Source organism: Papaver somniferum, chromosome 11 (genome assembly GCF_003573695.1).
Source record: "Papaver somniferum cultivar HN1 chromosome 11, ASM357369v1, whole genome shotgun sequence".
In the NCBI taxonomy this organism is placed as follows: domain Eukaryota; kingdom Viridiplantae; phylum Streptophyta; class Magnoliopsida; order Ranunculales; family Papaveraceae; genus Papaver; species Papaver somniferum.
In genome coordinates this window covers 29,340,237-29,484,415 of record NC_039368.1, presented here as the reverse complement: position 1 = coordinate 29,484,415, position 144,179 = coordinate 29,340,237, and the positions used below count along the sequence as shown (strand labels likewise).

Here is a 144,179-nt window from a genome sequence, read left to right as displayed (position 1 = left end):
CCTAAGTTTTTAATTTTAAGAATAGCTAGAATTTGTGACTTGGTTCTAGGTTCAGTTTTGGGACTAAGGGCAATTCCTGACTTATCAAAATTAATAACTTGGCCATAATACTTACTAAACTTCTCAAGCATCAACTGTAAGTTCTTAGCACCTTGGACCGTGGCCCTGGTAAACACAAGACAATCATCAGCAAAAAATAGGTGACTAACAGAGGGACTAGTAGTAGTTACCTTTATTCCCTGAATGTTGTTTTTATGCTCAGCATCAATGAGCATTTTATACAGAACATCCATACAAATTATGAAGAGATAGGGGGACAATGGGTCTCTCTGTCTAAGACCCCTTGTAAGGTAATAAACATCTCCAGGTGTACCATTCAATAAAATAGAGGTTGACACAGTAGGAACACATTGTTCAATAAGTTTACACCAATGATCATGAAATCCCAACTTTCTCAAAATATCAATTAATAAATTCCATTTTATCCTATTAAAGGCCTTTGACACATCAAGTTTAATGGCCATTAAACCAGATTTAGTTCTCTTTTTTCTCATAGTATCAACCAATTCATGGGCTATAACAATGTTATATGTTATTTGCCTAAAAGATAGAAAAGCAGCTTGGTAAGGACTAATAAACTTATCCATTACAGTTTTAAGTCTACTAGCTAAGAGTTTAGATATTATCTTACAACTCACATTGCTTGAACTAATAAGCCTAAAATCTGCAGGGATCTTAGGAGCATTGCTTTTAGGAATTAAAGACACAAAATTATGATTCATTTGTTTTAGGAGATGACCATAATGGAAAAACCTCTTAACCATAGCTATAGTGTCAGCTCCAACTTTATCCCATATTTGCTGGTAAAAGCCAGGAGGGTAGCCATCAGGCCCTGGACTAGTCCAAGGTTGCATTTGCCACACAATATTTTTTATTTCATCATCAGAAGGAGGATGTATCAAAAAATCATTCTCCTAAGTGGTAATGCATGGCTCTAAGATGTCAAGGAAGCCATTGTCCTTAGTAGGATTTGTAGTTCTACCCATCTTACTAAAATGGTGTTTTAGTTCCTTAGCTATCATGCTTTTGTCAGTCAACCAAATATCAATACTACTTTTCAGACAATCAATTTGAGTTCTCTTTTTCCTAAACTTGACGTTATCATGAAAATATTTAGTTTTATCATCAAAAGTCATCATATTTTCCTTAGCTCTTTGCATATAATAGTCATGTCTTACACTATACCAGTATTTGAAGGATTCCTCTAAACTGGCTTTGAGGTTAATACTAGTAGAGTCTAACATGTTGCTAGAGACATCTTCAATCTGTTTCTGAATTTCATTAATGTGAGTCTGAAAGTTTCCAAAAGAGTTAAGATTCCAATTTCTAAGGGCTACTTTAACATTAGACAGACATTTTATAGGCATTAGACCCATTTTCATGTGTCTTCCAATTTGCAATTATAACATTTCTACAGGTATTATTACTAGACCAACATCTGTTGAATCTAAGGGGTCTTCTAGTATCATTATTATCCTTAGAAGTAACAAGCAATATGGGAGCATGGTCACTAGCAACACAAGCAAGATGATAAACAATAGCATTGGGGAAAAAATCAAACCAAGCAGCGTTAACAAGAGCCCTATCAAGTCTCTCTATTATCAAAGATTCCCCATTCCTATGGTTACTCCAAGTAAAGGGATTTCCTATGAAGTTCAGATCAAAAACACCTAAAGAGTCTAAGTGATTTCTAACTTCATCAAGTTGCCTTTGAGGAATTAGGTTACCACCAACTTTCTCTTCCTGCCTAATTATAAAATTTAAATCACCTAGAATAACACAGGGGCAGTTGTATCTATCAACAAGATTATCAAGATAATTTCATTGCCTTTCCCAACCTTGATTATCTAAAGCTCCATACATGCAGTTTAATAGAATATGCCCACTTCTAGAATCAACATTAAGAAGAACATAAATAAAATTGGAATTCATGTCAACTAAATCAACATGAATCCCATCTTTCCATAGCATAAAGAGACTACCAGGAGCACCGATTGGATTAAAATATAGATAGTTCATGTAATTGTATGAATGGGTGAATTTCTCCATTTTCACATTCATGGTTTTTGTCTCACACAAAAAAATGATGTCTGGGTTGTTGGCTCTAATTATCTCTCCTAAATGTTGCCTAGTATATTTGTTACCAAAACCCTGGACATTCCAGGATAGAATCTTCATTTTGTATTGTTGAAACCACCAATGATGCAAAACCGTTTTACTCTTACTAATACCTAAATAACGAGTATTTCATAATACAAGGGACAACTCCGCTTTGAAAAATCTATGAAGATTAACACTACCGCTACACAGATCAAAAGAAATCAAAGAATATAGAGCAGATAAATCAAAACTGTTTGAAAGGATAAAAAATAAAACCCGATTTGTAGTATTTATTTGATTCTCAGCAGCAGGGAGATTAGCATTCTGTTCAATTTGTTCCCATCCTTCCATCTCAGAATCCATCATCCTCATGTGTTGATCACCAATAGTTGTGGATTGATTCTCCATAGGAACAACTTCACCAATTTCTTGACCTAGGTTTTCGTGGCTCTGGTTTTCTCTAAACAAGGGGTTCATGGATTGGGAATTTTGTTTGATAAGGGTCATGTTATCTTCCACACCATCATCTCTGGACCGCTTAGACCTTCTTGGGTCAAGCCCATCATCTTCAGATTCTTCTGGCCCATCATTGGAAATATCTCCGGATGCACTTCTTAACATGGCTTCAACTTTGTGTGCATTGGCAGCATACAAATTTTGAAATTCCTCCTCCGGCATTCTGAAAATCCATAGATGGAAAGCAATTTCTTCACTTCTCATTGTCATGATCTAGGATAAAACAGTTTGGACAAATATTCCTTGGTTGCTTCTCAAAATGGTATTTGATCCACACCTTTTGCCTAGTAACTGTGAGAAGCCAATTACCTCTCTTCAATTTTTTTTTTAAGTCTACTTCACTCTTAGCATTCACCACCCTACCTCGGACTGCGAAGTTTTTGTTATCTTCATTTGGTATTACTTTACCAATATCCGAACACAACTTTTCAATGATTCCAACATCAAGATTCTCCATCTTGAGCCCTCTAAACAACACTGGAAAAATTTGGTGATTGAAGTCATAATCATACAGCTCAATCCTTGAGTCGTAAACACGCAAAACCACCAGAGCCTTGTTCATAATCCATGGGACATTCTCGAGAACATCCTCTTGATCTTCCTTGCTCTTAAACTGAAAAACAAACATATTTCTACCCATAGTATGTATACTCACTTTTCCACAGTTTCTCCAGATGATATTAACCTCTTTTTGGACAGCTTCATAAGTGACATCATCAGGATCAACTATTTTTCCAATCAAAGATTTGCTCCATTTGTCTGCAGCTTTGTTGATCTCTTCTATTGAAACCAAACTCCCTCTGGAACTCTCACCAGTTAATGATGTTTCTCTCAACCTTTTCGTCATAGCAGCTAGCTGGAGTTGATTTTATTGAGACATTTTTTTCTCAATCTTAAACAGCCGCTCTGAAAGTTTATGAAGAACCATGATGGATTTACATAAGTTAATATAGTATTAGGGTTTCCCTGAAGACCTGAAAACTTTCCCAATTTACTGTTTTTTTTTTTGTTGACTCATTCTTATGTAATCCCTAGTATTTTTAGGAGAGATTTGTACCACTGTAATTTAGGTAAGTAAGGATTCAAAATTTGAAATTCCTTGAAGTCCGCCTTTCCACAAAACAGATTAGCCAAAAAGCCCTTACTGGTTTTTGGGAGACTGAATGTAGGAAGAGGATAATGGTGATTGCTTTAGTTTTTGTGTTGATGATTGATAGAACTGGTATGATTCACCTCTGATACGATTGAAATATGAATTGTGAGAATGGTAAGAAGTACCACTGCTAAATACCTTCCACAACTACTGGTTGATGCTTCCATGGAACTTGATGACAGATTTAAACACGACTGTTGAGACTAGGATATTAGATTAAAATTGCACTATTGCTTCCAACCACCACTGAATCTCTACTGGTTAAACAAAGAAATACCACAAATCAAAAGATTAGTGAATCATAACGAAAAAATAAATTCCAGAAATTTTAAGATAAAAGAGCGAAGGAAATGGAAAAGCAAAACTAAAACTGAGAAAAGGATTAACAAATGAAACTAGTTCCCTTCATGTAAGAAATCAAAAGCACTGCATAAAATCAAAAATCGATAGATTAAAATCAAAAATCGATAGATCGTCTCATTAGCGAAACTCCACAGCTGAGCCAATTCCCCGGTCAACTTCAAAAATCGATGGGATACGTGGTACCCATAGAAATAGAATCATGTAATAGAATTTGACTAATAAAAGATGGGATTTCCTGGTCTTATATTTTGGTTGATAAACTCCCCGTTTGACTTTCATCTGCCGCATGATTGACTAACCCGTCCGCCACTTGATTTTCTTCCCTGTAGTTGTGCTGAATAGAAGCCTGCGGGATCTGTCTAAATCTGATTTTGTTGAGTTTAGGGCTGCACAATGGCCGATTTGTTTTTTAACAAAACCAATCACGGTATTGTGATGCATCTGTTTTGGACTGTTAAAGACTTAGTTTAATATTGATGCGGCTTTTTTAAAAACACTTTTTTGTTGTGTTGTTGTGTTGTGAGAAAAAAGCGTGTGGTAAAGTATTAATTAAAGTTAAAGCTAATTAAGAAGGCAATTAAAGTGTGTTTAGTAAAGTATAAGACTTAGTCATTGTTATTGTAACAAATGAAAAAAACAAACATATCCTTGAAAATAATTTTATTCAATTTTATTGAGTTTAAAAATAATTGATTGTTTTTATTATTAAATATAAATATATATAATACTAAATTTACTAATTGTCACTATTATTATGATTGTTAAAAAAAAATTACTTAACCACTTTTTCATATATATATAATTTTTGATAATATTTTATTATTATTGAAAAATTAGATTTTGTTTTTGAAGCATGAAATTTATTTAAACTACTAAAAGGCTATTACATGAGGATATATAATACCCCAAGATTTATCAGTTACACTAGCATTAAGAAGTCAGGAATGTGCAGTAACATAATATTGGAGCACAATAGCAATCTTCAGATCATAATTGCAGCATCGGTGGATGTTGGTTTCGAAGGTCGAAAGACCTTCAGTCAATGATTTCCACAAGAAAAGCTGTATTTTTGATGGACATAAAAATGTCCACAGGAACTCAGATGGAGGTAGAGGCGTCCGATGCAATTGATTGAAGTTGCTAGTCATGCCTTTGTATCTTGATGCCGCGGATAATTGCCCGAATAATATGTGTCTACTCCTTAGCTTTTGGGCTTGATCCATAACTTCAACGAGTCTTTGGCTTTGAACAAGTCTTGATTCTCTTGAAGTATAATCCAATCTCCGCCCTTGAAAGATTAGTACTAATAATGCTATTAGAGAAGTCGCTGACTAATTTATCTAGACTAGAACTAAGGACTACAGTACCTAATTAGACAGAGATCTACTTAAGATTACAACTTATATATGACTAAAATACAACAAAATAGTAAAGGAAATTCTTAAGCGCGATGGAAACCGAAACTGGACTAATTAGGACTGGACTACCAACCCTTGGAGAACTGAACTTCGGTTGTATTGCTTAGCCATGTGACACATGCGAATTTTCAAGGGATTGTTCTCGCTGGCGTGTTGCTGAATCAATGCTGCTATCGTTGCTGAATTGATGTTGCTGCTGTTGTATTGTGTTGATATTGATCGATTTCAATATGCAGATTAGGGCCGATTAGGTGATAGTTATTTTATGATTTAGAAAACCATGATTATGGTAGAGCTGCTGTCGGCGAAGAAACTGAACTAATGCTGTTGAAGATGCTGTCATGCTGGCAGATCATATGAAACCCATGAATACACCCGTTTGTACTTTCAGTATCATAGTTAGCTTGCTTTAAACTTCAAATGAGAGATGTTAATGATGTTGTAGAGCTGAAACTGTCGATTGCTTGAAATTATTGACAATACCATCCCCATATGCTGCACGAAAACTAGGCTAGAGAACAAATCAGTTGATGTCGAAATCCTTATGAAAGAAGTCATATCTGAATTTAGGTGGACGATAAGCACCATTTTCCATTGCCGAGCACTGAATTGGTACGATAAATCCAATAATTTTTTAATAGATAACTCTGCCTCAAGATCAACTTCATCCCTAAAAAAGATGATCTAAACCAGACTCCAAGCAAATCAAAATAAAAGGTCTTCAAGGAACACATCTTAGATAAACTTCGAAATATATGAACCAATACCAGACAAAAAGTCCATACCTTGAGAAGAATTTTTTTCACAAGTTCAAAATAACTTACATTCCACCAAACATCCGAAGGAATATCAGGCACTAAAACCAGTAGTGCCTACCCATATCGAACAAACAGGTTCAGAAAAGTAGAGATCCTAGAATCTACATTCAACCAACAAATCGCTCGAGAGATGAAGAGGCTTAACAAAAGGCTCGTCAGCATAACAAAAAGGGACTAGGTGCAGCGGGCAGAGGATAAAGTCCAATTGAATTTCTGGCCTCAAACAGGTATGAAAGTTAAGGCATAAGCATCAAACTGGCGAGAAAGGCATGGGAGATGTTGGGGATTCGTTTTGAATCGAATATTGGTTGGTAAGTATAAAATCAGTTCTAAACCCAAACAAGATCAAGCTAGCATCAATCTTCAAACCACATCTAAACCCAAACAATAGCAAGCTAACAACATGAGATTAGGAACGATACCTTAACCTTAAAATCAGCTGAAAATTATGAAGTACGTCGATAAAATAGCCGCATCATCTGCCAATCCTGATGTAACTTCAATGAATCAAGGAACCACCGGATCTAGTCACCCCCATGAGAATAGAGAAAAACGAATCAATCAAAAGGGCGCAGAAACATTAGAAAATTGAAGTTAATATTTCATCCAGGTTGAATCGAGGAAGGAGACACCAGATTTCAATCTTTTACATCAGTAAATTGAAGATGTTATCATTGCAGCATCATTGAATCAGAAAAGCCAGCAAAAATGGAATTTAATTAGAACAACATACACCCAATATTAATCGAGAGAAGAAGATAATCCCATGAAATAGATTTTGTATCACATAGATCTAAACATTTACAACCCATAGGGCTGGTTATCGAAGTTAGCCGGTATCGATTTGAGAGTGCATGGAAGTTTTTTTTGGGTTTTCGGATAAAAAAACTCGAAGAAGGAAGTTGAACCGTGGGAAAGCGAAAAGCAGTTTATGTTGTATTCTACATAAACGAGGCTCCTTCAAAAATTAGATGAAAGAGTATATAAAATAGTTTGAAAATAAAAAATTATATTATTTTAAAAATAATATACAAAAAATAAAAAATTGATTTTATATAAATTTAGTGGTAATTTTTGTCATTTATAAAATAAAATAAGAATGAAAAAGACAAATCAAGCATTAAATTTAGGTGTGAGCAAAGCTTAGGCTTTGTAGCTTTTAAAAGCTCATCCTCCCCAACTTTTAAAAATTGGGAAATTTGGGAAGTGCTTTGGATAAAAAATACCTAAATTTTTTTTATCAAACACTAATTTCAAAAATTATTGACATATATAGGTTTTGAAAGTGCTTTTGGAAAAGAAAAAAAAAACATTATCAAACCCAGCCTAAAACCGTTGCAGTCGTTTATCTGGGTTTGGAGTCGATTTTCAGTTTGGATCGTTCGGTCGGTTCCCAAAATCGGTAGAAAATATTCCTTGAAAACAATTTAGATTTTACTTTCGAATCTTTCTTGTCCAACTTTTTATACCAACAAATTAAATTATGGTAATTGTATTCCTTCTCATTCCAGATAAAATTCACACAAAATAAATCATATTATCATATACAATTATTGATGTAGGACTTTCTACTCATAATTTCTCTATTGCCTATTATAATTCTTATTAGGATTTCGTTTTCCTGGTATTTCTTAATTTAGGATTTCTTTATTTATTGATCTCACACTAGTTTCTATCTTTTATCAGATCTTTGATCCAAATCATACGCTTCCGCTACGTCAAGTGGCATCAGAGTAACGGTTGAGATTCTCTATCGAGTGTCTTGGCTTTGTTTCTATCTACAGTTAGGAGCCTCCATTTAGTGCATTGACTTTCAAGTTCTTCATTATGGAAAAAGAATTTTGTATTACTTTCAAAGATCACTGACTTTATTCTTGATACATCATGTCCGAAAAACTATGTATCTATTGCAGCAGCAAATTACTTCTAGAAAAGGAATTATGGTGAATGGGATTTATTTGGGGGTCTTCTTGAATTTAGTTTTCACGGGGGTAAGTATCGTAGTACTGCTTATTGTGAATTACCTTTTATGAATAACTGTCATGTGTTATTATTTGAACCCTGGATTTCGAGTTTAGGTGTTGTTTACAATGAAAGTATGCATGGTTTTGATTTTCGTCAAGGAAAAACGTTGCATCAATTAATAGAATCACGTAATAATGGAGCATTGTAAAATTCATGGAAAGGATTCGTTAAGATATTTGCTCGCTTCCAAGAGAAGTATTCGAAAAAGTTTATTTATAATCATCCATGTTTTGAAGCCTTTGCAATAACGTTAACTTCACAAATACCTCTAAGTACCAGACTTGCACTCAACAATTAACAAGGAATGAAAAGGATAACTCAAAAACTTAACATAACGAATGATGTTATCAACACTTAACTTTGGCATAACAAAATCGATAGGCATAGTAGAAAAATCAACAATTTCAAAACGTTGGGTGGATTCATAATAATATTATCAAGTTTTTCTTGAGTATTGATATTCTTAGGAATGAAGGTAGTTAAGGCTAAAACAACATAAAAAAAGGGGATTGTGGATGCTTAGTTTCATATAATCCATCAGGTTCGGTCATTTTTGGGGCTACTCAAACAGAATTGACCTTAAACGAGACCGAATCAAATGATTAGTGGATTATGTTTTGGTTGCTTAATATGTCTATCTTACTTTAAAAAAAAACTAAAAAAAAAGAATGGCCAAGTCGGAATTTGACTCATAGGAATGCACAACGGGTCGGGTGGGTTGGTTCGGCCTCACCCGCCACCCTACCCGCTGATGGTGGGTAATTGAAATCTGGGTTGCGCGGACACATACACGGTTACACGGACATGACACAACACGAACACGGTTAAATTCTTAAAAAACTAAGACGCGGACACGAATACATAAGTACAAATATTATGAATATACGTTAGTATAAATTTGAACAACAAACTAATAATGTTATAAACGCGTAATAAAAAAAAATTATACAAAAAGGATACATCGTGGAATAATGGCCAAGCAGGAAACACCTTAAAATTGATGTTGTAAGGTCGTGTCGTGGTTTTTTCCTTACTTTTCGTAAATCTAAATTTGGATTTGTAATGATATAACTGTATAATAAATATAAATTAGTATCAAAATAAGAAAATTGGTCTGACAGTTAGGGGGCATTATAATGAGTGGGAAAAAAATATATGTCCAGGTCAACAAGTATGTTAAAGATTTGCTCGATTGAACCTACAAGTTTTGCTATATCAAACTTGTTATCAATGTTAGGTGATCAAACTATATCTTGATTTTTAGTCTACTAAGTCAAGTTTCGAATATGTTAGAATTGTAGTTGAGTATCAAAGATCACCCTTGAAGATTGAATATCGACAAAGACATTTTGGAGAACTTATGTATCATGTATGTGAACACTGAGCCATTATATTTTACTCATTATATCATCATTATATTTATTAATATTATGTCGTATGGCATATAGTAGATTAACAAATAAGATATTTCGAGTCAATCTTGTTTTGTGAAAAATCTCGAAATATGATTTAGTGATTGGATGTTCAAAGGTCCTTAACAATACTAATTCTATGAATTAATTTGTGGATCAATTGAAAATTTCTGATGCAAATGATTATATCACTTGTGAATATATCAATCATCAAATGAGACATATACGAACTTACTAAATTTCTACTCAAGGTATGTTGGTGAACTCAGTTTGCAAACCATTGATATATGAGATTCAGAAATACCGGAAGGTTGGCGAACCAGTTCACAATCCATAAGTTCAGTCGGGAACAGTTTACGAACCTGGTTGGCAAACCTTGGTGAACTGAATTCTATAGGTTGAATTAATTGGCTAGCAGTTGGCAAACCCAGTTCACAAACTGTGGGCAATTGATTTCCGGAGTCTAAAAGGGTTGGAAAACTCGGTTCACGAACCGTTGCACCCTGACTTGTGAATAAGCTCTACGATTGGTGAACCGTTGTACCAACTGTCCTGACAATGTTTAGTAGATGCTCAAAGAGTTATTATTTTAATATGTTTAGCATTGCTATAACTCTCTCAAACACTTGTAAGACTTCATTGATTAATTAAAACACTTAGACGTCTGAATCATGATTAATTTCTTAGGTGTTTAAATGAACATCAAGTAGCTTTTAGTTTTTTGGCTAACTTGCCAAAATTTCAGTTCACCATGGTTTGTGAACTATTCCCAGATGAACTTACGGTTTGCGAACTGGTTCGCCAACCTTCCATGTATTTCTGAAACTCATATATCTATGGTTTACGAACTGGTTCGTGAACTCTCAGCAGAAATAACAGAAGTTCTGAATTTCTCTCTTTTGATGTTTGAAAAATTCCCAAGTGATAAAATCATTTGCATGGGAAATTTTCAATTTATCCACAAACTAATTCATAGACAATAAATTTCTTTGAATTAATTTTGTTAAGGACTGTTAAACATATTTGTTAAAATCATATTTGAATATTTTTAACAAGACAAGCTTGACTGGAAACTTCTTCTTTGTAAATCTACTAGAAGTAATACGACATCATTTCCGCAGATATAATGGTAAGATAATGAGCAAAATGGAATGGTTTAGTCTTTAAAGACCTGATACAAAAGTTTTTCAAATGTCTTCGTCGATCTTCAATATTCAAAGGTGATGTTTGATACTCAATTTCCAAATTCTAACCTAGTCTGAGACATGTCTTAATGTACTGGAAATCAATATATAGTTTTTTGATAATTTTACCTTGACAACAAGCTTGAGATAACAAAACTTGCGGGCTCAACCGAGCATTGCTCTAACAATCCCCTTATTTTTCATTTTAGTGACAAAACTATTCAACGCATATGGATTCAATCCACTATGCTTGATTTCCTTAGTTGTTCAACACACGTCTTGAATTCTTCATAATTTTAGTTCTCCTATGGTTCTTCGTGTGTTCATTTTGCACCTTTGTCGTTGAAGATCCATAGCAATAACAAGTTATGAGAATTCTCAAGAAGAGCTTTGTTAAAATGGGGAAGTAATACTCTACTCATTGGTTGTTATACAGAAACATGGTATTGTTACCTTCTCAAAGTTCAATTGCACCATAACTTTGAAGCAATACTACGGTGATATGTTCTTCCCCTTAGACAATACATACTCATTTTTTAAAATGGGTAAAACCTATAGATAATAATCCACTCCCCCTTACACAATGCTCCGAGAAGCCATATGTTGTAGTAGGATACTATATAATTTCTCCCTCTTTTTGTCCACAAAAATGGAAAATGTGAAAAATAAAGATCATAATACATTTAGTTTAGATGATTTCACCAAGAAACGAGGTTTAGGTCAAGGAAACGTAGAGGTACAATAATCTACTACAATTCTGCATTCACTCTCCCCACAAAGATATTACCATTAAGCACGAGTTCAAAAGAACTCTCCCCCATTAGATGTCATTCATGAAAGAACAACATGAGTGACCTTAACTTTAATCGCAAGAGAATAATTTTTGTTGTGCATGTTAGGACATTGGTTGTTATCCCTACAGATCTTCAACGACAACGGAGCTGAGTTGAACACATTCAAAATCATTCCAACTTGAAGTAACGAAGAATTCAAGGAGTTGAAGAACCAAGGAAATCAAGCATGGTGGATTCTGGAGTTTTGAAGCTTTATTTTTCAATCCATATGTATTGATAGTTTTATCACTAAGATTGACAAAGGGGGAAATTGTTAGAGCATTTCTCGATCTAACTCACAAGTGTTGTTATCTCATGCTTGTCGTCAAATTTAGTTATCAAAACTAATCTTTATTTCTAGTCTACATTTACTCGGTCTCGGATTAGGATAAAAATGGGTACTTTGAGATTCGTATATCACTGCTTTCTATCGTTTGAAGACGAAGATCAACAGGATCTTTGGAGACTTCAACATCAAAAGATAAGTGAAGACTGAACCACCTATATCTCAAGTTTTCACCTTTAGATCTTTGAGACATTGTCGCATGACTAAATTAGACAGTACATGCATAACATAAATTTCGAGTCAAGTTTATCTAATATATCTTCTCAAAATATGACTTAAGCTTAAGAACATTTGTTCATACTTGATGAATTTGGTGAAAAGAAATTTATTGGCTATGACCTAATTATGACTCAAGATTTAATCATTTGAAAATAGCCTGAAAAAGTGATATGTGTTATTAATGTTATTCGGGAGTGTTTCGAATTGATTATTAGAGAGATATATAACTAATGTAAATCTGGATACATGACAACCTACCAGTTCACATACTGGGAGAACTATTATAGGTTCGGAGTTGCAGTACATGTACCCAGTACACGTGCCGACATATCTATATTTCGACAGTGAATTTTTTGTACGCATACCCTGTATCCGTACCATAAAAAGTCTGTGTCAACTCGTGAACTAGGAAAGGTATGCATACCTAGTATACAAACCATACCATAAAAGATTTGTGAGTGTCTGAACTCGTTTTTGTCTTAAGGGTACACGTACCAGGTATACATACTATGACAAAAATGTTCACGAACAGGTAGGTACACGTACTTACCCTGTCGAGTATTTTCATATGCATCAGAATTAAATCTATGAGATAATGGACATTTGAACAACTCTCTAAAAACACTATTTATACATATTTATCATATGTTTTTTTTATACTAAAAAATTATTCAATGATTGAATTAAACCTTACATAATCATCCTCTGTCATTTTGATAATATCAGTGGGATAATGGTTCATATAAAGAAAATTGTTGGCTTCAAGCCTTAGCATGAGCCACATTGTTACTTAGTCTATGAACTGACTTACAAACCAGAAACTGAACCTAGAAAACTTATTTTAATAGCTGCAAGCAAATGTTGGTTATGCCAGTGAATCTGTGATTCCCCACTTTGCAAAGAGTTCATCACATTATCACAATCCATTTCGAAAATCACCTTCTTGTAATCTAGATGTTCCATCCAATCAACTGCGAATAATAGATCTTTACGCTCAAAGTATTAAGCTTCAAATTCTGGCTCAACTTCCTCATCTAGATTAACTCCTTTGACCCCTATTGTGGTACCTGTACAGTCCCGAATAATCGTACCAACACTTCCCTTTTTAGTGTCAAACATATAAGAGACATCAATATTGATTTTCACATAATCTGTTTCAGGTGGTAACCATGTCTTTATAATTTCATGATGACTCTTATTTAACCTGGCAGTAGAGTAAGAAAAAGTACACTGCTGAAACAGATTATGAATTCTAGATATTGTACTATTAGCATTTGGTTTAGTATTCTGAAAAACTAAGTTGCATTTATCTTTCCAAATGTGCCAGATAGTGCACATTAGTTTACAAGTATAACCATCAACTTCAAAGCTAGCAACCTGTTCATTAGTGTGGTCTGAAAACCAACTTACCAGCCAATCATGAAAGGAACTGAAATCCTGCATATATGTGTGATTAAAGAAAAGTCTTAAAGTTTTATATGAAAATGATTAAGTTTATTGTTCAACTGACTAGTTTCGGCTAACCTACATGAACAGGTCCTTGTACACGGTTCGGTTATAGTTCATCCTAACCAGTGTGTATATTCTGCTATGTTAATATCAAGTTAAGTTTTTCATCTAACAGTGATTAGGGGTGCACATATCCTACCCTTAACCGCCATTTCTACCCTACCCGCCACTGTTTTACCCGTACGCTATCCTACCCGTCAAACGGCGGGTAGGGTGACGGTTAAAGGTTTCTTACCCGCCATTAAATGGGTAGGGTGACGGGTAAACTCAAAATTATCCTACCCTACCCGCACACCCGCCTAATATCTGAAAATACCAAATAGTCCTTTCATTTTTTTTTCATGAGTAAATTTTGGTGTTTTCATCGATATCAGGGGTAAAAAGTTAACATGTTTTTGCTCTTCCTTCTTAAGTTCTTATCTTTCTTCTTCTCCCAAATCAAACGCACACCCCATACCTAATCGAACACACAAAATACTTCCTCCCAAATATATCAGAAGAAGTGGAGTACTCATTCGATTGGATTTTTAACGAAACCCCTTTCTCCTGTTATTGCTCCATCTCCGTCTAAAGAGGAATACAACAGGTAAATTGGATTTTGTTTGATTAATTGGTGACTCTGATCTGTCTACTAATTTCATACTCTGCATGTTTATAAAATCATCTCCTTTGAATTGATTTATGGTCTCCCTCTCGCCACACTACCCTTCTAGTATCTGCATCTTCACTGCTAACATCATTTCAATGGTTTTCTGTTTTGTAGAGTAACGATTTAATCGCAGGAGGAAAAAGCAAGAGAACCAAAAGGATAGCACCAAAATCCGATGATATCTACTTGAAACTTCTTGTCAAGGTATAAATCTAGAAACCTATTTCTGCAGTTCTTATTGTTTCATATTCTCACTTGAAAATCTCATTAAATGTTGTCTTTTGGTTCTGTGATTGATTTAGTTGTTTCTCTCGATCAAAAATTAGGGATTTGGTCATATGTAAACTGATTGATAAATTGGATCTTCATGATTTCTAGCTAAAACCCATGTCTTTAAATGTATACATTTTCAATATTTCAAACAATTTCAGTAAGATTTTGATTATTTGACTTTGAACCCATGTCTTTAAAGGAAATTGCTGCTCTTCAGTTGTTTAGTATTTTTGTATTCACATTTTGGACTTTTGGTATGAATTTAGGTTTTGTAAGTGAGCGAAAGACAAGGGGCTCTCTGTTTATTGCAACGTGGAGGACTAAACCAACAAAGAACGAGAGTAATTGAACTTATCCTGCATCCGAATCTTTGTAGGATGATAGAACATAGTCAAATTTATTCCTATATGTGGTGGTGTTTCTATGTGACTGCACAACTAGGAAGGCTAGGTTATACAGTAAAAGGTTTTCGCAGGAGTACTATACGTTTCTATCTGTTATTTTTTGAAAAGCTTGCATTAACGATCAAAATAACATGTTTTTAATTATTTTGATTTCTCTGTAACTTGACATTCATGCACATGGTTGCGGTATACTAACCCATGCAAAGTCTGTTGTTCCATGGCTCTACTGAAATTATAATTGAATCCCGCCAGAACTTAGGATATGCATAGTATCTAAGTGATTCTATATTTTCTAACTTACGTACCGTTATTCTCAACATTTATGGAAGGTCTTCATAGTCTTTTAGCTAATTAGTTGCTATCCTTATTTATAATTTGAATCATGTCGTTGAATTGATGTTTCTTATGAATGCATTGCTATGCTTTAGTTGTGTGTATAAGTACATACAGACTTGACATGCTTTCTTCTGTACACTCGGCTAACATTTTGATGCAATGATCTGGTGTCTTTTAAACACATGAGGTCGATCCATTAAGCAAGTCTCAACATACTCTGTCTTAGGTTGAATGCAAGGTCTCTTGGAACTCTAAGATAGAATGTATATTTCTTGTAAATTTAGTATGGTGCCACGGTATCTCATCTGTATGGGATGTGAGTTCACGAGAATATCATTTTTGGTCTTTTTGCATATTTGGGTGTGTATAACTGTGTATGAATGTTCATTCTGTTGTGTCCAGTATTTAGAAAATGTGGGAAATTATTCGGCTTTGGCGGAGCTATAACAACTGACTTCCATCCCTATTTATATCCTTGTCGTTAGTCTTAAATAATATCGTTGCTTTGTTCTCTCTGAAAACTTAAGAAACCTTAATATTCTTGAATCTGTTTGTGTTCTCTCTGAAATATTTGTCAGGTTTATCCTCTTAGATGATGATTGAAGAAGGTCATATGAAGAGCTTTTGATGGTGATACTGTTATATGAAGAACAAGGTTACGTGAAGAACATGGAATTATGCTGGGTTTCATCGTCGATTTTGAAAAGAATATAACTATTGTTTCTTGAGACAACAAATGACCCTTGGACCAAGAAAGGTTTGGATGGTTTCTCCAGCCAGGGTTATAGGTTTCTGAATATGGGTCAAAATTCTGTCGGTTATCAAACCTAGTGTTGTTATAAAGAGCATTGGCTTGCTCTTCAACAACATGGCCTTCCCAAAAAGGCTCATTTCTACCACTACTACCACTAGAATGACCTAATTCTAAGGCTTCTAACCTTTTGGCTATAGATGCTATTTTGGCATCTGACTCATAAGATCCTTCTACCTTATTAACATTTCCTCTACTTAGAAGTATTGTTTTCTAGGGTTCCCTACTATTTTCCAATTGTTGGGTCTTATCGGCGATTTCATTCAAAAATGTCATCGCTTCATCAACAATTTTATTCTCAAACCCACCTGTGCATAAGGACTCAACCATGGTTGTTGTTGAATAATTTAAACCCTCGTAAAGGATCTGAACTAACCTAACCTTCTCCAAACCATGATGAGGACATTGAGATATCAAGTCATTGAACCTTTCTAAGTACCTATATAAAGATTCTCCCTCTTGTTGGACAAAAGTACATATTTTTGTCCTAGTAGACGATGTTTTATGCCTTGGGAAAAACTTATGTATAAAGGCAGAAGTAAGTTGGTCATAGGTTTCAATTGATCCAGAGTCCAAACTGTACAACCAAGATTTGGCTTTATCGTTTAAGGAAAAGGGGAATAACCTGAGTTTCAACGCATCATCACTTAGGTTTTTAATTTTCAGAGTACTACAAACTTCCTCAAATTCCCTAACATGAAAATAGGGGTTCTCATTATCCTTCCCTAAAAACATTGGGAGCATCTGTAAAGTCCCAGGTTTCAGTTCATAATTTGTCTCGGTTTCGGCTAACTTGATACAAGACGGACGAGAGGTCCTAGTTGGGTTTAGCAAAGCTTTCAAAATTGCCATTTCTGGCACTACCAAAGAACTAGGAGTACTAGGGGTACTTTCCTCACGAAGAGACATATTCTCAAAACTGAAGTTTCCAAAAACGGGGCTCTCAAAAGAAGAGTCTTCGACTCCCCGCCTTCACAAGAAGAACTACTAGGTTTGTCACTAATCAAACGACCTAGAGTGTTTCTTTTCCAAGTCCGTTTAAAAACTTCGGGCATACACTAGAAAAACAAAATCAAAAAGAAAAGTCCTAAAAAGGAAGGGATGTTCTATGCAAACACAAACAAGGTTGTTTCCACCACAGCAAACCTACTGATTTCTAGCAAACAAAAAGCATGATGGCTCCACTTAGATTGTTTCTAGACCAGCTTCTAATCCTTCGAACGGGAATTCGTTATAATTTAAGCAAACCCCTCTGGAATCAACCCGAGTCAAAGTAAGTTGAATAGAGGCGAGGGGAGCTCGGTGGAGCATTCATACCCAAGGCCTCACCGGTATTACAGGGCGGCGCAGTCACACATTCAACTTACAGAATCGTCAAGAATTTCGAAGTATGCTTAAAAGAGTAACCAATATTTTTCGAATGACTTTCCTGTTAAGCTCGTTACCATATCGGTCTCGTTCTAGTCAAAATTTTAGGCTTAGGTTCGCGTTTGGTGTCGTTTTCCTAAGGCGGGCAAGAAGAGAACGGTGATGAAATCCGAACCCTTATCTTGTATGGCCAGTCCTTGCCCTTTACTAGGAAACTAAAGCAGCCGTTTTCAAGTCCTCAACATATATGCATACGAATGAAAACAGTAACTCGCTGATAGGGGATTCGCGAGTGTTTCGACAAACTTACCTCCCGTACCAGACGGGGGATGAACCTTTGTAGTCGACTCGGGCCACGACTCCTATGTCGTGTACGAACCCGAGGGGCCGAGGTGATATTGTAATCATCGTCCTTCTCTGCAAACATTTTATATTTAAACTACCCTTCCGTAGGGTTTTAAAAAAATAATGTCCCAAAATTTAAAGTCCAAAGTCCAAAAAAAAATATAAAGTGCAAAAGAAAAAGAAAGTCTAAAAAAATAAAATAAAAATGTTTTTTTCTCTCTTTTTTATAAAAATATAAAAAATCTTCTTCTTTCGCTCCTTTCGCTTTGCCTTTCACTCGAAGTCTTTAAGTATTCACCAAAAGCTTTGGCAAATTTTTCTTTCGCTCCAAATTCCGAATTCTGTAAGAAAAAGACAAAAACCCAAAAACGTAAAGAAGAACAAATAAAATAAAAACCTAAAAAAAAAAAAAAATCTAAAAACTCTAGCCTAAAGACAAGTCCGCGTCGGTGGCGCCAAAAATTTGATGTGTTTTCAAAGTTGTTGTAGTAATATGATTCGTTCAAGACTTATGAAAGCGGATTTTTAGATTTTTTTTAATAAATAAAATTAGCGAACTAAATTAAAAAGATGTTGTGAAAATTATGGAGATAATAGGGCTAGGATTCCACCATTGGTTGATATTAATGATTTAATAAAACAATAATTATGCAACTCAACATTCAAATTGATTCTAATAGTATTGCCTAGACATGTAGATTTCCAAAAGAATAGATGTTAATCCAAGCATAGAATATCAAAATCCTAAAGCAAGCATATTCTATCAAGAGAAAATACACCTAACTAATCAAAATCATATAAACAATTTTTAGTTCAATGCAAAAATCATAATAGAGTTGTTGTAATTAATTAATAGAAATATATCACTTTTACCGAAACAATGGCTTCCTCCATAGCCCCAAGGATTGGGTTTAGCTCATCATGATGTTGGAAACACGCTCAAAAGTTGATTTCATTGCTCAAAGTAGGTGTACAAATGATAAAATGGAGAACATGATGAAAATTGGGTGTTTGCAACGTTTATAATTGTTGCAAAACACTGTTACAAAGAACGATAGAAAAGAACTGATGTTGTTGTAACTCTGCGACCCTCGTGTGTCTGTCGTTGTCACTGTTGATAAACGACTGCCTCTGGTGGTCTTTTGTTCTTCGTGTTCTTGGTGCAGCAGCAGAAACAAAGTTATGAAAACTCTTGATTCACGCCTCCTGAGCTCTTCTCTCGACCCCAAACTCTCCGTCCCCCTTCTCTATGATCCCAGCAATTTATTTATACTCCTCAGCCTCATTTAATCACGCCATAATTCTCAATATTCTTCATTGAACTCGGGCAGTAAAGAAAATATTCTGGGAATATTTTCTTCCCTGATTTAGCTTCTCACGCGTTTCTACATCTGCAAAATCTCCTTATTTATCTTTGTCAAGGTCCAAAGTGTTGCTCGAGTAATCAAACATGAGCAGAACACGTTTAAATTCTCCTAAACTCATGCAATCCCGTGAATTGTTCCTCTCATGCACGCGCTGCCCTGTTTTCTTCTCACAAATTTTTCAGCCAAATTTGATCGAAACAAACACCCATACCAGCTGTGTTAGGACATATCACAACTACCCGTAAAGTTTCAGCGATTGAATCGCACAAAAGCTCCTCCAAAATTCGATTGAAAAATCTGCTAGTGAATGGAAATATTTTCCCCCCAAAATATTTTTTAGAAATGTTAAAGATGAAGTGCCCTTATCCTTTCATGGGGTGCGAATAGCAGATGAGTGCTGAGGACAAATTTGGATGCTGAGGATGATTTTGGGCTACGCATAACCTTGGGTGTCCTTTAGCCAAATCTGGGGTCCGTATAGCAAATGTCCTCCAAGGGTCCAAATAGCACTTTTCGAGCAACTTTTTCCGCGCAAGTGTATTTCTCCAAAAACACCTACACAAACATAAAAATACCATAATAAGTACAAAATCAAGCACTAGCAATAGATACACTGAGGACAATTCAGACACAAAAATGTGTCTATCAAATACCCCCAAACTTATTATTTGCTAGTCCTCGAGCAAATCTAATACAGAAAATAAAAATGACTACACTTAACACGTGCAACAAGCCGTTAAACCACTAGGTGGCCCTAGTGGCGGAGTGTTGTCTCCCGAGGGTTTACCAGAGGTGTACCCACAAAACCTTTACTCCAGACTCTAGCTATCTATGCAGAACCTTGGAAGGCACTAAAGAATCTCCTTGGTTGGCATACTCTCATTGACTACAGGAAGAAGTACCCTGATGCGATTTTCCAATTGTTGTACACGAGTTTGCACTCAGCATACTAAAATTCCTATATAAGTGACAGAGCTCTACTCACACAGTTTTTGTACATCAAAACCGGAGTCAACCAATTACATGGAAAGATTAAGAAGATGGATAAGGAGATGGTTAAAAGTGAACGGTGTTTCCCATATCTGTCTGAAGGCCTCTGCCAAGGTGAACCTATCCTAAATGATTGAGATACCGGTCTGACTAATATCAACACAACTGGCATATACAAGGGGACCAGTGGTCGATAAACCTAACTCTAGGTCAACACAACTGGCATATACAAGGGAACCGGTGGTCGACTTTATTGAATTTATTCCGGTTGGTCTAATGGTCTGGTATTTTATTTTTTTCATTTTTTTTTATGTTGGTATCTCAATCACTCTATTCCACCCTAGCAAAGGTAAGAACTTGAATCGTGTGCCCCACCAAATCACTTAAAAAAAATAAAAACAGAAGGATTAGGATTCAACGAGATATGGCGAAACTACCATGCTTTTTTTTTAATTCAAACTCCTGAGCTTTGTGCTTTTATGAATAAACTCTTTAGATGTTTCCATCTAATCAGATTGGTTCCTCAACTCCTACAACCAAGATGTTCCCATCCACTTAGATTGGTTAGTGCCAACCTTAATAAGCATAAATTTCTAGGCTATGGAGTTTATTTGTTGCAGCTAAGAGCTAACAAAAAGTTTCTTCCCCACCCCCAAACTTAAATCTAACATTGTCCTCAATGTTCTAAAGATGAAATGAACAATAAGAAACTGTTACCACTTGATGGATGGAAAAAGAAATAAGGAAGGATATTACCGTAAGCATGAGTACCTCCCAGGAAATGCTAAATTTAAAGTCTTTAGCTAGACATCAAATACCTCAAAAAGGGTTGTCACCTTCCAAAGTCATATATCAATAGTCGAAACAATTGTGGGTCCATAATACCAAATAGAGCTGACACCAGTATGAGACAACTGCACTGATTCAGAAAAATGAAAAGAAGGAGCACGTCCTCATCTAAGGTTTCTGTCAAGACAACTGGGTATATCTGCGGCGCGCAATTTAAATTCATATGTGTGTCTCGATAAATATATTCATCCGAAAAACGGGTCTCTAATACCTGGGTTACCTTCTGGACAGTATCAGGAGGATCGAGTTGCGGAGTCATAAAAGACTCAAGTAATATCTCAGATGTACAAGGCTCGAGTCCCAAGTTAGGGACTCTAATTAGGGATACGATACAATCACAAGAACCATCACTACCCTCAAACTTAGGGTTCACAGACAAACCTCTAACTATTTCTTGAATTTCCAGATCTTCAGAGTCCTTAAAATACTCAAGAGATTCTTCTAGAGATTGATCACATATCTGATCTAAGAGAATGGTTTCCTCAAAATCATCTAAAGAATCTACCAGTAAAGTGATAAGCCAGTTATCCTGAACCAAATATTGAACTAAAGTGCTAATCATATTCACTTCTTCCAAATCATCGTTCTCAGAAGGTTGTCTAGTAACATTAAAGACATTTAGTTCAGTGGTCATATTACCAAAGGATATCTTCATAAGCCCAGTCCTACAGTTGATGACAGCGTTAGCTGTGGCTAAAAATGGGCGACCAAAAATCACTTGGATTTGACGACTTGGGTCCTGAACAGGCTGGGTGTCTAGAACAACGAAATCCACAGGATAAATAAACTTATCAACCTCAATCAGAACATCCTCTATGACGAGGGACTTTGACAGACCTATCAGCTAATTGTAGTGTCATTTCAGTCGGTTTCAACTTACCAAGACCTAGCTTGGTGTATACATGATACGGGAGTAAGTAAACACTAGCTCCTAAGTCAAGTAAAGCTTTATCAACCATATAATCACCAATCACACAAGATATGGTGGGGAATCCAGGATCCTTATACTTAGGGGGTGTTTGGTTCAGAAGAATGGAACTTACCTGACCAGCTAAAAAAGCTTTCTTATGGACATTAAGCTTATGCTTTCGTGTACAAAGATCTTTAAGGAACTTGGCATAAGCAGGCATCTGCCTAATTGCTTCTAATAGCGGAATGTTGATGTTCACCTGCTTAAATGTTTCAATTATCTCGTTGAAAGTCGACTCCTTCTTTGTTGGGGCTACCAAAGGTGGATATGGGGCTCTAGGCACAAAGGTAGACCTATCAGGAATTTCCCGGGAATCCTTAGAGACTGTTTCAGTTTCCTCGTCTACGGGCTCCTCTTGGGAAGTAGAAGGTGGAACTATAGTATGTCCACTAGGCATGGCTACCTTATTGTCTACCGTTTACCACTCCTAAGGGTTGTTATCGAGTTCACATGGTTTGATGATTTCTCACCAGCTAAAGATATTTGATGGACTCCCCTAGGGTTGGGTTGTGGTTGACTAGGAAACTTTCCTTTTTCTCTCAATGTCTCATTTATTTGACTAACCTGGGTTTTCAACTCGGAAATAGCCTGAGAGTTAGCTTGTACCATCTTTTTATTTTCATCTAATCCGTGTGCAACCGATTGCTGAAATTCTAAAGTGTTCCGAGTTAACAAGGCAAGAGACTCTTCTAAACTCATAATTTTCTTATCTGAAGGATTCTTAGTATAGCCAAAACCTGGGGGAACCTGAGCATTATTAGACTGACCTTGATTCTGGCCCTTGGACCAAGAAAGGTTTGGATGGTTTCTCCAGCCAGGGTTATAGGTTTCTGAATATGGGTCAAACTTCTGTCGGTTATCAAACCTAGTGTTGTTATAAAGAGCATTGGATTGCTCTTCAACAACATGGCCTTCCCAAAAAGGCTCATTTCTACCACTACTACCACTAGAATGACCTAATTCTAAGGCTTCTAACCTTTTGACTATAACTGCTATTTTGGCATTTGACTCATAAGATCCTTCTACCTTATTAACATTTCCTCTACTTAGAAGAATTGTTTTCTGGGGTTCCCTACTATTTTCCCATTGTTGGGTCTTATCGGCGATTTCATTCAAAAATGTCATCGCTTCATCAACAATTTTATTCTCAAACCCACCTGTGCATAAGGACTCAACCATGGTTGTTGTTGAATAATCTAAACCCTCGTAGAGGATCTGAACTAACCTAACCTTCTCCAAACCATGACGAGGACATTGAGATATCAAGTCATTGAACCTTTCTAAGTACATATATAAAGATTCTCCCTCTTGTTGGGCAAAAGTACATATTTGTGTCCTAATAGACGATGTTTTATGCCTTGGGAAAAACTTATTTATAAAGGCAGAAGTAAGTTGGTCATAGGTTTCAATTGACCCAGAGTCCAAACTGTACAACCAAGATTTGGCTTTATCTTTTAAGGAAAAGGGGAATAACCTAAGTTTCAACGCATCATCACTTAGGTTTTTAATTTTCAGAGTACTACAAACTTCCTCAAATTCCCTAACATGAAAATAGGGGTTCTCATTCTCCTTCCCTAAAAACATTGGGAGCATCTGTAAAGTCCCAGGTTTCAGTTCATAATTTGCCTCGGTTTCAGCTAACTCGATACAAGACGGACGAGAGGTCCTAGTTGGGTTTAGCAAAGCTTTCAAAGTTGCCATTTCTGGCACTACCAAAGAACTAGGAGTACTAGGGGTACTTTCCTCACGAAGAGACAGATTCTCAAGACTGAAGTTTCCAAAAACGGGGCACTCAAAAGAAGAGTCTTCGAGCTCCCCGCCTTCATAAGAAGAACTACTAGGTTTGTCACTAATCAAACGACCTAGAGTGTTTCTTTTCCAAGCCCGTTTAAAAACTTCGGGCATACACTAGAAAAAAAAAATCAAAAAGAAAAGTCCTAAAAAGGAAGGGATGTTCTATGCAAACACAAACAAGGCTGACTCCACCACAACAAACCTACTGTTTTCTAGCAAACAAAAAGCATGATGGCTCCACTTAGATTGTTTCTAGACCAGCTTCTAATCCTTCGAACGGGAATTCGTTACAATTTAAGCAAACCCCTCTGGAATCAACCCGAGTCAAAGTAAGTTGAATAGAGGCGAGGGAAGCTCAGTGGAGCTTTGATACCCAAGGCCTCATCGGTATTACAAGGCGGCGCAGTCACGCATTCAACTTACAGAAACCATCAAGAACTTCGAAGTATGCTTAAAAGAGTAACCAATATTTTTTGAATGACTTTCTTGTTAAGCTCGTTACCCTATCGGTCTCATTCTATTCAAAATTTAGGCTTAGGTTCGCGTTTGGTGTCGTTTTCCTAAGGCGGGCAAGAAGAGAACGGTGATGAAATCCGAACCCTTATCTTGTATGGCCAGTCCTTGCCCTTTACTAGGAAATTAAAGCAGCCGTTTTCAAGTCCTCAACATATATGCATACGAAGGAAGACAGTAACTCGCTGACAGGGGATACGCGAGTGTTTCGACAAACTTACATCCCGTACCAGACGGGGGATGAACCTTTGTAGTCGCTCGGGCCACGAGTCCTATGTCGTGTACGAACCCGAGGGGCCGAGGTGATATTGTAATAACCGTCCTTCTCTGCAAACAGTTTATATTTAAACTACCCTCCCGTAGGGTTTTAAAAAAATAATGTCCCAAAATTTAAAATCCAAAGTCCAAAAAAAAATATAAAGTGCAAAAGAAAAAAAAAGTCTAAAAAAATAAAATAAAAATCTACAAAAATAAAAATGTTTTTTTTTCCTCTCTTTTTTATAAAGAAAAAATCTTCTTCTTTCGCTCCTTTCGCTTTGCCTTTCACTCGAAGTCTTTATGTATTCACCAAAAGCTTTGGCAAAATTTTCTTTCGCTCCAAATTCTGAATTCTGTAAGAAAAAAAAAAACCCAAAAACGTAAAGAAGAACAAATAAAATAAAAACCTAAAAAAAAAAAAATCTAAAAACTCTAGCCTAAAGACAAGTCCGCGTCGGCGGCGCCAAAAATTTGATGTGTTTTCAAAGTTGTTGTAGTAATATGATTCGTTCAAGCCTTGTGAAAGCGGATTTTTAGATTTTTTTTTAATAAATAAAAATAGCGAACTAAATTAAAAAGATGTTGTGAAAATTATGGAGAGAATAGGGCTAGGATTCCACCATTGGTTTATATTAGTGATTTAATAAAACAATAATTATGCAACTCAACATTCAAATTGATTCTAATAGTATTGCCTAGACATGTAGATTTCCAAATGAATAGATGTTAATCCAAGCATAGAATATCAAAACCCTAAAGCAAGCATATTCTATCAAGAGAAAATACACCTAACTAATCAAAATCATATAAAGAATTTTTAGTTCAATGCAAAAATCATAATAGAGTTGTTGTAATTAATTAATAGAAATATATCACTTTTACCGAAACAATGGCTTCCTCCATAGCCCCAAGGATTGGGTTTAGCTCATCATGATGTTGTAAACACGCTCAAAAGTTGATTTCATTGCTCAAAGTAGGTGTACAAATGATGAAATGGAGGACATGATGAAAATTGGGTGTTTGCAACGTTTATAATTGTTGCAAAACACTGTTACAAAGAACGATAGAAAAGAACTGATGTTGTTGTAACTCTGCGATCCTCGTGTGTCTGTCGTTGTCACTGTTGATAAACGACTGCCTCTGGTGGTCTTTTGTTCTTCGTGTTCTTGGTGCAGCAGCAGAAACAGAGTTCTGAAAATTCTTGATTCACGCCTCCTGAGCTCTCCTCTCGACCCCAAACTCTCCGTCCCCCTTCTCTATGATCCCAGCAATTTATTTATACTCCTCAGCCTCATTTAATCACGCCATAATTATCAATATTCTTCATTGAACTCGGGAAGTAAAGAAAATATTCTGGGAATATTTTCTTCCCTGATTTAGCTTCTCACGCATTTCTACATCTGCAAAATATGCTTATTTATCTTTGTCAAGGTCCAAAGTGTTGCTCGTGTCATCAAACATGAGCAGAACACGTTTAAATTCTCCAAAACTCATGGAATCCCGTGAATTGTTCCTCTCATGCACGTGTTGCCCTGTTTTCTTCTCACGGATTTTTCAGCCAAATTTGATCGAAACAAACACCCATACCAGCTATGTTCGGACATATCACAACTACCCGTAAAGTTTCAGCGATTGAATCGCACAAAAGCTCCTCCAAAATCCGATCGAAAAATCTGCCAGTGAATGGAAATATTTTCCCGCCAAAATATTTTTTTGAAATGTTGAAGATGAAGTGCCCCTATCCTTTCTTGGGGTGCGAATAGCAGATGGGTGCTGAGGACAAATTTGGGTGCTGAGGATGAATTTGGGCTACGCATAACCTTGGGTGTCCCTTAGCCAAATCTAGGGTCCGTATAGCAAATGTCCTCCAGAGGTCCAAATAGCACTTTTTGAGCAACTTTTTCCGCACAAGTGTATTTCTTCAAAAACACCTACACAAACATAAAAACACCAAATAAGTACAAAATCAAGCACTAGCAATAGATACACTGAGGACAATTCAGACACAAAAATGTGTCTATCACTGCTCCCTCAAAAAATAGATATAGATCATAAAGTATCTTTGTCTCAGACTTTGTGATTCTGCATGCAAATTTCGAATTGTGAGGTGAATAATAATCTAGGCTACTCTTCGGGAGTCATAAAACCGGATTTTAAGGTTAACTAGACTTTGTCTATTTCTTTCGATTTCCTACCTCACCTTGATCTTTCATCGGAACATAAATCACTTATAGGCTTATCCGTGGGAGGCAGACTGGTTTAAAGTCTTCAATTGAGTTGAAGCAAATCTTAGGCTGTGAAGGACATCAACTAAGGGAATCAATTGCACGGAGTCTTGTTGGGATTCAAGAAGCGTAAGAAGCGCAATTGTAACTGAATTGTTATGACGGTTTAATTCGGTCTCAACTACATTCCAGTATAAAGTTCTAATAGTAGGCTAATGTCTGTAGCGGCTTAATACAGTGGTGTTCAAGTCTGGACTAGGTCCCCAGTTTTTTTGCATTTGCGGTTTCCTCGTTAACAAAATTTCCGGTGTATGTGTTATTTCTTTTTCCGTATTATATTGTTTATTTTTTATAATGAAATATCACAGGTTGTACGTATATCAATCAAATAGATACATCCATCCTTTTCTGTTGGATACGACTTGCTTGATTCTTGGAAATTGATCTTTGGAATCGCCCAGTACTCTCACACATGATTAGATTCACGTACTTGGTTTTGTAAACATTATAATTGTGAGAGAAAGAGATATAAGCTCTTCATATAATTCCTTGGTTGGGATTCATTAAGTTGAACTCTCGGAATTGTATTAGATTTCAGCCTGTACAAGTTGCCTAAGAAAAATTTGGTGGTGTGTTTTAGTACCCCCTGCGTTTTCAGTACATACAAATCTATTGGACAGTTACAAACAAAGTACATAAGCATTAGTATATTTTTTTCTATTCTCGCCACTTACGAGCAAAGAAGTTAAAAATGACAATCATAATGTTAGAGGCACTAAAGATACAAAATATTCATGAAAAAAATAATCATCAACGATAACTATTCTCTAAGCCAATTACAAAAAGAGAACAAATAGTGTGATATGACTCAGCATAAGAATTATAACTTCACTAGCCATATAAGAACGTAGAGATTAAAGTTCACCACTTATCCCTTGGCAGTTATGCAATCAAGGAACTAAGTAGATTCCTAGAGAACATCTTACAAAATCATGTAGCAGTATATTAACAAAAATGTAATCGTCGAAAGATCAATACTGCCATTCTCAAAATAGTTTACTCCTCTTTTGCAAGAATTAATAAATTAATCTATGAGAAAATATAAGATATATGTTCTGATCACCAGAATATAATTGCAAATAACAAACCTCACAAAATAAGCAACACATATATATATAATCAATGAAGATTAGGTATTGCAAGTCATCTTCCAAAATAAAATTTGAATTAACATGCAAGATTATAGTATTTGAAATAATAAATCTCATAACAACTACTCAAAAAATTAGTGCTTCTCCTTAACCAATAAGAACAAAGTTCCTACAAGGAGGAGTTAACTAGTACAAAGATAAAGAAAAGCATTCAAACCTAGCGGTCTGCATCAAACTTCATCAATCTCCTCATACCTTTCAAGCACCCCATCATGGAACGAGTCACTGAGATCCTTGATACGTTTAACAGTGGAGAGGACATGATCGTGACTTAAGATTCCTACCTTGAAGTTAACAATCTGCACAAACTCCCTAGTTTTATTGCATTCTATGATGAGTTTCTTCTGGTTTCTGATATTGACCTTCTTGTTTTTCAAAAAAATTGACCATCTATCAAGTGATTCAATTGCAATTGAAAATTCGTAACTTAACCTTGAAATCATTACAAGAATTAGTTAAATCCTTTATTGATTCAGTATACCAGGAATTTTGTTCTTTCATCATAGCTACCCTTTATCTTAAGGCACCTTGATGAGAGAATTCTTCTTTGACGTTTTCTTCATCAAGGATGATAGATTTATGAGGTCTCTTTGAACTGCCCATTCTTTTGATGAACACAGTTGTAGAAATCTAACAATTATATACATATATATATTATTCATGACTAAGAGTCAGAAGAAGATTAGGAAACCACTTGCTTACTCGAAAAGGCATCTGATAGGGTTATGGTTCACGTGGACTAATCAGTTTGTGGATATTAAATTAAAGTAATACGATAGGGCTTTAGTGAGTAAGGCCAATTTTAAGACAAACTTAATTAAGTTTAAGGTAGAACCCCCATTCATTACTTGAGATATCTCATACCAGGACTGTAAATACAATTATGATGCTTTTTTGCAATCCTCGTATCTCTCAAGATACTTTGAGGATGCACCTGTCAATACTAAGTAATGACAGGGTGAGACACCAACTCACCATTTGTATCTACAATAGATACATTTAGATTTCTTATATTATTTAAGAGTAGCTCTTCCCTTTTGCATTCCTTCTTCTATTGTGCATTTTAGAAGGATTTTCAATCTTTTAATCTTCTTCAGATGATGACTTAAAAAAAAATTCTTGTCTTTTGGGCATGTTAAGATCACATGACAGATTGTTAGACGTTCTGAAATAAGAAAGTCAAGGTCCTTGTGAGATCCTTTTTAGAGAACATAAGTTATTAGACCTTTGATTCTCATTTTTGGATTTCCTAGGGGAAATTTGTTTATCAGTAGGAAGTCTGATATTGGAAATATCCTTGCTACTGAATAACTTACCATGAGAGTTTCTTGACTTATGAAATACTCTAGGAGAATCTTGAATATTCATATCACAAGTTTTTTGGCTAATGATGTTCCTAGGATCAGTTGGGGATGTTGACAAACTTTTAACCTCCTTGATTGCAAAAGAAATCAACTTTTGAAGGCTACTAATTTACTTCTTCCTATGAAAACAGTCCAATATGAAATGACCCTTTTCTACCGCAACGAGAAAAAAACTTCAAGGTATCAAATGAGACACTTGGATCATGTCTTAGCTCAAAAGCTCCATTATAAGCCTTTTTTCGATGCCAAATTATTCGTCGTTTCTCAGCTAGAGTTTGTGTAACTTTCTCAACAATAGGTGTTGTTCTAGAATCTAGAACAATGTCAGGTGTTGGTGAAGAATTACTTTTCAAGACGGTATTTTCTTCTCTTAAGGATTTGCACCGCTCATGATATATTAGAAGACTGCACTCAGCTTTATCTTTTAGAAAGCGAAGCTTATTCATCTCAGAGGTATGTGACTCAATAATACATTTTTCTCGAGTCGTAGCCTTTTTGAAAATATCCTCAAGAATATCAACTTTTTCTTTTTTAAGTTTTAGTTCTTGAACTAGTATGCTGGCATTGTCAGAAAAAAATTCAACAACTTCACATAACTCGCGTTCTTTGTTAAGAGATTGGTTTAGTTTATCAGCATACTGAGCATACTTTTCTTGAAGATCTCTTATCTTGGAGGCTTGAAGTTAAATGATCTTAGAATAGTCATTACAGCTTCCAGGAACATTCTTCTCCAATTTTGATTATGTACCATTAAGAGCTTCAGGGACCTTACCTCTGGATTTAGAAGAATCAACTAAGGAGTGATCCTTTGATGTAATTCCCAAGTACTCGGCATAATCAAAACCATTTGGTTCCACCATATCGTACGTGAACACATGTATTAGAAGGTTTACAAACACAAACTTATTATATCTAACAGTGTTTGCCTGCTCTGATACCAATTGAAAACGTAGGGGTACGAAGTACACCACCAACTTTTTCGTTCGGTAACATGTATGGACAAAACTTAATACACTTGTAAGTAGACCAACTGAAAGATCCTTGACAATATGTATATATATTTTAGATCTCTACCTCCTTTCAATCAGTATATATATAGGCAAGGAATCCATGAACCTGATTGTTAAGAAGAGTACTTGGACGATCTTCAAAATTAATATCCAAGATCAATATAATCGTATCCAAATAATCCAATCGGAATTCTTCCAAGTAATTAAACTTGTTATCTATCTTTCAAGATACAAATTCTACAAACAAATGAGTCTCGGAATCGATCTCAAATAGATGGATGTATCTACTAAGATTGAATACGTGTAACTTGCGTAAATCCAATTATAAAGATAAACAATATAACGCAGAAACGAAAAAAATTAAGATACCATAATTTTTGTTAACGAGGAAACCGCAACTGTGGAAAAACCCCGGGACCTCGTCCAATTTTGAACACCAAACTGTATTAAGTCGCTACAGATACTAACATACTATCAGGCTTTAGATTAGAATTTAGTTGAGACAGAGTCCGCCTTCCAAACGATTCAGTTACATTCACTCTCCTTGCGTCTCTTGAACCTCGCAAGGATTTGCGCAATTGATTACCTTAGTTGTCGTCCAATACAACCTAAGAGTTGTTCTAGCCAAAGTGAAGACTTTTAATACCAATCCTCTAACATATAAGTCTATTTGATTTCCTTTTAATTAAATATCATTGTGTGGAAATCTTTTTGCAATAGACAAATCTAGCAAACCTCACAAAACTGGAATTAGAACTCCTGAAGAGCATCCTAGATTCTTAACACCTCTCAAGAACAATCTTCAAAAGATCACGTAAGATCAATTTTCAGATATCTATTTTGAGGAATCACAAAGTCTGAGATGAAGAGAACTTTGCAATTACTATCTATCTTGCCTAAAAGAGATTACGAAAACCTCGAAAACAGAAAATCAAGATCAGGATACACAAACTAACAAGGTAAAGATAGTCGAACTTAGCTTCACGAATCTGTTAGAGCATTTTTCGGTTGAACCCACCCAGTGTTGGTATGTCAAGGTTGGTTGTCATATTTTAATATCAAAACTCAATTAGAGTCGCTTGATTGAATACACTAGAGTTAACTTCATTTAGGTTAGACTAAAAAGTCTAAGAATGTTAAGACATACAAGTATTACCTTGAGAACCTGAAGATCGTGAAGACGTATCGATTACAATGAAGACATCATCCTTCCACGTGAGGTATAATGATATTTACTTGACTTGTTTTCATTCATATCCTTGCTTTCAAGTCGTTTAAGATTGAAAACATAACATGAGATGTTATATTTAATTCTATAGTGTTATACTTGGTCATTTTATTATGATCAAAGTGTCAAGGATGAATATTTGATTACGAAGTATAACGTTTATCTTTTGAACTTCGTAAATGTGACATCGACATAGTCTATGTAACTTGTTACTTGATTGTGTATTGGATATAGGTGTGATTTTATCCTAGGAAACTATGTTTGATTACATATGCTTAAAGAAAGTACATATACGAAACTTGTTTCATAATCGAAAGTAAATCAATAGGTTTGGTCCGGTTTTCATTGAAGATCTATTGGATGACCAATTCGAACCTAGGTAAGAATTTTGGTAGAACCGATCTTGATTTTTGTTGAGAGTTATGATAAAACCAATTTATACTTAGTTTGGAATACGAGGAAGAACCGATCTTAACTTATGTTGAGAGTCTTGGTAGAACCGATCCTTACCTTTATTGGGATACATGGTATAACCGATCTTAACTACCATTGTTGAGAGTCTTGGTAGAACCGGTCCTTACTGATATTGGGATACCTTGTAGAACCGATCCTAGATTTTGTTGGGAGTCATGGTAGAATTGATCCCTACTTATATTTGGAGACTTGATAAACCGATCTTAACTTGTGTTAGGATTCATGGTAGAACCAGTCCCAAGAGCAAAACCAATTTTTTATATTTACATATTACTTTACGGTTTTGTGTGAGTTTGGAATCAGGGTTTGATAAATAGGAAAGTTCTGGATGTCGACATGAATATAATTCTTGTTTTTTTATTGTCCAAAGATATTCCTTGATACTCAAGGTGATCCCAATCCGAAATATTGAGAATATTTTAATTAAGATTTTCGATTACATGTTTTTGATTTCCCAGCAATTCAAAACATATCTCTTGGAAAGTTATATTAGTTAAGTGCCAAACTAATATTAGATATTTCTAATGAGAGATTTAAGAATTACAGGTTGGATATTAGTTGGAAATATGAAAATCGAAATTAGGTACTTATTGCATATATTGAGAATAATTTCGGTTTTGGAATTTCCTTGTTGCCCAAACAACCTTGGTCTATAAATAGTTGAGTTTGCATTTCCTGCAAATATCCTAAGAGCCAGACAAACTTCATTTGTGTTGTTTTTGGTGGATTCGTCTATCTGGAGAGAAAAGTACCCTAATTAGGATAAATCTCTTAAGACCACTCGTTTAAAGACTTTTATGGGATCAAGAAGCTCTACGAGTACCGTATGTGAGAATTGCACCTAGTTTGATTATTCTTGAGAGTCTTCTCTTCTGACATAAGGGTCACTCAAACTAGATCAAAGTACTGATGAGATTTTTAGAACTGTTTTTATATCTAAAGATAACTTGTGATCATCCATTGTTAACAGACTCTGTTATGTGTGTGATCTATCATAGGTTAACGACTTGAAGACTTCATTGGGATTGTGAAGCCAGAACCGACTATTTTCTTTGTAGTTGCGTGTTCTGATCTTAATTTTACTATCGTGATTGAGTATTATCTTTGCTAAGATTTGCTTGAGATTTATCTCCAATAGGTAAGATTAAAAGTAGTCACAAACATCTTCATCTCATCGTTTGTGATTCCACGATATCTTGTTTCGCTACCATACGATTAAGATTATTGTAAGGTGATTGATAATACCAGGCTGTTCTTCGGGAATATAAGTTCGGTTTATCAATTGGTTCTTGTGCACCTTGATTTATCAAAAAACGAAACAAAACTTGTAGGTATTTATGTGGGAGACAGATTTATCTATTCTAATATACTTTTCTGTATGAGACAGATTTGTTTATCAAGTCTTCGACTTTGGGTCGTAGCAACTCTTGGTTGTGGGTGAAATCAGTTAAGGGAATCAAATGCTTAGAATCCTGCTAGGGTTCAGAGATGTAAGGAGCACAACTGTACCTTAATCAGTGTGAAATTTATTAGGGCTCAACTACATTCCAGTCTAAAGTTCATTGGTAGTAGGCTAGTGTCTGTAGCGGCTAAATACAGCATGGTGTTCAAAGCTGGACTAGGTCCTGAGGTTTTTCTGCATTTGCGGTTTTCCTCTTTAACAAAATTCTGGTGTCTGTGTTATTTTTTTTCCACATTATATTTTGTTATATAATAGAAATATCACAGGTTGTGCGTTAAGATCAATCAATTAGATAATCCAACCTTTGGTTGTTGACATAAATTGATTGACACTTGAACATTTATCTTTGATACCGTTCAAGTTATTTCTCTTATTCAATCGGGCTCGCAAATTCCTATTTGTTGATTGCAGATTGAATTGAGAAATTAAGATGTAAACTCTTTGATATACTTTTCTCTAGATTGAGTCTGACTATCTAGTTGATTCTCTTGAAAGTATATTGGAGTTTGTCTATTCAGATTTCCAAACGAAATATCGGGTGTGGTTTTTAGACCCCCGCTTTTTAAATTTCAATTCCTTCACTTGTTAAGCAATATCTTCAAGTCTCTCTACATCTGCAGGCTGCAACTGAATCATGTCCTTGTTATTGTCAATATTTTTCTTCATGAAGATTATGTTGTTCATCAATATATTTGATTGGCCCCTTCTTTGATAAGTTATTTCCTGCTTGCCACATTCAAGATACAAGTTTTCTTCTGCCAGCTCTTCATTCTTCTGCCTCCCTACTTCCAATTCTCGTGTTGGTGCTGATAGGTCGATCAAATATATCTCATCTTTTGTAACCTGATCAACAAAATCTTTATGAACCTGCAAACCGGTGTGCAATACGGTGAGCAAAGTATTTTTTGGGCAATAATCTATTTTTTCTCACATTCTACCCTTAATATATATTTCAGGAGGGGGCGTAGCCCCGAGTGAGGTGCGACATATATGAATTTGTAGCTAAAACTCTATTTTAGGAAATATATAAGTGGAGTACATTTCAGATATGATGTCAACTTTGGTTGTTGATTTCATTCATTGGGGATCGACTTCCATTGTTGATACAGAAAATCTGTAATACATTTCAGATATTGTGCCAACTTTGGTTGTTGATTCCATTCATTGGGGATCAACTTTCATTCTTGATACAAAAAATATGTAATACATTTCAGATGGAAACTCAGTATCATTTCTTTAACTCTATCACCTCTAATTTAAATACACATATACAAAAAAATGTGCATAATCATACTTGCCTGCAGTAGATTTCAATTATTTTTTGTCAACTTTGGCTGTTGATCCATTTGCTGGGATCAACTTCTATTGTTTACAAACAAAAAATTAGTATTTTTTACTAGGAAATTTAAAGAGAGTAAAAAAAAATTACCTGATGTTTAAACCAAGTCATGTCTATTCCTTCTCTAGATTTTTTGCAAAAATCATTGCGAAGTTTCTTGTAAAATGTGTGCTGGTTCCATCTTAGGAATCTCGGAGTTCTGGTTTCAAAACCCTACCTCTTCTCGATGTGAAAAGAAAAGAAAGAGGTTAGTTTTTACATATTGTATGCAACATTGTACTATATACAAATATAAATGTTTTACTTTGATATAAATGTCTTTTACTTACCGGTAGCATTGTAGTGCATCCAATAACAATCCCTTTCCCCCCTTTTTGTTTTGAGATGTTTGAAATCAAATAATCTACAATGTGATATGGCCATGACACTTTATCCATTTGTAGAACATGAGGTAACCATTTCCTCGCAAAGCTTGTTATTCCAGAATCTGGGAAGAAAAGCACCGCACACAACCACATGGCAAAAAGTCTGACAAAATACTCCGGGTCGGACTCATCTCCAGCTGCAATTCTTAGTCTGTTTTCAACCTCAATCTTAGATATTTTATCTTTACAATCCGGCTTTTTCTCTGGTCTGAACTTGGTATTCAAGAATTCCCTACATTCATCTTGGTGCTTTGATTTGAGTTTGCTATTGAAATCTTCACTCTCTATAATTCTTCTAATTTTGAAGATCAACGCAAATTCCCTTACATCCAGAGAGCACTCTGTATAATTTTCCTCATTTTTGGGATCTCCAAATGCGATCTTCTTCGTTTCTTTGTTAAATCCACTAAGCAGCAGTTGTATTGCAAGAATGATTATTTTTGACCATTTAAGAGTCATTATATTGTTGTTGTCTGATGTGTAGAATGGTCTAAAGAAGTCCCAGAAATGAATGGTCTTTGGTGCCTTTGCAGGGATTGGTTTATTCTTATTTCCTCCTCCTTCTACTTCAAACAACTTGTATAGAAAACTCCCCATTTCAACCAATGGAATGAGACCTCCTTTAAATGTAATTTCGTCCTTCCTTGGCCTACCTGCATACATGCAACTCAACCATTGACTTATTTCTTTTTAATAGTTAAACAACTTAATGATATGGCAGCATAAAGCACAACTCAATATTGTTACCTTTGAGTTCCTTTTCCGGCTTCGCATCTTCAGTTACTTTTTCTTCATCTGAATCTTCTTCTTCCTCTTCTTCTGATTCTTCAATTATTATCTTTTTGTTTCTTTTACCTGATGGTTCATCTTCATTTTTATTCTTCTTCACCTCTGCTTTATGTGCATCATCTAATTTCTCTTGTTCTTCTTCTTTCTTTTTGTTGCTTTAACTTTTACAATCTCTTGCGATTCGTCTTCTTCTAAATCTTCTTGTCCCTCTTCTGTTTTTTTGTTGTTGCTTTGACTTGTTCATTTTTTAGTCATTTTTATGCTTTGTCCTTCTTTCAACCTGTTGCTATTTTTCTTCCAATATTTTCTTCCGTTTGTTTCCTACATCTTTCGGAATTTGTTTCGGTTGATCCTCTTCTTGATTCTTCTGGCTTATCTGCGGTGATCTCCTCATTTGATTGTTATATTTAAAACACCAGTAATATAGTCAGCATTCTTATTCATTAAATAACACAACAATAACAGTTGAACAGTTAGTAAAAAGGGATCAACTCCTGTTATTGATCCTATCTAATGGGATCTACTCCCATTGTTGACAACTTTTTACTGGTATAACTCATGTTGTTGATACCATCAAATGGTATCAACTCCTGTTATTGATTCCTTTTCATATGATCAACTACTGTTTTTTATCTCATTTTACTTGTATAATTATAGTTGGTTTTCAGTTTTACGTCATCGACTCATGTTGTTGATCTCATTAATTGGATAAACTTCTGTTGTTGAACCATGTTAATTACTGGTATAATATGGCATCAACTACTGTTGGTGACACCAACAACAACTATTATAACAAGAATTACCAAAATTTGTCCATGAAAGAGAACAAACCTCAGAACAAATTCTTCTATAACCAAAACATAAATTACAGAACATGATTTTGTAAGTTATTAGTTTAATTCATTCATTTACAATCACTAACAACAATTACCATAACTTGTTCATATATAGCCTCACTTCTAAGTAATAAAATCACTTACAATAATATTTATTTGCTGTCAACTTTGGTTGTTTATACAATTTTATGGGATCAACTCTAAACATTATTCATCAAATATTTTTGTAGAATCGACATGTTATTATTTTAGATTACAACTCGCACAACACATAATTTTATGGAATCAACTCCTATTGTTGACCCTATATATGGTGTAACAATTAGCATCAACATCAACTGAAGAACACGCATTCAGAGAGCAATAACTTCTTGTTTTGCATAATCATCAACTCTAAGCAACGACTGTATCATTATCATGCAAATACTGATGAACACACACACACAGAGTACATTAATTTGAAATTACTTTCTTACCTCCATCAAATGCAACTGCAACTTTGAAATCAGATTAACCTAAAATCAAAATCAAACAAAAACAATTAGCACAAAACTTATTATGTCCCAAACCAAATCATAGTATCTAGTAGCAGTAATCGACATCAAATCATACATGCAATTTTTTCTTCAGAAACTGAAAATCAAACTCGAAATCAAAACCGTAAGAAATCAAAATCAACACCTTAAAAAATCATCATCAAAACCAAAATCTTCACCAATAACAGTAAGTAGAAGATGAAAATCGTGTTTACCTTTTTGAATCTTGTGTTTGAATCTTCAAACTCAGTAAACCCTAGTTTTCTATCATTTCTTCTCAGATTTTTTGATTGTTGAAACTAAAAATTATTCTAATGAGATCGGTCACTGAGATTTATATGGATTGACGATTTTGTTCAGTTAGGCCTATTCCTATGCATATGATGTTTGCCATATATGCACCCACTATAGGTATGCCAAACTGCCAAACTCATATGCCTATATGTCAGGAATAAGATATAGGAATACACGACAGAGTTTCCAACGATTGATAAAGTTTCCATCGCTCGACGGTCAAGCCAGCGCTCGCTGGTCTTTAAAGCGCCAGCGCTAGTCAAGCTATCGCTCGTCTCTCTCATCATCGCTTATCATATCTTCATCCAACGGCTACTATTTTCCCCCGCTATAAATACCTAATTTTAATCTCATTTCAACTCACACCAGAAATTCTAAATCTCTCTAGAATTTCTCAATCTTCTTCTTCAAATCTAAAACAATCACTCCTTCCATACAATTCTTTATTTCTTGTAATATGGATTCACAATCTCAAAGTCAAGACAAAGGCAAAGCTAAAAAAACAAAATCCGTGGTGCAAAATACAACATGATAGAGGATGAATGCATTTGTCGTAATTATGTTTATCTTACCCAAGATTGTATCAATGGTTCACAACAATATAGTAACACCATGTGGGAAAATATATTTCATAAATATGAAGAACAAGCTATGAACATCAATTCTCGTGATGCAAAAGGATTGGCAGAACACTTCATTGTAATCAACATGGAAGTAGTCGCTTATGTTGCATTGATAATGCAAGCCAAGAGATTAGGCAAGAAGAGTGGTCATATGGATGTCGATTTTGAAAGACAAGTTCGTACAGATTGGCAGCGAAAACATGGTAAACAGTTCGCTTTCGAAAGTTGTTATCATATTTTGAAGGTGTTGAACAAATATAATCCAGATGATTATGAAATTTAAACCGAGAATACAGATAGAGAAATCGGTGAAATATAGGTTTAAGTAGGTGTGAGTACCTTGGAGAAATACGAGGGCGTATATATAGGAACCAGTAGGGAGAAATAGCCGTTGCAAAATATCCAGTGGTCGATATAATTAATATCGCCAGCGATACTGTTTACATCGCTCGATTTAATGTATAACACCAGCGATAATCACAATATCGCCATCGTTATCCATAATATCGTTCGCTAGAAAGTTTATCGCTTATTGGTTTTCCCATAGTGGCACAATTGGTTTTCCCATAGTGGCACAATTGGTTTGCCATGCCACCTGGTATGCAAATAGATTTTTTTTGGCATGCGCATAGGAATAGGCCAAACTTAATTTTTGTTTTTTGATTTCTTCAGTTATGAGCGGCGGTTTCAAGTTTTGGAGAAGAAGAAGCAGGAGAGAGATAAAATGATGAGTAACGTTTGGTTCCTCATCATTTTCAGGGGAGGCTATTTTTATTTTGGAGAAGAAGAAGCAAGGGTTTTTGATTAATATGTTGTAACCTTATAATGTTGAATATATTGAGGGGTATAATAGTAATCTGACAATTCAGAATTTTCAGGGGCGCTATTAATCTGACAATTCGGAAGAAGATGCAGGAGAGAGAGAAAATGATGAGTAACGTCTGGTTCCTCATCATTTTCAGGGGAGGCTATTTTTATTTTGGAGTAGAAGAAGCAGGGGTTTTTGATTAATATGCTGTAACGTTATAATGTTGAAATATATTGAGGGGTATAATAGTAATCTGACAATTCGGAATTTTTAGGGGACGCTATTTTTATTTTTGAATGATTTTTTGGGCACTACTCAAAAATGGTGGGGGACTACTAAGTGATAAAATATCTACCCTATAATTATAAGGGGTGTCCTAAAGCGTGAGAATGACTAACCTACCCTTAACCTATATATATTCAGCCACCTCCTCCCATCACCACCACCTATATATATAACCACCTCCTCCATCACCATCGCCGCTCACCACCACCTACCACCACCGACCACCACCACCACCGACCACCTCGAACCACCACCATAACCACCTCTATATATAACTTAATTTAAATCATTAACAAAATAAATCAAAATTATTACAAACCCATTAATTGTCATTCGTTTTTGGTTGAAAAAATGAAAAGTAATCATCAAAATGAGTTGAAAACGGAAGTTGCAGAGAGGAGTTCGACTAGGAATTATCTGAAAACTTTGTCGAACTAGCCGAACTCAACTTTAATGGAGGTTTTTCTTTCAGAGAAAAGTTCGGTTACGTCGCATTTTTTTTCCCTAGCGAACTTTTAGTTCGGTTACATCGCAATTTTTTTCTCCTAACCGAACTTTTCTTTGAAAACCTATATATTGAGTTCGGTTACGTCGCAAATTTTTTCATTTTATTTTCCCAGCCAAACTTTTAGTTCGGTTACGTCGTAATTTTTTTCTCCTAACCGAACTTTTCTCTGAAAGAAAAAACTCAATTAAAGCTGAGTTTGGCTACCTATGTTTTTAGAAATATTAGCCGAACTACACTTGCAGATGAGTTCGGCTACCTGTTCTTCAAATGTTGCATCCGAACCTTGTTAACCAAACCGAAATCAATTTGTAAATTGTTTATTTTTAGGAATGTTTTGGCCAATGAAAGCACCATTAACTAAATTTGAAGTATCCATGAGTACCCAAAACATCATACTCTTGTTGTGGCTCTTAAAGAAAAAGATCCAACTTTTTTTTTCTCCAAAAACCTCATCTTCATTATCATCTTCACCTTCTTCTTCTCCTTCTCAACAATTCTCTTTTAAAAAAAACAAATTATTAATTTAATCTCAGTAATCATTAATTAACTCACTGATCAATACACTAACTAATTTTATTACCAATGACAAGTTTGGTATTAAAAAAAATTTAGATAAGGGTTGATTCAAAATTACTTCAAATATCCACCCAAAAAATGAATAGTAGTCCCACTCCATTTTTGAGTAGTGCCCAAAAAATCGTTCTTATTTTTGGGGAGGGTATTTGTTGGGCTTCTATTATAGCCTGGCTTGATTGGGGTATACTCAAATTAATTGGCGTATAACTAATGAGACAAAACCCAAGACCTTTTGAAGTAAAAGAAGCCATCCCTTAACCTTGTATTTTCTAAATGGCTAATATACCCTTGTTTAATTAACACTAAAAATTCTGATTAGGTTAATTAATTGAGTTTAGATTAAAATTTTGAAAATGAGAATTCAGTAGATTAAACCTTTTATATGTCTTATGAGTTCGATTTCAATCAAAAAAATTAGTTTTGAAAATATGAAAGGTCGGCTAGGTCCATGTTTGAATAAGGTGCCGACCAAGATCCGCCGGCTTGGTCGACGTTTGAATAGGATGCCGACTAAGTGTAGCCGACATGGTCCGCAGATGAATAAAACGCCGACCATTTTTAGACCGGAAGGGTCTTTGAATGAAGAATATGCCGACTATCTTGGGCCAGCAATCTTACGGTCGACATGTAAATATTTCCTACCATGCCGGCTATCATATAGTCGGCATGCACATAATTTAAAACACTGCCGGTTGGCCTATAGTCGGCATTCTAATGATTTCTAGCATTGCCGGCCTGTAGTTTATACCCAACAGAAAACATAACATGGGAAGATGTAATTCACTTTATTCATGCAATTTTGGTTACTACATCGATCGAAACATAAAACCTAACTCCTTGTCGACGGAGAAAGGAATGCACTTAGCATGTGCACCAAGCCTTTGAACCCCTAAGCGACCCTAGTGGACGAGTTGTAGTCTCTTGAGGGTTTGCACAGAGATCAACCCACAAAATCTACACTAAAACCACCAATATTCATTGGAGGAATCTCATTCATCTCATGCCTGCATGAAATCCGGGGCATACTCCGAGATTTTGGAGACCATGCTACAAAAACAAAATACAAACTTACTTTGTTAGTGGTGTTTAGTAGGAAGACCAAACAACATGGATCACGTAAAATAAACCACAAACATACTTACAAATTGTTCAATGGATAAGTTGAAGTTGGTAGCGTTGAAAATCCGGGATTGGAGAGCATTTTCGATGACTAGGTGACTATCATGGACTTGTTGAACACTTATTCCATTAGGATTCCCAAACTCTTGCCTAAATTTATTGTGTACTCTAGTCCAAAAGGTTATGGCATCAACCCTTAAGGAAGACTGATGTCTAACTCGAGTTTCCGCGTACCAAGCTTTGGTGATTGCCAAATCTTCATTTGAACCAAATGATGCCATTGTTGTACGTAGAGAGCTATTGGGTGAGTTAGATGGAGTGTATGATGATATGAGCTTAGGAGAGTATATGCAAATAGTTGTGTGTTGTTTTGTAGAGAGAAGTGGTGTATTTATAGGATGGTGCCCAAATTTGGCCATTATAGTGCCTAAGTACAAGTCAGTCAATGCAATTGTACTTGCAAAAATTTGAATTTTGAATTAGCCGGCGAGGTTTTTGTTTCCCAAGTACGCCGACTAAGTCTCACCGGCATGGTCGAAATTTGTTACTATGCCGACGTTATGATGATTTTAGGCATCATGAGTTGATTTTCTTCTGAATAACCGTCAAAAAATTATTTGGTTATTAGCGTGCCGGCTATGGTACAGTCGGCAAGGTCATATTTTATAACTATGCCTACCTTATGATGATTTTAGGCATCAGGAAAAGGTATTTTCAGCAACACATAGTTGGCAGGGTCGATAACATAATACATTGTCGGCTGTAATACATCCGACAGGGTATTAATCTGCTTACCTTTCCGACCCTGGTGATGAGTGCTAAAAAGTGCATATTTCTATATATTTTTCTTGGCATTTAACTCATCTTTTGTGCATTAATTCTACATTTTATCCCATATTATGTATTTTCATTGTTTTCAAGAATAAATATTTTTATTAATTAATTTTGCATTTTTAGGTAATAAATAAAGTTTGGATGAATAGCGGAGCGAAAAGAGCAGAAAAGTAGTGAAAAGCCGGGAGGAATTACACAAGGAAGTCGCGAAGAATGTTGTGCACAAGACCAAAAGGCTAGAAGTGGGCTTGAAGAGGAAGAATTGTTCTTAAAGAAGATATGGGCTTGGCATACCCAAGGCCCAAAACCCTCACCCAAACCCATTTCCAATATCCATACCCGCCTTCATATTCAGCCGTCGGATTGGATCATCGAAATCCAATGGTCGATTCAGTAGAGTGCATCAAAATCCGAGGTTCTTGTCAAACACCGTAGTGCTTAATTTCCAAGCCTTCAGATTAGATTGCATTTGAATCCTACGGTCGCTCCTATGCATGTGCATCAAATATCGATACTTCCGCTAAACACTACAGCACCTAACCTCGATCTTCGCCGTTAACTTCGTTGTATCAAGACATCCGACAGTCGCTACCAGCCTCTTCAGGGGTAGCCATCCGATTCACCTACAGCTTCGCATCCAGTGACTCAGATTCGCCAATATAGAACTTTGATACCCCGCCTCACACACTAGCAACCTATACCTATTAACCTAAAAACATCGACCATTCTTATGTTCTCTTCTCTTTCTTCTTCTCCCTCTTTCTCCCCTACCCCGACAGTTGCAGAACCACCACCACTCCCTGCAACTTCCGCGCCACCACCTCTACCTGTCTCACATCATCCCTAAACTACCAACCCATCATCACCCCCTAACTATCTAGCCCCCTATTCCCTCAATCTCTCACGTTTCTTCCCTGAAACCCTAAGCGTGAGAGGTTGATGAAGTAGGTGACCTAGAGATGAAATTGAAGCATGGGAATTACGCAAGGGAAGCAGAAGAAGTATGGGTCGAAGATGGAATTGTCTCATCACAGTTGGTGAGGTAAAAATCCTAAACCCTAGTTCACAGTCAATTTGGGGAAAATCATAAAAACCCTGATTATTGTTGAGAAGAGTATAGAGAAGATAGAGTGGTGAAATAGGGTAGGTAATTAAACCCAATTACTGTTTAATTTGGGAATTTGTGTGATTTTGGAAAACCCTAATTTTTGGGGAATTTGGGGATTGTCTGTAAGCTATAAATAGAGCTGGGTGTTGTGTGTTGCAAAACTTATGCCTGGATTAACCAGAGCATCAGTAGAATAGTTTAGTTTTGTTATTTCCATGAACTGTAGCTTTGAGGGTTTCAATCTTTTCAATTCCATGATTCTCAATTCAAATGCATTGTTAATTTTAGCTGTTCTGAACTCCAACATGTATTTAATTTGAGTGTGTGATTGTTACATTTTATATCAAGCTCCTGTTTATGTTTATCTTGATGCCTGTTTTGTTTGAGCAATGGGAAGTAATCAGTGCTCTGGTATGCCTGTGATTGACTGTGCTGTCAAAAGACAGTCAATACTAGGGGCATATCAGTGAGCAAGCTGATTTTCCTCCCATTCTAATATATTGCATTGCTTTACTTTCTGTCACTAGAAAAATAGAAACAACACCAGCTCCCTCCTTGTCCCTGTGGACTTCCCCTGCTTTTCATTATCTACTATCTGACCCTGTATACTTGCAGGTGTAAATATAACCATAGTTTTAGGTTTAATTCCTTAGCTATCAAGTTTTTGGCGCCGCTGCCGGGGATTGGTGCTGTGTTTTTCTTGTAGTTTTCTTGGCTATTTTGCATTTCACTTCATCGCACTTGCATCTGCATCTGCTTCACTTCTTTTGCTGTTGGGCCTGCTGTTCTGAACCTGTTTTCCTCTGCTGGGACGCCACCAAGGAAAAGAACCAAAGCCCAACTGGGTTTTTGCAACAATATCAGAGCAGCTGGGCTGTGCTAACAAGGTAAGCCTAAACCCATTAAGAGAACCCAACCTGTGGGCTTCCAATTTTTAATTGTGGGCTTGTAATAATTAACCCAATTTTTGGGCTTTTTATTTTCTGTTGGGTTTGTAATTAATTATATTTGGGATTGTATTTAATTTTTTGTGGGCTTGTTTAAATTCTTTCATTGGACTTGTATTTTGGACTCTGGGTTTAAACCCATCTGAGCTTGTAACCGATTGTGGGCTTGTTTCCACTCAAGAGTGGACCTCAAAACCAAAGTTTTAAAACAAACATCGGGCCTTAACCAACTGGGCCAAATTAAACTTTCAAAATTAAAACTTAGTGTTTCGTGGGCCGCAGCCTTCCTCCCATTCCATTAGAGGACCAACAGTGGGCTTGCTCCCAATTTCAAAAAACCAAAACTTTTCCTCATCCCATAAAAAAACCAAATTTCTTTTCCAAACTTCCCAAGAAACACAAAGCTCTTTGCTCCCTTTAAAAAAAAAAAACAAAAAAAAAAAAAAAAAAAAACAAAAAAAAAAAAAAAACAAAAAAAAACAAAAAAAGTTTCCAAATGTCTCCCGCCAAAACCAAATGTCTCCCGACAAAACCAAATTTTTCCCAAAAAGTCCAATCCCATTAAAAACCAAATGTTTTTCTCCCATAAAAACCAAAGTTTTCCAAATGTTTCCCTAAAAACCAAAATTTTTCTTTTTCCCATCAAAACCAAATGTCTCCCGACAAAACCAAATTTTTCCCAAAAAGTCCAATCCCATTAAAAACCAAATTTTCTTGTAGATAATGTGTTAGTTAAATTTCCTTTTGTATATATTTTGTGCTCATCCATTGTGACTCCGAATATGTTGGAGTTTTGCCTTGGATAACGGAGTTTTAATTCTGCTTTCGCCGAAATCGGGTATTCTCTTTCCTTTTTCTCTACTCAGCATAATCCTCTCCATATGTTGTATTATAATTCTTTACATCTTTTGAAACATTGAGGACAATGTTTAGTTTAGGTTTGGGGGTATAGAGTAGATACCACGATAATATGCCATAATTGAAAACAAGAACTTCTTCTTTTTGAAAAAAATTAAAAAATTGAAAAAAAAAATAATTAATTAAAAAATCATAAAAAATGGAGCTCATTTACCTTGAAATGTTGACTCTTGTGCAAATATGTAATTATTAGGAGTCTTAGTCTAGATATTTAGGCACCCTGATTCTAGCACAATTCACATAGTGATAAGAAATTTGCACGCGCACGATCTACCAATACATGTATAGCCTCGATCTTCAAGGTGTTTGATAGGAAGTCACGATTGCCAATCACTTTAGAATACTGAACGAAACTTGACTAGCTTGTTCTTTGGTTGGTTGGGATAGAAGGTGGAGGTTACATTAAGAAAAACAACCATCGAATTTAACTGGGTGCATCAAAAAGGGCTACCTCTTGCAAAGTGTCATGTAATTTTTTGTTTCCTTTTGTATATGTATCAAAAGTGTCTCCTTGTCAAAAAAAAAAAAAAAAAAAAGAATGGAAAAAAAAAAAATCAATCAAGTATTTATCAATTCCATCCTCTCTTGTTCCAAAAATAAAAGAGAGTAGTCAATGTAAATAAGAGTCATGTAAATAGTCATTTTGTTGTTTCATTGTAATAAGCAAGGAGGGTGTATGCCATTGATGTACAACGCGAGTAATTGTGAAATACCTCAAACTCATTCACAATTCTCGTAAAGTCCGGACAGCTAGCTAGATTTCGACCTTGGTTCTTAGCCTGAGAAACTATCTCTTGGTGATTAGTAGTCATAACATCCGATCTTTCTTTACACATGTGTAGATACACTTTACACTCTTATCACATGTCTTTATTTGTTATCAGTGCTAGGATTGTGCCTTGGATAGCTAGATTGCCATCTCCATTTTGCTGTGAGCTTAAACTGACTTGCACATGTCACATTTGATGGAATCTGAGCTTATATTTTGCCCTAAAACTTTGTAGGTACGTTCTAAGCAAACCTTCACGAGACTTCACTCGTCCACTAGGGACACTTAGTGGTTTAAAAGGCTTAGTGCATATGCTAAATGCATTCGAGAGACCAGCGACAGTGGTATAGGTAGGATTTCCTTAGTTTTGTTTTACTTGAGGACAAGTAAAATTCAGGTTTGGGGGTATTTGATGAGTGCTAAAAAGTGCATATTTCTATATATTTTTCTTGGCATTTAACTCATCTTTTGTGCATTAATTCTACATTTTATCCCATATTCTGTATTTTCATTGTTTTCAAGAATACATATTTTTATTAATTAATTTTGCATTTTTAGGTAATAAATAAAGTTTGGATGAATAGCGGAGCGAAAAGAGCAGAAAAGTAGTGAAAAGCCGGGAGGAATTACACAAGGAAGCGCGAAGAATGTTGTGCACAAGACCAAAAGGCTAGAAGTGGGCTTGAAGAGGAAGAATTGTTCTTAAAGAAGATATGGGCTTGGCATACCCAAGGCCCAAAACCCTCACCCAAACCCATTTCCAATATCCATACCGCCTTCATATTCAGCCGTCGGATTGGATCATCGAAATCCAATGGTCGATTCAGTAGAGTGCATCAAAATCCGAGGTTCTTGTCAAACACCGTAGTGCTTAATTTCCAAGCCTTCAGATTAGATTGCATTTGAATCCTACGGTCGCTCCTATGCATGTGCATCAAATATCGATACTTCTGCTAAACACTACAGCACCTAACCTCGATCTTCGCCGTTAACTTCGTTGTATCAAGACATCCGACGGTCGCTACCAGCCTCTTCAGGGGTAGCCATCCGATTCACCTACAGCTTCGCATCCAGTGACTCAGATAAGCCAATATAGAACTTTGATACCCCGCCTCACACACTAGCAACCTATACCTATTAACCTAAAAACATCGACCATTCTTCTGTTCTCTTCTCTTTCTTCTTCTCCCTCTTTCTCCCCTACCCCGACAGTTGCAGAACCACCACCACTCCCTGCAACTTCCGCGCCACCACCTCTACCTGTCTCACATCATCCCTAAACTACCAACCCATCATCACCCCCTAACTATCTAGCCCCCTATTCCCTCAATCTCTCACGTTTCTTCCCTGAAACCCTAAGCGTGAGAGGTTGATGAAGTAGGTGACCTAGAGATAAAATTGAAGCATGGGAATTACGCAAGGGAAGCAGAAGAAGTATGGGTCGAAGATGGAATTGTCTCATCACAGTTGGTGAGGTAAAAATCCTAAACCCTAGTTCACAGTCAATTTGGGGAAAATCATAAAAACCCTGATTATTGTTGAGAAGAGTATAGAGAAGATAGAGTGGGTGAAATAGGGTAGGTAATTAAACCCAATTACTGTTTAATTTGGGAATTTGTGTGATTTTGGAAAACCCTAATTTTTGGGGAATTTGGGGATTGTCTGTAAGCTATAAATAGAGCTGGGTGTTGTGTTTTGCAAAACTTATGCCTGGATTAACCAGAGCATCAGTAGAATAGTTTAGTTTTGTTATTTCCATGAACTGTAGCTTTGAGGGTTTCAATCTTTTCAATTCCATGATTCTCAATTCAAATGCATTTTTAATTTTAGCTGTTCTGAACTCCAACATGTATTTAATTTGAGTGTGTGATTGTTACATTTTATATCAAGCTCCTGTTTATGTTTATCTTGATGCCTGTTTTGTTTGAGCAATGGGAAGTAATCAGTGCTCTGGTATGCCTGTGATTGACTGTGCTGTCAAAAGACAGTCAATACTAGGGGCATATCAGTGAGCAAGCTGATTTTCCTCCCATTCTAATATATTGCATTGCTTTACTTTCTGTCACTAGAAAAGTAGAAACAACACCAGCTCCCTCCTTGTCCCTGTGGACTTCCCCTGCTTTTCATTATCTACTATCTGACCCTGTATACTTGCAGGTGTAAATATAACCATAGTTTTAGGTTTAATTCCTTAGCTATCACCTGGTAACTACACCATTTCCGCTGTCAGGGCCGGCAGTCTTACAATTCACAACCTTGCCGGCCCTGGTTTAGTCGGCAATGTGACTTAAAAAAATCATGCCGGTGTGAGTATTGAAACTTTACATAGCTAAACAAACCATTCATTCAACAACTAGAAATCCAACACTTTTTGTCCAAAATACGAAAGCATGTCCCATAAACCTTAAAGAAAACATTTTTCCAACCGTTAACCTTAACATTTGTCTACCACAACATAAATAAATAAACTAGTAATGCATTCATTCACCACCCTGACCACGACCATGACCCCGACCCCGTTTAGGATCACCACCACTACTAATACCTTCACCACCACCACCACCACCACGAGAACAACCCCTCTTTTTTTCAGCATTCATCTTGGCTTGTGCTTCCCTCCTGGATTTTTCTTCCCTCTTTACTTCAACATCAGCTTGCTTGAACAATTCATAGGCATCCTCATTGTCAACATTGGTAGAAAATTCAATGTGTTTGCTTTGCTCTTCAATCGACAAACGCTCTCCTCTTTCTATCGCGCAACACATCACCCTCACAAGGCTCTTCAAATGCTCCTTATATTTTCAATTAAACAACAAAAAATTAATAGAATGATTCGATAATGTAATTTTAAAACAATAAGAGCTACTCTAAAATACTTACAAAGAACTTCAGACTTGTTGCTAGGTATTTCGATGCCATCTTCCTCTTACGAGCTAGTTCTTCAGCAGTCATTTCCCTAATCACAGTTGGACGAGCCCAACCCAAGTACCATGACATGTGTCTCTCATGAGCTTCTGTCACCTCGTCCAAAAGACTCGTATCGACTTTATGGCCACGTATATCGTCTTGATGTTCGGTAGCTGGCGCTGGAACGTAAGCGACGACAATACTTTTTTGGGACGTGCTGTAGTCATTCATTTCCACTCTAAAGGACGGATCATCATCAAAATGGGGTTCTTCTTGGACGTAATCCAACCGTCGCATTACCCGATGTGGATCGTACATAAAATATCCATGGGTAATCATTAAGGGACCGTAGTATAATGCAACATCATCTCTCCTTTGGATTAAACCTTGATTTCTAACATCTCGATACATATCAAATGTTACCTCATCCGCAGTCAAATTGTCAATGGCGATTCGGAGTTTGATAAGTTGTTGCGGCATTTCCTTATCTTGACCACCCTTAAAACTGTATCTCTGTCCTCTTGGCCTATTAATCGCTATATTCTCATTCACTTTGATGTAGGAGTTGGATTTCACCAAAGAAGGGAAGTGCTCTTATATCCAAACCTATGCAAACATAAAATTTAGTAAGGATCTTATCTTACAATCATTTTCCGAATATAAACGATTTACACAATAAAATTACCTGGAAGAGACATATATTTCAGTTGACTTGCGCAGTGAGTGCCCTTGAAGCCTTTGTCAACTCATTGTTTCAAGAAGGTGACCACCGCAGTACCCCAAGAACACTCATGCATCTCGTTTAAGGGATGCAATAGTTGAACATACCTGGCGTCGACCGAGCTTACAGAATTTTCGGGGAAGATACATTTGCCCATGACGTATAGCAAATAACCTGCTGCGGTAGCATTGATTCGCACCAAGTCCACCCTTCCTTCCTCTCAAAGATTTTCTTGGTCCCAGATAATGCAGCCTTCAACTTCCTCAGATTAAACTTCTTGGATAGATGACCATCCTTCACCTCAAGTACAGACTCCGTTCGAACCTGATTCCAACCGAACAAATCTCTGGTCAATTCAAAGATCTTCTCCCAAGAAATTTTACTATCGATCCCGTCACTGATTGCTTTTCCCTCAACCTCGATACCTAGAATTTGATGAGCATCATCGGGAGTTATCGCCATCTCACCAAATAGGAATAACATTGTATCAGTCTCTCCGTAGAACCTCTCACAAAATGCAGATACGGTACCTCTGTCATGCTCAATATTCGAACTATCCACCGCAGGCCACAACCCGGAGTTCTTGACAATCACTTTCACCTCCTCACATTCATTGTCAAGATCCCAATTCTTAGTCACTGAACATGAAGTTTGGCGCCTCATGAGACGGATGACATGCTTGTGATCCTAAATACCAACAAAATAATTAAAAGAAATACAAACACTTGACGCAAATTTAAGATAGATACACTTAAATAAAAAACAAAGACGGATTGAGATTACTTACGACAGTATTATGGATTTGACATGCCCAGGAGTCTTTGTATTCAAAAAGAACATTTCCACCATCTGCCGGGGTCCCCTTTGGAGGCTCACCTGGTCTAAGTCTAACTATCAAGTGACGGGGAGGCATGTGGGAATCAGCTGGTTTAGTGATGTTCCTCTTCGGTCTTCCGGTTTCAGTTGAAGTTGAAGCTTGGGTTTGTTGAACAATAACTTGAGTTTGTTCTCCATCTCCTTCTTCTTCTTGTTCCTCTTCCTGTTCCACTGCCTCTTCAACAATTTCATCTTCGATATCCTTATCTTTATCTCCATTACCATCATCATCATTACCTTCTCCAACAGGTAGCATGTCCTGATCACCATCATCATCATCATTGTTACCTCCTACAGCAGCCAGAGTGCTTTCATCAACATCATCATCATCACCTATTCTATCAGATGAAATTGATTGGTCTTCATAGGGAGTTTCATCCGAATCACTTGGTTCCGGTGGTGGTTGATAATCATTCCGTAAACGGATCTTGATCGTTCCAGGCTCAACGAATGCCCCTCGATGTGTTAAAGTCAAGAGTTTGTTGCCTACGCGAGGAGGTCTTGAAGGAGGAGTAACATTTTTCTTCTTTTCCTTAAGCGACCTAAACAAGAAAAATTAAGAAAAAAATTCATAAGTCGGTAGGGTCGACAAATATAACCTAGCCGGCTGCACAAAAGTCGGAAGGGTCGATTAAAACATGCATGCCGGCTAAACTGTAACCGGCAGGGTCTTATTCACATAACCTGCCGGCTTATAACAAAGATGAACACAGTAGATAAAAGGATTTTCCATATAATCAGTCGACAAGGTACATTACCCATACATTGCCGGCTAACACACATCCGACATGGTTGTATCCAAATACCATTCCGACTTTAATAATTCAAGGCATCAGGAGATACTAAAAATTGAAATACAGTCGGCAAGTTAAAAATTTATAACCCACCCGGCTAAAAAAAAACTGACGTCGGCAGGGTCCTAGGTTGAATACCTTTCCGACCCTGCAAGTAGCAGTTACAAATACTAAACAACCGGCAAGATCTTCAACCAAAGAGCTTGCTGACCAAACCTAGCTATGAAATGTCGGCAAGGTCGTGAAACAAACACCTTGCCGGCTAAATAATTGCAAATTCAAAGTTTCGATTTTTCAGACCTAATTTGACATGCAAACATGAAATTGAAATACTGGAGTGAGTTTAAGTAGGCCCTTACTTTCTTAATCGCGTCATTTGTTCGGTTTCAGCGGCGTTGATCTCTTCCTCTTCGACGGTTTTTTCCTTCACTTTCTTTTGAACTAAACTTGGAATTCCAGGGTTGAATTCATTGCGCTTTCTATTTGTTTGTTTCATCTTACTAGCCCTCGACGGTTCCATGGTTGAAGACTAATCGAAATTTTCGAATCGACGATTACGACGAATTAATCGACGAGTTTTCAATGGTGGGGAAGGAAGAGCCGGTAAGGTAGAGGTGGAGGAGAAGAAGAAGATGAAATGGTATAAAAAAACTGATTTAGGGTAATTAGAATTATAAAAGGTAAGGGTAGTATTATAACTTCATCCATATTTGGTCTCCCCTTAGTAAGGGCACTATGTCCATATAAATCTGGGTATACCCCAATCTCGCCAGGTATCATAGGGGTAGTTAATTATCAAGGCTGAATTGGGGGCCAGGACACATTTTATACCCATACCAAAAGATATATGGGGATTCCAAAATGATGGTGAAATAACTATTTTACCCTTCTCTAATTACTTCTTCTCCTCCCATTCTTCTTCTCCTCCGCTCCCTCTCTCCCACTGTTTCCCATTCCATTAACGACTTATGAGATTTTTTTTTCAGTGAACTAAAAAAAATTAGGTTTTCAACTGCAAAATTGCAGTTACAGTTCCAGGGTCGTTAACCACGGTTTTTTTATTTCTTAACGATTTTTGATATGCATGTTGAATTGATAAAATATCGTTGACCATTAGGGTGTAGTAGATAACGACCCTAAACCTGGTTTTCTGCCCTGAATAGTGTCGTCTAGGGATTTCTAAATCGCTAACGACTCTATATGATACAAAATTTGTTCCCTGTTCAAAAAATAGGAAGGATCGTCATGTCAAATGGTTGTAGTCGTTAACTGTGTTGAAGGGTCGTCATGTGAAGTCGTTAACGATATTGAAGGGTCATTTGGTTTTATAAATTTTGCTTGCCGACCCTTGATCTATGAAATGGCTCGCTAGGGTCGTCAGTATATAGGAATGCCTAATTAACGACCCTAAGAGTAACATCTTCAGAGAGTAAAAAGTTCTAGAGTCGTTGGGTTCTAAACATATTAAGTTAACGACTCTATATGACCTGACTAGCTGGAGTCGTCAATTATATCACACTTGGTTGACGATTTTTCATAACCTGCAAAAGTTGCAGGTTTGAGTCGTCAAAGTGTCAAGTAATTGACGACTCCTTAGAGTCGTTCGTTTGTTACCCTCTCGACTTAACGACCCTCACTCTGAGTAGTTGCATAGTGTACATGAATCGACCACTTGGGGCATCATTCATACAATTTGAAGAGTATAGGAAGTTTACCTGATTGTTTTGAGCTTCAGGTTCTTCATATTGAGGATTGGTTCCTTCATTCTGAGCAATATGATTCCTCTACCAGAATCCCCCCAAAAATCAACTTCTTCCTCTCCACAACACACAAACACAATTTTTATTTTATCAATTTTTTTCCCTAAATCTGATTTTAATCTTATTAACAATTAATTAACTTAATTACCACTAATGATTAGGGATAGTTTAGCCATTTAAAAAAGTTGGGAATAAGGGATAACTCCCAATTACTATTTCATGACCTTTTTTATCATGTAGTTAGGATCCCCAATTATTTTTCGAGCGCCTCTAATTCAACCTTGGTTTTGTTAATTATGTGTCGGGTAAGAGATAGTCTAAAAATAGAAAAAGGACGAAGATGACCAGTCGGGGATAAAAGTGGAAAGAAGATATTTGGGGCACTTGGATATCACGTGAGTGTAAATAAAAATTGATTAAAAGGATATAAAAGTAAAAAAAAGGATGAAGAAGTTAGGAGTAGAGTCACCTGCTTGGTTTCCAAGGAAAACCGGAAACTGGTAAGCTTTTTAGTCCTGATTTTTTTATGATCACCTTCTTCCGTTTCACTCAAACTCTTTCTCTCTCTCCCCCTTCCTTCTGTGTCTGTCTATAGAATCAATGTAAGCGGATTTGGCTTTCTTTCAATTTTTTTCTTCTTCTTTCTTTCGATTATTCTTTCTGTAAATTCTATTCTAATCTTACCGGATTTCGATTTATCTTATTTTTCAAGGAGCAGATTTCGATTTAGATGTAATTTTTTTTTTTGGATAATTTAATGTTGCCTTTCGTTTGATTTGCTTTCAAAATCATGATAATTGAGAGTTGGTTACTGCTGTAGTTGTTTAAATATGCTTAGGTTTTAAGATTAGTTAACATGAAATTGTTCTCTGTAGGCGAACCAATTGAGCTTTACATCAATTGCCTTTGCAAATTATTAGTTTGTTTGTTTTTTGGATTGGTAAATTTCCAATCTAATACTATGAATCTGATTGGAATTCACAGCGAAGGTGTTGTCTCCAACAACGTGCAAATGATTGGAGAACTTAGAGACCAAGGATTGCCACCAATTTGTAAGTTTATATGATTATTTATTATATGGCATCCGTATTGTACCATTGCTGGCATAGCAACTTAGCAATAAACAAAACGATAGCATTACTAAATCAACAAGGAGATGGGATGCTGATAATAGCTGAATTCATAGTTTTGATTTATTTTACTCTTTCAATGTAATTGTTTGAATTTCTGATGAAACTTGTGTGAAGGAGGTATATTGTAACAGTCCCAAGTTTCCCTGCTCTAGCCAGTGAGTTATAGTCTATTAGCAGGAGATTCTGTGGGATTGGTGTTTTAGAACCTATTATTACTTGTTTGGATATTATATTGAAAATTCAGTGTGTATAAGTATTTGTGTGCCAATGTATATGGTTGTATAGGCTAAGGATGTCTTCTTCTTATACTCTTCTACTTCTTCAACAGTTGAGTTAGTAGTGTCATTGATGAGAGTACATTCCAACATCAGTCCCTTTCAATACTATAGATAATTTATATGCCACTGCTGATTCGAAGTCTTGTTTTAACCCCATACCAATGTCTTCTGACCTATCTACGGATGTTTGGCTCATATACCGCCACCGTGTAATTTCCGCAGTCACATACCTCTATGTCTTGGCTGCCTATCAGGTTATGCCCTGCTTACTGCAAAGAGAGATCTGAGTTGCAAATAGCATATTAATGTGTTATACATTTTTTTTTGGTTCAGTGCTGAAATTTATAAATATTATGCTGTTGCTCACGTTAAGTCTTCTAAGTTCAAACCAAATCCTTTTGAGTGAATACCTTCTTTTGCCATCATCATTTCGATCATATCCTTTTGAGCTACTGTGAAAAGCCTAATTCCGTAGTATGGTTTCAAATGACTTGTTCAATGCTTTATCGTCTTATAGGTTATTGAAATCTTACTAGTTTTTTTTTTCTTTCCGGGTGACTGCAGAACAATGCAGAAGAACCAGGAGGCATCCATAAGATGCCTACAGCCTGAGGCATTCCCTTTCCATTTGCAAAATGATGGAATATCCATGGAAGGGTTTGTAGAGTACAAGGATGAAAACAATGCTCATCCAGGAGGTGGTGGCATTGTAGAACCTGAAAGTTCATCAAGCAATGAATCTTTTGCACCTCCAGGTGAAGGTGGTTATCCTAGACCCATGTACCAACAAGATTTTTGCATGTGGTCTTCAACCTTTAATCATCCCGACTATCAGAAGCCACAACAGAACTGGAATGCCTTCGAGAACTTACATTACATGAATAGGGAGCATCATTTTCCCTTAGAAAACAGAATCCAGTATATACCCTTCAGGATGCTTGCTTCTCAAGGTGGCTATCCACATGAGTTTCAGTTTCAAGAGTTTCAATATTTTGTGGTTATAGACTTCGAAGCAACCTGTGACAAGGAAAGGAATCCCCACCCACAAGAAATTATCGAGTTTCCATCTGTTTTAGTGAACAGTGTGACTGGGCAATTGGAAGCTTCTTTTCAGACATATGTGCGACCTGCTTATCATCAAAATCTCACTGAGTTCTGCAAGGACTTGACTGGCATACAGCAAATTCAGGTGTGTCTTCAGTGTACTTTGCTACTCCCTTTTTTTTTCTCTTGTCTATATTTTTATTTTTATGTTTCTAATGGGGTGATAGACATGTTTTCACCTTCACTATCCTAGACCAAGTAAAACATACTTGTAGCAGATAAACCATAGAAATTATCGTCTTGGAAGAAGTACAAGGAGCTTATACAGTTGGGGATAGTCATAGTGCTGAAAAAATGATGTACTCAGAGAGTAGAACCCTGAAAGCTACCTAACTGCTATCAGTTTACAAGTTATAACTAATGATTTATTTTTTTGATATTCAACTTAGGATAGAGCACGGAGGTTTTCTAAACCTTACTTGGAACTAAAACAAGCATAAGCTATGGTTTGCTAAAGATATCAGCAAGCTGATGTTGCAATGAGACGCATGGAGTGCCAATTAACTTCTGCGACTCATGATAAACACAGATAATGCAATCTGAGTGGCTTCTGATGTCCTCATGTAGGTAATCATGCACTACCTTGACAGAAGACATAGTGCCTTCATTAGGTTTAGGTATCTGAACAACATGTCTAGGTTTAGCTGTGTAGACAGCCGATGTATTAGGATTTTTTACACAGCTCCACCATCACAATTTACTTGTAGAAAGGATTTTTTTCTCTTTGTTTTCCAGTTACTCAGAAATCACAATCCTTAGTAAATGCCATTATAGTTATTTACAAGCTCTAACCAACAGCCCCAATTCACGGATCAGTTTGTGTTGCTGGGATTTGTTAGACTATCTATCATAAAGTTTGAGGAAGTGTAGTTAGTATCCGTAGAGGGGTCCATAGAATTAACGGGGTGGAGCTGGCTGGTTTGCGGCAATTCGTGAACTATGCGATGACGGGGTATTATTTGTATTGTATGAATGTTTAACTCTCAAAATAGTAGCACAATTGCTCGTACTATCATACAAGTCTGTGTATCTATTCATTATCCTTACCTTCTACTTCATGTTGCTTAGTTATTTATAACTAAGCATCATCCTGTGTGACGACTTGAATTAGTCACTTCTTTGTTCCACTTGTGTTAGTTCTTGAGTTCTTGTTCAAGCCAAAATAAAGATTATTTATGTAAGTTAAGGATAATATAACATATATTCAAATTACTTAAGGATGGGTAAATATTGAGTTTTAGTGGTCAAGTATGGTATTTGTGTTTGAATGACGGCTCAAAATCATGAATTTATGACTTTTTGTGTTGTACTTATGCTAAGTAATTAATGGGGAGCCATATTCATTGTCTGGATCATGTGATATGAATACCTGGTCTCAAGTTTCAATAGGGAAACAGGAGTTTTAACCGACTCCATTTTATGGTCATTAATCTGACTTCATGTGGAGAAGGCTTTTTTGTATGAAGGGATCTTGGTTGCTGGTTGGGCAGCAGTGTGGTCCAAAGTAAATATGTTGTACATTGATTCACAATTGCATCTTTTGCAAATTCAAACCACATCCTGCATGAGTTTAACAATGTGACCATAATTGTGAAAATCTTTTTGGGTTAAGTAGCAAGAAGCCCTGTAAAAGGGTACAAAGCTGTTCACAAATATTTGTTAGGGACCCAGTATTTGTTGGTTATTATCAAGGACTGCTGCAGATATTGTAAAGTGTATCTGCTTAATAGAGTACAAGAAAAACTTGTTGTTTATAGATTAGCTACCACCATACCAGAATTAGGTGATCATTTCCATAATTTGTGTTTGTCGTCTGTACCCTAATGATGGAAGGAATGTTGCTGATTAAATCATAGTAATCACTATAAATAAAGTGCTTTTATCAATAGAAGCCATTTGTTGAAGCTATGCAGCAGAAATAACTAAAATGTGTTTGTGGTTTTCCAGGTGGACAGAGGTGTCCCTCTAGGCGAAGCGTTACTCATGCATGATAAGTGGCTTGAAGATAAGGGGATCAAGCACACTAATTTTGCTGTGGTAACTTGGTCGAACTGGGATTGTAGGGTCATGCTGGAATCTGAATGCCGCTTTAAGAGGATTCGTAAACCTCCTTACTTCAACAGGTGATTAGGTTTTGTTTCCTGGCTTTTACGTTGTAAGCAAGGTGTAGATTTAGTCCTCTCTAAACGTTTTGGTTGATTGGACTATGAGTGTCTCGGTCCAATTTTTTCACCTTAGTAATTATTACGGTGGTAGGGACCACCGTAAAATTGTTCATGAACTAGAGAGCCCCAATGTTTGTGCAGCTTGACACATCGTCGGGTTCTTTTCTCTTAGTATGTTCATTGTTCACTGCTAGTTCGTGTGTATATCCAGTCCCTCTAATTATGGTAAATTGTAGGGTCGAAAACTTAGTCAACTGTTGGTGTTATAATCTTGTTATTTTTCATAATTTGAGATGTCTTGCTATAATTGTAGGGTCGAAAACTGTAAAATCGTCACATATTTGAACGGAATATAACATCTCAAAGCATTCAAAATTTTGGCCATGAATATAGCAGTGATTTCTGTCGATTCCTGAAATACCTTACACTAACACCTGGAAATTTTCTCAGGTGGATCAACTTGAAGGTTCCATTTTGTGAGGTTTTTGGTGGGGCACGCTGCAATCTAAAAGACGCTGTTCAGATGGCTGGTTTAGTATGGGAAGGTCGCGCACATTGTGGCCTGGATGACGCCAGGAATACTGCTCGGCTTCTTACCCACATCATGCACAGGGGCTTCAGGTTTTCCATCACCAACTCGCTGGTATGGCAATCTGCAGAACGCCCAATGGGATGGCAGCAGTCTCCTGACCGACAACTAGGTCCCGCAACTCCCACCCATTACCCCCAGAAGCCAATGAGGCAGTCTTCTCCTGTGCCTCCTCTCATCCAATTGCACCACCATCATCACCACCATCCTTCTCCCATTGACTCTGCTAGAGACTTGCGCACATACTGTTTCTGTGGGGTTAAGAGCAGCAGAAGAATGGTCCGCAAACCTGGTCCGAAGCATGGAAGCTTCTTTTTTGGGTGTGGAAATTGGACTGCTACCAGAGGTGCAGTTTGCCCATTTTTCGAATGGGCTTCTCCTACTTGATATCCTCCGAGCCTTGAAGCTGGATGTAAGCTCGTCTGTATAAAAAGAAAAAAAAAAACTGAAAAAAAAATGGTGGGAAAAAAGAAAAAGAAGAAAGGGGTCGAGTAACCTTCTAAAGTACCCAAAATGAGGACATTGTGCCCACCTGCTTCTGAGGTGAGGTCAATGTCTGGTAAGTAGTTTTCTGTATTCTTTATTCTACATATGATTTCATGTAGTGAACTTCTCATATTGACAGTAGAGAAAAGAGAGAACGAGAAAATAGAAAAAAAGAGGGGATGAAGATGCCTACCACCTTAGAAGGATCTACTTTGTTACTTTTTTCTTTCTTGTTCTTACATGCTCAGACATGGTGCTTAATTATTTTAAATAATATTGCGAACATCGTAGGATCCGTTATTCTCTTCAACAGTATCCTTGTATTTATTGAGCAACACTAGCATTGTCATGGCTGCCTTGATTATGTTCCCCTTAAAAAAAGATCATCCAACTGTTCATAATATGAGTCTGGTCTGGAAAACACAATACATTGTCAGGATTAGTGGAAGCTAATTTAGATAAAAGGTTTTGGACTCTTTAACTTATTTTTGTTTTTGGTAAAGAATGTGGCAGTTGCCGGATTTTCCAGTTAGGCTTTGTGTTTTGTTTTTGGTGCAAACTTTGATTTTACCTGGACTATGTCATGTGCCTTCTGAAGTTAGTTGTATGGGTGCCTTCATCAGTGGTCCGTCTGCCTAAATAATGAAGCTAGCAGATTAAGCATTGGCTAATTAAGAGCCGGTGATCCTTAGACAGGTGTCGTTTGCGGATTAGTTTCTTAATTTAGGGTTTCTCTTCTATTGGCTTAGTATTTATGTTGTAAGAAAACTATTTGAGAAACTTAAGTTGATTTTAATGAAGTAAATAAGGGCTGCTACGGCAGAGTTACTAATTCTTGTCTATTTCCGTTCATTTTTCTGTGAAAACCTTATTGATTTGTACCAGAACAGTACAATTGGCATCAAAGTCGTTCTTTCCTATCATTCAACATGGTGGTTCCAACCTGCAAAGATCTACAAGATACTGACAATCGCCAACAAATTGAGCTCGATTCATTACACAAAAAGGTCAATAATCTTGCCCTACAACTCAGTACAACAACAACAAAAGAAGATTTACAGTTATTGAAGGTAGAAATCCAACAAGAGATGCAGCCTCAGTTAGAATATTTTCTTCTCGAATCGAGATCTGCAAGGAGACCAAAGTGGAACTCAAGGCTTTAATGGTGGAATGTCAAATCAAGCTGGTGGGTCTAACTTTCATAGTCGAATTGGTGGTCGAGATTACAGTCAGCAACACCGTATGCCGAAGCTGGACTTTCCTAGATTCGATGGCGAAAATCCAAAAAGTTGGCTTCAAAAATGTGAATACTATTTTTCAGATGAACAACGTTCAGGATAACCACAAGACAAGGATGGCAACCATCCATTTAGATGGCAAAGCTATTAAATGGTATGATAATTTTTGTCTGAATCAAACCCATATTTCGTGGAAATCTTTTTGTGAGAGTGTTTGTCTTAGATTTGAAAATCCTGCTCATGATAATATTTTTGGTTTGTTTAATAAATTGACTCAACTCACCACTGTGGATGAGTACTTTGAAGAATTTGAGTATTTGAAAGCATTATTGTTAAGCCTTCACAGGGATTTTCCCGAATCCTATTTCATTTCTAGCTTTATTAGAGGTTTGAAAGAAGAACTTAGAGGGTCAGTTCTCATGTTCCAACCTACCGCATTACTTCATGCTTTTTCCTTGCTAGAATGCAAGAGAAAACTCTGTTAATCCAACAAAAAACATCTAAGCTTTCTCAAAGACCTTTCCCTCATAATTTTTCCACTACCAAACCATTCCATCCCTTCACCCAACATCAAAAATCCTTGAATGTCACTCCTCCACCACCTCCACCAACTTCACAACCCAAATCTAGCCCCATGATGCCATTAAAAAGATTAACCCCTGAGCAAGTCCAAGCTAGAAAGGCAAAGGGTTTATGTTTCAATTGTGATGACTACTATAGGAGGGGTCATATTTTCAAAGAAACAATACTTATGTGTACTCATTGGTGAGGAAGCTGAAGAACTTTATGAAGCAGGACTGAAGACTGAGACAGACTCTCCTATTGAGAGTGATATGGAGATTTCATTACATGCTCTGACAGGAAGTGCCTCAGGTGACACTATTAGGATTCCTGGCTTCATTAAGAAAAAGGAAATTTCAATCCTTATAGACACAGGTAGTACACACAGCTTTATTGATTCTGCTTTGGCAACCTCTTTACAATGCCCAATTGAACACACTGCCAGTTTGTTGGTCACTGTAGCAAATGGGGACAAAACAGTGAGTTCAGGGGTGTGCTCTCAGCTGGAATGGATTATGCAAGGGCATAAATTCACTGGGAACCTCAGACTTCTACCACTAGGTGGTTGTGACACTGTACTTGGTGCTGACTGGTTAAGAAACCTGAGTGATGTCCTCTTCAACTTATCTAAGTTGTGCATCACTTTCAAGCATAAGGGAAAGAAAATCACACTGACTGGAATTCAACAAAAATCATCTTTAAGCATGATGAGTGGTGGAGCAGTTAAAAGATTCTTCAAGAAGCATTCTCATGGAGTTGTTGGTCAACTTTTTTCCATATCAACTAACACTATCCAACCAACATCCCCACACCACAAATCACTACTGTTATTAACCAATTTCCAGTCGTCATTTCTGACCCACATACTCTCCCACCCCAAAGGAACTTGGACCATAAAATTCCCCTCATTCCTAATGCCATCCCTGTCAATCTCAGACCATATAGGTGTCCATTCATCCAAAAAGCAGTGGTGGAAAACCTACTGCAAGAAATGCTCCAGTCAGGCATCATCCAACCAAGCAACAATCAATTTGCTTATACTATTTTGCTGGTCAAAAAGAAGGACAACGCTTGGAGGTTCTGTGTTGATTATAGGAGGTTAAACAAAATCACAATCAAAGACAAATTTCCAATACCAGTCATAGAGGAATTATTGGATGAATTACATGGCTCCAAAGTTTTTTCGAAACTTGATTTGAAATCGGGATATCATCAGATCAGGATTTTTCCCTCTGACATCCACAAAACTGCTTTCAGGACTCACCGTGGCCATTTTGAATTCAAGGTAATGCCTTTTGGTCTCACCAATGCACCTGCAACTTTTCAAGCTCTCATGAACACAACTTATCAGAAATATCTTAGAAAGTTTGTTTTGGTATTTTTTGATGATATCCTAGTTTACAGCCCTTCTATAGAAACTCATTTAATTCACTTACAAACTGTCCTTGAGCTTCTCAGAACTCACAAACTGTTTGCCAACTTTTCTAAGTGCTGTTTTGGGAAATCTGAACTAGAATATTCGGGACAAATCATTAGCCATAATGGGGTTAAGGCTGACCCTGCTAAGATATCTGTTATGGTTGAATGTCGTATTCCTACTACTCTTAAGGGCCTTAGAGGATTCTTGGGCCTCACAGGATACTATAAGAAGTTTGTGAGGGATTATGATCTTATCAGCAAACCATTGACTGACTTATTGAAGAAGGATGCTTTCTCTTTGTCTCCTGCTGCTACTGTAGCCTTTAATAAGCTTAAAACAGCCATGAACACTACCCCTGTGCTGGCATTACCTGACTTCACCAAACCATTTTTTCTTGAAACTGATGCTTGTGATGTGGGTCTTGGAGCTGTCCTTATGCAATAACACAGGGCCATTGCCTTTTACAGCAAACCACTTGGGCCAAAAGCTGCAGCACTATTAACTTATGAGAAGGAGTTATTGGCTATTGTTCAGGAAGTCCATAAGTGGAAGAAGTATTTACAAGGCTCTCATTTCATCATCAAAACAGATCACCAGAGCATCAATTATTTTCTTGACCAGAAGATATCCACTATCCTACAACATAAATGGCTCATGAAACTCTTAGGATATGATTATGAAATCCATTACAAAAGAGGTTTTGACAATAAGGTGGCTGATGCCCTCTCCAGAAGACCTCACTCCACTGCTGCCTGTCATTTTTTATCTCTATCTCAGCCTGCTTGGACTCAAGAACTTATTGATAGTTATGCACATGACACCACAGCTCAAGGTCTCATAACACAATTTTCCATCTCCCCCGCCTCAGCACCCAAGTATACTTACTTGAATGACATCTTAAGGTACAAAGGCAGACTATATGTGGGCACTTCAGCTGACACCAAACACAAGATTTTAGCATCTCTACATTCTTCAGCTGTGGGTGGCCATTCTGGCATGCATGCAACATATGTTAGAGCAAGATCTTACTTGTTTTGGCCTGCTACGAAGAATGACATTCTTTCATTTGTTTCCACTTGTGATGTATGTCAAAGAAATAAAGGAGAACGCACCTTCCCTGCTGGATTACTGCAACCCTTACCAGTTCCAGACCATGCTTGGCAGTACATTTCACTGTATTCCATTGAGGGATTGCCTATGAGTGAAAGGAAATCTGTTACCTTGGTGGTGGTGGACATACTGATAAAGTACATCCACATCATTGGCTTACACCACCCTTACACTACCTCATCTGTTGCCAGGGAATTTATCTCTCATGTTTTTAAACTCCATGGTCTGCCTGCTTCAATTGTATCTGACAGGGACAAGATTTTTACTAGTCATTTTTGGAAGGACTTGTTCAAGGCATTGGGGACTCAGCTGAAGTTAAGCACAGCCTACCATCCACAAACTGATGGTCAAACTGAGAGGGTCAACTCATGCCTGGAGAGCTACTTGAGGTGTATGTGTGGCCACCAGCCCAAGAAATGGCATTCATGGCTTCCACTTGCAGAGTGGTGGTACAACACCAACTTTCATACTAGTCTTAAAATGAGTCCTTTTCATGCACTATATGGTTACCTACCTCCTCACATGGATTTTCCTCCTACTGCTACTACTTCTGTGGCTGATGTTGAGACTTATTTGAAGCACACTCTTCACAAGTCCTAGGAGAGAATGAAGTTTTTTTCTGACAAGACAAGAACTGACAGGGTTTTTGCAGTGGGTGATTTGGTGTATCTGAAATTACAGCCTTACAAACAAGCTATTGTTGCCTTGAGAAGGAACCTCAAACTTGCTGCCAAATATTATGGCCCATTTCCTGTAGAGCATACGATTGGTTCAGCTGCTTATAAACTCAAATTGCCAGCAGAAGCTCGGATTCATCCTGTTTTCCATGTCTCCCAGTTAAAGAAGTACATTGGAGCCAGCCACATTCCCTCTCCTTCCCTCCATGTGCTGGATACTGATGGTACAGTTCTTGTCATTCCAGATGCTGGTTTAAATTCAAGAATCATCATCTGCAATAGCAATTTTGTCCCTCAACTGCTTATACAATGGACCAACACTGCTCCAGAGGATGCTACATGGGAAGATACAACTTACATAGCACATCATTTTCCCAAGTTCCATCTTTGAGGACAAGGATGTTCTGATGGAGAGGGTATTGTCACGTTCCTTCTGAAGTTAGATGTATGGGTGCCCTCATTAGTGGTCCGTCAGCCTAAATAATGAAGCTAACCGATTAAGCATTGGCTAATTAAGAGCCGGTGATCCTTAGACAGGTGTCGTCGGCGGATTAGTCTCCTAATTTAGGGTTTCTCTTCTATTGACTTAGTATTTATGACGTAAGAAAACTATTTGAGAAACTTAAGTTGATTTTAATGAAGTAATTAAGGGCTGCTACGGCAGAGTTACTAATTCTTGTCTATTTCCGTTCATTTTTTTGTGAAAACCTTCTTGATTTGTACTAGAACAGTACAAACTATCTCTGAACCAGAGGAGTAAACACAGCTAAGGATCCTGTTGTATTTATCATTAGATGGTCCTGGGACGGGCTTTTTAGGCCTCTAACTTAAAATATATGATTGTGAAGAGTTTTGGTGACATTTCTTCGGATATATATAAAGTCATGTAGGATGTAGTGAGATAAGAAGTCTAGTCTGCACCAACCGGAGATGCTAATCAGTTGAGAAATGAACTTTTGGGCAGAAGCCAAACCAACTTATAAATACAACCTTTTTTCTACTACTCCTTAGGCTGCACTACCTCCTCCTATTATGAACACCGTGCCAAACGGACCCTTAAGTGAATTACCCGGTCCAGATTAGTCCCTCTGGAAGAAAGACGGGGGTATGTCTATATTTTTGGCGCCATTTTGTTCTTTCTCCTCCCGTCTCCTCTTCTTTTGTTGCTTTACCGTCTTCGTCTCTGCAGATAAGATATTATGGCGCCTGCTTCAGATCAAGGTTTAGGTTTTGGAAGTGAAGATATCGATGCGTCGATTTCAGCTCTTCCAACTGAAGTGGAGCTTTTGAAGCGCGCATGGAGAAACGAGAAAGCTTCTCCTGAAATTCTTCAATTTCAGGAAGATGTAGTAAGAAATGCTAGAGTCCAAATTCAAAATATGGTAAATTTTTTATCCCAAACCCTAATTCTGTTTAACCTTTTCTTTTAGATCTTACCCCTTTTTTTATTTTTGCTGAAAATATTTCTTTTTCAATTATTCAATTGAGATTTGGGGTTAGATTTTCACTAATGAATTGTGAATATATAGTCTATTTTAGGGTTACATAGTTTTTATGCTGGAATTTCTTACAGATTTAAGAGTTTTTTCTTTTACTAATGAAGTTAGGGTTCTAGGAATTTTACTTATTCACAAGATTCTAGAAAGTGAGTTAAGAAAACAGGTTCTGTAGAAGAAAGATTGATTGGGGGTGTCTGATTTGTCTTTTTTATGTTACATTGTTTGTCTAATTCAATTTTTCATACTGTCTGTGTAGGAAGATACTGTGGAAGCATATGCCGAAGATGGCAAGGATGCGCTCACCGTATCACTTTATCAGATGGACTTGGACAGGACTGAGTTTTTATTGAGATCGTATCTTCGAACTCGCCTTCAGAAGGTGGGGATAGGTTCAATTTCTTGTTGCTTTTGTTGGTCAGGACCTTGAAATGGTGTATCCTTTTATCTAACAATTTCTTTTTACAGATCGAGAAGTACATGATTCACATTTCGAAAACTGATTTATGGAAGAGGCTTTCTAAACCTGAGAAAGTGTTTGCGAAAAGGTGAATCATTCTATTTTATTTGATATGTGTAGTTTTATGCGCGAAATTTTTGCTAAGTTACATGACTAATTTGGTCTGTGAATTTGTTTCGAAAGAACAGCTGTAAGGAAAATATGGAAAATCATCTGAACCAAAGTGTTTTATCACGATTGCCTTTTGGCTACCAGGATGTTCTGAAGCAATCTATATCAAGTGAAGAGGATGATATGGGTACTATCTCTCTCTCTCTCAAGCAATTACCTAGTTAGTATACTCTCAACTTATGGCTCATCTGTGAAGGCCAACAGTTTTTATACAAGAGTTTCTTTGCATCCTATTGCAGTTTTTGGAATGTTGAAGAAAATGTTGGTGTAATACTAGTAATTTTTCCTATTTTCCAATTATTATTTCGTTGGGAAATATATGACTATAAAGAGTTTTACAAATTCTGTGGTTATTCAGTTGTTTCAACAGTTAATACATCATTTGTTTGTCGTCTTCCAAGCATATTGTAGCTTGTTGTTCTATCATTTGAGGAAATTGGGTTTAACGTTCTCGATTTACATCCGTAGATGTGGATGGTTTTTATAACCACTATGGGGTCATTCTTAAACTATTCAGGCAATCTTAAAATTCAAATGCACTTGTCTCATGGATGACTCTTTTGCTTGCCTTATGGTACCTGCTATTGCTCATTATAGCATCTGAGTAACAAGATGTTTTTCCCCCTCATGCTTTTCTGATCATTGATTTTGACATGCAGTTCCAGAGCCGCAGCTGGATACATTTGTCTTCTGCAAAAGCAAGGGATCTGTTGGATCATTTCAGCTTGATGCCGTGTAATTCTCTAATCAACTCTTTATATACTATAGATTCTATGCATATGTAGACATGTTATCTGTGTTGAGTTTAGGGGTCTAATGATAATAAATGTAGGTTTGACTTTGATCTATATTTCAAAGAAATCATCCTCTAAAAACAACCAGATATTGGATCATCTTCATGTGGGTCAAATGTTCGTATAAGTTTAGTGTGACAATATGATATTCTTCCGTAGTATGGGGGATACTAGTTATTTAGGCTTGAAGGAAGCGTCTTGAACTGCTAATTTGAAGCTTAGCTATAAAGAATAGAGATTTTATTCCAGTTCCTCCTATAAATGTATCTCGTTCATCCACTTATCTATCTTGTTTGGCAATGTTGCAGTGGAGATGAGGTTGTAGACCTAATTGCGGATGATCTGTATGTCCTAAGGTACAAGTCAATAAAGCCACTTGTAGAGACGGGGCAGATTGACCTTGTTTGATTCCTCCTCTCAACTCATTTAATGTAGTGAAAACTCGACAGTAGGTAAGTCGCAATGGAAAAATTTCTTGGATGATGGAAGTTCAACTGTAATTTTCGCATTCTTTATCATTGCCGTTCATATTGTTGAGCGTTAAAAAGTCATCAGCGATTCTGTTCAGTTATTATTTTCCATCTCAGTTTTTTCTTAGAAACACTAATATAAGTTTCTCAATGTACTGTATATTACTATACCCCCAAACATCATAGAATATGGGTTTCTTCGCTTTACATTTTACTTTATCTGCTGGACAATCATTTTAGTTTAACAGGTTTTTACCCATTGATAACCTATGGTAGATAGTAGTGTGAAGGTGTTCACTACATCAATGATTCTCGTAGACTGCACTAAGTGTATCCAGCACAAGCAGTATTTATTTTTTCTTTCATTTTCTTAGACTAGTCTACCCGGTTTCATCACCACTTCCTTGATGGAATGATAGTGTCCATTCTACCCCTAATTTCTCCATGCCTCTGCTGTTTAAGTGGCACAGATGGGTCTCATTCTCCTCTTCAGCTTCATAAAAGAAACACTTAGCATTAGCAAGAATTCTCCACTTAACCAGCTTATCTCGTCTTCAGCCTACTCTGTATAGCCTATACCATCCAGGCTATGAAAGAATGTCTGGGAATGTGCCACTTAAACCACACCAGGGTTTGCCAGCTCTTCTTCTCAACTGTAGATATAGCCTTATAAGTGTGTGTCCTTCATGTTTCAGTACATTACTCTGTCCGTGTCCTAGCTATTTTTACAATTTGCCGTGTCCCACGTCTGTGTTTCCCAGATGAATTGTAAGAGTCATCATGGCGGAAGCTAGCATGTGGCTGTGCTGTTTGTAAATTACTGTGGGAATCGCTTGAAAACATAGGCAGTCGATAATTACACTTGTTCACTAAAAGCTGTGATAACTTTGAGAATAATTGAATACGAGACTAGGGTCAACATATGGTTCATCTTCAATCTTTATTCATAAGCAGCATTATTTCTTGACAGGAGTTAAAATTTTGGGGATTCCATCCCCAAAGCCCAACCGTATGGCCATCTATTTTTAGCCTCTGGGATTTCTCAACCCTTCCTCTTGAAGGACTTGATATTGATAATACTAGCAAAAAGTATGATGGATGATCACATAAACTTGGTACTGGTAGAATAAATAACATGGTAATTTTGGGTCGACTTACTAAACAGTTGGTTTGTCAGAATAGGCGACCCCACATCCGACCAGGAAGATTCTTTCTGGTTACAATATGGCATTTTCGTTACCGAATCAAATCTCGTTCTCATAACTGGAGATCACTGTAACTGAGCTCAACAATTGATCAAGCTAAATACTTTTGAAAATATAAAGCAAATACAATAGTGACGATATACAGCAAGAGAAGAGAACTAGAAACTAAAAATGAAAATATATTACAACAGACAACTAGCACAAAAAGACTAGCCGGGGTTTGTGTGGGTCTTTCAATGTTCATCGTCAACCTCTTTTATGGTCTGAAGGATGTTTGAAACACTAACAGAAAGGTGTTCTGAGTGTAGCTCAATATCCTTTAAAATCTTACCTAGATTTACTTTATAAGCTGCACAACGTTCTTCATATGCTGAGCACCGTCTTTGGAATCTTTGTCTCTCATTGTAGAGTTCTGAGGTTAGTTCCCGAATTCTTTTATCCTTCGCATCCTGCAAAAGCAAACCATGGAAAAGTACAATGGTGTTGAGGACATGATTACATGACATTGTACTACTATAGAGGACAGCTACTTCCACTCCCAACTAAAAGTCAACTGATCTTCAGGAATCAAGAACAGTTATCAAACTCTCGAGTAATAAGTAGATGCAGAAACAATTCTCATTATCTTTAAGGGTAATTTACTAGGTAAAATGAATTCTTGGACAATCAATGTGTGGGTTTCATGGAGCAGTGCAAGAATCATGTTAGCTCTTCCAGTCACCTCCTAGCATTGCTTTATTACAGGCAAAACTTGCCATCTTAGATCAATACGAGAGCAGTTCAAGTGCATGCATACCTCAGTTGACGCCTTCACCGATGACCGTCTCACTAGAACCTCTGCAGGACCCATTAGGTCATGATTATGCTCTCTAACGAAGTTTGTGACAACCCATTTTTCAACTTCCCTCCTGTAAGCAATAACTAAAATTGCCTTGCACCCTACTCTTGATTGCTTCGACAATAGAATAGTTCTGTCTTCTCCTAGGCATCTCTTTGGACGAAAACCTTCTTTAGAACATACATAATCAAACCCGATAACAGCTTCGTCTATACGAGATCTTCGCTTACGGTTAACACGAATAGTGAAACCATTACGTCTGGCATACGCACCATAATAATCTTTACCATCATCTGCTGAATTGAACTCCATGCCTATACATGGTTCTGAAGGTCCCACGTCTACAGTCAATTCTACAAGTTGATTGTCTTGTCTGCTGGTATTATCACAATCTTCTATCTCAAACTCATCAAAAATTTCACTATCCAACACCATATTGCTGCCAATTAGATCTCCAAGATGAGATGTGCTTTCAGTCATACTCCTGCAAAAGCTGGCAAATTAAGTTCGCTTCCTCAAAGAGAGATGGTATACCACCTGGAACATTACTCCAATAAAAATCTCTGGACAAGAGGTAGAGAAAGCACTAGCGCTTCAACCCTCACAGTGTCACAGTACTGGGTGTGAAAACTCAAACACCTAAGACCTAACACACAACCCAGAAAAAGGCACCATACACATCTATATATCACAAGCCTTAATGTAGCAATGTTGCATTTGCATCCTAATAGAGCAGTCCAAAAAAGAACAGAGGTAAGGGTAATTATCCAAACTGGAAGAAAATCATTAGTTCAGAGACAAACAGGAAACGGCCATAACTACAGGATATCATATATGGACTTACACAATACTTCGCCAAAAATTATACAGGTCAATTGAACGTCTAAGACATCTTTGAACTATTGGTCAAAAACAGCATATTAGCATGCACAAAATCACAAAAATAAGAAGATGTACGCCTATAATCAAAGACAGTTAATTTCTTTTAAGTTTTAAGCTGTGTACAGTCTCAGTTATACTAAAACCGGTTCTCTACTCTACCGTGTAGCCAAATTGCACAAGGTCAATGTACTTAGTCTAAGTTAACTGTACCACCCATTATGAATTGGCTGCCGCTTTCCCCAATTGCAAAATTCAGTCATCCTCTCGTACATCAGATCTCCCATTTCACGGACAAAACAATATAAAATACATAACTGACAAGTCAACTAATGAATTGCTAACATATGGATAGTAACAACAGTGTGTACTGACCTAAATATTCAAAACCATACTGCTGGCTATTTAGTGGAGGTGAGGTGGTGACATTATGTAGGAGGTGATACCAAAGTGCTCCGATGTTGGCATCTAAGGTAAGAATACAAAGTTTCAAAGAAAAACAGATAATTAACTAAACTTCGCATTATTTTTAACACGAGTGCTACTTCATTGGATATAAGATAACGACTTTGTACTCGAAAGTGAAATTGGAAAAGAGAACACTTAATTTTTATCAGAGGTCCGACACTTTGAGAAGAAGGCGGAGAACGGTCAGCAGTTACTTAAAGTATCAAGGTGTATCTATATCCTTCACATGGGTGGGAGACTGGGCATGGAGTATCCTTGTTTCAATGGTTTGAACTTCACGCCCTAAGATGCATCATAAAATTTAAAAAGAGAAGAAAAAAAGCATACATGTTGAGATTCATCCGTAAATCAATAGGGCATCGCTAACCGTTGGGAAAACGATCTAACACAGTTCACCCCAAATTTTAACTTTGCAAGTACAGGCAACTCTGGTGTTATTTGGATATTCATGATGCTAAATGCCCAAGTTCCTAGAAAAGCCACCGCTGATGTTCAAGCTCGATAGAAGTTCATGTCATCGACCTAAAAGACAAATTACTTATAGTTAGTTGTGATGCAGAGAGAACTAAGGAGCAGGAAATACTTCCTTAAAATAAACAGATAATAAATATAATAAACAATAAACATAGGCATGTAGAGTTGAAATCATAAGCATGCTTAGAACCAATAGAGTAAAGTCATAGAACAGAACGACAAGAATGTCTTGATTCAACAGTAGGACATCTCTCTTTTAAGAAACTTCAAGACATCTGCACATACTACAACAATTATTACTCCCTGCATTTATTCAACAGGGCTTAAGCTTAAAAAATATTTCCTAGCTCAGGCATCCATGTTTTAACGATAGTATCAGGGTGTAATTAGTGAAGAAGTGCCTGATTGGATTTAAAACATTGGCCGTAGTTCGCATTGAGACTTCAAAAACAAGAAGGGAAAAGCGGGGTAACAATGAAACTCACCAAATTGAAGCATTTCCAACAATGGCATCATGCAATACAATATACTAAGTGCAGCTGAGTGTTTAATTTTTTCCAGCTTTTAAAAACCACTTTTCTGTTCATTCAGATGGTATTATAGTCCTATCACTAAATTTCACAACTATCACCTATTTTTCCCACAAAGAAACTTCAAAATCGCAAAACCCAACCTATCAATTTCTGTTTAAAATGTAGCAATTGACACATATGATTCAAATAGTAGTATTACCTAAATCTACTCCAACAACCTTCACTCATCAATGATAACTACAATCAATAAATACGGTTGCTTACCAAGTAAATTCTAAAACATTGCTACTAAGGATGATAATTATATGAATTCTGAAAATTTTCTCCTCCTTTAATTAGGAACATTACAACTGATTTTTACATTCAAAGAAGTCACATTTTAACTAAAAAAAATAGAGAAAAGAAAGAAAACAATATACCAAAACTGGAAAAAGGGAAGAGGTTGATCTCAGAGTTCATCGCACCTTTAGATTGTCAGCTCGATCACCTTCTAAAATTTAGCGATAGACTGAGAGGAGCTAGGGATTTTGGACGCAGAAAGTTAGAAGACTCTTCCTCGAGTGCAACAAAATGAAGTAGGGGAGTTCTTCTCTTTTAGGGTGAAAAAAAATAAATAAACCGCCCCAGGATAAGTTAACGAGTCAAATGAGGAAGGATTTATGCGCACTCATGAATATTATACATCATACATCATTCGTGTCATTTTCTTGGCAAAATCCAAATTATAAGAATTTAAATTTAATATTTTGATGATACATTTCTTTTATAAGATTTCACATTCCTATCAAAAATGAACACAATTAGAGATGTATAACACTTCCGTCTACTCCTTTGAATATCATCCGTTAAAAGTTAACAGTTGAAATTAACATCGGTAAATTGTGAGGTTTGGTATCTAAGAAGAACGTGACATCAAAATATTAGATTTAAATTCATTGTCGTTTGGCTTTTGCGGAGAAAATAACGCAAATCATGTATGATAGTGTCCATCTAAGAGTGTCCATGGATCCTCCTTCAATAAATAAATAATTAAAATACGCAAGGCAAGATATTTACCGATAATTCTGATAAAAAAACCAGCCGGAGTTATAACCCCAAAGGTGTCACTATTCATGGAAAAAAACTCCAACAAAACAAAATGTTCACAACAACCCCATTTAACATAAACTGTTTATATTACTCTTCTAGGTTAAACCACCCCAGCAAAAACAAATCAACCCCACTTTTAATTTTTATTATATTATCACCACCAACAACAACCCACCACCAGCAACTAGCCACACCACCGACCACCATCTGCCGCCAACCACCGTCACCGATCGCTGCCGACCACCACCATCACAGACCACCGCGCCGCCACCACCACCGCCACCAACCACCGTCGCCGCCGACCACCACCACAGACCATCGATGACGACGACCACCAGCGCGCCACCGACGAGCAACACCACCATTATCACTGGCCACCACCACCACCAACCAACCGCCACCTCCACAAAAAATGAGTTTCATTGATCAATATTCAACAAAATGAGAAAAAAAATGATGAAACCAAACATAAAAAAATGATGAAACCAAATTTGGTTTTATCATTTTTCCACATATTATCATTTCACCAACACAACTTCAATGATAAAACCAAATACGCTGACTTCCAAGTCAGGCCGAATAAACTAGGAAAAAATCAGGTGAAACCAAAATTTGGTTTCATCATAACAGAAAGGAGAAGGAAGAAAGAAGAAAAAATGAAACACAATAAGATAAAACCTACCACCACCATTAAATGCACCACCTACATCGCCGCCACAACCATCAGCACCACAACCACCACTACCATTTCCTCCTCAACTAAAATTAGTTTCAACAAAAAACAATTCACCTATGTCTCACCATCAAAAATTGGTTTCATAGAGATCAATATTCAACAAAATGAAAAAAAAAATATGATGAAACCTAATTAGGTTTCATCATTTTTCCTCATATTGTTATTTAACCAACATAACATCAATGATGAAACTAAACACGCCGACTTCCAAGTCAGGTCGAATAAACTAGGCAAAAGTCAGGTGAAACCAAAATTTGGTTTCATCATAAACTTAATTTTCATCATTAAAATCTTTGGTTTCATGATAGAAAATAGACAAGATTATGATGAAACCAAATTTGGTTTCATCATAAATTTACTGTTTTCACCAACCAAAACTGTCAGAATTGATGAAACCAATTTGAAGGTATTCGTGATAGTTTTAGATGATAGAAGGAGGAGGCATAAGTAGTGTTGGTGGAGGATCTGACATGTAGTGGTGGGAAAAAATAGAAGTAAGAGGAGGCGGTGTTGTTGATGGAAAATCAGGACGTAGAAAGAGAAGAAGGTGATGATGGTGTTAATGGAGGAGACAGAGGTGTTGTTGGTGGCGGATCTGAACATAGAGGCTAGTTTGGTGGTGGCGAAGCTACTGTTGGTGATAGATCAGAATATAAAAGTAGAAGAAAAGAGAAGGAGGTGTTCGTGGAGAAGATGGAGGTGTTGCTGGTGACGGGTCTGGAAATAGTGACTGGTTTGGTGGTGGCAGAGCTATTGTTGGTGATAGATCTGAAAATAAAAGTGCAAGAAAAGGGACGGAGGTGTTCGTAGAGGAGACTGAGGCGTTCATGGAGGAGACGGAGGTGTTGATGTTGGTGGTGATAGAGGTGTTGCTGCTGGTGTTCGTTGAGATATTTGTTGTTGTTGGTGATGATGGTGGTGGAGAGAAGGAGACGGAATAAAGAAGAAAAAAGAAAGGAAAGAAGAAGAAAAGATGAAAAGGGTATGTTTGGCTTTTTTTAAGTAACAAAAATTAAATTTACTCATTATCATTTGATCTGGGTTTTTTGTGCCATTTTTTAATAAAATGGTTTTTATTTATTAAAAATAATATGGCTGGATGTTTTGTACCACTAGTTTGATCACCTTGGTGTTTTATGACTAGTTTTGAAAAAAAAAAAAAGGTTTCAGATAGTTACCAACGAGAATTAACCCAGTTATAAAATGGATCTGGTTATCATAAAGAGATTCGTTACTCTTGAAGAAAAAAAGTTATGGATAGACTCGTTTATTATAATTTGATAAAAGGTTTGACAAAACATCGTAACCCTAGAATCTTGTATATCTAATGGTTGTCATATTTGATTACATGGTATTGGTTTTTTTCTCTTTTTTCTACGGTATTCATTTTAGTTTAGTGTGCGTTTGGTTTAATAAAAATGGTTTTACCATGAATATGGGAAAGCAAATACAGTGAAAATTTCTATTTAAATGTAACCGAAAATTGTATATGTTGATTAGACGCTAATGATTCAATAAAATATAAATTGTTATCTATTTGATAGATGGTTTTGGATAAGTAATTATGTTGAGTCTAGACTCTAGATTGAAACCATAAAATTCATATCGATGTCAATGAATTTGAATGGACGATGAGAATAGATATCAGTTCATTTAACCTTGATAAAATGCTAAATATTTGCGTGTTTAGAGAAAGCACTTAAAGTCATTAAAGAGATTATCACGTCTAGATTTATACGTACTTCTCTTTGACTATCTCTTTTCTTACTCTCCAAGTTCTTTTTATAATATCATTGTTATTACCTTCATTTGATAAACTTTCATTTTTTATTTTGACCATTTTAATAATCATGTAGATTTTCATATTTTCTTCACGAAATCGCTTTGCAAATCTACTTTACTGAAACTCTGTTGGTTTTATTGCTTAGTTGCATTCACATTCTCAATTTTTCGTATCTTTCATTTTCCAAATATATTAGGTGTTTGATTATGTCCATTTTGGTTTTACTTGAAGATAGATTGACTATTTGAAATACGATCGATCGTTTAATAAAAAAAATCAATTCGAAGTTTGGGGAGTCTACTGATAAGGTGGTTTTTTTTCCGGTTTATCTAGGGCTAATTTTTTGATTTTTTTTCTAGGTGAACAATTTATAAGCAATGGTTGTTCATAATCCTTAACAATCTTGGTTAAGAACAATTTATTGTTCATGAATTATTTTTGTTTCAAGTTGATCATTTGAAAATTTCTCAGGCAATGATATTTATTATCTATGACCATTGGGAAAGTTTCAAATTGAGAGTTCAGAACTTCTGTATTTTCAGCTCAGGGTAGGTTGGTAAACCATCTCTCAAACCATAGATATATGAGTTTATGAAATACATGAAGGTTGGTCAATCAGTTCACCAACCGTGAAGTTCAGATTGGGACAGTTCGCGAACCCAGTTCGTGAACCGTTGACATCTTAATTTTGGGAAACAGGACAGTTCGATAACCCAGTTTACGGACCATAGAGTTTTATGTGGGACAGTTTGTGAGCCAGTTCACCAACCCTCCCACTCTGAATTTTACAAATGCTCGTAAACAATTTTTATAATTCTTTTTGGCTTTGGCATTGCTACAACTTTCATAGAAAATTCTAAGAAAACTTTGATACTAAATCACTTTGTGTTTGTGAACATTTGTTTTGTATTGAGTTTCATTGAACACCGTTATCACTTGAATATTCTCAACCTTCTTGGTCCATTGTGAACATATTATGCACGGTTCTTAATGATATCTTTTCATATGCATATATATATATATGCATCTTCTTCTTTGTCAATGATATCTTTTCATATGCTTTTAATAGCCAATTTTTGGTGTAAATCCTTGCAGAAAAGATTGATTCTTCCTTTTAAAAGTAAATCAAATCTTGTTGACACAGGTTTGTATCTTAGCTAAGATGGTCGCAATAATTGATCTTCGTGACATATTGTATATTGTTTGATTACCATGAGATAGTTCTAAATTGTTTAGTAACACGATCTCATGAGAAATTTTTAATGATTGATTCTTAGCTCATATCTCCTCGTGGGATTTCTAAATCCAATATTATAAATCCTTCTCTTTTAGAGAAATGTCGCTTTTGTTATTCTTTCGGGAATGACATCTAATTGGGAGAGTTCTTTTGAACTTGTGCTTCATGGTAATATCTTTGTGGGGAGTGCGGATGTGAAATTAAGGAGATGCTTGTGCATTATGTCTCCTTGATGCAAACCGAGATTTCTTGGTGAAATCGTGTAAACTAAAGGTTGATATGTGTTCTCTAGTCTTGACACTCTTTTGTTTAATTCATTGTGATCCCAGTTTTTCGCCTTTGCCAATTTTGTTGAAAAAGGGGGGAAGTATTAAATAGTATCTTACTACAACATATGACTTTTCAAAGCATTATGTAAGGGGTGGTGAATCATAATCTATAGGTTTTACCTATTATGTAAAAGACGTTAGTATTGACTAAGGGGGAGAACATATCATCGTAGTGTTACTTCAAAGTTTTGGTACAATTAGACTTTGAGGTAGGTAAAAATACCACGCTTTGCCATAATAACTTGAGCAGAGTATTTCTCATAAATTGTTAGAGTATTTCTCGTAATTTGTTGAGTATTGCTTCTACTATGGACTCAACAAACTTGAAAAACGGATGGGGCAAACTAATAAAATTGAGGGTTTGTTAAGTGCGGTCGTAGATTAGATGCACCAAACACGCTGTTGTATGATCCAAAACCACTAGCGTGTGATCCAAAACCGCCACTTTTTCCTACAAACGTCAGCGTCTGAAGTGAATCCTCCAGCGTGTGATCAAAAACCGCCTACGACTAAATCTGGACGAATGAATTTTTTTATCATCCAACGGCTAGAATTTTGATTCTATAAATACTCCTCATTTCAATTCCAAATTCACACATTCTAAATCTCTTCACTCTCAAATCATCTACAAAAATGCCTCCCGGAGTTCGTGGTGTTAGATTCACTCAACAAGAGGATTTAGCTATTTGTATATCACTGGTAGGCATTTAAAGATGTGAAAATAAGACAATAAATGGATGCCTACAGTGATACCTGCAAGTGCACAGGGTCAGTTGTAGCTTGTGTGCAAGAACAGGGTCATTCCACAGGGACTTGGGGTGTTATGAAGTTTTCCTAGCTAAGCTATATGCAAGGCAGTGACAATGAGGGATAGGCCAAGGCAGTGAGCAAGGCAAAGCAATAAGGCAGAACAGTTAAGAACCAAGGCTGTAAGCCAAGGGCAGGGGGGAGTTTGTGCACTGATTTCAGTGCACAACAAGCTGTAAATTGCACAAAAACTAAACAAAGCAGCAAGGAAAATTTAACTAAGCAATAAGAAAAACAGATTCGGAGTTGCAAGTGACTGTGAAAACAAATTGTGGGTTAAGCTAAGGGCTTAGAATCCACCTTGTGTCCTAATCAAGCAATGCAATTCTAGGTTGAAATTAGAATCTTAAGCATACATTAGAATGGGAGGAGAATCAGCTTGCTCATTGATATGCCCCTAGTATTGACTGTCTTTTGACAGCACAGTCAATCACAGGCATATCAGAGCACTGACTTCTTCCCATTTCTCAAGCAAGACAAGCATTAAGACGACTATCCTAGCAATTCATCATTTAACAGTGCACTAGGCTTCATCTGAGCCTTAGCTGAAGAACTAGAACATGTTGACAGTAATTAAAAACATGATGAACATAAAGAGTAATTGAAATTGAAACAAAAACAAAAACAAAAACAGAACATGTGAGGAATCGAGGAACTGGCTATTCCAGTCCTCTTGGTGGTGCACTGGCTAGTCCAGGCCTATTTACAACACCCACACACCCCTATATTTATACCCAGAAACCCAATTAGGGTTCATACACTATTTCTCCCCAAATCCCCAAATCAGTAAAGTTAGGGTTTTGAAATATCACCAAATTTGATGGGATAACTGCTCCATCTCGTCGACCCACTCTTCTTCTGCCTCTCCTGGTCCATCTCCATGCTTCAATTGCTTCTATAGATTCACCTATTTTATCAATTTCTCACCTAGGGTTTCAGTGAGATGAGAGATGAGAAATTGATGAAATAGATGGCTAGAAAGATAGGGGAAATGATGGTTTTCGGTAGGTGATAGCCATGATGGCTTTTGGTGGGGGTTGTGGTGGTTGAGGTAGTGGAGTTGGCGGATTTGGTGGTGAAGGTGAGGCTGTTGCAGACGGAGTGTAGAAGATGGAGTCGATGGAGAAGAGATTAGGTGCTGTTTGGTTTAGGGTATAGGTGTTTGGTACTCAGGTGTTGAGCAGGTGGAGAGAATCTTGATGATCAGCGAAGATAAAGCGTTGGATGCAAAGATGATGGATTGATCCAACGGCGAGATGGAAGGAAGCGAGGAGCGACCGTTGGATGCGAAAGTACAACGAAACTGACGGCTCAAGATGAAGTTAGGTGCTGTAGTGTTAGACAGGAGCTTTAGACTTCGATGCACGACGATGAAGCGACCGTAGGATGCTGAGATGATCCAATCTGACGGCTGAAGATGAAGGCGGGTATGGATATTGGAAATGGGTTTGGGTGAGGGTTTTGGGCCTTGGGTATGCCAAGCCCATATCTTCTTTAAGAACAATTCTTCCTCTTCAAGCCCAGTTCTAGCCTTTTGGTCTTGTGCACAACATTCTTCGCGGCTTCCTTGTGTAACTCCTCCCGACTTTTCATTACTTTTCTTCTCTTTTCGCTCCGCAATTCATCCAAACTTTATTTACAACCTAAAAATGAAAAATTAATTAATAAAAATATTTATTCTTAAAAACAAAGAAAATACAGAATATGGGATAAAATGTAGAATTAATGCACAAAAGATGAGTTAAATGCCAAGAAAAATATATAGAAATATGCACTTTTTAGCACTCATCAAATACCCCCAAACCTGAATTTTACTTGTCCTCAAGTAAAACAAAACTAAGGAAATCCTACCTATACCACTGTCGCTGGTCTCTCGAATGCATTTAGCGTATGCACTAAGCCTTTTAAACCACTAAGTGTCCCTAGTGGACGAGCGAAGTCTCGTGAAGGTTTGCTTAGAACGTACCTACAAAGTTCTAGGTCAAAATATAAGCTCAGATTCCATCAAATGTGACATGTGCAAGTCAGTTTAAGCTCACAGCAAAATGGAGATGTCAATCTAGCTATCAAAGGCACAATCCTAGCACTGATAACAAAAAAAGGACATGTGATAAGAGTGTAAAGTGTATCTACACATGTGTCTAGAATGACCTGAAGTTATGACTACTAATCACCAAGAGATAGTTTTTAGGCTAAGAACCGAATTCTAAGCCAAGCTAGCTGTCCGGCTTTACGAGAATTGTGAATGTTCACCCAATGAGTTGGTGATATTTCAGTTTACCCGCGTTATACATCAATGGCTGCACCCTCCTTGCTTATTACAAGACTATTTACAACAAAAAGATGACTCTTTACATGACTCTTATTTACATTGATTACTCTCTTTTATTTTTGGAACAAGAGAGAACTATTGTCTTTAACATGACAAAACATGGAATAAATAAATACTTGATTTTTTGTTTTTATTTTTTTTTTCAAGAAAAAACTTTGATCTTTACAACATAGTGACACTTTTGATACATGAACAAAAAGAAAAACATAATTACATGACTCTTAGCAAGAGGTGGCCCTTATCGAATGCATCCGGTCAAATTCTATGGTTGCTTTTCTTAACGTATCCTCCAACTTCTATCCCAGCCAACCAAAGAACAAGCTAGTCAAGTCTCATTCAGTATTCTAAAGTGATTGGCAATCGTGACTTCCTATCAAACACCTTGAATATCGAGGCTATACATGTATTGGTAGATCGTGCGCGTGCAAGTTTCTTATCACTATGTGAATTGTGCTAGAATCAGGGTGCCTAAATATCTACACTAAGACTCCTAAAAATTACATATTTGCACAAGAGTCAACATTTCAAGGTAAATGAGCTCCATTTTTATGTTTTTTTTTTTTTTTTTCAATTTTTCAATTTTTTTGGAATTTTTCAATTTTTTCAAAAGAGGGAGTTCTGTTTTCAATTATGGCATATTATCAAAGTATCTACTCTATACCCCTAAACCTAAACTAAACATTGTCCTCAATGTTTCAAAATATGAACAAAATTATAATACAACACATGAAGAGGATCATGTTGAGTAGAGAAAAAGGAAAGAGAATACCCGATTTCGGCGAAAGTAATATTAGAACTCCGTTATTCAGGGCAAAACCCAACAGTAACTCAACTGAATTCACATTGGGTTAACACAATATATACAAGAAACATATGATTCCACTAAACATTACCTACCGGATTATATACAAACAATTCACTATATACATACAGTCTAAAGAGTTGAGGATCAACCCAAAAGACGAAGTGTTGAAACATAGACAGTTTCAAAACACTAAAATTGGACTGAAATGAGAGCGAGAGTGAAAAACCGGATGAATCACCCCTAAACCTAAATTTTTCAACAGGTTTACTTTTAAGCACAAAATCTAACAATTTTAGGGGTGCAGGATTCACAAGGTCTAACTGAAAATGGACTTTGTTTGGGATGGACAAACATGCATATTCCAACTGTGGCTCCTTAAAAGTATTGTATTTAGATGCAAAATAGTCCAAGAGGACTTGAGAGGCACACAGTTCCAATCCTAGGTTGGGAATCTTCAGAAAAGTTGGTTTAAAATTTTTGTTACAAACCAAATCTAGGTTGGGTGGAATGATCTCAATCTGTGACTTAGGCAAGAAGGTGACATCTAAGTTTCTCACATGCATGAGATCAAAAGTACCAATATTATCAGTCACATCAGCATTTTCTAAATCATAATCAAGTTGTGTAGCATGCTCATCATCACAACACAATTTCACAAGTCCAAATTCAGAATCATGGTTATCCGAAATATCCAAATTAACATCAAAAGAAACAATATATGTGGCTTAAGTATGGAATCAGACACATCAACTATATTTTCATGCATAGGATCATTAGTGTCAACAGAAGATTCAACATTACCTAAGTCATGCTCTTCACAGGATAACTGCACAATATCTAAATCAGTAGCCTCATCACATGTATATGGAATACTAGAAGAAACATCATTCATGAAGGTCGGGGCAGAAAAGCCTAATGTATTTGAACCCAAAGGTTCCATAACATTTTCAGCATAGACATGTTCTTCTAATATAACATCATCATAATCATCATCATCACAAATACATGAAAATCCTACTTTGTCAAAACCATTAGTGTTTTTCGTCCATACATCTGCCTCTAAAATAGGTGAATATGGATTGACATTTTCAGCAATAGGGTATGAAACACTATATCCAGAATTAAGCTCATTGGGAAAATCAACATCTGACTCATGGTGATTACCCATATCATGTGGCATGGTCCTAGTTTCCCTATAGGTTTCCCACTGATGGGTCTTCTCTGCAACTTCAGCTAGAAATAACCATGCATCGTCCACAGTTTTATCAATGAATTCACCATTACACATAGATTCAACCAAGGCTCGAGACTTAAAGTCTAGTCCCTCATAAAAATGGCGACCAGTCTCCACTTCTCGAGGCCATGATGAGGACACTCAAACAACAACATTAAATCGTTCAAAATAATGAAAAAGTGTTTCCATCTAACTGACAAAACACTTAATACTTCGACGAATAGAGATGGTCCTATGATGTGGAAAGAACTTTCCGACAAATTGATTTGTGAGTTGGTCCCAAGTGGTGATTGACTGCGGTCTCAAACCGTAAAACCATGTTTTGGTCTTTTCCTTTAAAGAAAAGTAAACAAACGCAATTTCAAAGAGTCTTCGGATATATGGTCAGTTGTAAAGCCCGGACAATTTTTTTAACTCTCTTACATGGTTATAGGGATTCTCAGAATCGAACCCTCGAAATATAGGAAGTATTTGTATCATGCTTGCGTTTAGTTCAAATGGGCCATCAGTCTGGGGTAAGACGATACATGATAACTGATTTATTATGTTAGGGTACATGTATTCATGGAGACTACGGAGTTTATTCACACACTCGCCCCATTTTTTCAAAAAATTTTGGTTTTAATGGGTTTTGAAAATTTGGTTTGAAAGGGTTTTGAAAAGAAAATTTGGTTTTGCTTGGGATAAAATTTTGGTTTTTGAAATAAGGAGCAAAGTTTTTTTTTTTTTTTTTTTTTTTTTTTTTTGGGTTGGGTTTTGAAGGCCAAATTTTAGTTTAAAAGAAACTACAAGCCTAACAAACAACTAAATTACAAGCCCAAATAAGAAAGAAATAAAAATAAAACTAATTATTACAACCCACAAAAAAAAGAAAATAAAAATAAACTAAAATTATTACAATCCCAAATAAAGAAAGAAATAAAATTAAAAATTAGAGCAGTCAGATATCATATTAGAGCAGTGTTGTTATGACACGAGCTGTCTCTAGATATTTATTAGAACTCTCTGTTAACCTCATGCCGTGCCGTAACGACACAGGTTATTTCTAGTCATAACACAAAATAAACACCAAACTAAATAACATAATACCATAGTGAATCGATTTGTCCCTCAACTTTATTCAGCCCACTCCACCAAAAAACACCTACGACATTTCCATAAATGCCTTCCATATGTGTCTTCTTCGGTAGAAGTGCACAAATGCATAAAAGTCCTGCACTCCGGGCTTTGAGCATCCACTGATTGTACGTGGATAATGTTTGTATTCGTGATCTCCATCTCCATAATGCTCATAGTGTAATAACTCTTCTTCAATTAGGATTTAAGTTTGAAGTTTTTGCAGAGTGCTGCAAACTTTTCTTCTTCTTTTTTAACCTTCATAGCATCATATAGCATATGTGATTCCTCTGGACAGTTGGGATCTTGACATTGCAAATACCTGAGCTTTTCCGGTTGTGATTCAATCACCATTCTGATGCGTGAACAACCTTCTTGTGGAAACTTTGAATACATCCAAATGCATTGTATAAGACTGTGGTTATCCATGAAACATAATGGACAAACCTCTTTTGCTTCGATACATAATATTTGCTTCACTTTGCCTTTACAAAACATGGTGCATGTTGTTGGCTAAGAAAGAAATCTATTGGTTTGGTTGAGAATCAAATCTAGTGTTGTATTTACAACAAAAAAATAAATAGTCGTTGGTAATTCAAACGAGCGGTCATGGTAAAGCCGTGCGGTTTTACTTTGACCGCCAACGACTCAATTATCTTTCTTACCCTATAAATTCCATTATTCCCGTCTCCAAAATCACATCTTCTTCTTTCTTTCTATTACTTTTAATCTTTCACACTCTGCTACAATATCTGATAGAATTCGTGGTCCCAAGTTTACTGAAGAAGAGGATTTAACTATATGCAAAACATATTTTTTCATAGGGTAATTGTTAGTACGGGCTATCAAGACTAGGGCAGTCAACGGGTCCGGTTTCTCCCGGGTATCATACTACCCATAACCGGACCCTATTATTTTTCCCGGTTTCGGATCCTAGCGGTTCCCGTTCCGGTTCCTAAATTAATGAACCCAGAACCGGACCCCTTAAACAGCCGGATACCCACCGGTTCCGGGTATTAAACGGGTATTTCATATCTAGTTTTAGTGCAAATGAAAATACGTACCAATACATTAATGTAAATCTCCAGACAACTCAAACACATAAGAATTCCAAAAAAAACAAAAACAGAATACAGTGGTTACAAGTTTCCAATACTTGTTTACACTTACAGACAAAAAAAAAAGGCCTGAGCTTTAATCTCAAGGCTTTGGTACTTCTCATTGGACTATGGCAATGGTGTTGGGACTTCGAGCAAACAGTATATATACAGTATACTGGCACCGCACCCCATAGTTTATGATTGCATCATTTTTCAAAGTCCCAGTACCATTTTGGTGATGCTGTCATATTCATTTGCCTTCCAAAAAAACAAAAGCTAATATCACTCGTCCTGCAATAGTGGTCCAAAAGCACTAACATGAAAACTAAACACCAAAGTTATTATTCATCAGTAACAGTACGGGATCGCCTTCTTATAGCTCCATCTTTGGTGGTTATGGTCCCATGGAGTCACCTAGTTTGTAATTGTACTGACCTCATCCTATCCTTCGATGCCTCCCTTCTTCCCTTTCTGAAATTCCCAATTTCTCATGACTACTATAGTTTAAACCCCAAGCTTGTGCACCAATGAAATTAAATTGAGTTTAGGAACAAAGACACAAACAAAGATATCATTCCCCAATGAATCAAACGGCATAAATTCAGAACATTCCACCATTAGATAGATTGTAACGCAATGTTAAACGATGCTTTAGTACGCCTAGGAGTAATTTCAATCGCAAAGCCTTGGAAATTTAATAAGCCACATATCCCATATCCTAAACGATCAAATTAATCAAAATCCACCAACAAATCACTCCCACAATTACTGAATAAGTAAAGAATGAAGTAATAATTTTTACCCTTTTTTTCTTAATTCAGGTTTTTCATCAAACAGTTTATGTGCAATTTTGTTGCTGTCAAGAGGTGTATCTCTCCCTGCTATATTGAGCTCCTCATATGTATTTTTCACCTGCAAATTCATGCTTGAATACAACTCAACATTTCTAAGCATTCACACACCGAAACAGTCTCTAATTCAGCCATTCACTTCCCAACAAACAGTGACAACAACTAGTGATTTTCAGCTTTTTTCTCGTTTAAAAACACCATCTAACTCCATATAAAACTCATTCAAAGTTTGAATTTTTCCAAAAACCATCCTTATTAATCAAGCCAGAACTTGAATAACCTTGATTCTTCTCTATTAACTACCAATAATAATGACAGGAAAATCAAATTACTTAGAAATGGTAGATTAAGCTAGAAAAGGAATAAAATTAAACTACAAAAGGCATGGGATAGTGACGAAATCGTATCGATTCAACAGTCGCCATGGAAATCGCTTTTTCAAGCATAGTTTAGGTTCTCCGGAAGAGAGGTTTCAGAGAGTGACAGGCGGAATTATCATAGCTGATACCTTATTTTGAGGTTTTAAGCAAATTTAGGTCGGGTATCCGGGAACCGCGGGTACCCGTCGGGTATACCCGATAAGGACTCTGAACTAACCGGTTCCTTAGCGGTTCTACCCGTCCGGTATTAAAACTACTAATGGGTCCAATATGAGGACTCAGAACCGGACCAAATTAAGCCAAGTCTGGTCCGGTTCCGGGTAATTGGGTACCCATTGACATCCCTAATCAAGACAGTTCTTTTTGGAGAACATTTTTACAATGTTCGTCTCACTGACGGGGAACCCGGGAAAGCGAGATGCTCGTTGTATGCTCGTTTTCAATCAATTAGGCTTGCAGTCAAGTTATTTCTTGCTCTGGTAAGGAAAATTGATCGAGAAAAGTTCATCGGTATAACTGAAGATGAAGTGATCCAAACAGCTCTTGATAATTTGGAGGAAGCTCATGGTAAAACTTTTCTTTAGGAAGCTTGTTTCAACATTCTTAAAGATGGTCAATCTTAAGCACATATTTACTGCACTCGAATGCCTCTCCCGGTCTTTACAAATTTCTAATGCATAGTTTTCAGCCTTTAACATGTTTTCTGAGATGTGCGTTTGAGACCATTAAAACATTTACTTCTCCACATTACATTTCATTAAGTAGTATATAGTTGTTGGTTTATGTTATGGACCTTTTCTGGCCAAATCCTGCAAGGAGAGAACATGTGTTCTGGTATTACTTCACTTAATGTTTAATTCTTATCTAGCTTGAAGGAGAGGCTACTGCAAGAGCTGTTCGTTTGGCAGGATTAATAAATACACCCCTGTAGATAGTCCACGTGATGAGCATTGATGCCATGGAGGAGATAGCTAAGGCTCAAAAGTTAGGTTAAGATTCTGTTTCCCTTTATACAAGTTTTTCCTGGTATTGATGAATAGTGATGCATCTGTGCAGTCTGATATATTGCATAATTAGAACAAGTTTCTCAATTTAGTTCAAGGAAAACTAGGATACTGAATCTATCCTCTACATTCAACTTCAAGATAGAGTATATTTTAGAGGAAATTTTTGGGTATAATAAGGTATTTAACTTTAAGAAAATAAAAGATGAATATGATTGATGCAATCACAAGTGAAATAAGACGTAAGATGAGGAGACGACTTGTAATCTTTGGTTGTTTTCTAGAGTATTATTAATTGCTAATTGTAAGGCTATTTTCGGTTAATGAGCCTGGGAGAGATTGACTGACTCTAAGTCCTTTCCTAAATCAAGATAAGGATCGTTCACGGGTAGTTTCAGTCGTAAGCATGGAAAAGGGGTTGATTTTTGGCATGGAGGGAAGCAAAGGAAAATGTAGGAGCATTGTAGTTCCTTCTACTCTTTCTCTGGTTTCCTCCCTGCAACCAACCCCTTTTCCTCACGACTGAAAAATATCCTTCAACGATCATTATCTTGATATACGCAAGGACCTCGAGCTAAACTCATAAACGTAATTTCAGTTCTTTACTTTCGGAAAATCATCCCTAAAACAAAGGCACACTGAACACCATGAACACCAGAATTCCATGTCTTAAAACACTGGTGACAATATTAGCCCTTAGTTTCTACAGTAGAAGTTATATATGTACTTGTTTTGTTAGAACATATGGTGGCAACCTCTTAAATCTGCTGTTACGAAACTGCAGGGCAAAAGATTATCGGAGAACCTGTAACCTCTGGATTGGTGCTTGATGATTCTAAACTTTGGGATCCTGATTTCACCACTGCAGCTAAGTAAGAATCAGAATATCTTTGGATTCTCTCTTGCTTAATATTTTCTCAAGAAACATGTGTATCCTTTCCGTTCTTTCAGGTATGTCATGAGGCCTCCAATAAGAAAACTGGGACATGGTAAAGCCCTTAAAGCTGCCCTTTCAACAGGAGTTTTGCAGGTGAATTCAGACGCTGATACCACTATTAGGAGCATTGCTAGTGGCTACTTTTGATAGGTTCCTTCGCTCTTTCATGTTCTACTTCCTATCTAACGGCGATAAATGTGTTAAATAAGCTTAATGTAGGAGGAGGATAGAAGTTATTCTGAAGTTATTGCCATCACCTCTCTTTTCATTTGTTCTTTGGAATTTGGATAGAGTTATCAATAAAAAATGTTAATGAAGAACCTTCCCAGCATGACATTATCCTATTTACTCTTCTCAAATAGTCTAGTGTGAAGTTGAGTTTTACTCTTCTCAAGTAGTCTAATGTGAAGTTAAGTTTTTTTTTTTTTGATCGATAGTGTGACGTTAAGTTAGCACCTCAAATTTACACAATATAGCACCTCAACCATAATATATCAATGGTTGTCCATAGGATCATCGATTAGTGCTGCTCTTAAAACTTTGAAATGAAATTATAGACAAGCTTGTACTGCCATCCTTGTACCGTACCTGGTTTATACCATCACTGGGTTGGCCTTGATGTCACCTGCAGGTTGTTAGATGTTTGATAATTGAAAATGTTTCTGCTGGACTTGTTTTGTTAGGCAGTTGCAGATGAACTCTTTGTTCCATTGTTCACTAGACTTTGATGTTGCAGCTTGTAGGAACTGATCATTGCACTTTCAATTCTACTCAAAAAGCTTTTGGTATTGATGATTTTCGAAAGATTCCCAATGGGGTAAATGGTAATCCCGAGTTCCTATATGCTTGTTTTTTATTTTGGAGGCTGAGATACTGAAACAGTTCGGTAATATCTTAGTTGTATCCTTATACGCAATTTGCAGGTATAGAAGAGAGGATGCATGTTGTTTGGGAATTGATGGTGGTAAGAATCCATAAATTGAGGGCTAACTTACTAACTTGATAAGGGTTCAAGTCGGTAGTGAGTTCTGCGACACTTTATCAGTTTATGTTTAATATAATCTAACTTTCTGCAGGAGTCGGGCCAGATATCTGTTACAGACTATGTGCAGATAACAAGTTCTGGATGGTATTCTTTTATAATCACAAATTTGTAGTGCCTTATTTGATCCATATATGATCTTTTTGTCAAAGATGGTATTTTTTACCCTTGTTTTCTTTCTCTGATAATGGAGTGTCATGGGGCACAGGACCACTACGCATTTACACAGACTGTCGAGTAGATATTTGTAGCCATATAGGTTGGATGCCTGGGAACTGCACATAAATCTGTCTCTTCATGGTTTTCTAATCTAGGATATGGATAAACATACTAGTTGGTGAACCTTTCACTTTATAAAAATCTTCTGCGGAAACCAAAGAAATGCGTTAATGCTCTTACTTCTTAGTTAGGATGTTGAACTAGGTGCATGCTGCAGATGTGTGGTCAATATTTGGCTAATTTATCTGAAAAATTAACAGTGCAAGGATCTTTAATATATATCCTAGAAAGGGCGCTGTACTAGCTGGATCTGATGCCGATATTATAATACTAAATCCAAACTCAAGCGTCGAAATATCTGCCAAGTCTCACCATTCGAGAACGGATACTAATGTTTATGAAGGATTGAAACTAAAGGTACTCCCTGTGATGCCAATTTTAAGTCTTTGCTGCAATTATGTTTTCATATACTTCTAATCTGATATACTAATGGCTATAGTCGATAGATCTCCGCTCAATAGTTATTCTTTTGATGTACATGAACAAGTAAATGAACAGGTACTAAATTTGTATAAATATTTTTAACACTCCTCGGTCTTTGCATTAGAGAGTGTGGACGACAAAAGGAGTTCTTTTTATACTAATCTGGAATATGGACATCTTTCTAATCATTATTTGTTATATCCGTTCTTCCATTTTGGGTGTTTTGTATCTCTTGCTTCACTTATGCAAAAGCAAGGTGTTTGATGAAAAGTCTTTCCATGTAGCTAATTTAGCAGTAGAAAGCACCTGGGGTTTCGTCTCCTTTCTTGCACATGCTAATCTCATATGCTAGAAAGCACCTGGGATTTCGTCCAGATGCAGTAGAAAGCACCTGGACGAGATGCAGTAGAAAGCACCTGGACGAGATGTAGCTAGTTTATATTTATTTATTACTTTCGTCTATACAACCATAAGATATAATGTCTACAAGGGTTTGAGGTCACAGGCATTTTATCATATAAAAAATTAAATTTTGGCCGTTTGTGGTTTAAATATGATCAGATGTCCTTGCAATCTTTCTTCATAAGCTGTTACTGTTGGTTAACAAACATGCCCTAGGTTTCTGATAAACTGTTCTTTAAAGGAATAGGCATTTAGGATGGAGTAAAAAGCTTGCACCTACATGATTTGGACGTTCTTATTTTTAACCATCGCCAGTATTGCAATTTCACTATTGTTTTACAAGTTCCAAAATTTTAATTGCTGTCATTGTTTTCTTTCTTAAACATTTAAACATGATAAGATGGTTGGTTTATGAAAATTTTGGTCTCTCTCTTTCTTAAAACAGGGGAAAGTTGAAGTTACAATTGCTGGAGGAAGAGTTGTATGGGAAAATGATGAACTCAAAGTTATTCCTGGCTCTGGGAGGTACATAAAAATGTCTCCTTTCAATTATCTATTCAGTGGTATTAGTAAGGCTGATGCTGCATACTTGTCTTCCCTGAAAGCTCCTGTTCGACGCTTCAGAGATCAATCTTGATTTTTAAATCTCAATTTATTAACCACTAAACTGTATATACCATTTCCAATAGCATTGAGTTGAAGCACAAATAAATATCTCAAGGATCGTATCTGAAACATTTCAAATGTAGTTAAATCCAAGCCCGGTTACATAAATACTCTCTAAACTGTATATACTACGGCCTGCAGTATCAAGTATAAGTCATTATTATTTGTAACTCTTAGATAATATTGTAGATTGTCATTTTACAAATGAAAAAGGCACTGTTATTTGTGAATAATACTGCGGCCACATGTTTTATTTGCATGGAGTATGAACTGGTTCACATGAATATGAGATCACCGATTCTTCCGGGCGTTGAAATTATCTAAGGTAATGCCACTGTTCCAATGGTTGGTTGTGATGCTGTTAGATAAAAGAATCTTCCATTACTTTTACATAAATATTATTTGGACGGCGTGTTATAAGTAGTTTTTGTATTTTACCATCTCATTAAGCTTTCATATAACATCAAGATTAAATCACACATTCGGGGAGGGATTTGATCGGTGAGATACCATGCTTCCATTTCCTCCAAGATCTTTCTTGAGGTCGAACAAAATATATTGATACAAGAATTAGATCCATATAAAGAACAGTGAAATAGTGTGCAATAAATATGTCTTATAATATATTTCAGGTTTAGAATACAACAACCTATATTCACATGTAGAGTTAGCAAACCTGTGAACAAATAAGCCCCAGGATGGGCCACACAAGAAATGAAATAAACCACTATAAGCTGATCTTGGTTCATGTATTCACTACCAACTTTTAGTTGCAAATGTCCGCAAAACACCTTAAGTTGTAAAGTTCTTCTCCCGTGGTGTATAAATTCTACTTTTGCCTATAGTATAATTTATCTGGTAAAAAAGAATCTCAGATCTCCAATCCATATTCATGTGACGACATAGACCCTTATGCAACAACTGAAGTAACTCAGAATTCTCTTCTTTCTCTGCATATATATCAACAAACACACTAGGTTACTACCAGCGCTTAACGTGGAACAGACTTCTGTGAATTAGAAATATATATATATAAAAAAAAACTTCATTATTTTCTTTCTCCTGTTACTTCACGGTCAATTTCCATTAGCCATTACATCGTATTATAAGCAGTTGCCGAATTCTAAAATCGCGTAGGGATGAGTTTGACATGAAAATCGCCTAATTTCAAACAGTTCTACGGTTTGTTAATGATACAGTTGCTACTCGGCCAGAATATGGCTAGTGTTCTACACTTGTGCATTTTTTTTTTGGCTGCAAATCTTCTGCATCTTTGAGTTTTAACTCACACTTGACCAAGTGTAAGAACAATAAAAAAACTACAGAACCTTGGTTTGTCAATTGCGCTCCCAAGGTACAGTCCAGACAAAAAAAATATATTCAAGCAGCCCGTAGGATACATGAGCAGAAAATAAGTCAAGATGATGAAAGATAGAGGAAGTTGCATGGTAAGGGGGAGACTTACAATAACGGAATCATCATGGGCATGATTATGATGCGGTTGTTGTTGTTTCACCGGATTGATTTCTGCTTCATTGCCGATGCTGTTTGGATTATCAATTCGATCCTTTTTCACTTGTTTTCTATTAGCACGTGCTCTATTAAAAACCATTGAGTAATCAGTGTTAAATCCTCCTCCAACCTTTTGTTCCCAGCCTCCAAATTTAGGTACAGTCAAGTCCTCTTTCTGCTCACAAGAAAATTAAACATGTTCTTACCTTTTAATATAAGAATGGTAAAAGAATCCACAGAAATAGATAGATTGCAAAAAAAAAAAAAAAAAAAAAAAAAAAAAAAAAAAAAAATTGAAGCATTTAAATTGCAATGGTGGGATTCATTTGATAATTATAAATAAAATATTATGCTTCAATAAATAAATAAATATTGGAACAAGAGTTTTTTTTAAAAGAAAACTCTAAAGTATTTTTATTTCTGCATTTAAAATCATTGATTGATTTTAAAATTTTAACAACAATTACCTGTTTGCGGCGTTCCATGCCGTTTGCAGGAGAGGAAGAAGGTGGCGGAGGATATTTTAGAAAAATTTACAATACGATTTTGAATTGATAAAATAATGAATGAAGAAAGGAACGAGAAAATTGAGATTTGGATAGTTTTGTTTTGCATGTACTCCTTTTTTGACGGATAACCATGAGACGTATTTAGTACACGATCCTTCTCGTTTCTCGTTTAAATGTTTGATCACAGACCAGTGCAGTGACATGCATGCATTGTATCTAAGCTTGTCCGAAAAAATATGCTCATCTATCACTAGAACTGCCCTAAAATGAACAATTTAAAACAAGCAGAATCAAAAATATTTCCTATATCCAGCGAAATGATTTCCAAAATCAAGCACATAAATGTGATTAATCAAGAGACACATTTACGCAGAAGCATACATGCATAGTTACAGATGCATATATAATGAAGTCCATATAAGTATGACTCCTGTAACCAAATTTTTTAAACAAGCCACACTATCCTATAGTGATTTTACACTTTGTCTTGGATTTCATAAGATAAAATGATGCCTAGGCTTTCTTTCACCAACTTGTTTATCCTTTTTCTTGTTGTTTTCTCAGGTTTGAGCATTAATATTTCTTTGCTTTCGTCTCATATATACTATGTTATTTTTGGCGGATGAAAACAAAAATGATTATATGTAGAATTGGTATGTGAGTGCTAATGGATTCTTAGTTGTTGCAGTGGTAACGATTGTAGCTCATCAAGCAGAAGCTCAGAGAAGGTGTGAAGTAATTCTGAATCCGAACAACTGTGAACTTCCATTATGCCGACGACAATGCTACCAACAAAAACAAGGGAATGGCTCTTGTCAAGAAATGGGTGCGGGCAGCGGAAGTTATCGCTGTGTTTGCTACTATAATTGTTAGTGAACTTATGGAATTTATTGTCTCTCCACGATCTATAATAAATCTAGCTAGTTAGTTTAGTAAAAATGAGATATTTTGTTGGTTAAAAAATTAAAAAAATATAATAGAAATAACCAAAAATATGGAAGCTAAGGCAGCTGGTGACTAAAATCCCTCGAAGGTATGAAATGACATGTTTTAATCGGATAGCTATTATGGAATAAAAAGTAGGAGAGGAAAAGTAGGTTATTTATGTTATTATTTGATAATTATTTCAATTTGGCACAAATGAAATGAAAATACAGTTATAATGTTTTAGCTATGCTGCCTTTTCTATTTAACCTCAAAGAAAAATAAAAAATAAAAAAACTATTCTAATGGGTCTAAATTGGTATTCTCCATAATGTTTGTACGAAATAATTATTTTTTCAAATATAATATACACTCTATCCCGAAAAAAAGAAGGAATTATTAATATAATGTTGGGTGCAATAATCAAAAACAAATAAAAATCAAATAAGCAAAAGTTATTGATACTTAGCTCCTTTATAATGGAAGTGATTGCTTTGACGAAACGAACAAGCTCCCCGTATCTCCGCAACAGCAACAAGGCAAAACTTTGGAAAATAGAATGAGTCACGTGTTCAACACGCTGTCCTTAAGACATTAGCGCCCGGCTACACTCAAGAGTGATGCTATAGCCCTCACAGGACGGATATCTCCAGGATAAAACACCCTAATACACCTACTACTAGCATATGTAGTAGATGCTCAACTTGAGCTTGGCAACTCCGAAAAAACCGTTAAGGAAAATCGCGAATGCTTAAAAACCGCTATAAAATATTTTCCCTTAGGGGTCCCTCTAAAATATAGAGCAACCCCTTTCCCATAGATTTTACAAAAGTAGTGAATTTCTTTATATAATGACAAATACAACTTAAGAAGAAAAACTCCCCGATGTGGGACTAAAAGCTTTATATAGTTTCTTAAAACTACTAAAAATTGGAAACTCCACGATGTGGGACTAAAAAGTTTCATTCACAAAATAAAACAATAAATTATAATTTTTTATTAAAACTTTAAAAAATTATTTTTTTATTAATCGTTTTCCAACAATCCCCCACATGAATGAAAACTCAATAAAACATGAAAACCAGATAGATCTTGGTAAATAAACATCCCAACCTCACGATCCAAACAGACTGATCGTGCAAGTGTTGAAATCATACTAGTCATTTCTACGTCCTCCCCTCACACAAAAGTGTGTTGACCCCAGGGTCATACTATGGATTGCATAAATCATAATAGTATTGAGAGCTTTCATCTTTAATTCTCACATGGTGAGACTATAGGTATCTTTCACCAAAGTGAAAAAGCATGAACTAGTGAACCCTTAGTGACCTTTAGGTCCTAAGTTCCAGTAATACCAAAACCATCAAAATGAAAATCACATAAAAAACGCAGGAAATACCATTTTAGGCAGAGGTGTCCATGAGGTCTTGAACCTTTGCTTAGTGAGATATTACCAGAATTACTTGCTAGAGACAGTGAACTATGTCTTGAACTGCTAGCATTTGATGTAATTCGTGATAACAACCACGGGTGATATCTCCAAGATTGCTGCCAAGCTCGTGCCGTTTTGTCCGTTTTGGCCCTGGACGTATCCTGTTTCTCAGAATGCTCTAGAGAATCAGCTCATATTCTCACAGGAAGCGACCCACTTCCTCATTCAGATAGGTGAGTTTCCATAAAGAGTGTTACTGCTACACCCCACTTCAATCTTAAATTGAAACTATAGAACTCATTAAGACTTATTAAAAAGTCATCCTCCACATGCAGTCACACTATCACGTCTACACCATGGGAAGGGACAGAGAATGAAAATCTCTGATAGTGTTTACCTTTACCCACCACAAATTAGTTGTCTCATTCGAAACCTTGATCATGGGATCTCCAGTCAGCAAGGTTGAGTATCCTTCATGGCAAGTTTAATATATGAGCTTAAGCCCCAACCCCCTCGATGCATTTTTAACTATCTCTTTGTACAAACCTTTCGTCAAAGATTGCGCGATATTCTCCTTGGACTTTATCCAATCAATGGAAATAACGCCGATTGAGATTAGTTATTTCTTAGCTTTAACTATTATAGCTTGGCTAACACAATGTATAGATATAGCTGGCACAGGCCTATGCCAAAGAGGAATGTCTTCTAAAAATCATCTTAGGCACTCGGCCCCCTCTCATGCTTTATCTAACGCAATACTCTCAGATTCCATAATGAATTGAGCGATATGTTTGTTTGGAAATCTTCCAACAACAAACCCACATGTTAGAGTGAAACCATATCCACTCGTAGACTTAGACTCCTCTGAGTCAACTATCCAGTTTGCATCATAAAGTCCCAAGGACAACAAGATACCTTTCATAAATCAAAAGAGTATTTTAGGTACCATAATACTCTACTCAGTGCATGAATTCTCTTGCTCTGGACTACAATTATATCCACTTAACTTACTCACAATATAGGCAATGTCTGGACTCTTACAGTTCATTAAATTCATCAGACATCCTATAACTTTTGAGTATTCAAGTTAAGATACTCCACTACCCTTATTTTTCTTGAGACTACAAGAATAATCGTACGAAGTACAAGCAGGTTTACAATCAGACTGATTGTATCTCTTAAGCACAACTCAACATAATGAGAACGACTAAGACTTATAAATGTTTGATTATCTTCTAATCCTCATCCCTAATATTACATCAAAAGGGCCCAAGTCTTTCAAGTCAATGTTCTCATTCAGTGCATGTTTTTAGTGGAATTGATCACATCTATGTTTGTATCAAGCATATCATCAACATACAAGCATACAATTACACAGACATCCTTAACAAGTTACTTGTAGACATACTTGTCAGATTCATTAATTTAAATCCACTATCCATTATCACATGATTAAATTTTCCATGTCACTGTTTACGTGCTTATTTGAAAACCATACAAAGATTTTTCAAATTACAAACTTTGTATTCACAACCTTTCACTACAAAGTCTTCAGGTTGATCTATGTAAATTTCTTTACCTAATTCACGGTTTTAGAAAAAGCTGTCTTAACATCCATCTGATGTATCTCTACGTTCTTTATGGCAGCAATAACAATTAGTATCTCAACGGAAGTAATTTCCGTCACAATTGAATTAGAATCAAGGAAATCTACACCTTCTTTTAGTTTATAGCCTTTAGCTACCAACTTAGCTTAATATTTTTCCACAGTTTCATCTACCTATCGTTTCCTCTTAAAGACTCATTTACATCCCATGGTCTTACAACCTGGAGGTAAACTAGAAAGCTCCCAAGTCTGGTTCCAACGGACTGAGTCCATTTCACTAAATGAAGCTTCTTACCAGAATGGGGTTTCAGTAGATATTAAGGCTTCTTTACAAGTCTGTGGCTCAGACTAAGCTAGGCATGTTATGAAGTCGGTTTCATAAGAAGTCTCAAGTCTAATTATTTTACTTCTCTTAGGCTCAACATCAACTTCATCTTCCTTTAAAATAAGTTCTGACTATTTGAAGATAAATCTAGGGGATCAACAACACATCTCTAATGAGGTACAGGTTTAGAATAAACATGTTCAAAGAACTCAGCATCCCTAGATTCCGTAATAATATTCACACCAATGTCAGAAAAAATCAGAACACACAACCAAAAATCTATTTGTAGAAGTATACTCAATATACCCTATACGAAAACACAATCAACATTTTTGGTTTCAATCTAGTTCTTTTAGGAAGAGGAATTACAATCTTAGTCAAACGCCCCCACACTTTGACACATTCATAAGAAGGTCATCTACCGTTCCATAAACCATATGGAGTTTCATCTGATTCTTAAAAGGGTACTTTATTCAGGATATACTAGTTAAGAGGACTGCCTCCCCCCACAAGGCCGCAGGTAATCCTGAACTAATCAACATGGAAATTATCATCTCCTTAAGGATACGGTTGTTATGTTCAAGGCTTCTAATTGGTTTCCAACTTCAAGTTTATACATCTTAAGGCTTCTAAGGCGTCATCCTTATCCTAAGCAAGTATACAAGATAGTACCTCGTACAATCATCTACGGAAGTTATAACCATCTTTTACCACAACAGTGGTTTTGGGTTGAACTCATGTCAACTAGGCCTAACTGAATTAATTCTAAAGGCTTAGAATTACTCTGAACATTTGTGCTAAAAGATTTTATAGCATATTTTTATTCTTCACAGATTTCACTTTTGTGTTCAAAATCCAAACTAAATTTGGGTACGAAGCCTATGCTAGCCAGTTAAGCATTGACTTATATGTTTACGGTTCCAAGTCTACCACGTAAAACAATCAATCACACAAAGATATCACAAGAATCAACTACGTTCACATCATCAGTTTTTCCGTTAAGCTTATATAGACCCAAAGTCCTATAACTCTTGCTTAAAAAATCACTGCCTAGTTACAACAAGTTTTCCAGATTCAATTAAGATCTTAAATATTTTTCCATCTACAACAGAACAAGATACAAGATTTTCGCATATGCTCGGAACATGAAAACTTCATTCAATGTGAGAATATTACATATGAGCTTCTGCTCGACCTTTTCCTTTTATGCAACCTCTATTGCATATGAGTTACTCAATAAGAGTTTCTCGACATCCCCTATCCTATGATAGGAGGTGAACAGGTCTCTGTTTCAACAAACATTCTTGGTGGCTCCAGAGTCCACCTACTAGTCTCTCACATTGGTTATTAAAATAACTTCCGACATCATGCCACCAAACTCGTTCTAGTTTGTTTCAACTAAATTAGCATTAACTTTCTACTTATTAAGGTTTTTATGTTGTCTACAATTTACTGCCCGCGTGGCCAGAAATTTTACAAACATAACACTCACCCTTAACTAAAGTAATTCCAGATTCAGGTTTACGAAATATACCTTTATCATGAAGACCATGCTTAGAGTTGCGTTCGATGTTCTCACCTTTGCCATCTTTGGAAGATTTGTTTCCAACCACATGCGGCTATTAGCCATGTCCCTCGGAGATGACACCTTTATTCACAAATCACAATTCCAAATCAGAAAGTAAAATATGAGTTTTGAAGATAACATCTATATATACAAACTTCGTTTGAATCAGCGTTTCAAAAAACTCATGGTTACCCCACAAAAATTAATTTAGTTAACAACAATTTTCTGCTCGTCAGAATTTTTCAGAAACGTTTTTCTGTTTTGTAAAATATCAAAAAAATACTTTTACAACTCCAAAAATTCTGAAATTTTACACGGGTAACTATCAGGATGTCTACTACGTTGTGTCAAAAGGGTTCATCGAAATTCTTTCTAGATTAAAAGATAAAATTGAAACTATACAGCTGACCAGAAATTCGTTTTTGTTTTTCACTCCACAATTAACATCCATGATTCACAAACCAATCAATCGTTTTCGATTATTACAAAATATAATGTCTTAAGTTTGTTGGGTGCAATAATCAAAAACAAATAAAAATCAAATAAGCAAAAGTTATTGATACTTAGCTCCTTTATAATGGAAGTGATTGCTTTGACGAAACGAACAAGCTCCCCGTATCTCCGCAACAGCAACAAGGCAAAACTTTGGAAAATAGAGTGAGTCACGTGTTCAACACGCTGTCCTTAAGACATTAGCGCCCGGCTACACTCAAGAGTGATGCTATAGCCCTCACAGGACAGATATCTCCAGGATAAAACACCCTAATACACCTACTACTAGCATATGTAGATGCTCAACTTGAGCTTGGCAACTCCGAAAAAACCGTTAAGGAAAATCGCGAATGCTTAAAAACCGCTATAAAATATTTTCCCTTAGGGGTCCCTCTAAAATATAGAGCAACCCCTTTCCCATAGATTTTACAAAAGTAGTGAATTTCTTTATATAATTGACAAATACAACTTAAGAAGAAAAACTCCCCGATGTGGGACTAAAAGCTTTATATAGTTTCTTAAAACTATTAAAAATTGGAAACTCCACGATGTGGGACTAAAAAGTTTCATTCACAAAATAAAACAATAAATTATAATTTTTTTATTAAAACTTTAAAAAATTATTTTTTTTATTAATCGTTTTCCAACATATAATTGTAAAGCATACTACTCTTAATGATTTATGGTTTTAGGTTCTTTTTTACATACCACCCCTCTCCCATCCCTCACCTCTCCCATCCCTCGGGAAAAGAAAAAGAAAAAACTGAGGCTACAATTGTGAATTATAAGCTGGTAAAAAAACAACCAAGGCTATAATTGTGCTCTATAAGCAATGCTGGTCTCCACTACTAAATTGTGACAAAAAAGATGTTCTTTCTGACACCTGTCATATGCCAATAACTGACACTTGGTCCCTACAATTTCATGTGTAGCAACCTGGGTTGTGGAGTATGCAATACTTAAATTCGTTCCAAATTGGTAGTTAAATAACTATTGCCGAAAAGCATCCCATTCCCAATTAAGATATTAGTGACGAAAAACCATTGTGTTAAAGTATAAAGCAATTTTAGTTGTTAGGCAAACTCTCATGGATGTCAAATTCAACTTTCAACTTTCCATTCATGCAACTTCAATTGGAGTTCTGATAAAAGGAAAAGAAAAAAAAATACTTTAATTAGAGAGGATAGCTCTTATGGTTGTATCTGATTCATACAGTGAAGTCGTTGTATCACCAATGGATCTCTCCATTTGATGACTCAAATTTCTCTAGACCAAATGCTAGAGCATAACATTGTATTTTCTATACGGCTAATGGTTGCGCGCATAATACCTAATTCAACTTTCGCTTCAAGCATTAGCATTAGAAATAACCAAAAATATGGAAGCTAAGGCCGCTGGTGACTAAAATCCCTCGAAGATATGAAAGGACATGTTTTAATCGGATAGCTATTATGGAATAAAAAGTAGCACAGGAAAAATAGGTTATTTATTTATTTATTTTGATAATTATTTCGGTTTGGCGCAAAAGGAATGAAAATACAATTATAATGTTTTAGCTATGTTGCCTTTTCTCTTTAGCCTAAAAAAAAATTATTCTTCGTATTGTTTGTACGAAATAATGAATTTTTCGAATAGCTGATAGTATTTTTTTCGAATATAATATTCCCTCTATCCCGAAAAAATGGAATTATTAATATAATTGTAAAGCATACTATCCCTAATGATTCGGGATTTTAGGTTCTTTTTTACATGCCGCCCCACATGCATTCCCCACCTCTCCCCATCCCTTCCCATATATACATATAAGCATAAATCGTTCAGGAAAAGAGAAAAAAAAGCTGAGGCTATAATTATGAACTATAAGCAGGAAAATAAAATAAAATTTGAGGCTACAATTGTGCACTATAAGCAATGTTGGTCTCCATTACTAAATTGTGACAAAAAAGATGTCCTCTGTGATACCTGTCATATGCCAATAACTGACACCTGATCCCTACAATTTCATGTGTAGCAATCTGGGTTGTTGAGCATGCAATACTTAAATTCGTTCCAAATTGGTAATTGAAGAACTATTGCCGAAAAGCATCCCCTTCCCAATTAAGTTATTAGTGATAAAAAAACCATTGCGTAGAAGTATAAAGCAATTTGAGTTGTTAGGAAAACATTCATGGATGTCAAATTCAACTTTCAACTTTCTATTCATGCAACTTCAATTGGAGTTCTGATCAAAAAAATAAACAAAAATACTTCAATTAGAGAGGCTAGCTCTTATGATTTTATGTGATTCATACAGTGAACCCGTTGGATCGCCAACGGATTTATCCATCTGATGACTCAAATTTCTCTACGCAGAATGGTAAAGCATAATATTGTATTTTCTATACGGCTAATGATTGGGCGCGCAATACCTAATTAACTTTCGCTTCAAGCATTAGTTGATCCAAAACTAGATCAATGTTGGGTTTAGGCTTTTCAACTTGAATCTCAAAGTTGGATGGTCATAAGAGTTAGCCTTATCATCTTGTGATTAAGATATTATTATTAGCAAAAGAAACTCAATTTTTTCCATATACTATCTTAGTAGAAATGTTCCAACAACGATTAATTTATTCTAGGTGACCTTATTAATTGGTATCAAACTTACAAGCACATTACTTTTTGTGCTATTTGGTCTCCTCCATAAACATTGGCATCCCTTCTCACTGATCAATTTAATTAATGAGATTAGAAACATATCTTAATTCTCAGCTTTATAAATTTGATCACGATATCACTCATGCGGTCATGACGGAAGAATATGCAAGGAGCTTCTTATTGTACCCTACACATACAAATATTTTTATGTCAAGGGGATGGTCAGGGGGTCCAAGTGGTTTATATAAAACACATAAGTAGCATAAATGAACAGGAAACATATACTGTGCGTATCTGCTAAATTCTGGAATTAGGGTGCGATATAAAGTTAATATTAAAATGACGAGGGTACCGAGTACACAACAATCTTTTCGATATCAACCTACATATACACACCTTGTATAATATTACAAAAGTAATAACTGCCAACAAATTATTCAACAAGTTGTAACTTAGTAAATAGCTAGAGCTCAACATCGAACTAACTATGGTATCATTACCAAGTTGATTAACGGACAGGTGTAATAATTTAATTATAATTATAAAAGTAATTATAATGTGGAAAGACAAGTAATGGCATGACGCACAAGATTCTGTTAACTAGGAAATTTGTCTAGCAGAGAAACCTAGGGACCGAATCCAGTTTTGAATACTCTCAGAATTAAGGCAGTATATAAATTGACTAGCACAACTTCGTATAATTTAGACCAAGTAAATACTCATTCATTACTCAACTCATTCGGTATCCATGTGCCTACAAATCTGGCCTAAGCATGTGAAATCAAAGACATAGTCCATTATCTTGAGTTGCTTCACTGCTGTGAAAACTTCCGCTCTCAACTCCTTTGGACCGTAACCAAAAACAACAAAGAGCTAAATCTGTTTCAGTAGCCAACTCACTTATCAATCTCCCAAATTGATCTTTAGATCAAAGATAAGTAAAGTAAAGGATCTTTCGTTTAATTACTATAAGCAAGCTCCTTTGGCCAAATATCAAATGAAAAAAAATATGATCGAAATAATCAATCTCAGTGAACAAGATTTATCCAAGAAACTTAATAAGAATAAGTAACTAGACAGTTTGTTCGATATTTACACAAGCCTTATATCTATCAATATAAACTTCTTGTTGGATCCTAGAGAATCAAGTGTACAAGAAGTAACACAAAGATCAAAAACCAGAAAAGAAAGTCTTCAACTCTTTAATCTTCAAAGTATGCATAGCACAAAACAAGTTGATGAACAATGTTGATCGACACACATGTGTCTGTTACGTTAGTTGATGAACAGTTCTATACAAAGATCTTGAATCACCAGATATGTAATAGTTAAATCCTCAGACAAACTTGAGAGGCTTTATATTAGAAGATAATACCATATAATAAACAAGTTTGATATATCAAGGATAATTATACTGTTAGTTCTTAATCAAATCAATTAATCGAAAAACTAAAATAATAGTACGATTCAGTTTCCCACCAACGGTACTGTTGAAAGCTTCTTGATCCCAAAGAAGATTTCAAATGAAGGCAATGCAAGATGTTTCACCTCTTAACAAGTTAGCTTCCTACACAATCAATCAAGATGTGTGTCCATGGATGAGTTTGTAAGAACAAGCTCTGCTTTTGATAGTGTTATGACCAAGACTTCATTGTAAGACAAGGTATTACCAATTTCGGAAATCTTTAAGATATGCAATATGAATGTTTATTCCCGAAATACCAACTGTAATCCAACTATTGAACCGATATTTCTTATAGATGAAAACTAATATTAGCTAGCATACATCCATGTACTTTATTAATATAACAACCAGAAATATACAAACCTCTAGGAAATAATAAGCATATAATTTTGATATCTCAAAAAGATATATAAAAAAAAACGATTTCGGGATCAAGCCTTGAGTTTAAAAGGAAAATACTTGAACACGGAGATATAAGAGTTTCACACTTGTTTATACCTAATCTAACCCAATACACCTCAATATATGCAGAAACTCGAATATAACAGAAATATCGAAAGTGTAATATTTATGTCAGAAAAATAAGGATCAGTCCTAACTTAGATCCTTGCTAGGGATTGGTCCAGATTTAAATCCTCATTTTGGATTAGTCCTAATTGAGATCTTTACATGGGATTGGTTACTATAATAGATCATTAGAAAAGATCCTTGAATCACCTTTTCAGCTAAGAAATAAGTTTCGGAAGTATGCTTCCTTAAACTATGTAAAAAAGATAATTTCAAGGTATGTATTCAACACACTAAATAATAACAACTTACCAATTATTGCAATATCGATAATACGAAGTCAATAGGCAAACTATACTTTGTAACTCCGTATAGTCAATTTATGGAAACAACTAGTATATAATTCCTTGATACTTCGATCATAGTATGATGAACAAGTAAGTCACTAATACTAAATTCATTGTAAAGAAACTTTACTTCGTATGTTATGTTTTTAATAAATAATAACTTGAAAGAAAAAATGATATAAATTGAACAAGTTAAGTCTGTAGTTATTAAAATCATATTAAGGATGAAATAGAAATAGGTTATATCCTTGTAAATATTATTTGACCTCCTTTTCAATTACGAAACAAGTTTCACAAGTTTACTTCCTTAAACCATGTAATTAGACATAGTTTTCGAGGTATGGAATCAACCCGGAAGTTCAATGATAGACACATTTTTGTGTCTACGTTGTCCTTAATTTCATGTATTGTTGATACTCGATTTTTGTACTTATTATGGTATTTTAGGTGTTTTTAGGTATTTTTGGAAATAAACATTCTTGGAAAAATCGGCTCAAAAAGTCGTCTAAAGCACCGGAAGGAATGTGTTATTCAGACTCTCACTTGTGGATAAGGGGCGCCCAAATGATAAGGGGTGCCCAAAGGATATTTGCACCCAAGCAGCTGAACAGAGACACCCCTCATGGCATCTGCTATTCGCATCTCAGGACCGGATAGGGGGAACCCATCTTCTTCTTCACGGGAAAGATATTTGTCGGGAAAAGAAATCTCAACTGTGTGAGATTCTGGTCATGATATTATGGGGATATTTGTGTCTTTAAGACATGATTATTTTCTTACCATGACAGTAAGATTTTGTACGAGTCTTGAATGGAAGAAAATCGTATACTTTTGGATATTTTCGAAAACAGGGAAGGAATTATTCACGGAATTAATTGAAGATATTCTCTTCATTATTTGGCTCAATTAAATGAGAATATTTGGATATACCATACAACTCAGAAGACGTGTGAAAATGGAGAGAAATATTCCCGTGAAATACTTTCATTAACTGCAAAGATCTTTTGGAGTAATTGAGATGATTGTCGACCTAATATTGGCTTCACAGTATAAATAAGAGTGTCTTGGGTATCAGTGAGGGGATGGAGAGTTTGGGGATCGTTTAGAGCGAACCCGGTTTAATCATTATTTTCTCCCATTTCATCACTTGTAAACACTTTTGAGCAATAAAAATTATTCTGAGTGTGTTTCCAATATGCGGAGCTAAACCCAATCCTTGGGGCTATGGAGGAAGCCGTTGTTTCGGTAAAAGTGATATATTTTTATTAATTAATTACAACAACTCTATTATGATTTTTGCATTGAACTAAAAATTGTTTATATGAATTTGATTAATTAGGTGTATTTTTTCTTGATAGAATATGCTTGCTTTAGGGTTTTGATATTCTATGCTTGAATTAACATCTATTCTTTTGGAAATCTACATGTCTAGGCAATACTATTAGAATCAATCTGAATGTCGAGTTGCATAATTATTGTTTTATTAAATCACTAATATCAACCAATGGTGGAATCCTAGTCCTATTATCTCCATAATATTTTCACAACATCTTTTTAATTTAGTTCGCTATTTTTATTTATTAAAAAAATCTAAAAATCCGCTTTCACAAGTCTTGAACGAATCATACTACTACAACAACTTTGAAAATACATCAAATTTTTGGCGACGCGGACGCGGACTTGTCTTTAGGCTAGAGTTTTTAGATTTTTTTTTTAGGTTTTTATTTTTATTTGTTCTTTTTTACGTTTTTGGGTTTTTGTCTTTTTCTTTCAGATTTTGGAATTTGGAGTGAAAAAAAATTTTGTCAAAGCTTTTGGTGAATACTTAAAGACTGGAGTAAAAGGCAAAGCGAAAGGAGCGAAAGAAGAAGATTTTTTTTTTATAAAAAAAAAAAAAAAAGAGAGACATTTTTATTTTTGTAGATTTTTATTTTTTTTAGACTTTCTTTTTCTTTTTCACTTTATATTTTTGGACTTTGGACTTTAAATTTGGGACATTGTTTTTTAAACCCTACGGAAGGGTAGTTTATATATAAACTGTTTGCAGAGAAGGACGGTGATTACGATATCACCTCGGCCCCTCGGGTTCGTACATGACATAGGAGTCGTGGCCCGAGTCGACTATAAAGGTTCATCCCCCGTCTGGTACGGGAGGTAAGTTTGTTGAAACACTCGCGAATCCCCTGTCAGCGAGTTACTGTGTTCCTTCGTATGCATATATGTCGAGGACTTGAAAACGGCTGCTTTAATTTCCTAGTAAAGGGCAAGGACTGACCATACAAGATAAGGGTTCGGATTTCATCACCGTTCTCTTCTTGCCCGCCTTAGGAAAACGACACCAAACGCGAACCTAAGCCTAAAATTTTGACTAGAACGAGACCGATAGGGTAACGAGCTTAACAGGAAAGTCATTCGAAAAATATTGGTTACTATTTTAAGCATACTTCGAAATTCTTGACGATTTCTGTAAGTTGAATGCGTGACTGCGCCGCCTTGTAATACCGGTGAGGCCTTGGGTATCAAAGCTCCACCGAGCTCCCCTCGCCTCTATTCAACTTACTTTGACTCGGGTTGATTCCATAGGGGTTTGCTCAAATTGTAACGAATTCCCGTTCGAAGGATTAGAAGCTGGTCTAGAAACAATCTAAGTGGAGAAATCATGCTTTTTGTTTGCTAGAAATCAGTAGGTTTGCTATGGTAGAGTCAGCCTTGTTAGTGGGTTTATTTTGAGAATGTCAAACTGGTACAATAGCCAATACAACGAATATCCAATTGAACAAAATGGACATTACTACTTTGACCATAGTGTGAATAGTGGTTGGGAACATCCACCTTTTGAAGGTTATGGGTCATACCATGATGAGACTAATTACTATTCACACACCTACAGGTCATACGAGAAAAACGATCCTCCTATTTCTCTAGAAGAGTCTCTCAAGAATTTCAGTGAGTCAACACAGAAGTTTCACTTATTTATGAAAGAGACTTATAATATTCCGCTTCCAGAAGAGTCCGTAGAGAAGTCAACTAAGATGTCTCTAGAAGAGTCCCTCAAGCAGTTTAATGAGAGTACAAATAGGATTATGAAAAAATTTGCTCAAGATAGTCTTAACTTCCAATATAGTGTTCCCAATACCACCCTTGAAAATAAGGATAGTTTTTATTCACATAATCAATATGACGAGGTTAGAATTGGTAACACTACTAGTTTAGATGAGGTTCAACCATTTTCATATTATTATAATGATGATTATGATGAGGATAGTGTTGATGAAGAATCAGACACATATAGGCATAGTGATCAGGAATTTGTTACTCCAATTGAGCTTTACAATAATAATATTATTTCTATTTCAAATCCAAATAATTTTAGTAACTATTCACCTATTCAAAAGGATGAGGATTTGACTAGAAGTATCCCCGTTTTAGACGATGTAGTATCTAACGAGTTAAAAACGCTAGTCTTAGAAGAAGATAAACTCGTAGAGGTAAGTGAGGATGCTGATTGTAACTTAGAAGAATCAATTGACTATTTTCAAGAATCTGATGATCTAGAAATTAGAGAGATTGTGACTAGTCTATCTAGAGACACTGAAAACTCTAAGTTTGTGGGTGATTATCACTTTCCTAGTGCCTTATCTTTAACTCTCAGAAAGTCTCCTCACTTAGGACTTGATATAACCTAATAATTTCCAGGAAGAAGTTAAGTTGTTAGAAACCCATCCTCTGGTTGATGTGGTTTACCCAGGAGATAGTACCCAAATTGACTTTGTTTTCCCACCAAATGTTTTTCAACCAATTGTGGGAACGTATAAATTTCAGATGTGTCAATTATTGAGTTTTGAGACTAAACCTAATTACTTTAGGAGATTAGGGTCGACACATTTGTTTAAGGAAGACCACCACGTTCATTATTGTCAGCTGTGTAAGTCAAATTTGATTGACTTAGAGGATCCCCAGTTATTCAGGTTACTTTTATGTGCTTCTAAATTCTTAGTTGAGTATTTCCAGACTCTACAACTTGACCTTCAGGATCCTGCCTTTGAGGAAGTCCAGCCGATGAAAACCTTTTATCTAGACCCAGTTATAGAACCCGAACCTGAACCACAACTAGATATTGTTATCTTAAAGTTAAGTAAGGGTATGTTCGGTATCTTCATGGTATGTAGCGATTTTCTCTTCGTTTGGGTAACACTTTTTGATTCAGATGACCCACAATTATTCCGGCTGCTGCTATATGATTCTTCGTGGTGACTAATCCTTTCTTAGTCTGGCTGAAGACTTTAAACTTAGCACTTCCTGGGAGGTAACCCATGCTCATGCAACACGGTAATATCTTTCCTTAACTCTTTTGCTTCAAGTGATAACAATTTCTCCTTGTTCATGCTTTTAATTTTATGTTTAGAACATTGAGGACAATGTTAGATTTAAGTTTGGGGGTATGAGAGAAACTTTCAGTTGCAATAAATAAACTCCAGAGCCTAGAAATTTATGCTTATTAAGGTTGGCACTAACCAATCTAAGTAGATGGGAACATCTTGGTTGTAGGAGTTGAGGAACCAATATGATTAGATGGAAACATCTAAAGAGTCTATTCATAAAAGCACAGAGCTCAGGTGTTAAAATTAAAAAAAAAATGGTAGTTTCGCCATATCTCGTTGAATCCTAATCCTTATGTTTTTATTTTTTAAATGATTTGGTGGGGCACACGATTCAAGTTGTTACCTTTGCTAGAGTGGAATAGAGTAAATGAGATACCACCATCAAAAAAAAAGAAAAAAAGAGACCAGACCATTAGACCAACCGGAATAAATTCAATAAAGTCGACCACTGGTGCCCTTGTATGTGCCAGTTGTGTTGACCTAGAGTTAGGTTTATCGACCACTGGTCCCCTTGTATATGCCAGATGTATTGATATTAGTCAGACCGGTATCTCAGTCCATTAGGATAGGTTCACCTTGGCAGAGGCCTTCAGACAGATATGGGAAACACCGTTCACTTTTAACCATCTCTTTATCCATCTTCTTAATCTTTCCATGTGATTGGTTGACTCCGGTTATGATGTACAGAAACTATCTGAGTAGAGCTCTGTCACTTATATATGAATTTTAGTATGCTGAGTGCAAACTCGTGTACATCAATTGGAATTTCGCATCAGGGTACTTCCTCCTATAGTCAATGATTGTATGCCAACCAAGGAGATTCTTTAGTGCCTTCAAAGGTTCTGCGTAGATAGCTAGGGTGTGTAGTAAAGGTTTTGTGGGTACACCTCTTGTAAACCCTCCGGAGACAACACTCCGCCGCTAGGGCCACCTAGCGGTCTAACGGCTTGCTGCACGTGTTAAGTGTAATCATTTTATTTTTTTTATTAGTTTTGCTCGAGGACCAGCAAATAATAAGTTTGGGGGTATTTGATAGACACATTTTTGTGTCTACGTTGTCCTTAATTTCATATATTGTTGGTACTCGATTTTTGTACTTATTATGGTATTTTATGTGTTTTTAGGTATTTTTGGAAATAAACATTCTTGGAAAAATCGGCTCGAAAAGTCGTCTAAAGCACCAGAAGGAACGTGGTATTCAGAATCTCACTTGTGGATAAGGGGCGCCCAAATGATAAGGGGTACCCAAAGGATATCTGCACCCAAGCAGCTGAACAGAGACAACCCTCATGGCATTTTCTATTCGCACCCCAGGACCGGACAGGGGGCACCCATCTTCTTCTTCACGGGAAAGATATTTGGCGGGAAAAGAAATCTCAACTGTATGAGATTCTGGTCATGATATTATGGGGATATTTGTGTCTTTAAGACATGATTATCTTCTTACCATGACAGTAAGATTTTGTGTGTGTCTTGAATGGAAGGAAATCATATATTTTTGGATATTTTCGAAAACAGGGAAGGAATTATTCACGAAATTAATTGAAGATATTCTCTTCATTATTTGGCTCAATTAAATGAGAAGATTTGGATATACCATACAACTCAGAAGACGTGTGAAAATGGAGAGAAATATTCCCGTGAAATACTTTCATTAACTGCAAAGATCTTTTGGAGTAATTTAGATGATTGTCGACCTAAGATTGGCTTCATAGTATAAATAAGAGTGTCTTGGGTATCAGTGAGGGGATGGAGAGTTTGGGATCGTTTAGAGCGAACCCGGTTTAATAATTATTTTCTCCCATTTCATCACTTGTAAACACTTTTGAGCAATGAAAAATTATTCTGAGTGTGTTTCCAATATGCGGAGCTAAACCCAATCCTTGGGGCTATGGAGGAAGCCGTTGTTTCGGTAAAAGTGATATATTTTTATTAACTCATTACAACAACTCTATTATGATTTTTGCATTGAACTAAAAATTGTTTATATGAATTTGATTAATTAGGTGTATTTTCTCTTGATAGAATATGCTTGCTTTAGGCTTTTGATATTCTATGCTTGGATTAACATCTATTCTTTTGGAAATATACATGTCTAGGCAATACTATTAGAATCAATCTGAATGTTGAGTTGTATAATTATTGTTTTATTAAATCACTAATATCAACCAATGGTGGAATCCTAGTCCTACTCTCTCCATAATATTTTCACAACATCTTTTTAATTTAGTTCGCTATTTTTATTTATTAAAAAAAATCTAAAAATACGCTTTCACAAGTCTTGAACGAATCATACTACTACAACAACTTTGAAAATACATCATTCAACATACTAATTAATAATGAATTACCAAATAATGTTATGTCGAATCTAGAAGTCCACATAGATAAACTATACTTCGTAACTCCACTATACCAAAGTTGTATAAAACATCCTCTTGTGTGGAAGAGTCTATAGCTTTAACAAAATTTATCTCTTTGTTATTGTTGGAAGCTGATGAGTGCTTAATTCTTACGTAATTACCACTCAATTTTATTTTTACTAGTAAGAACACATGTGCGGTGCACATGCTTGATTTTTACCCATCCAATAATACTAAATTTGAAAGCAATGAAATTTTTTGGGTAAAAACAAAAATTTACTATTCTTATCTGTACTCGTTACGTAGATAATTGAAAGAATTTTTCAAATATATAAAGTTTATAAAAATTCGGTGTATATTTGGAAAGATTAAGTTTTTAAATTTTTTCATCTATTTTTAAATAATGGTATTTCTGTAAATATGTAAAATATGAGGACAATTAAGTAATTTAGGATGTCTCATACCAAAAAAGCTCTTTTCTTTATATTAGTATAAGATTAGTTCTTGTTTTTGTACATATTTAATAATTTTGTTTGGTTCTGTAGAATTTCAGTTAATAAAGCTCGGTGAATTAAAACATGAGTACTTAATACCCGTACAATAGATGGAAATTGGAAGCACAACTTCAATACATAGATATTCGAAATTCGATGTATAATAATTCCAGAAATCTACGAGTATAGTCAAATTATTAAGTGGCCCAAGCCCAGACAGAAAGCATTTAGAATCCAATATTTGGACTTGGAGGACTCGACTTAGGGTGTGGAATAAAACGGAAAAATAACGACATCATGGTATTACGAGGGGCGTTTAATTTAGAAATCTATTATAGGGGTTTCAAAGTTTGAGTTTTGAGGGCTCCTAAGGACTCTAGCTTCCTAAAAGATGATAAAGGGGGACCTAAACCATATTGAAAAATACCAAAATATCCTTCACCCCTTAAATACCTAAACTTAAACCAAAATCAGTTTCTCTTCTCTAACTCTCCATCTCCTCCATCGCCTCTCCATCACCTCCATCGCTTTCTTTTTCCGATTAATCGTCAATTCTCTATATTATTCATTGTCGATTAAAACTTCTATAAAGATTATGGGACAGACAAACGATCCTAAGAGAAATAAGAAGTCAAAATCAGTGAATCAATCACATGCAACACTAAATGAGGAATTAGATGAAGATGAAGAATTGAACAATCAAAGAGCTCAAACACCCGCAATGACTTCAATAAGGTAAGAATCAAAAAACCCATCTTCTTTCATTGGTTTTTGTTGTAAGAATAGATAGAATTGATCGATTTAGTAAAAAAAAAAACAGTTTCAGAACTGCATAGGTTTGGAGTTCTTAATTTCCAAATCGTACGCACTGCATACGGTTTGAAAAATGCAAACTTTCATATCGTAGGTTTAACTGCTTTTACGTTCGGTTTGGTTTTCAAACCGTAGATTAATCCGTAAGCGAAAAATTGAAAACCTAGATTCCAAACCGTAGGGTCATTTGTGTTTTCTTACGATTTGATTTTAGCATCGTAGCTAATTTCCCATCCGTATATTGTTTATTTTAAACCGTAGGTTTAACCGGGTTTGTATTTCAAACCGTAGTCTGGAATGAGTTTGCGTACGCTTTGGTTTTCAAATCGCGTGTTGGACTGTGTTTGCGTGCAGTTTGGTTTCCAAACCGTAGGTTAAATAATTTCCACATCTATGTTGATTTTTCAAACCGCAGGTTCACCTGAGTTTTCAGTTTTCAGCTTCGTTTACTTCATTGTATGTGTTAAACATGGTTGTTGACATTTTTAGGAATCGACAACCAAAGGATAAAGATAAGGGAAAGAAGAAGAGAACACAAGAAGTAACACCAAGTCATGAGCGGACTTTAACTCCCCGTAAAAAAATTCAATTGGGTGCTCAACAAAGGAACAAAGGTATCGTCATTGGTGGACCAAGAGAAGAAGTAACTGAACGTGCACTTGCGGTTGCTCAACAAAGCAATCCTGAAATTGAAGAACAAGGTGATCTTCCACCTACAAATAATGACAAGGGCAAAGGAAAGAAGAAGTATAAATCTCAACCTTCAGCAAAAGAAGTGATCGAGGCTATGGTGTTAATGTCGCCCAAGGCCAACGAAAGTGCTTGGGGTTTGCCTGGATATGGGGGCGAAGTCTATTTTAGTTATGAAACTTCACGGGCTGCAAGAGTTTGTGCAATAGAGGTAAAGATCTTTCACTAACTTTGTCTCTATTAATTTTTTTACCATTATTTAATCTTTCTTTAACAATTTCATGTTTTTTCTAGGATCATACGAAAGCGGTTCCTAAACTGAAGCGTCAAATAACTCTTTATTGGCGATTGAATGAAGAATGTGATGTTGTTAAAGCCATGGTAGAAGCTTCGGGTTTATGGTCTTCAATTGAGTATTCGCAACAGGACTTCGATGTTTTCTGGATTCAGAGAAAGGTTTTGGCCGAAACCTCCACCTTTCATCTTCTTTTCGGCGAGATGACCATCACCCAGGACGATGTTAATCAAATTACTGGGCTCCCCGTGGAAGGTAAAGCTGTTTTTGAAGATTTTGACGACTCAATGCCTTTTGACAAGCTTTGTGACTTGGCTAAAGAGTGTCTTGGGTGAGACAAGGAAATGGCGGAAGAAGAGTTTGAGCTTGCCGCTGGAGCCAAACCAAGAGACAAAAGGGTTACAAAGAAGAATGAAAAAAATGTAACGCTCAACATTGCAAGAAAGATTAAATTGAAGAATTTGAGGGAAATATTTGAAGGATCCAAAAAAAAGGAAGAAAATGGATTGATGGACGAACATAGCGTTAGGCATCCAACTATTGCTTATTTGTTGTATGGTCTTGGCACCATCATTTTCCCCGATCTTACCGGTAACCGGGTCAAAGCTTCTTATCTCCAATTTTTTAAGACACTTTCTCTTGATATGAATGACGAGGTACCGCATTACGCATGGGCCACCACAACCCTTTCTTATTTGCTTGAAAATCTTGGTAAATCTACGAGATGGAATTGATTTCAAGTTGGATGAAGTATTTTGATTGTCCAGGTAATTTTCGGTGATTTTTAAATTTCATTTACAATTTGATTGTCCAGGTAGCATAACCAAGTATGTATCATTCACTTTTGTGTGTTCATGGGTTTATGACCATTTTCCGACGTTGAGGCCAAGTGAGGATCCAAAATGGCATAATCGTTTACCTACTGGAAGGAGATACCCTTGCACTGGAGTTTAACAAAAGCATAAAGATCCCTTCATTGTTGAGATTAGGTTCAAGTTGGATGCTATGACTGTGGAAAAGGTGGTGTTTGATCCATACCTAAGGCTCAATGAAGATGGAGTTGACCAACGCGAAATTTCAAGTGTGTCAACCTACAACAGACCGTTGTATCATCCTACAGGGTTTGTGATGTACAATCCTCGTAGAGTTCTACGTCAACTTGGATATGTCCAGAAGATAGTTACTGAAGAATCTTTTGAAGTAGACAAAGAACACTCCACCATTTCAGATTACTCAACACCTTCCGTGAAACTAAATTTCACCCCAACACCGGTCGCCAATTTGACGTGTGGGGGCGGTTGAATTTCCGCAACTCATACAACCAAAATTGTCTTTGAGCCAGATACAATGAAGCATACTTGTCAAATAGTTCTTTGTGCGCCTCGGTGTCGCAAAACACTTCTCCAAAACCTTTATTGGGTAACAGATCATTGAAGCTAAGTTGTCTCCAAAAAGGATCAATGTCTTGGATTGGGAGAAACTTTGGTGAGTGCTTAGCTATAATATGATTACATGGAAGGCCCAACGACGACATGTTGGGACAAATACATTCCCTTGGAATAAATTTCTTCAAAGCGTCAACTTCCTTCATAATCTTCTTAATCACCCAATGCGATACATAGTGATTGATTCCTCAGAGCCAAGGATTATCCAAATAAAGAGTATCCTTTCTAGATCGGTTAAATTCATAATCCTCATTAATTCTATTGATATCACGCTTAAAGTACTCTTCCATAGCTTGAAAAATCACAACAAAACCACAATCGCACCCATTTATCCTCCTATTGGATCGAAAGTGAGATGACTCCACCGTGCTTGTGGCTTGGTTGTCATAATTTTTATGCTTGCTTACCCACGCACTAACGATTTTTTCCTTGCAGGGAGTGATACACAAGAGAATGTTGGTCAAATTATGCATGTTGAAAGGGAAGCTGAGGAAGTGAGAAATCCACCCAATTCTCCAGTAGATGTTCAAGCTGTTTACTCAACTGAGATTAATATGAATGATCAAAGAGCTAATGAGAGAAGAAGATGAGAAGATATAATCTCTGATATCATGAACATGGATACTTACTCTAGAGAAATTGCTTTTGCTCTCAATAGGCTATTTGAAGAAGTTTGTAAAGAGAATTCAAAGACTGTGACCGAAATGGGTGAATCCTCTATTGGAGATAGGGCTGTTCATGGTCGGTTTTGGTTCGGTTTCTAGCCAAACCAAAACCGAAACCAATACTATCGGTTTCTAAAAATCTAAACCAAACCAATCCATTAACCATTGGTTCGGTTTCCAAATGGTTCCAGCCGGTTTCGGTTTGTCCCAGTGGTTTTTGGTTAACCAATAATTATGTCAAACGACTCAAACAAAAAACAAATACACAAATTTACAGATAAAAAAATCGTAACTGCCGATAGTATTGGTTTACACAAATTTACAGACAAAAAAAAAATCAAGAATAGTTAAAGCATACTCTAAATCTAGAGATTAAAAGAAGATATATAATATATCTTAATTTAGTTATTGACAAACAAAAAAAAGGAAGAAGGGAAGTAGAAAGTCGAGTAGCAGCAGTGGCTGCTGTAGTTAGGGGCGGAGAAGGGAGGCGACTAAGAGGAGGAGAAAGAGGGAGAGTATTATAATGAAATATTAGATTTAGGGTTTCTATTTATCCTCTAAATCAATGGGTAGAATCTAATACTTGTAAATCAAGGTAAAAATTAAGTCTAAAAATTAATCGGTTTTCCAATGGTTTTTGGTTCGGTTTTAGTGGTCAAACCAAACCAAAACCAACACCATCGGTTTTTCACTTTCTAAACCATAACCAATCCATTAGTAAATGGTTCGGTTTGGTTTCTTCCTAATTGATCTGGTTCGGTCCGGTTTCAGCGGAAAACCGAAATCATGTTAAGCCCTAATTGGAGATGCAGTTGCCGATGTTTCTTTAGACAATGAACAAGGAAATATCGTGCCTTTGTTTCTTCTGTGGAAGCTGGAGCCCAAGTAATACTCCCTAATCAGGTTCTATTCGTATTTCAAAGAAAAACTCAATTTTAACTGTTTATAGTTTCATCAATCTTAGACAATTTTATTTCTACTTTTTGTTTACTATCTGCATCTCTATTCAGATTAATCTTGTTCTACGTGATTTTCCTTTATTTAGTGATTAAGCTCATTTTTATTTCTAGTCTATATTCTTTGTTTAAAGCTATCTCAGTGCTTATCTTTTACATTATGAAAACCCGATGATGGAATGTTAAGGGGATTGGGAAACCCCTCACAAAAAATCACCTTAAACCCCTCATAATATTTTATTCTTCAAATACGTTATCACCCCTGGTAGCTTTCCCAATTGTCAAATAAAATAGAATACGCTCCCTTATAAAATATATAAGAAAAAAAATCTCAGTTAACTAGGAAGAATCCCTTCACACTTTTATTATCACACTATCTCATACGTTGGACCCTTCTATGAAGATCCTTCTGCTTGTTGTTTATAATCCATTTACTGGACCTTCACACTTTTATTATCACACTATCTCATACGTTGGACCCTTCTATGAAGATCCCTCTACTTGTTGTTTATAATCCATTTACTGGACCCTTGGTAGTTGGTCATGTACCTAAAAGTCTACACGTACATTCAAAATTCACTGATGCTACGCACACCGTGAATTCACCACCGAGAATTCACCGACACTCACAGCCCGGGGACCCCACCAGGAGAAAAAGGGGGTGGGTTTTTGTTTTTCAATGGGCCCATCATTTTTTGTGCCTTGCGGGGATATCACCGTGAAAAAATTCACGATGAATCTAGACTTATTGTTCAAAATTTACTTGGTCAAAATCTAAACCTAGTTTTGGATAAATTGTCCTACATGTACATAAAAATCTCCCAATCTTGAGAAACTTCTCTATTGTAGTAACCTTACCGCAAGATATTCGCAAACTAAAGACCTCTAAACAAAACGTATTAAGACGTCAGTTTGGACGGTGACAATGTTCAAGGACAAGTCATGAGGCAGCAATGGGGAGCAGCTCTTTTTTCAGCTAGTTCGAACTTGGGTAGGTGAGTTTAACAGCAAAAAAAACACTTCAAAACCTCTTCTAGACAAAAGGTGATACAAGAATAACTAGGTTCAGCAAGGATGCAGCACTCTAAGCCATCAACTGCGATAAAATAGAATGCAAAATCTTGATGGTTCCGACTCACTTCTAAAGATATCCTATTTCCAGTTCTCCCTACCCACAGAAAAGTAAGGAAAACAAAGACATGATCATACTTACAAGAGAACCAGTGATGGATGAAAACTGCCTAGAAGAAGTGTCATATGATTACATGAAAGAACTGCCTAGAAGAAGTGGTTTACAGATAGGACCACTCTGGATTCAGATGCCTACATATGATTAGGAATACCAATACCCTGTATCATTCTATTCTTTATTCAAACTTTCAGGCCCTAGATGAATAATGTGTATACCTGGGAAAAAGTCTTAAAAAAGACCAGCTTCTGTTTTTTAAGAGCTTAACAATCACGAAAATTCAAGACGAAGAACCACAAGATTAGCTTTTCTAAGATTTACTACAAACAGTAGGAGCTGATATTTTGTTATAGCTCCGCTGTTCTTTTTTACATGCATTGTCAACCAGTTAGATTTGAAGTGCTTAACTTAAACTTCGACAGCCGTCTCACCTGGCTGGAAAAGCAAAGGAAATTATAACATGTAGATGATTTATCAAGGGGGTTCATTATGAAAGTGAGATGTGCTTTGAGATAATGTGGATTTGGAATAGGTGGTTGGTGAGTTGACAATACAAATTCACCACTTCAACCAACATGCTTTCTTATTAACTATAAACTTAAGTCCAACTGCTAACTGACTAAAGCTAAACAGAAAAATATACAGCTAAACATGGAACAGGGCAGTATGCACATTAACAGCAAACCTAAGATAACTCACAACTTGAAGATATACAACTTGAAGAAACTGTGCTTTCTATAGTAACTCTTAAAACCCTCCTACCCATCAAAACAACTAGCCATAGCCATAAACAATAAACAATTGAACACAGAGAACCTGCAACTAAAAGTTTTCACCCAAAATACAAAAACACCCACATGAACAGATTGCACCCCTAACAACTTACCAGTTACCACCAGCTATGCCAATGAGATTTAATAATAGGAAACTCCGGTCATCAATAAAACTAATATAGAATCAAAATACAACTGTTTGTCTGACAACGAGAAACCCTAAATTGAATAAAATTCGTACATGTTAATGGAATATGACGAGAAGATACAAATTAGTCTCACTTATCTTTAGTAGATACTCCATATTTTTCCTGCATCTTTGTAAGCTCGTCCTCCTTCTTCTTCAAATCAACTTTCTTACTCATCTTAGCTTGCTGATAATACAAAACAATTAGGTATCGATTTGCAACATTGAACCCAGAAAGATGGTCGACAGCAGTCTTTGCATCATAGATATCTTCATAGACAACATAAGCCGTACCCCTGGTATCCTTGGTTGTACCGATACGAATCTGACGAATAGCACCGTATTTTCCAAAAATATCGTACATCTCTTCGCTGGATATGTTGAAGGGAAGATTTCGAACATACAAAACTCTGTTTACTTCTGGGGGAAGACGAGTGTTTCCCTTTCTTAAGCTGATTGTCGCCATTAATCGAGGATTCAATTAAAATTTTGAAGAACAAATTACAGACGAAGTGGAGAAGGAATTAGGGTTCTGTAATGCAGCCGGAAAAGAGATGCAAACCGACTACTTTGTCTCTCTATAAAAAGGTTGCAACTCATGGTTTATGAGTCGCAACACGTGGCAAGCGGTGCCGTATTAGAAGCTTGTTGGGATTTTGAACATGAATAAAAACGGAAAGCGTTTTGGCCCTTTTGGGACTACTTTGGTGCTTGCTTGGTTAGGCACGCTCCCATACTATGCACGGTTTGTCACTTTTGCATCCCTGGTATGGCAAGCGGCTAACATAACAGGGCAAGTCACTTAGCTAGTCGCAGTATGGTTTCTACTTGCGATAGAGACATTATTGCTTGATGGCGACTATAGTGGTCGATGATGTTTCCAATATAAGTGATTATGTTTTGGTCTGTCGCTCGGTATTATGTTCGCCGCACAGTGATATAGCATCCAACTATCACAAATCCATCCTCGATAAAGACCCAATTTAGACCTAATTTCAACTCACACGGTCATACTTCCTTTACATTTCTGAATCTCTCACCCATATTTTTTCTAATTTAAAAAGAATACACTATTTTCACTCACACCTTTTCTACGCTTCACAATTTCCTAGTTTTATGTAATGTTACTTATCAATCACAAGATGAAATCTCAATCCAACCTAGCTGAGATAACAAAGTTCGCGGAATGCATTTTCCGGAGCTATGTTTATTTTACCCAAAATTGTATTAATGGTGCATAGCAACAAGGTTACACCATATGGGAAAACATATTTCAGAAATATCATGAACAAACTAACATCAATTATCGTGGTGCAAATGGGTTATCAGGTTGCTTTGCGGTAATCAACAGGAAGGTAACCTTATATGTTTTTGCGATGATGAAAGCCGCTCGAAGCCGGGAGATTGTGATGTTGATGCTAATACGGAAATAAAGTGTCGTCTGGATTGGAAAATACAAAAACGTTACAAATTCGCATTCGAAAGTTGTTACCATATTTTAAAAGTGCTACCAATTATAAGCTAGAGTTATTAGAAAATAATCAGAAAGTACCTGAAAGATCATGGTACACTTCTTCTCTCTTAACACCAAACTCACAAGCAACAAACTCAAAATCATTTTCACCAAGTTCACCAAATTCATTTTCTCCACCAGATACCACAACAAACACAAATCCCAACTTAAATCTCAACTTTATCAATAAAAGAAAACAATTAAAGAGAAAACAATGTAATACTTGCGAGAAAATTAGCTCAATAAAGAGAAAGCTCTAAAGATTTTAACATGGAGGAGTTTATTGATATCGATCGTGAAAAATAAATAAAGGTCAGGCCGAAAATTTCAAAGTAAATAGTTGAAAAAAAAATCCTTTCTCAAGACAATTTTTTTAACGACAATGATAAGTATAAGACCCTTGATGTGAACACTATGATAATAAACGACCAGAAAAATCCGTACAACATCTGGCTTTTACTAAGCTACGAAGGTCAAACAACCGACATTTAATAACGCATATGGCGATGATGATGATAAAGATGATGAAAGTGGGGATAAACCCGTCATTGGCGATAAAGTGTTTGTCACTCGATCAATTGAAAACGGTTAAGTGACAATTGGATATTTTTATAAAAATTGATATTGAATAAACTAACAAACTTCAACCAAATTAACAATTAAATATTTAAACTAATAATTAAATAAAGCTTGAAAATTACGCACGCCCAATCTTTCAAACTCGGATTAAAGATTCACTTTAGGATCTTCTCTTAACCTGTCATATTGATTCTATTTATGAATGCAACTAGTCATTTGCACATAGTTCCTTGCATGCAGGTTTTTTTGGTTGAATCTCAGGCCTCAAATCTTGATCATCATGGTTAATCAAATTCTTATTATAACGGGCTTCCTAAATTGACATATTATGCATAGTTATGCAAGCGGGCAAATTTATATGCATTTCACGGGCACTTAAACCAAAATGGCCCATAAATGACAACGAAATTTCGCTCAAGAGTTCCAAAAGGTCATTCTACACCCATCGTGGAAACGAATTGATCGACAGAGTCTACATCAGAGACTAAGCCTCCAGCAGTCTACACTTTGTTGCTGGCGATTGAGACTTTACCTCCGACATCTCTTTCTTTACCGCCTATAAATATGTGAATTTTAAGGCTTTATTTTAACACCAAAATTTTCAAATGGCAGAAATTACAACCTAAATTGATTTTTCGGAGTAATACTTCAAGCTACTATTAGTAAGATGTGATAATTATCAAAAGAAAATATCAAAAGACAAAGAAGTCTTCGAGTTTCAGATATTTACCAAGTCAATCATCCAGCTAAATTCAAAGAAGAGTTCAAGGCAAGGAAAAACAAGGCAAGTTTTTTCCTTAAAGTTAACCAGAGTAACTAGTTACGAAAATAAAGAAAAATATTCTCAAGAGCGCATCGGTTGGAAGTTACGTCAAATGAAAAAAAATAAATAGGATGTCAAAGATTTCCCGATATCTCTAGAAGTAATTGGAGTTAATTTAGAGGTTGAAAACACGGGGTACAACAACGACACCAAATATTTCGTTCGACAATCTGTATGGACTAAACTCCAATATAATTCCGAGAGAACCAACTTAAAAGCGAGACTCAATCAAGAAAGATATCAAAGAGCTTTATCTCTTTCTCAATACAATCAGTAAATAAACTAGATAGAAATCGGTGAGACTGATTGTTATGAGAATAACTCGGATGGTACCAAAGACCAATGTCCGAGTGTCACAAGTCATATCCAACAAACAAGGTCGGATTTATCAACTATGATTGAACATCGCACAACCTGTGATATTTCAATTATATAAACAAATATAACGTGGAGAAGAAATAACACATACACCAGAAATTTTGTTAATGAGGAAACGACAAATGCAGAAAAACCTTGGGACCTAGTCCAGATTTGAACACCATGCTATATTAAGCCGCTACAGACTCTAGCATACTACAAGTTAATTTCGGACTGGAATGGAGTTGAGCCATAACCAAGTCTCACATCGATTAAGGTACAGTCGCGTTCCTTGCGCCTCTTGAATCCCAGCAGGACTCTGCGCACTTGATTCCCTTAGCTGATCTCACCCACAACTAAGAGTTGCTACGACAGAAAGTCGAAGACTTATAAATAAATTTGTCTCCCATATATAAGTCTATTCTGGTTATTGTTTCTGTTTTAAGATAAGGATCAAGGTGTACATGAAACTTAACTTATAATCCGGTCTTATACTCCCGAAGAGCATCCTAGAAATATTAGTCACCTCACAATAAACTAACTGATTAACATAATAAGTTATTGCAGAATCATAAGAGTCTGAGACGAAGAACTGTTGTTATTTTGTATCTTACCTATCGGAGATAAATCTCGAAAAAATCTTAGAGAAGATTAAACTCAATACGATGGAAAAAGTAAGATCAAAATACGCAACTACAGAGAAAATAGTTGGAAATTGGCTTGAAGAATCCTAAATGAAGTCTTCAAGTCGTTAAACTAATAATGGTTTTGGAAAACCCTCGGTTAATGGAGAATCACCTCTAGTTTGAAACTAGGACACACGAGAGTGTCGATATTAGGTTTCCCAGATGTTAGAGTTCTCCCTTATATAGTCTTTCAAATCAGGGTTGCTTAATATCAAAGCTAAGATATCTTACTAACAAAGCAATTGATATTCACCGTTAGATGAACTCCTGATTTAAGATTCAAGCTAAGTCTGCTTTGAAAATAAGCAATCAATCTCCAGCGTTAGATGGTATTATCTTGATACACACAAATGAAATATATTTATATTTAGATATGGATGAATTGTACCTAAACGTGTATAAAGGTTGGCTCAATAAAAGTTAACAAAGTTGGCCATATGAACGCTTATAGTTTATCCATATTCGTCTAACACTTTTATCTCAAATATGATGATAAAACAATCATGATAGATAATCAAATGAATCTAAATGTGCTTTAGGAGAATTGTTCAAATGTTCACTATCTTATAGAAATATCCATGAACAATTTGAAACATTTTCGGTTTGGTTTGTAGTTATACAAAACGAGAATCAATTCATGAACATAATTCCACGGTTTGCAAAAAAGTTTGCATACCTTATTTCATTAAAGTTCCAGGGACTTTAGTTCACAAACTCACCTGAGTTCATGAGAATGAATTGTCATACTTACCGATTTTATAACCTGAGCACTGTGTTCGCAAACTGAGTACGCGAACCACAGTTCCGGACCTAGCCTAGTCTAGACGTTCGCAAACCACATGGTTCCGGACCTTCCAAAGGTAAACCCGTTCGCAAACACTTTTCACAAACAAGACTTCCGTAGCTCAACTAGAACTTCAAAATTCGCATACAAGGTACGCATACTGTGTTATATCCCGACATTAATAGTCATTCTAAAACTCTCATTCAATCATTAAAACATCCTTGGAAGACAATAATGGTAATCTTACACATACCACTAGCTTCAAGTGATTAATCGATCAATACGAACTTCCCAAGTTAACATCAAATGATTGTCTCACACAAATCATGTAAGATGTTCAAGGTAATTTTCACATGAGTATCTTGACTTAAAATTTAGTTTCCAACAAATAAGTTGTCTCCAACTAAACTCGTCAAGTAGATGATGAAGTTTAAGTTAAAGCTAAAAAGCTTCCAACACGTATTTCGAGAAATATATAAACTAGATAAACTCGGCTCAAAATTTCAAGTGTGTATAATTCAAAGTCTATATATCTATACGACTTAGTTTCATTAGAAGATAAAATAAAATCGACTTCTGAGTGATAGATAAGTTTTAGTCTCCGCATACCTTTTGTTGATGAAGTTTGAAAAAGCGGGGGTCTAATAACACCACCCAATATTTTGCTTAGCAATCTGTATGGATTAACTCTGAAATACTTTCTAGAGAATCCACTAGACAGTCAGACTCAATCTAGGTAAAAGTATCTCAAGGAGTTAATATCTCTCTCTTGTTTTGATTTACTCAAGTTAATAGAAATCATCGAGTCTTTAATCAAACACAAGGAATAACTTGGATGGTACCAAAGACCAATATCCAAGGATTAATCAATGACAATCAACAACCAAAGGTTGGATTATTCTAATTGATGATCTAAATGCACAACCTGTATTATTTCAATTATAAAGATAAAATAATATAGTGCGGAAATAGAAATAACACAGACACCAGAAATTTTGTTAACGAGGAAACCGCAAATGCAGAAAAACCCCGGGACCTAGTCCAGGGTGAACACACACTGTATTAAGCCGCTACAGACACTAGCCTACTCCAAGCTAACCTCGGACTGGACTGTAGTTGAACCCCAATCAGTCTCCCAATGATCCAAGGTACAGTTGTACTCCCTACGCTTCTGATCCCAGCAGGATACTGCGCACTTGATTCCCTTTGTTGATCTCACCCACAACTAAGAGTTGCTACGACCCAAAGTCGAAGACTTGAAAATAAAAAAATCTGTCTCACACAGACAAGTCTATCAAAGGATCAATCTGTCTCCCACGGATAAACCCTAAAAGGTTTTGTTCCGTCTTTTGATAATAATCAAGGTGAACATGAACCAATTGATAATCCGGTCTTATATTCCCGAAGAACAGCCTAGAGTTATCAATCACCTCACAACGATCTTAATCGTATGGTAGCGAAACAAGATGTTGCGGAATCACAAAAAATGAGACGAAGATGTTTGTGATTACTTTTTATATCTTGCCTATCGGAGATATCAATCTCAAGCCAATCAATCTGATTGTACTCGTACGATAGAAGATGCAAGATCATATCACACAACTACGATAAAAGTATTATCGGTCTGGCTTCACAATCCCAATGAAGTCTTTAAGTCGTTAACCTGGTTTTAGAAGAAGAAAACCAAAGGTCAAAGGACAACCGACTCTAGCACGCAAACTCGTATCACATGTAAGGTGTGGGTATTAGTTTTGCACAGATACTAGAGTTCCCCTTATAGTCTCTCAAATCATGGTTTGCAATTAAGTTACCTTGGTAACAGAGCAATCAATATCCACCGTTAGATGAAAAACTGATTTAGATTCAAGCTAATATTTCTCAACCGTTAGATCGAAAACTTGGCTTGTTACACACACTTGACAATGCACGCTTCTAGGTTTGTTAACCGTACCCAAACATATGCACTTGTTGGTTCAACAATAGTTAACCAAATGGTTAACCATATGTGCATTCCATATCAACCATGTTATTCTTCACCATAACTAGTACAAATGATTTCAAATGAACTACTTAGAGAGTTGTTCAATTGCAAGGAAATCTCATGTACTACACAAGACACAATTGAAGCAAAGATGATTTGATTCACTTGAGTCGGTTCATGAACTTTTATATCCACGGTTTGCAAACTGCATTCCTTAGCCTTTTTAAGTTTAAGTTCATAAATCATCTTCAGATATATAACCTTCTAGAGTTCGCGGACTTAAGTTACCGGGCAGAGTTTACAAACTCCAACATAAATTATCGGGTATGAGAACTAAGCCGGTTCGCGGACTTAGTTTCACGCAATTAGTTTGTCAACTCCAGCAGAAATTCTCGGGTTTGAGAACTTCGGCAGTTCGCGGACTGAGTTCGCAGACTTGGCTCACGCCATTCTTCTGGTTCTCTTGATCAACAAAGTTTGCAAACTTTGGTTCAAGGAATAAGACTTATACATAAATTTGTTTCCACAACAATGCTTATGTCCACCATTGGTTATGTAATCTAAACTCTCATTTAAATCATTGAAACATTCTTAGAGGACGTTATACAGTTGTTGCACCATTTCTCGTCAAAGCAATTTTCAAGATGATTGAAACATATCATGACTTTCGTCACATGGTAAAGATAAACTTGGTTAAAGCGAAAATCTTACCAACTCATATTTAGAGATATAGATAGGCGAGGTATACTCGGCTCGAAATACCAAATATGTATAATCAAAGTCTATATATATAGCATACGACTTCTTGTCTCAAAGAGTATGATATAGAGTAGATAGACTTTTGAGTGATAGATAAGTTCAATTATTCACATACCTTTTTGTCGAGAAGTTCCACCGGTTCCTTGAGTAGTTCTTCTACTTATATGATGAATCACCATAAAGTCCTTGAGCTCAACCACACTTTCTATCCTAGTCCGAGACTTAGCTATAATATACTAGAAATCAAGACTTATAGTTTTGATCACTAACATTGAAAAACATGCTTGAGATAGCAACGCATGCGAGTTCGACCGAGCAATGCTCTAACAAAGTTCCTCCAAACTCTTCAGTAGATCTTCTTCTTTAATTGGTGAACGTCGTGACGTCCAAAGCTCAACCACACACTTTTATCATAATCCGAGACATAGCTATAAGTAGACTAGAAATCAAGTATATAGTTTTGATCAACTAAACTTGACAAATAAGCTTTAGGTAGCAACACTTGCGAGTTCGACCGAGAAATGCTTTAACAATCTCCCCCTTTGTCAATTTCAGTGACAAAACTATCAATACATATGGATTACAAAATAAATAAACTTTGTAGATTGTAATCCATCATGTATGATTTCCTTGGCTCTTCAACTTCCTTGAATTCTTCGTTACTTCAAGTTTTCCATCGATTCTGAATGTGTTCAACTCAGCATCATTGTTGTTGAAGATCCATAATAATAACAATACAAAAATGAAAGTTCTCAATCATTATTATTCAGTGTCATAGTATTATTATATAGAATCAAAGTAAAATTGCATCACAACTTTGAAATAATAATACGGTGATATGTATAAACCCCCCCCCCCCCCCACCCCCCCCCCCTCCCCTAGTCAATACTTCCATCTTAGAATGGAATCCCCCACCCCCCTACATAATGATTTGTAAACCATATGTATGTAGTGTGAACTACTAAATAATTCTCCCCATTTTTGTCAATATAAAGTGGAAAAGGTACGAAAACTATGGGATCATAATGAATTCTCAAAAGATAATTCATGACTAAAAAGAAACATATCAACTTTTTTCGATGATTTCACATAATCGAAACTTAGTGTATTCATCAAGGAGTTTATTAATACAAGTTAACCCCTTCAAATTCCATAACCTATCTCCCCACAAAGATGTGGCAATTAAGCACAAGTTCATTTAAGAACTCTCCCTCATTTGATGTCATTCCCAAGAGAAAAACATGAGCGACCTTACTTTTACGAGAAAAGAAGGATTTCTTTAGACGCGATTTGTTATTGTCCAAAATATCATCGAGTAAACTAATCAAAAGAAAAATTCTATGATTAGTTTAACCGGAAACACTCAACATAAGAAAACTTACGGAGTAAATACAGTATTTTCACATAATAGTGGATCAAGGAAAGATCAATACTACGGAATTTTATCACAAAGTTCATTCTATCTTTTATCAACATTTGCATAAAGACAAAATAGACTTAGCTTTTGAGCACATATGAGTTCACGAACGTAAACGCATATATATCTCATAAGATATTTGCAATATATAAAACCAATAAGATTAAATGATGCAAGTTCATCTTCCAAACAACTTACAATTTAAATAAATAAATCTAAAAACATGCAAGATGAGAACTGTTTGAAATAGATTGTGTAATCACAATATATGCTATACCGAACCCTATATATCCTTCTATAATACAAGAATAAATTCTCACAAGAAGTTTCCTAGATAACGACATTGTTTCTTCAAACCTGATCATTTAAGAATCTTAAGCACGAATCAAGTTAGGTACACATGAACGACACACAAGGTACGTACATGGATTATTAGCCGCATTGGTATGTCTATCATAAGTACTTCACTTAAGATTATGTCTTGAGAGTTTTACACATATCCTCAAGTCATTACAACTTGGACTCACAAGTGGAGTGAGGGAAGTGTGACGAAACGAAGCAAAAGTGCTCAAAATCAAGAGATGAGACAAAGAAAAAACTTAACTCATTCAACTTAAGGATTTTTCATCACCGTATTGAAGATAATTTAATGATAAGGAGAATGCAAAAATAATGAGGTCATTCCAAGTTCGTACGAAGAAGTTACGGCCAAAATAATTTTGCCGAATATCGACGTCTATAGGCCAGTTCACAAACTGGTGTAACTGGAAATTTCGTGAACTGGAGGAGTTTGCAAACTGGGTTCGCAAACAAAAATTCTTGGACTTTATTTTAAAGCATGGTATGCATATGTTGGGGCTAGAAATGTAGTCCTAAAAATTCTACTGCAAGTGCACAGTGTCGGCAAGCAACACAGGGCCAGCACAGGTCAGTTCCACAGGGACAAGGGGGAGCAAGTGTGATCTTTCTTATTGTGACATTAAACAGAACTAATCATTAGCATTCAACAGAACTAATCATTAGCAGTTATTAACTTCCCAATCATTACACAGAATTAGCATTTATTAAACAGAAGTAACAGAACAAGCATTAAATTTCCACTAACAGTTATTAACATTCAATGCATTGACTTCAGGTTAGCATCAAATTCAACACAGTCTTTATTCCTGAAGCATTAATCACTAACTACTAATCATTTACATTAACTGAATCATTAACATTAACATTTATTTCTGGAGCACTAATCATTGATCATTGATACCAATCATTCACATTAACTGAATAGCAGACTTGGAGGCAGGACATTACACTAATTCAATCATTGAGATTGAAGCAAAGTTACACAGAGAACTGAAGATGAACAAGCAAATGAGGAGGGGAAAATTTCTGAACAGTAATAAGGATATGGTGAATCAGATGAATGGAAACTAGGGTTGAGAATTCACCTCTCAGCCCATACTAGCATGTGAACCAATGAACTACTTTAGTTTCTTTGAATAGATAAATTACCTCCAATCACTAAATCAAGGCAAGCATTAGTTGTCTGTTTAAAGCACAACTAATCAAACACAATAACAAGCAATGTAGAGTCAGTGAACAAACATAGAGGAATTCTAACTACCTAGGATGCTTGACATTCTAGGTGAAAGCAACATGTATTCATCAACAAAAATTCATCTTACACAATTATCTTGGCATAAACAGCAGCACATCAGCACACAAATTAGCATTCAGGCTAAGGGTTTCATCTTAGCCCCAGTTAAGATGTTTAGTTCATAGTTAGAGAGCCTAACATGATACTAACAGTGTTGGTGTACATGGAAAATTCAACAGTGACAGAACACAAGCCAATTGCCAATTGGTTGATAATTTTTCACTCAAATTAAACTTGGGTCTCTCCCCCCTCTCCTCACAATGTTACACAGTGTACAATTTATACCAGAACACTAACCCTAATTGTAAATCCCCAAATCAGAAAATTAGGGTTTTTTTAAATTACACAAAATTTAACTTACAAACTCCCAAAATCTGCTCGACCCATGCCTCCTCTAGTCCTTGATGCTCTTCCTCTGCTCCTATTGTCCCCTAATTTCGAGTTATTTTACTCACCCCAAAACCTAGGGTTTCAGAGGTTGTGAGGAGAAGAAAATAACTAGGCTAGGGATATGGGGGTGTTTGTGGTGAAGAGATAGTAGTGGCAGTGATGGAACTGGTGGTGGTGACGGAAGTGACAGCGGCAGAGAGGGGAGGTGGTGGAGTTGCAGAGCTCTGCAACTGTCGGGTGAAGGAGATGAAGTTTTGGGAAGAAGGAGGTGTTTGGGTGGTAGTATAGGCATCGGTGCTAGGGTGTGAAGCGGGAACATCTGATTCGATGTTTGGCGAGCTGATCCGTAGGATGTGACGATGGTAGGTGGATCCAACGATGAGATGGGAGGCTGTGGGTAGCGACCGTCGGATGGAGGAATGCAACGAAAAGGACGGCCCAAGATGGAGATCGGCGTTGCGATGTAAAGCGGGAGCTTCGGAGTTTGATGTGCGATGATGGAGCGACCGTAGGATGCTGAGATGCTTCAATCTGACGGCTGAAATCCGATACGGGCTTGGGTAGTGGAAATGGGTTTGAGAAAGGGTTTTGGGCCTTGGGTATGCCAGGCCCATAACTTCTTTAAGAACAATTCCTCCTTCTTGAGCCCATTTCTACCCTCTTGGTCTTGTGCACAACATTCTTCGCGGCTTCCTTGCGTAATTCCTCCCGGCTTTTCACTACTTTTCTGCTCTTTTTGCTCCTCACTTCATCCAGATTTTATTTGTTACCTAAAAATGAAAAATTAAGTAAGAAAAATATTTATTCTTGAAAACAATGAAAATACAGAATATGGGATAAAATGTAGAATTAATGCACAAAAGATGAGTTAAATGCCAACAAAAATATATATAATATGCACTATTTAGCACTCATCAAATACCCCCAAACCTGAATTTTACTTGTCCTCAAGTAAAACAAAACTAAGGAAATCCTACTATACCACTGTCGCTGGTCTCTCGAATGCATTTAGCGTATGCACTAAGCCTTTTAAACCACTAAGTGTCCCTAGTGGACGAGTTGAAGTCTCGTGAAGGTTTGCTTAGAACGTACCTACAAAGTTCTAGGTCAAAATATAAGCTCAGATTCCATCAAATGTGACATGTGCAAGACAGTAGAAGCTCACAGCAAAATGGAGATGTCAATCTAGCTATCAAGGCACAATCCTAGCACTGATAACAAATAAGGACATGTGATAAGAGTGTAAAGTGTATCTACACATGTGTAAAGAAAGATCTGAAGTCATGACTACTAATCACCAAGAGATAGTTTCTCAGGCTAAGAACTGAGGTCGAAATCTAGCTAGCTGTCCGGACTTTACGAGAATTGTGAATGAGTTGGAGGTATTTCACAATTTCTCGCGTTGTACATCAATGGCATACACCCTCCTTGCTTATTACAAAAGAAACAACAAAAGATGATTATTTACATGACTCTTATTTACATTGACAAATCTCTTTTTATTTTTGGAACAAGAGATGATGGAATTGATAAATACTTGATTTTTTTTTTTTCTGTTTTTTTTTTTTTTTTTTTTTTTTTTTTTCTGAATATACATCGTTTTTTTTTTTTTTTTTTTTTTTTTTGATAGAGAACACAGAACACTTTTGATACATAAAAACAAGAAATAAAAATTACATGACACTTTGCAAGAGGTAGCCCTTTTTGATGCACCCAGTTAAATTCGATGGTTGTCTTTCTTAATGTAACCTCCACCTTCTATCCCAACCAACCAAAGAACAAGCTAGTCAAGTTTCGTTCAGTATTCTAAAGTGATTGGCAATCGTAACTTCCTATCCAACACCTTGAAGATCGAGGCCATACATGTATTGGTAGATCGTGCGCGTGCAAATTTCTTATCACTATGTGAATTGTGCTAGAATCAGGGTGCCTAAATATCTAGACTAAGACTCCTAATAAAAATACATATTTGCACAAGAGTCAACATTTCAAGGTAAATGAGCTCCATTTTTATGTTTTTTTCATTTTTTTTTTTTTTTTTTTTTTTTTTTTTTTTTTGAATTTTTCGATTTTTTCAAAAAGAAGAAGGAGTTCGTTTTCAATTATAGCATATTATCATGGTATCCATTCCATACCCCCAAACCTAAACTAAACATTGTCCTCAATGTTTCAAAACATGGAAAGAATTATACAACAATATATGAAGAGGAACATGCTGAGTAGAGTAAAAGGAGAGAGAATACCCGATTGTACGGTGGTAGCTCGATTAAAACTCCGTTATTCAAGGCAAAAATCCATCATATTAGCAGTCACAATGGATGAGCACAAAATATATACAAAAGGAAATTTAACTAACACATTATCTACAAGAAAATTTGGTTTTTAATGGGATTGGACTTTTTGGAAAATTTTGGTTTTGTCGGGAGACATTTGGTTTGGATGGGAAAAAGAAAAATTTTGGTTTTTAGGGGAGAAAAACATTTGGAAAACTGTTTGGTTATTTAGGGAAAGAGTGGACTAGTTTAGTCCACATAGACCGGGTCCTCCAGGTTGGTTGTTTCAATGTCGGGTGGGAATGGCTCAAGGAATGGCTTTAATCTCTGCCCGTTGACTTTGAAAACGTTCTTGTTGGAGACATCCTCCAACTCTACAGCTCCATGAGGAAAAACTGTGCGTACTAGGTACGGACCCTTCCATCTGGAACGCAGTTTTCCTGGAAAAAGATGTAATCGGGAGTCATACAGCAAGACTTTCTGACCAGGAGTGAAGGATTTGCGCAGAATACGCTTGTCATGAAACATCTTCATCTTCTGCTTGTACAGCTTGGCACTGTCATAAGCCTCATTCCTCAATTCTTCCAACTCGTTGAGTTGAAGTTTCCTTTGAATTCCAGCTTCGTCCAGAGAAAAGTTTAGCTCCTTGATTGCCCAGTAGGCACGATGTTCTAATTCCACAGGTAGATGGCACGACTTTCCATACACTAGACGATAGGGGGACATGCCAATTGGTGTCTTATAAGCTGTTCTATAGGCCCACAAAGCATCATTCAACCTTAATGACCAATCTTTCCTAGACGGGTTGACCGTCTTCTCCAGAATGTGCTTAATTTCCCTATTAGAAACTTCTACTTGTCCACTAGTCTGAGGGTGGTACGGAGTAGCAACCTTGTGAGTTATGCCATACTTGCGTACTAAAGACTCAAAGTACTTGTTACGAAAATGTGAACCGCCGTCACTGATGATAGCTCTAGGGGTACCAAAACGTGCGAATATGTTTTCCTTTAGGAATGAAAGTACCACCTTGTGGTCATTTGTTCTGGTTGCTATGGCTTCTACCCACTTAGAAACGTAATCAACTGCGACTAGGATGTACAATCTACCGTCAGAAATAGGGAATGGACCCATGAAGTCGATCCCCCAAACATCAAAAATCTCCACAATCAGAATGGGGTTCAATGGCATCATGTTTCTCCTCGAAATGCTTCCTAGCTTTTGACAGCGTTCACAAGCAACACAATAATCATGGCAATCCTTGAACAATGATGGCCAATAGAATCCACACTGCAAGATCTTTGCAGCGGTTTTCTTGGCACTGAAATGGCCTCCACATGCCTGGTCATGGCAAAAAGATATCACATCTTTCTGTTCAGTGTTGGGGACACATCTCCTAATGATTTGGTCCTGGCAATACTTAAACAGATATGGGTCATCCCAGATGAAGTGTTTAACTTCAGCCAAAAACTTATAGCGGTCTTGTCTCGACCAATGTGAGGGCATCCTACCTGCAGCAAGGTAGTTGACGATATCAGCAAACCAAGGAAGGTCTGAGATAGACATCAGCTGTTCATCTGGGAATGATTCTCTAATCAGCTCAGATTCATGAATAGACTCTAAAGTTAATCTAGACAAGTGATCAGCAACCACATTTTCACACCCCTTCTTATCACGGATTTCGATGTCGAATTCCTGTAATAAGAGTATCCATCGAATAAGGCGAGCTTTAGCATCCTTCTTGGAAAGAAGATACTTCAAAGCCGCATGGTCTGTGTATATGATGATCTTAGACCCTATCAGATAAGATCTAAACTTGTCTAATGCGAAAACCACGGCAAGTAACTCCTTCTCGGTAGTCGAATAGTTGAGTTGAGCATCATTAAGAGTTTTACTAGCATAGTATATCACATATGGTAGTCTATCAACACGTTGCCCTAGAACAGCGCCAACGGCATAATCAGAGGCATCACACATGAGCTCGAACGGCAGTTTCCAATCTGGTGGTCGGACTATAGGAGCGGTGGTGAGGAGAGTCTTGAGTTCTTCCCATGCCTTCACACAAGAAGCATCGAAGTCAAAGACAACATCTTTGGCAAGTAGGTTACACAAGGTCTTGAGATTTGGCTAAAGTTTTTGATGAATCGCCGGTAGAACCCAGCGTGACCTAAAAATGATCGAATCCCCTTCACAGAGTGGGGTTGAGGTAATTGCTGAATGAGGTCGACTTTAGCTTTATCTACTTCAATTCCTTTTTCCGATACGATGTGTCCTAGAACTATGCCGGAGTTCACCATGAAGTGGCATTTTTCCCAGTTTAAAATCAGATTCTTTTGCTTACATCTTGATAGCACAAGGACTAGATGGTCCAGACATTCGTCAAAAGAGGAACCAAACACAGAGAAATCATCCATAAAGATCTCGAGAAAACTATCTATCATGTCTGAAAAAATGCTCATCATGCACCGCTGAAAAGTAGCGGGTGCATTACACAGCCCGAAGGGCATACGCCTAAAAGCAAATGTCCCAAATGGACACGTGAATGTAGTTTTTTCCTGATCTTCTGGTGCTGCAATATGGATTTGGTTATAACCGGAAAAGCCATCTAGAAAACAGTAGTGACTGTGTCCAGACACACGTTCTAGCATTTGGTCTATGAAAGGGAGCGGGAAGTGATCCTTCCTTGTTACTGTGTTCAACTTCCTGTAGTCGACACATACTCGCCATCCTGTGGTTGTACGTGAAGGGACTAACTCATTCTTTTCGTTCCGAACCACAGTAATGCCTGACTTTTTAGGCACAACTTGTATGGGACTAACCCATTTACTATCTGAAATCGGATATATGATACCCGCATCGAGTAGCTTCAAGATCTCACTCTTAACGACTTCTCTCATGTTAGGGTTAAGTCTCCTTTGCATTTCCCTAGATGGTTTGGCGTTCTCTTCAAGATTAATGTGGTGCATGCAAATGGTGGGGCTTATCCCTTTGAGATCTGAGATGGTCCATCCTAAGGCTTCTTTCTGCTCCTCAAGGACTCCTAAAAGCTTGTTTTCCTGTTCTATGTTTAATTGTGAAGAAATGATAACAGGTAAAGTATCAGAAGGACCTAGAAATGCATACTTCAAAGTCTCAGGTAATGGTTTCAATTCCTGGTTGGCCTTAGGCGACTCGTCCGAAGATATAACAAACTCCTCAGAAAGTGGGGGTTGTTCCACTGTATTCTGCCACTTAGTGATGTCCATTTGAGGTACAGATTCGAGCAAAGATTGGACTTCACTAGTGTATTCATCATCATATAACTCCATGTTAACACCTTCCAAACATGCTTGCAGGGGATCTTTTGACATAATGCTAGTCAATGAATCTTGTATCAAACTCTCAATCATATTGACTTCATGTATCTCCTCATCATCAAGATTCACAGGTTGTTGACTAACATTAAACGCATTCAATTCTACAGTCATGTTTCCAAAAGAGAGTTTCAACACTCCGTTCCGACAGTTGATGATCGCATTGGACGTCGCCAGGAATGGACGTCCTAGAATGACAGGAATGTGACAATTTGGGTTTTGGACAGGTTGGGTATCTAAGACAATGAAGTCTACAGGAAAATAGAATTTTTCAACCTTAATCAAAACGTCTTCTACCACTCCACGAGGAACTTTGACAGATCGATCTGCCAATTGGAGAGTTATAGGTGTAGGCTTCAACTCTCCAAGACCTAACTGCACATAAACAGAATATGGCAGGAGGTTCACACTTGCACCTAGATCTAATAAAGCTCTATTGACCGTGTGTTCTCCGATAGTGCAAGAGATGGTTGGACAACCTGGGTCCTTAAACTTGGGTGGAGTTTTGTTGAGAATAATGGAACTCACTTGTTCAGCTAAGAAAGCACGCTTGTGCACATTAATCTTGCGCTTTTGAGTGCACAAATCTTTGAGGAATTTGGCATATGCAGGGATTTGCTTAATTGCCTCAAGAAAAGGAATGTTGATGTTGACTCTTTTAAACAGTTCTAACATCTCATTGTAGTGGGTGCTTATCTGTTGGCGAACTAACCTCTGAGGAAAAGGAGCAATAGGAACATTAGGAGGTAGAGGGACATTCCTAGCAGTAGGTTTGTCGGCTTCACTAATGTGCTCGGATTCTTTTTCTGGACTAGAGGTTTCCTTAGGTGGTGTAGGCAATGCTAAGTTTGGCTCAGATTCACTTGTTTGTGGTATGCCTACATTGTTCTCAACAACTTTACCACTTCGGAGAGTGGTGATGGAATGGACTTGATCGGGTGAGGTTCTTTCGCAAGATGATGATGTTGTGCCTGCTTGAAATATCCTCTTTGGTTCTTGTTGGGGTTGGCTAGGAAGTTTACCCTTTTCTCTTGTATTCAATGCATCGCAAATTTGACCCATCTGTAGTTCTAGAGCGGTGACTCGCTGATCAGTTGCTTTCTCGTTTTTCATCAGATGTTGGGTCAATTGATTGATACTTTCTTCAATGCTGGACAATTTCTTATCAGCAGTGTATTGAGGGTACGACTGCTGTTGAGGATTTCTAGGGTATTGGTAGCCTTGGTTGTTTTGATAGCCTTGATTTGGTTGAGATGGTCCTCCTTGGGCAGGGCCTTTGGACCATGAAAAGTTGGGGTGGTTTCTCCATCCTGGATTGTAGGTCTGTGAATATGGGTTGTGCTCTTGTTTTTGAAACATAGCATTTGCTTGCTCAAGCTTAGATTCCTGGAATGCATGCATTTCCGGACAATCATTGACTTGGTGATCAGATCCACTACATAGAGCACAGATAGCCATTTCGACATGTTCACAAAAGGTAGTGGGAGAAGGGTTTGCGTTTTTCTGTAGTTCTAACGCTTCTATTCTTCTTGCTAGCGCAGCCATCTTTACACTTCCTTCAAAATCAGACTCAATCCTATGGACCCTAGCTACAGGTGTAGTCTTTCTAGGTTCACGAATGGATTCCCACTGTTGCGTCTTCTCAGCTACTTCAATCAGGAAGTCCCAAGACGCATCAGCAGTCTTATTTACAAAAAGACCATTGCACATTGACTCAACCGTTGTTCGGGTGGACACATCTAGACCCTCATACAAAATTTGCACAAGTCTCCATTTTTCAAAACCATGATGGGGACATTGGAGCAATAATTCATTGAATCTCTCCAAGTATCTAGCTAGGGTCTCACCCTCTAATTGCACAAAGCTATTCAGACTTTGACGAATTGTCGCAGTCTTGTGATTTGGGAAAAACTTTTTGAAAAACTCCTTGATGAGGTCATCCCAAGACATGATGGATTGAGGCTGTAAAGCATACAGCCAGGCCTTAGCCTTATCTTTAAGGGAGAAAGGAAAAAGCCTCAACTTTAGGATTTCGTCAGACATTTGAGTGAAACGCAGAGTTCCACAAATCTCCTCAAACTCTCTCACGTGATGGTACGGATTTTCATTTTCTACACCTCTAAAAACTGGAAGCATTTGTATTGTGCTCGATTTCAGCTCATAATGGCCATTGGCTTCGGGTAGCACAATACAAGATGGTTGACTAGTTCTAGTTGGGTACATATAATCCTTGAGTGTACGGGGTTCTCCCATTGTTTCTGATTGATCTGGACTGTCTACCTCAGAACTAAGGATTTCGATTGGATCGTCCGGGTTAATTCTAACGAGTCTGTTTGTTTGGTCTCTGTAGGTCACAATCATGTCCTAGCAGGTACCTCAACTAACATGTTGGTCAGAGCAGTCGGAAACAATTTTTGAACCACAAAAGGCCCAATATTTTGGTTTAAAATGGGTTTTTTGATGATTTGGTTTTGAGTGGGTTTTGGTTTATAAAATGTAGAGCCCTAATTTTTTTGTTTTGTTTTGTAAAGTTAGGAGCCTAATGGATGGGATGTACACCTAAAGTCCAAATTAAAAGACAAGCCCACAAAAGATAAGAAAAAGAATAATCACAAACAATAAATACAAGCCCATAAAAGAAAAGAAAAAGAAACAAAGAAAATTAAAAATTATTACAGGCCCAAATAGAAAGAAAAAGAAAATTGAAAAATTATTACAAGCCCAGATTAATACTTAAACACAAGCCCAGATGAATTTAATGAGGCCCAGTTGGGTTATCTCATGGGTTAGGCCTACCTGAATAGCACAGCCCAGCTGTTCGGTTTAAGTTGCTAAAGCCCAGTTGGGCTTGGATCGTCCTACGCGGCTTTGGTTTGTCTGAGGCCCTGTTGGGCTTTTGGTTCAGCAAGGCTGCAAGTGCAGCAGCAACAGCAACACAACAGCAGCAGGAGCAGCAGCTTGGGAGAGGCTAGCAGCAGCAGCACAACGCAGCAGCAGGACAAAGCAAGCAGCAGCAGGAAGAGTAGGTTGACAGGGAAAGAAAACTGCAGCAGCACAGCAGCTTGGCAGCCCAGTTCAGCAACAGGCTTAGCACAACAGCAAGAAGAGGAGCAGCTCCACAGCACAGTTCAGTGAACAGCAGCAGTTCAGCAACACAACACAAGAAAGAAAGAGCAAGTGCGCCGCAACCGAGTCCCCGGCAGCGGCGCCAAAAACTTGTTGGGGCTAGAAATGTAGTCCTAAAAATTCTACTGCAAGTGCACAGTGTCGGCAAGCAACACAGGGCAGCACAGGTCAGTTCCACAGGGACAAGGGGGAGCAAGTGTGATCTTTCTTATTGTGACATTAAACAGAACTAATCATTAGCATTCAACAGAACTAATCATTAGCAGTTATTAACTTCCCAATCATTACACAGAATTAGCATTTATTAAACAGAAGTAACAGAACAAGCATTAAATTTCCACTAACAGTTATTAACATTCAATGCATTGACTTCAGGTTAGCATCAAATTCAACACAGTCTTTATTCCTGAAGCATTAATCACTAACTACTAATCATTTACATTAACTGAATCATTAACATTAACATTTATTTCTGGAGCACTAATCATTGATCATTGATACCAATCATTCACATTAACTGAATAGCAGACTTGGAGGCAGGACATTACACTAATTCAATCATTGAGATTGAAGCAAAGTTACACAGAGAACTGAAGATGAACAAGCAAATGAGGAGGGGAAAATTTCTGAACAGTAATAAGGATATGGTGAATCAGATGAATGGAAACTAGGGTTGAGAATTCACCTCTCAGCCCATACTAGCATGTGAACCAATGAACTACTTTAGTTTCTTTGAATAGATAAATTACCTCCAATCACTAAATCAAGGCAAGCATTAGTTGTCTGTTTAAAGCACAACTAATCAAACACAATAACAAGCAATGTAGAGTCAGTGAACAAACATAGAGGAATTCTAACTACCTAGGATGCTTGACATTCTAGGTGAAAGCAACATGTATTCATCAACAAAAATTCATCTTACACAATTATCTTGGCATAAACAGCAGCACATCAGCACACAAATTAGCATTCAGGCTAAGGGTTTCATCTTAGCCCCAGTTAAGATGTTTAGTTCATAGTTAGAGAGCCTAACATGATACTAAGAGGGTTATTATACATGGAGAAAAGCTACAGGGACAGAACACAGAACAAAAACCAATTGATAGAGAAAATTCTTACTGAAATTAAACTTGGGTCTCCTCCCTCTTCTCACAATGTTACACAGTGTACAATTTATACCAGAACACTAACCCTAATTGTAAATCCCCAAATCAGAAAATTAGGGTTTTTTTAAATTACACAAAATTTAACTTACAAACTCCCAAAATCTGCTCGACCCATGCCTCCTCTAGTCCTTGATGCTCTTCCTCTGCTCCTATTGTCCCCTAATTTCGAGTTATTTTACTCACCCCAAAACCTAGGGTTTCAGAGGTTGTGAGGAGAAGAAAATAACTAGGCTAGGGATATGGGGGTGTTGTCGGTGAAGAGATAGTAGTGGCAGTGATGGAACTGGTGGTGGTGACGGAAGTGACAGCGGCAGAGAGGGGAGGTGGTGGAGTTGCAGAGCTCTGCAACTGTCGGGTGAAGGAGATGAAGTTTTGGGAAGAAGGAGGTGTTTGGGTGGTAGTATAGGCATCGGTGCTAGGGTGTGAAGCGGGAACATCTGATTCGATGTTTGGCGAGCTGATCCGTAGGATGTGACGATGGTAGGTGGATCCAACGATGAGATGGGAGGCTGTGGGTAGCGACCGTCGGATGGAGGAATGCAACGAAAAGGACGGCCCAAGATGGAGATCGGCGTTGCGATGTAAAGCGGGAGCTTCGGAGTTTGATGTGCGATGATGGAGCGACCGTAGGATGCTGAGATGCTTCAATCTGACGGCTGAAATCCGATACGGGCTTGGGTAGTGGAAATGGGTTTGAGAAAGGGTTTTGGGCCTTGGGTTATGCCAGGCCATAACTTCTTTAAGAACAATTCCTCCTTCTTGAGCCCATTTCTCCCCTCTTGGTCTTGGACAACATTCTTCGCGGCCTTCCTTGCGTAATTCCTCCCGGCTTTTCACTACTTTTCTGCTCTTTTGCTCCTCACTTCATCCAGATTTTATTTGTTACCTAAAAATGAAAAATTAAGTAAGAAAAATATTTATTCTTGAAAACAATGAAAATACAGAATATGGGATAAAATGTAGAATTAATGCACAAAAGATGAGTTAAATGCCAACAAAAATATATATAAATATGCACTATTTAGCACTCATCAGCATACCTGGTATGTGAACCACAAGGATAGAAAATCACGAACTCTTTTACGTCCCTTTTTGACATTAAATCATCTCTTTGGAGTGTGGGCTCAACAAGGTAGAGATAAAAATTCTTATCTTCCAAAACATTGGGTATTTAACTTCAAGGTATACATTTTTCAACCAATAAAGATGATACTCGAGTTTCCATCAAAACACTTAGCGAAAAATAAAAGTACGAATGACAAACACAAAGATGTTTGATATAAATAGATCATGACATCAAGCAAATGAAATCATAAAACTTGATCAATTTTATAGATGTACCTTTTAGAAGAATCCAATCGTGATTCATACGGCTTTACCAATTATTCAATATCTTATCTAACATAATATGTGCGTCCCAATTCTTGTGCTTCCCTCACTGTATACATAACAGGGCATTCCTTGGTGAGGATGCACTTGAGGTGAACAATGTCTTGCTCACCACAAGTGACTGAAACCGATTTTTCCGCGACTATGGATTTTTCACCATCTATAGTTTTTGGCTTATTCTGTTTCTTCTTCCACAAATTCTTGTGTTTCACTTTTGTATTATCATGAAAGAGATCGCTTTTAAAACCTCTCATATACAAATCCATCTTTGCAAAGAATTTTTTAACTTCTAACATCATGGATACTACCTTCTCCACAGTCAGGGAATTTTCTGGGAGATAATTTCTTTTAACACTCAAAGCATCATTAACTTTCTTTGGTACCCACTTCTGAGTGCGTTTAGGAACAACCGGATCGTTCTTCCCATTACTCTCTTTCAGATTTATCGGAAGATAATTGGATTGACTATTCTTTTGCAAGTTAATATTTCTCCAATTGGGAGCATCAGATCTTGCCTTCGTCTTTACAAAGTTATCCTTTTGATAATCATTTTGATTGTAAAAAGGCTTCGTATGACGTTTATAGGCAAATCTAGATTTATCACAACACCGATTCCTTTGCCTAAAGGTTGGACTATACAACCCGTAATGTCGAAGGTGCTAGCCTTAACATATGATCTAGTTTTAACCACTTCACCCATACAAGAATATCATGAAGTTTTTCATTCCTTATACGAAAACGACATCCCTTTTCCAGGTGACCTTTGTTTCCGAAATAATGACAAATATAAGGAACCATCTTACTCGGATTCATGTATGTTGGTTTTGTGGGTTGATATACATTGACATTTCTAACCTAAACTGCCGGTGAAAGTATATCACTTTTATCATCAGTAGAAACTTTTTGTTTAGAAGGATCACTAGACTTGACAAATTTTACCTCTTTGCTAATACTTGGAGCATTTATTCCCTTATAGCCCAATCCTCGTGTATCACGATGATTTTTACTTGCTCCTAGAATTGTGGTTAATTTTCTTGAGATAGTATTGAACCTTTTCAAGTCATCTTCCAACATCTTGATTTTATCAAGCACAACATTTAAATCACCCTCAAGGAGTTTTTCTCGAGTGAGATGAGCGCTTTCTCTGTCATCAAAAATTGTTTGCTGGGAGTTAATCCTTGCTTAATTTGATGCAAGTTTTTCTTCCAACTTAAAGAAATCTCTATGAAGATTATCACATTCAAGTGATTTTTTATTTAGGTCATTCTCACGATCTTTAAGGATCGAATTGTTACTGGAATTCCAATATATAAAGACCTTGATAAATTCTTCTCAATTTCTTGTTTTTACGACAGAGATTAGTCAGAAAAGGTGTGACATGAGTAGTTGTCATCTTTTTCTTTTCCCACGAATCTAATATCTTAACATACTCCGAGACTTCCTCATCAACATCTCTATCCATATCTGAATCACCTTCATCAAAAAGTTCATCCAACTGTTCTTCTAGGCGTGTTTACCAGTTATCAACAAGTTCTACATCAAGAGAATATTTAGTCTTGACCTATATGTGACAGTTCTCTCAGGTGAATCCAAGCTTTGAAAATCATTTGGTAATTTTTGAACTGGTACGTTATTAGAGATAGACTCGTCCATAAAAATCATATTGCTTCAAACACAGACTTATGAGGTCTTAGCGTGTTTGCCTGCTCTGATACCAATTGAAAACGTAGAGGTATAACAAACACAACCAATATTTCGTTCGACAATCTGTATGGACTGAACTCCGATATAATTCTGAGAGCACCAACTTAGAAGTGAGACTCAATCAAGAAAGATATCAAAGAGCTTTATCTCTTTCTCAACACAATCAGTAAATCAACTAGATAGAAATCCGTGAGACTGATTGTTATGAGAATAACTCAGATGGTGCCAAAGACCAATGTCCAAGTGTCAATCAAGTCTTATCCAACAAATAAGGTCGTATTTATCAACTACGATTGATCTACGCACAACCTGTGATATTTCAATTATATAAACAAATATAATGTGGAGAATAAATAACACAAACACCATAAATTTTGTTAACGAGAAAACCGCAAATGCAGAAAAACCTTGGGACCTAGTCCATATTTGAACACCACACTATATTAATCCGCTACAGGCTCTAGCATACTGCAAGTTAACTTCCGACTGGAATGTAGTTTAGCCTAACCACGTCTCATACCGATTAAGGTACAATCGCGTTCCTTATGCCTCTTGAATCCCAGTAGGACTCTACGAACTTGATTCCATTAGCTGATCTCACCCACAACTAAGAGTTGCTACAACTAGGGGTGTCAACGGGTCCGGGTCCTCCCGGGTATCACTAGACCCGGACCCGGACCCTACTTATAATGGTCGGGTCCGGTTCCTAACGGTTCCGGGTCCGGTTCCTAAACTTGTGGACCCAGAACCGGACCCGTTTAAATATCCGGGTACCCGTCGGTTCCGGGTACCCATTGGTTCTTAATAAAACTATTTAAAAAACCTCAAAAACTTAATATATTTCTCTTTTTGGCTTGGATTTAAGTAATTTTTATAAAAATTTATTATTATTTCTTATTAATGTACTAAATAAAGGTTAAATGTAAGAGAAAAAATTTAAATGAGTAAAATATCAAAGATAAAACTAGCAAAAATACTTGTAATTTTGCTAAAAACATGAATAAAAGAATGAATAAACGGGTACCCGATACCCGCGGGTACCCAACGGGTATTACCCGTTTGGACCCGTTTAAATTCGGGTCCAATCGGGTAATTACCCGCCGGGTCCTAAGTAGCTAATGGGTCCAACTTTAGGACCCGGAACCGGACCCAAATATACCGGGTCCGGTTCCGGGTCCGGGTAATGGGTACCCATTGACAACCCTAGCTACAACCCAAAGTCGAAGACTTATAAACAAATCTGTCTCCCACAGATAAGTTTATTCTGGTTTTTGTTTCCGTCTTAAGATAAAGATCAAGGTGTACAGTAAATTCAACTAATAATTCGGTCTTATACTCCCGAAAAGTAGCCTAGAAATATTAGTCACCTCACAGTTACCTAATTGATTAACATAAAAGTTATTGGGGAATCACAAGAATCTTAGACGAAGAACTGTTGTGATTAATTTTTATATCTTACCTATCGGAGATAAACCTCGAGAAAATCTTAGAGAAGATTAAACTCAATACAATAGAAAAGGTAAGATCAGAATACGCAAATACAGAGAAAATAGTTGGATCTGGCTTCACGAATCCTAAATGAAATCTTCAAGTCGTTAACCTAGTAATGGTTTTGGAAAACCCTAGGTTAATGGGGAATCGACTCTAGTTTACATCTAGGACACACGAGAGTGTCGGGATTAGGTTTCCAAGATGCTAGAGTTTCCCTTATATAGTCTTTCAAATCAGGGTTGCTTACAATCCAAGCTAAGATAGCTTAGTAACAGAGCAATTGATATTCACCATTAGATGAACTCCTGATTTAAGATTCAAGCTAAGTCTTCTTAGAAAATAAGCAATCAATCTCCACCACTAGTTGGTATTAGCTTGATACACATAAATAAAATATACTTATATATTTAGATATGGATGAACCGTACCGAA

The 144,179-nt window shown here is 36.5% G+C and overlaps 5 protein-coding genes across 8 annotated transcripts; 3 read left to right on the top strand and 2 right to left on the bottom strand.

Moving 5' to 3' along the window:
• Positions 1-54,074: 54,074 nt before the first annotated feature.
• LOC113321856 (ERI1 exoribonuclease 2-like) lies at positions 54,075-59,694 on the top strand. Of its 2 annotated transcripts, none has more exons than XM_026569794.1 (5): positions 54,075-54,129; positions 54,614-54,681; positions 55,605-56,229; positions 58,092-58,267; positions 58,760-59,694. In XM_026569794.1, the coding sequence occupies exons 3-5, from the start codon at positions 55,609-55,611 to the stop codon at positions 59,283-59,285; spliced, it is 1,323 nt and encodes a 440-aa protein (XP_026425579.1). In that variant the 5' UTR covers positions 54,075-54,129; positions 54,614-54,681; positions 55,605-55,608; the 3' UTR covers positions 59,286-59,694. The 2 variants fall into 2 exon arrangements, with proteins under 2 accessions (XP_026425579.1, XP_026425578.1); XM_026569793.1 differs by having other exon boundaries at positions 54,092-54,231.
• Positions 59,695-65,363: 5,669 nt separating this feature from the next.
• On the top strand, positions 65,364-68,000 carry LOC113323574 (DNA replication complex GINS protein SLD5-like). Of its 2 annotated transcripts, XM_026571895.1 has the most exons (7): positions 65,364-65,495; positions 65,580-65,772; positions 66,146-66,268; positions 66,355-66,434; positions 66,535-66,644; positions 67,177-67,252; positions 67,620-68,000. In XM_026571895.1, exons 2-7 carry the CDS (start codon positions 65,590-65,592, stop codon positions 67,717-67,719), a joined length of 672 nt encoding a protein of 223 aa, XP_026427680.1. In that variant the 5' UTR covers positions 65,364-65,495; positions 65,580-65,589; the 3' UTR covers positions 67,720-68,000. The 2 variants fall into 2 exon arrangements, with proteins under 2 accessions (XP_026427680.1, XP_026427679.1); XM_026571894.1 differs by lacking the exon at positions 65,364-65,495 and having other exon boundaries at positions 65,508-65,772.
• Positions 68,001-69,019: 1,019 nt separating this feature from the next.
• LOC113320497 (protein FAR1-RELATED SEQUENCE 12-like) lies at positions 69,020-72,791 on the bottom strand. 2 transcript variants are annotated; one of them, XM_026568405.1, is made up of 4 exons: positions 72,598-72,791; positions 71,499-71,693; positions 69,783-70,308; positions 69,020-69,435 (listed from the first exon to the last, which is right to left on the bottom strand). In XM_026568405.1, exons 2-4 carry the CDS (start codon positions 71,510-71,512, stop codon positions 69,220-69,222), a joined length of 756 nt encoding a protein of 251 aa, XP_026424190.1. In that variant the 5' UTR covers positions 71,513-71,693; positions 72,598-72,791; the 3' UTR covers positions 69,020-69,219. The 2 variants fall into 2 exon arrangements, with proteins under 2 accessions (XP_026424190.1, XP_026424189.1); XM_026568404.1 differs by having other exon boundaries at positions 72,643-72,790.
• A 14,106-nt stretch (positions 72,792-86,897) lies between these two features.
• On the top strand, positions 86,898-91,014 carry LOC113320889 (dihydropyrimidinase-like). Its single transcript, XM_026568789.1, has 8 exons — positions 86,898-86,966; positions 87,766-87,853; positions 87,933-88,011; positions 88,655-88,742; positions 88,842-88,882; positions 88,995-89,047; positions 89,440-89,596; positions 90,510-91,014. The coding sequence occupies exons 1-8, from the start codon at positions 86,921-86,923 to the stop codon at positions 90,699-90,701; spliced, it is 744 nt and encodes a 247-aa protein (XP_026424574.1). The 5' UTR covers positions 86,898-86,920; the 3' UTR covers positions 90,702-91,014.
• Positions 91,015-118,245: 27,231 nt separating this feature from the next.
• LOC113322950 (splicing factor 3B subunit 6-like protein) lies at positions 118,246-118,877 on the bottom strand. Its single transcript, XM_026571156.1, has one exon. The coding sequence runs from the start codon at positions 118,769-118,771 to the stop codon at positions 118,397-118,399; it is 375 nt and encodes a 124-aa protein (XP_026426941.1). The 5' UTR covers positions 118,772-118,877; the 3' UTR covers positions 118,246-118,396.
• Positions 118,878-144,179: the final 25,302 nt, after the last annotated feature.

Bases quoted from the DNA above. Each gene is read 5' to 3' on its own strand.
- LOC113321856 (XM_026569794.1), top strand. From the start codon at position 55,609: ATGCAGAAGAACCAGGAGGCATCCATAAGATGCCTACAGCCTGAGGCA. The intron at 56,230-58,091 runs GTGTGTCTTCAG...GTGGTTTTCCAG, and splicing joins CTGGCATACAGCAAATTCAG to GTGGACAGAGGTGTCCCTCT. The intron at 58,268-58,759 runs GTGATTAGGTTT...AAATTTTCTCAG, and splicing joins AAACCTCCTTACTTCAACAG to GTGGATCAACTTGAAGGTTC.
- LOC113323574 (XM_026571895.1), top strand. From the start codon at position 65,590: ATGGCGCCTGCTTCAGATCAAGGTTTAGGTTTTGGAAGTGAAGATATC. The intron at 65,773-66,145 runs GTAAATTTTTTA...CTGTCTGTGTAG, and splicing joins GAGTCCAAATTCAAAATATG to GAAGATACTGTGGAAGCATA. The intron at 66,269-66,354 runs GTGGGGATAGGT...TTCTTTTTACAG, and splicing joins TTCGAACTCGCCTTCAGAAG to ATCGAGAAGTACATGATTCA.
- LOC113320497 (XM_026568405.1), bottom strand. The intron at 69,436-69,782 runs GTATGCATGCAC...TTGCTTTTGCAG, and splicing joins CGGTGAAGGCGTCAACTGAG to GATGCGAAGGATAAAAGAAT.
- LOC113320889 (XM_026568789.1), top strand. From the start codon at position 86,921: ATGAGCATTGATGCCATGGAGGAGATAGCTAAGGCTCAAAAGTTAG. The intron at 89,048-89,439 runs GTATTCTTTTAT...AAAAATTAACAG, and splicing joins CAGATAACAAGTTCTGGATG to TGCAAGGATCTTTAATATAT. The intron at 89,597-90,509 runs GTACTCCCTGTG...TTCTTAAAACAG, and splicing joins ATGAAGGATTGAAACTAAAG to GGGAAAGTTGAAGTTACAAT.
- LOC113322950 (XM_026571156.1), bottom strand. From the start codon at position 118,771: ATGGCGACAATCAGCTTAAGAAAGGGAAACACTCGTCTTCCCCCAGAA.